The sequence below is a fragment of the Lutra lutra genome, chromosome 9 (assembly GCF_902655055.1).
Source record: "Lutra lutra chromosome 9, mLutLut1.2, whole genome shotgun sequence".
Lineage (NCBI taxonomy): Eukaryota > Metazoa > Chordata > Mammalia > Carnivora > Mustelidae > Lutra > Lutra lutra.
The window spans coordinates 7,610,002-7,742,345 of record NC_062286.1 but is presented as its reverse complement, the minus strand read 5'-3'; the positions used below and the strand labels follow the sequence as shown (position 1 = coordinate 7,742,345).

At 49.9% G+C, this 132,344-nt stretch overlaps 2 protein-coding genes and 2 long non-coding RNA genes across 9 annotated transcripts; 1 reads left to right on the top strand and 3 right to left on the bottom strand.

Moving 5' to 3' along the window:
- Positions 1-46,683: 46,683 nt before the first annotated feature.
- LOC125108636 (uncharacterized) lies at positions 46,684-49,480 on the bottom strand. Its single transcript, XR_007129975.1, has 3 exons — positions 49,390-49,480; positions 47,560-47,653; positions 46,684-46,873 (listed from the first exon to the last, which is right to left on the bottom strand). It is a non-coding gene; the product is annotated as an uncharacterized LOC125108636 (long non-coding RNA).
- Positions 49,481-57,947: 8,467 nt separating this feature from the next.
- Positions 57,948-77,479, top strand: PDIA6 (protein disulfide isomerase family A member 6). Its single transcript, XM_047744746.1, has 13 exons — positions 57,948-58,084; positions 63,626-63,767; positions 67,683-67,740; positions 68,176-68,302; positions 69,994-70,100; positions 71,477-71,607; positions 71,995-72,109; positions 72,623-72,763; positions 73,527-73,611; positions 73,740-73,812; positions 74,772-74,930; positions 76,317-76,413; positions 77,012-77,479. Exons 1-13 carry the CDS (start codon positions 58,066-58,068, stop codon positions 77,078-77,080), a joined length of 1,323 nt encoding a protein of 440 aa, XP_047600702.1. The 5' UTR covers positions 57,948-58,065; the 3' UTR covers positions 77,081-77,479.
- Positions 77,480-77,939: 460 nt separating this feature from the next.
- On the bottom strand, positions 77,940-131,449 carry ATP6V1C2 (ATPase H+ transporting V1 subunit C2). 6 transcript variants are annotated; one of them, XM_047744741.1, is made up of 15 exons: positions 131,161-131,441; positions 129,842-129,996; positions 127,711-127,778; positions 103,526-103,611; positions 102,593-102,622; positions 96,457-96,551; positions 91,949-92,040; positions 89,545-89,643; positions 88,917-88,985; positions 86,680-86,772; positions 86,474-86,567; positions 84,009-84,146; positions 83,105-83,202; positions 78,454-78,586; positions 77,940-78,196 (listed from the first exon to the last, which is right to left on the bottom strand). In XM_047744741.1, exons 2-15 carry the CDS (start codon positions 129,968-129,970, stop codon positions 78,107-78,109), a joined length of 1,314 nt encoding a protein of 437 aa, XP_047600697.1. In that variant the 5' UTR covers positions 129,971-129,996; positions 131,161-131,441; the 3' UTR covers positions 77,940-78,106. The 6 variants fall into 6 exon arrangements, 4 of the variants coding, with proteins under 4 accessions (XP_047600697.1, XP_047600698.1, XP_047600700.1 ...); XM_047744742.1 differs by lacking the exon at positions 102,593-102,622; XM_047744744.1 differs by lacking the exons at positions 84,009-84,146; positions 102,593-102,622 and having other exon boundaries at positions 131,161-131,438.
- On the bottom strand, positions 79,624-81,308 carry LOC125108635 (uncharacterized). The gene is made up of 3 exons (XR_007129974.1): positions 81,042-81,308; positions 79,731-79,736; positions 79,624-79,634 (listed from the first exon to the last, which is right to left on the bottom strand). It is a non-coding gene; the product is annotated as an uncharacterized LOC125108635 (long non-coding RNA).
- Positions 131,450-132,344: the final 895 nt, after the last annotated feature.

Here is a 132,344-nt window from a genome sequence, read left to right as displayed (position 1 = left end):
GCCTCCCTGAAATTGCAGGATCTCCTTACCTCCCCAGAAAGTCTTGCTGCAGGCTCTGTTTTCCAGAGAATCTGGGCTAACGCAGAGCTATTCCTAGACAGAGCTAAAGCTGGGTGTCCTACAATTCGACTCCATTCCTACACGAATGGGGCAGCCTGGAGAGCGCGTACGACACCACAGGGTGAGGGCTCCACAGTTGCAGCGACCACTCGGATGCTAGCTGCAGGTCTGGGGATCACCTGTCTTCTGACCAACAGCCCAAAGACTAGAGGTTCGACCACCCCCTCCGTGGGTTCAATCCATTTGCTAGAGCAGCTCAGAGAACTCAGAGAAACATTTGACTCACTATATTGCCAGATTATTATAAAAGGATATAACTCAGCAATAGCCAGGCGGAAGAGATGCACAGGGCCAGGTATGAGAAAGGGCGAGGAGCCCCCCTGCCATCACCAGGTGTATGGCTCTCCTAGGGCTCCATGTGTTCCTCGACCCGGAAGCACTCCACACCCTTCCTCCCCTTCTAGGTTTTTATGCTGCTTCATTACACAGACACAATGGATGAAATCACTGACCATTGGTGATCGAACCCAATCACCAGCCCCTCTTCCCTCCCAGAGGAAAAAAGTGCCAACCCTGTCATCACATGGTTGGTTTCCCTGGCAACAAATCCTCCTCCTTAGGAGTTTCCAAAAGCCACCCCATTAACACAATAAGACACCTTTATTGCTCTCACCATTTATAAAATTCTAAGGGTTTGGGGAGCTCTATGCCAAGAATGGGGCAAAGACCAAAAATATAAGTGACCTCATTTCACTGTGAGGTGAATTATGATTTATGCTGCACACTTATCCAGCATGACTGGTGTCCTTGTAAGGCACATGTCCCCATCCCCACCGCCACCTCTCAGGGCAGCAGTATAGGGGACTGCTCTCCGGGACAGTGTGTGGCTCCCATTATCTGTTCCTCCCCTTCTTCTGTCCAAGTCATTTAACCAGTCTGATCGGTATACAAGTCTATAAACTGCACGGATCAGAATAGAAGGTACATCTAAGGGGCGCCTGGGTGGCTCAGTGGGTTAAAGCCTCTGCCTTCGGCTCAGGTCATGATCCCAAGGTCCTGGGATTGAGCACCACATCGGGCTCTCTGCTCAGCGAGGAGTCTGCTTCCCCCCCTCTCTCTACCTGCCTCTCTGCCTGCTTGTGATTTGTCAAATAAGTAAATAAAATCTTTTAAGATATATATATATTTTAAAAGTACATCTAAGGATGTTGTGAGATACAGAGGAGCTGATGAATATGCAAAGGTAATGGGGTGCCTGGGTGCCTCCATTGGTTAAGCATCTGACTCTGGATTTTGGCTCAGGTCATGATTTCAAGGTCATGAGATGGAGCCCCATGTACGGCTTTGCACTGGGCTGGGAGCCTGCTTGAGGTTCTCTCTCTCTCTCCCTCTCTCCCCTGCCCCGCCCCTGCTCACTCATTCTCTCTAAAAAAAAGAAAAGAACACCCAAAAAATAAAACAAAGGTGCCACACAGCATTCTTCATTATGTTATCCTTCTGACCACGTCAACCTATCTGTGTAAGACCAACTCGGCGCTTCAAGGTTGGGACGATAACCCGGTGGTGTGCGCAACTGTGTCCCATATGACCATGACTTTCTCAGCAACTCCTTGACCACTGGGTGTTTAACAGACTCCAGAGTTCCTGAAATAGTTTGTCATCAACAGAGCTTCTAAGGCTACCTTTTCGTTGTTTTGCTTTGTAGGAAATAGCTTTGGAGATAAAACTAACTTAACAAATACACAGGAAGCTCCGAGGAATGTCATGCCCAGGTTTGGCACTAACACGCGCGGCTCTGGGTCCATTACCGAGCGAGCTTCCGCGGCTCATCAGGCAGCTGTCAGTCCGCATGCTGAAATCAAGCATGTAAACCCAGAGACATTAGCCCAGATAAACACCACCTGCCTCTTCATTTTCTTAGACAGCTTCTTAATCCCTCCAAGTTGGAAGGAAATGTGCTTCCTAGAACTAAGCACTTCCTGACAGACGGCTCTAGCCACGGAAGCGGAATCCCCCTCCCGTTCTCGCCCCTGCGTGGACAGGTGTTAATTACACCCTTGATGGGAAAGAAACATCCTCAGGTTCAGCAATTTGCAGCTCAGCAGGCAGTGGAAGGGAGAATGCTGGAGCCTCGATGGCCACTCGGGAACCAGCCCTCAGGTTCCCCATCACTGTGGCTCCCCATCCTCAGCAAACGGACGGGCTCCCCTTGTGTCTCTGGAACCCAGAGCGGTGCAAGGTACAGCCTGCGGGCCGGACTGGGGTGGCCCCAGTCCTGTGAATGTCCTCGGGCTCTACCTGGTCAGCGATACCTGTGGTTCTTCTCACCTGAACACAGTGTCATGCAGACAACAAAAGGCGGGGGGCGGGGGTGGGGAGACCTGGGGGGCTCACTCGGGTGCTGGTTGAACATCCAACTCTTGATTTCGGCTCAGTTCATGATCTCAGCAGGGAGACTGCTTGATATTCTCTCTCTCTCCCTCTCCCTCTAAAATAAATAATTATTTAAAAAAAAAAAAAGACAACCAAAGGAATAGGGACAGTTGGGGAACGCTGAATCCTCAACACAGAATGAGCAGAACTTGCTAAGCTATCAGTGTAGCACCGCGAGTAGAGATGCCTGGTTTACAGCTCTTCTCTCTGCTGGCGACTGCTCTGCCACGTCCTGTTCCTCTTCCTTGCTGCTGCTTTCGGCATTAACCACAAATCGACTTCTTCATCTCAGGAAGAGCCACAGGGAACATCTCAGTGCCCCAAGCTGAAATGCTATAAGAGTTCTCCACATCTTCCTCTAGCCCCATCTCCCACTGGCCGACTTTCTTGTTCCCGACAGTCCTTTTTCTTCCCTTGGATAAATGTCTGCGAGGAAAGCCTCCTCCCATACAAATGGGCACCTTTCTTCTCCGGGCAGCCACTGTGAGAATCCTGATGGGGGGGTTAGAAGCAAAATGACATCTGGGTTGATTCTCCAAAAGTTCCCCCATTACAAAAAGTCCCTTAAATGATAATTGTTGACTTTTTCCCATTATCAACCACCTCCACCACCACCCCCCCAGGCAGCTGGGCCTTAAAGCCATCTGCTGACTGCCTTCCTGGGGTTGGCTCCTTAACTGTTCCATCCTGGATAGACTCACACGTGTGCACACACGCAGGCCGGCACACGTGCTCATTTGCACGCACACCCTCAAACCACAAATATTCACCAGATACTGTGTGCAAAGCAGTGGAGGCCTGATAAAAGACAATGCCTGCCCTCAAGCCAGGACAGTCCTCTTGGAAAGGGAGTGTGTAAATATGTGAAAAACGACTTTGCAAAGCGAGAGTTAACTAACACCAGCCCCACGGAAGAGCTAATCGCTCAGACAGCTTCATCTCTAATGAAGCCGTCACCCCACTAGCCCGTCGGGCCCCACAAGGCTCTAAGAAACGTTCAAGGCTGAAAAGGAAAAGGCAACAGAGCAGCAAGGAAGGACGAGGGGTGAAACCAGGGCATTCTGAGAGGTGGGAAGGCTGATTGGCCTCTGAAAGCCATCAGCAGGCACAAATGTTTCCTTCATGGCCTTGACAGCCATCTGTACCAAATAAACAGCTCAACAAACAGACCTCGACTTTGATGGTTTTTAAATGGGAGCGGTGTTGATTTACCCAGCGTCTGACTTGTGCAAAAATCAGCCCTTTGAGCTCTAGAGCACTCTGTTCCCCACCTCCTGGGGTACACAGGCTTTTTCAAAGAACCAGCCAAACACCTGAATCTCTTTAAGCAGGACGAGGCAGAGGAGTGAGCTTCTCTGACTCAGCCGCACCAGTCCCTGAAGGGGTTTCTGGACATCCTCAGACTGACCTTTCTGATGCCAGCAGGCACAAGAAAAAATGGGTGGGGGGGTGTGTGGCGGTCAGACTGGTCAAGGGCAGACTCAGGGCCTGGGAAGCTGGGACAGGGCAGCTTCTGATCCAGCACTCAAGGGACACCAGGAAAGCCAGTGCTCCAGCCCCCCCACCACGCCCATGCCATTGTCTTCCCTCCTCTTACCTTTCACACATCCAAAGGGAAGAAGACTGAGCACTTAGGTATGTGGTCCAGATGTGGCCATGGGGGCTCTTGGAGGGCAAAGGCTGCTGGCAGGACTCTCATAGCAGGATAATGATATAGCATATATATGTGTATTTTGATATTGATCCAATTATCACCCATCCACCATGGCTCTGCTGAACATTTCTGGGAGCCCCCCACCACACTCCTCGTCGTGTGCTAGGTGCTGTTGAGAAGGGGTCAAGGAATCTGATGAGATCCCTACCATCCAGGACCTCACAGAGACACCCTGAAGGTAAAGCAGTCTGCTTAAAACTGTGGCTGGATCGCTGGCTCCAAAGCGCTGTGAAGCCGGACGGACCCAGGTTCGAAGCCCAGCTCTGCCGCTCACCAGCTTCGTCTTCGCAAGCCTCCGATTTCTCACCAGCAAACTTCCACGTCAAGTAACTGAAACTGGAAACGATCGTGTGTGTGAAATCTCTGAGCACACAGGAGGTCCTCAGTAAATATTCATTTCCATTCTCCTTCCCGCTAGATGATGACTATGAGCCTCATACGGGTCTACAGGATGCAAAGTGAAGACGGGGATATAACAAATCCCGAAGGGATTGGGGAAGACCTCTTACGTCTTCCCTGAAAATTTTGTTCTTCTGCCCAAAGCTCTCCGCTTTCCTGCTCTCCCCGTGTCTTAGCCACGCATTCCCAGACGCGCAGGGTATGTCACTAAGGGTTTCAGTAAGTAATGTCCTTTTTGTATTTCCCAAGTCAGTAGCAGCTTCTGCAGCTCCTGGTGGCTCTGTGGCTCTGTTCCTTTCTCAGCAATCTCCATGCATGTTTTAGGGTATGGGTGCACCGACTCCAAAGATCCAGCCACAAGAGAGGGAAAAAAGCCTCTATCATGTGGACAATCCAAGGAAGGCAATGCTCTTTTCTTAGTCTCCTGAGAGACTCTCTCTCCATCCTTGGTCTCCTAAGAGACTCTCATAGTCACTTGAAGTATCTACTTGAGTCTTTTTAACAATGCTGGAAGAGGAGAGGCTATGGTTGAATATTTGCGTTCCCCACTCCCCACCTCCGATCCCTATGTTGAAGTCCTAAATCCCAGTGTGGCTATCTTTGGAGATGGGGCATCTAAGGAAGTAATTAAGGTTAAATAAGGTCATAAAGGTGGGGTGATGATCCAATAGAATTAGTGCTCTTATAGGATGAGACACCAAAGAGCTTGCTCTCTCTCCTCCCCTACCCCCTCCCCACGACACGACACAGCAAGGAGGTGGCAGCCAGCAAACCAAGGAGAGTGCACTCAGCAGAAACCACCTCTGCAGCACCTTGATCTTGGACTTGCAGGCTCTGCAACTGTGAGAAAACTAATCTGTTGTTTAAGCCCTCTAGGTCTATATAGTATTTTGTGAGAGCAACCCAAGCAGATTAAGACAAAAAAGAATTACTCCATGCTCCAAGTAATAAAAACAAGTGCGGTAGACAACACAACCTGCCTGAGCCCACCCAGTTGCTATGTGGCACAGCCAGGACTTGGGCCTGAGTGTGCCAGACCTCCCTATGGCCGGAGCTCCTTGTACATTTTCACAGCTGCCTCTTTTGATGGCTGTGTGCTGTGGGTGTGCAAATGTAGTTGGAATCCCAATGATCTGATGTGCAGGGCAGCATTATTCAGTGAGGGTCCCGAGAGCCTTAAGTCCATGCGATGTGCTATGGGTCCAAATGCATTCCCCAAATAAGGGATGTTGAAGCCCCCTTCCCTAGTCCTTATTTAGGACTTCCTAAACCTTCCTAACCTTATTTAGAAATAGATCTTTACAGATTTTACCAAGGGATGATGAAGGTCACTGGGGTGTCCCTACTGCAATATAAGTGGTAACCTTATAGCACATGGAAATCCGACAGACACACAGAGAGGAAAGGCCTCTGTGAAGACAGAGGATGGGAACCAGGCATCTCGAAGGCAAGGAACATCTGAGGCTGCCAGAGGCTGGGAGAGAAGCCTGGAAGACATCCATCCCTAGCACTTTCAGAGTGAGTGTGGCCCTCGCCACACTCTGCTCACCAGTCTTTTCTGTTGATGACAGTGGGAGAAATCCAACTTTAACTTCACCTAATCACTTCTGATTTTAAATCTTGATTCTTCTGGATATTTAGTCAAATTCAGATTCTTCCCTTTCCCCTTATCCTCCCTAGGAGGACATCTGTGTGTGAAGGCAGCTCGAGTCACATCTGGTGCCTAGGAAGGAGAAGGTGGACACCTTTTCTCAAGCTTCACGACCTGGCACCCATGGGTTCCTGCTTCAGGCAGGCCACACACCACACAGCCTCCTCTTCAGGCCCAGACCCAGGCCTCCTCTGGCGTATCATCCTCACATCAGGTCTTCTGGGACTGAAAGATCTCCCTGGTGCTCCCCAAGCAACGCTGGAGTCCATGCAAACTTGTGAGCAAAAGACCTAAATAGACACCTCACCAAAGAAGATACACAGATGGCAAATAAACAAAAGAAAAGATTCTCAACATAATATGTCATTAAAGAATTTTAAGTTAAAACCACAATGAGATACCACTACACGAATTAGAAAGGCCAAAATCCAAAACACGAACAACATCAAATGCTGGTAAAGATGCAGAGAAACAGGAATTTGTATTCATTGCTGCTGGGAATGCAAAATGGCACAGTTATTTTTGGAAGACAGTTTGGTAGTACAAACTAAATATATTCTTACCCTATGATCCAGCAATTGTGTTCCTTGGTATTTACCCAAAGGAGTTGAAAACACATGTCCACATAAAACCTGCATGTGGCTATTTATAGCATCTTTACTCATAATCATCAAAACTTGGAAGCAACCAAGATGTCCTTAAGGAGGTGAGTGGAGGACTGTGGTTCATCCAGACAAAGGAATATTATTTAGCATTAAAAAGAAATGAGCTATCAAGCCATGAAAAGACAGGGAGGGACCTTAAATGTATATTGTTAAGTAAAAGAAGTCCATCTGTGAAGGCCACACATTGTATCATCCCAAGTGTGTGACATTCTGGAAAAGGCAAAACAATGGAGACACTGAAAAGATCAGTGGTTGCCAAGGGCAAGGCAGGAGACATGACTTGGCAGAAAATAGAAGATTTTTAGGATGAAAATACTCTATATGATATAATGATGGATATATATTCCTATACATTTGCCCAAACTCATAGAATGTGAAACACCAAGAGCAAATCCTAAGATAAACTATGAAACTTCAGGTAATTACAGCATGTCAACATGTAGGTTCTTCCTTGGTGAAAAAAAATTCTGTTCTGGTGAGTGGTCTTGATAATGGGGAAGGCTGAACACGTGTGGGGACAGAAAGTATAGGGGAAATCTTTGTAGCGTCTCCTCAAGTTAGCTGTAAACTTGAAACTACTCTTTAAAAAAAGTCTTATGAGTTCCCCTCTACATGGTAGGTTGGGATGCTGGTCAATTCAGGAATCGTGTAATAAAGCCAATTCAACCTTCTAAAAACATTAAAATGACAAATAAATATTTGGGGGGCACCCGGGTGGCTCAGTGGGTTAAGCCTCCACCTTCAGCTTAGGTCGTGATCTCAGGATCCTGGGATCGAGCCCCGCATCCTGCTCAGCGGGGAGCCTGCTTCCCCCTCTCTCTCTGCCTACTTGTGATCTCTCTCTCTGTCAAATAAATAATTAAAATCTTTAAAAAATGAATAAATAAATAAATATTTTAATAGCCTTTTTAAAAAAATCTGAGAAAATAAATAAATCAGCAAACTAGGAATTGAAGAGATGTCTCAAACTGATAAAGGGTATCTATGAAAAACCTACAGTTAACATCCTACTTAATGGTGAAAGATGAACTGCATTCTCCCAAGGACTTAGGACAAGATGAGGATGTTCACTGCTACTGCTCACATTCAAGGAGACCAAGCCAATGCAATGAGGAGAAAAAATGAGGAAGGGGAAAGGAGAAGACAGACATACACAATGAGAAGGAAGTAAATTGCCTCTATTTAGAGATGATAGGATCGTCCATGCAGAAAACCACAGAGTCTACACCAAAAGCTACTAGTTTAGCAAGATCACAGGTCACAAGATCAGTGTAAAAAAGTCAATTAGGGGCGCCTGGGTGGCTCAGTGGGTTAAGCCGCTGCCTTCGGCTCAGGTCATGATCCCAGGTCCTGGGTTCGAGCCCCGCATCGGGCTTTCTGCTCAGCAGGGAGCCTGCTTCCTCCTCTCTCTCTGCCTGCCTCTCTGCCTACTTGTGATTTCTCTCTGTCAAATAAATAAATAAAAAATCTTTAAAAAAAAAAAAGTCAATTATATTTCTATGTGCCAGCACTAAATAATCAGAAATAAGAATATACATTCACTTATAATATAAATAAATATATTTATTTAGATTAGGATCAAAATCATGAAGTATTTAAAAATAAAGTTTTTAATATATGTAGTTTTCCATATGCTGAAAACCACAAAACACTAAGTGAAATCAGAACAGACCTAAATAAATGGAGAGATGTGTCATGTTCATGGATCAGAAGACTCAATTTTATTAATATGTCAATACTCCTAAAATTGATCTATCTATAGATTCTAGGTAATACAAATTCAAATCCCAACAGGGTCTTTTGTAGAAATCCACCAAAAAGTTGTAGGAAACTACAAAGAAAAAAATTAAAGTGGTCTAAGAATTTTGAGAAAGAAGAACAAATCTGGAGGAATCACACAAGTTGAATTTTAAAATTTAATGTAAAGCCACAGTAATTAAGACAGTGTGGTACTGATGAAAGAAAAGCCATATAGATCAATGGAACAAAATAGAGAATGCAGAGACAGAGCTGAACAGGTATGGTGCAGAGATGTTTTACTGAGGTGAAAAGAACATTTGTGAAGAGAGATTCAATTTTTTCAACAAATGGTGTGAGAACAATGGGTTATCCCTATGCAAAAAGAAAGAAAGAGAGACAGAGAGAGAAACGGCATGCCTGGGTGGCTCAGACGGTTAAGCCTTTGGCTGGGGTCATGATCCCAGGGTCCTGGGATTGAGTTCCGCATCAGGCTCCTTGCTGGGTGGGGAGCCTGCTTCTCTCTCTGCCTCTGCCTGCCACTCTGCCAGCCTTGTGCGTGCTCTCTCTCTCTCTCTGACAAATAAATAAATAAATAAACAAAATCTTTTTAAAAAAGAAAGAAGGAAAGAAAAGAATCTCAACCCCTACCTCACAGCATATACAAAAATTAACTCAAAATACATCATAGACTTAAAGGTAAAATCTAGAACAGTAAAACTATAAGAAAACATTAAAGGAAATCCTTCTAACCTGGAAATTAGGTAAAGGTTTTTTGTGTTTTTATTTTACATAAGACACAAAAAGTAATCATTGAAATAGGAAAAAATCGAACTTCTTCAAAATTAAAAACTGCTCTTTGAATGACACTTAAAAAATGAAAAAAATCATAGACTGAAAAAACATTTTCAAAACACATATAATAAAACATAAGCCATATCCAAAATACTTCTAAAATCTCAAAATTCAACAAAACAAGCCAATTTTAAAATTAGGCAAAATATTTGAACAGACACTTCAGTGAAGAAGAAATATGGATGGTAAACAAGCCCATGAAAAGATGTTCGATATCATTAGTCGTTATAAAAATACAAATGAAAGCTACAATGAGATGTCAACACACACCTACTAGAATGGCTAACATTAAACATATATATCTTGACAATATCAAGTCCTCAGAAAGACACAAAACAATCAGAATTCGCACATGCTGGTGGGTAGTCGCTGTGGAAAACAGTTTGGCGCCATGTCAAAAAGTTAAACACAACTCCCACCGTACGATCCAGTCACTCCCCATCTAGGTATTTATCCAAAAGAAAGGAAAGGAAGTCCACAGAAAGAGGTGTACATGGATGCTCACGGAGCTGTCTTTGTAATAACTCCAAACTGGAAATAACCCACATGTCCTTCAGTGGGTGAATGGAAAAACAAATTGTGCTCACATCCATACCACAGCCATAAAGCCCTGACATAGTCAACAACACAGAAGAATCTTAAAAACATTACGTGAAGAGACAGAAGTCAGACAGGAAGAGCTACTGTATGATTCCACATACATGCTATTTAAAAAGGCAAAACCCTAAGGACAGAAACCCAATCTGAAGTTCCCCAAGGCTGGGGGAGAAAGGAGTGACGGGCTTCAGAAGGGGACACAGTCATCTTTGGAGAGGACGTGAACACTCCGTCCTGATCAAAACAATGTTTGCATGATTATATACATTTGGCAAATCTCACAAAATGACACACCTCTATTTTATGTCATTTACATCTCAACAAACCTGATTTAAAAGATGTTTTATTATTGGGGCACCTGGGTGGCTCAGTGGGTTAAGCCTCTGCCTTCAGCTCAGGTCATGGTCTCAGGGTCCTGGGATTGAGCCCCGCATCGGGCTCTCTGCTTGGCAGGAAGCCTGCTTCCCTCTCTCTCTCTGCCTGCCTCTCTGCCTACTTGTGATCTCTGTCTGTCAAATAAATAAATAAAATCTTAAAAAAAAAAAAAAAAAAACAGGGACGCCTGGGTGGCTCAGTTGGTTAAGCAGCTGCCTTCGGCTCAGGTCATGATCCCAGCGTCCTGGGATCGAGTCCCACATCGGGCTCCTTGCTCATCAGGGAGCCTGCTTCTCCCTCTGCCTCTGCCTGCCATTCTGTCTGCCTGTGCTTGCTCTCTCTCCCTCTCTCTCTCTGACAAATAAATAAATAAAATCTTTAAAAAAAAAACAGCTTTATAAAAAAAAAGATGTTTTATTATTACCATAATGAGGAAAAGTGTCCTTTTTTTTTTTAGCCAAAGTTCGTCATTAAGAGAGAGAAAGGAAACATTATTTATGCTACTTTCTGGAGATTAATACATGACTACGTATTTTTGCATAGCACTATAAATAAATATAGATAACATGCTCACATAGCATGTTATGTACATCGCACCCAACAGGAAACTTTTAGAACCACTGCTTTCTATAATAGTCCCTGGCACAGAATAACGACAAGGAAGGAGAGATAGTTAGTAGCCACAGCCCTGATGTAAGCAGGGCTGGTGTAATTGCTTCCATTTTATAAATGCAAAGATGAAGTTAGAATGCGTGCCAAAGATCACACAGCAGGTCCATGGCAAACCCTGAACTTGAATCCATGTCTTTTTACCACAGAGAAAACTGAATTCTCCTTTTTCTCCCCAGATGCCACAAAGTGAGAAGTGTGGGGTGGGCACCATGTCCATCATCGCAAGCCCAGTTGAGGGGAAAGTGGATAGGCAGGAAGAAAACTTGTTTATAGACCCCGTGGTTTATTTTGGGTGCTTTCTACAAACTAGCTCAGTAGGTGTGAAAATGCCACCCACATCTCAGCGCTGGGAGCCTGAGGCGGCAGAGCCCAGGTGTGACAGCAGTGGGGACACACCAGATGCTACACTTCTGTGGCTTCCTTGCTCTGATGGGTTCTGAAGTGGAGATGGATGACCTGGGCCTAAGTTCCCCTGCACCCCACATTCACTGTGGTGTCTTAGCCAGGCAAACAGCCTCAGGCCCCAGGATGGCTTGTCCTAGAGCCCCGTTCTCCCTAAGGCAGGCCAGAAAGCCTTCTGTGGTGCGGTCCTGGAAAGGCCAACTCCTGCTTCCCCGTCCTGTGGTCCTCCCTTCCACCCCTCTCCGATCCAGGGCCTCAGGGAGGACCTCAAACCCCCTTCCAGCCCTGGGCGGTCTCCTCTGTGGTCACTTCAGTCCTTGGCTGGCTCCCCCATCTTGTTCGTCCCAGGTAGCATTTCCCAAAGTGAGCTGCTCTCGCCACCAGCTCAGACGGATCATCGGGGAGCATTTTGAAAAGAATTCTGAGGAATAAAAATAAGTTCTTAGGAAATTCTGAGCTAAACAAAGTGTCATGCGGTAAGTTGTGTCCCCAACAAAAGATACGTGGAAGTCCTAACCCCCAGTACCTCAGAACGTGACCTTATTTGGAAATAGGCTCACCACAGATGTGATTAGTCAAGATGAGGTCACGCGGAAGTAGATTGGGTCCTTAATCCAATATGACTGGTGTCCTTATAAGAAGAGGAGAGAGACATGTGGAGGGGGAAGAAAGTCATGGGATGACAGCAGGAGGCAAAGACTAAGGGGCTCAGCTTCAGGCCAAAGAATGCCGGGGATCGCTGGCCACACAGAAGCTGGACAAGGCGAGGGCGGAGTCTCCCCTGTGGGTGTCTCAGGGAGCGTGGCCCCGCTGACAGCTTCGTTCGGGACCTCCAGCCTCCAGAACTAGGAGAGAACACATTTCTGTTTTAAACCACAGGGTTTTTAGTACTTTGTTATGACAACCCTGGGAAACTCAGACGCGAAATTCAGCATACTCTTTACTTCGCAGATTTTAATGAGCTACCCGGAAAGAATTTCCAAGGAGGGGCATAAGCCCCACTTTCTCAATTTATTTTACCACAGAAATTTTTTCCTAAAAAAAAAAAAAAAAAATTAGTGCTCCGTGAAATGATCCTTGGGAAATTGGGATTTTCAGGTCTTATCTCTGGTACCTCAGGGAGATGACAGAGAAGAAGGGGCCGAGCAGAGTCCACAGAGCCCGGGAGACCCTCCAGGGAGGGTGCTCCCTCCCACAAGCCCACCACCAGGTCCCACAGATGACCTGGTTCCTGTTCAGTTTAAGAACAAATAAATGAATGAGGTCCCATGATTGGCAGCCATGTCAACTGACGGATGGCTGACCCTCCTCTTTCAGGGGTTCAATGTCAAAATGAGGCACCACAGACATTTGCTTGCCTCTCTGGCCTCTCCCACTGCTGCCTCACCCCATGCATACCCAGGGCTTTGGTGAGACCAGATTAAAATGTCCATGCTCCCTCCCCTACCCCCAGGGACAACGTTGTCCCCCTGTCCTTCCTCTCAAAAGTCCTTGTCCTTTCCAGAAGCAAGCTGAAGCTACAAAGAAGTGATTGCAGGAAGGGAGGGCCTGGAGAGCAGGGGGCTGAGAAGCTGCACTAGCAGCTCCAAGGCATCTGGTCTGGGTGGGGATGGAGCCGGGGGGAGCCCTGAGAGCCCTCAGGGCAGGGGCATGTTACGACCCTTCCTGTTTCCTGGGTTTACTTGTACTAGATGTCCCCATAAACGGATAAAAGCCATGTGCAAAAACAGGCACTCATCAAACAGATAGCAAGCACTTTCTAGTTACCAAGCTCTGTGAAAAGAACGGGACAAAATAAAAATGGAAACTTCCTACACTTAAGAAATATATTAGTTAAGGGGCACCTGGTTCAGTCAGTTAAGCATCAGCCTCTTGATCTCAGCTCAGGTCTTGATCTCAAGGTGGTGAGTTCAAGCCCTGCATTGGGATCCAACTTGAGCATGGAACCTACTTTAAAAAAAAAAAAAAAAAAAAAAGAAGAAGAAGAAGAAGAAAAGAAAAGAAATATTTAACTTAAGGTACATGCTAAATGGCTAGAACAGAAATTCCCCAAATACAATGGCCCAAACCATAAAGGAGTTTATTTTTCTCTTTTGCAACAGTCCAGAGGAAAATTCGACTCCACGGGGTCATTCAAAGAACCAGGTTCTTCTTTCCTTTTCTTCCTGTGGCATAACTTGTGTATAATACAGCTCAGAAATAGTCAGAGGGTGGCTCAATTATCTTTTATGTATGTACACGTCTGTGAAACTACCATCCAGATCAAGGGAACAGAACATTCCCAGCACTCAAGGTCTTCCTGTCTTGTTATTTGCCATACCCTAGGGTGTTATCTTTGTGCCATGATCAAAATTCATTCCTTTGTCATCTTCACATTCCAGTCCACAGGAAAAGGGGATGGGATGGGGATGGAGGGCAGGCACATGATTTCCTAATTTAAAAAAAAAAAATGTGATCTGGAAATGCACATATCACTTCTGTCCACACTCCTTTGGCTAACTCCTAGTCATAGGGTCAGAGGGGCTGTAAGAGTAGTTGGGAAAATTCCCTCCCGGGCAATCACATCTGCTCAAACACTGATACAGCTCTATTACTAAGAGGAAAAAGGGGAGAATGGATCCCAGGGTGTCACACAGGCAGGATAAATAACCAGACCTGGCCTGTTGGAGTCTGTTTACTGAGGGCACTCATGGAGTGGCAGCAGGAGACATCAGAATCTGAGAGAGGGATGGACTCTGCCCTTGGGCTGTGAGGCTTTTTAGTTGGATAGTTACTGGGACACAGGCTCCTCCACTAGCCTGATCAGATGCTAGAATCCAACATCCGTATGGCATGGCGGGAGATTGACTCCAACTCAGCACTACCATCTCAGCATTCATGGTTTGGAGAATACCTCCTATGTATGTCATTATCAAGGGCTAGACTGAAAGTCCTCCCATTACCACTTCAGGCCACCTTAGGAATCTTCTAGAATTGACTGCTTCAAGCTCTTGGGTTTACTGTGTCTCCATGGAGACACGTGGCAAGAGACCAACTTATAGGGAACTGGTCTTGGACAAATTCACCCTTACCTGTAAGGGGCACAATCAGCAGGGAGGGTCACAATAGGCTCACACTCCAGCAGTGACATCCAGGTGCTAAAGCAAATACAGTATGCTCCAAGTTCTAACTGAAGTCCAGAAGGAGGGGTGCCTGGGTGGCTCAGTTGGTTAAGGGTCTGCCTTCAGCTCAGGTCATGATCCCAGTGTCGCAGGGAGCCTTCTTCTCCCTCTTCTGCTTCCCCCTGCTTGCTCTCTCTCTCTCGTTTTCTGTCAAATAAATTTTAAAAATCTTAAAAAAAAAAAAAAAAAGTCCAGGAGGTGTGCTCCCTATGGAAGGCTACGGGTGCACAGAAAAAACATGTTCACTGAGTCATCAGGAAAGAAGGAGCTCTTTGGTGCATGGGGGAAAAGGACATGGATGGCGGAGGAATAGACAGGCAAACGCCGAGGGGTGTGACAATAGGGGCAGTGAATCTCTTCCCAAAGAAACAAATGTGACATATACATAGGGAAAGAAACACAATTAAAAGAAAGTCTATGGTGAATACAAGTTTCTGATAGTAAGCATTAAATTGACACGACTCTAACTTTCCTGGAAGTTAAAGCATAAAGGAAACCCACCAGATTACGTAACTGTCACTGCCTGATATAAATAAGTACTCAAGCTTGTCAAGAGTGATATCTTCCATAAATGTTGTCTCCCATATACTTGGTTTTAAAATCAAAAGGAATTCAAAATTATAAGCAAAAGGGGTAGCATATGTCTGCTATAAAATCCTGAAAAGTCTTAGCAATCTATGTTAGATTGGGGGTAGCAATAAATTACATAAATCCATACAGAATTCAGCATAAAACCGTATTACAGATAATTAGATACCTAACCACACCTTCTGTGAGATCACACGTACATTACTTAGGGTTTAGGCTAATCCACTATGTCAGAGGCCCCCAGATACAGGGACTTAATATAGAAATGTGTTTGTCTTTCACGGAACACTCTGACTGTGGGCAGTGGGCCAAGGCCGGCAGGTGTCTCTGCTCGGTGAGGTCATTTAGGGATCCAAGTTTCTTCCGCCCTGTTGCCTTGCCGTCCCTGTGCTGTCACCACTGTCCACATGGTAGACACTGGCTCCAGAGCCACCTCCATATCTCTACCCGGGAAAGACAGAGGGTCAGCAGAACACGCAATTGGTGTACTTAGACAAATAATTCAGAAATGGCATACAACACTTCCTCTGACCCTGTTGGCCAAACTTAATCGTACGGGCACAGTTAGCTGGAAGGGAGACCACGAAACGTGGCCTGTGGTGGTTGATTATGTGCCTGGCTAAAATTCAGGGGCTCCTATTGCCAAAAGAAGAAGGGCAGTTAGCAATCTCGCCCTAAACAGCTACGTTCAGGTCTTCACAGAAATAAACCAACTGAATGTCCAAAATAATAACAGTCATAATTAAAAGCTCACCAGTTCCAGAGCTTTATATTTCTTTTAAAGAAAAAAATCTGGGGTGCCTGGGTGGCTCAGTCGGTTAAGCATCTGCCTTCGGCACAGGTCATGATCCTGGGGTCCTGGGATGGGGTCCCGCATTGGGCTCCCTGCCCAGCAGGGAGTCTGCTTTTTCCTCTTCCTCTGCCTCTGCCTGCTGCCCCTGCTCCCCTCTCTCTATCAAATAAATAAATAAAATCTTAGGAAAAAAAGAAAGGATAAAATCTATTTGTTGCTATTGGTAAGAGAGTCATAGAACAATGCAGGAAGGCCTTCGATAAACTCTCCAGGCGACAGGCTCAGAGGTCTACTCCATGAAGCCCGCCACGAAGGTAGGAATCTACCACAGCAGGTGGTCAAGGTGACAAGCCTCTGCCCCCCGTTCTAACGGCTGCCAAATCAGGGTGAGGTTTAAACCCAATTGGGCCTCCTCGTGCCGCCTAACCCCCCCATGAGTTTTGCACCTGATGCAGCCCTCCACACCTGACCCAGCGGGCAGGGGTTCGCCTGTGTCCCCCTGCAAGTCCCTGGCACAGCTGGGACCGCGAGGGAGGACCAGGAGGGACAGAGCCCTGGCGCGTGGCCCCAGCCATCATTTCGTGGGCACACTAACAGCCCTGCACCTCCATTCCCTGGAATCTGTTTGTTATAAACGGAAAGCTCTTCTCCGTGAGCAGGACCAGAGAGTGTAAGGAGCGGCTCTGTGACTCATGGACACTCGGAGGGGCTGCCCAGAGGACACCAAAACAGGAGATGGCTAAGAGGGAGTGCATAGCTGCGGGCTGAGCTGGCATTTGAGGAGACGCCAGGGACTTAGGGAAGGAATTCCTGTGCTCTCCCTCCCAGAGCACCTCTCCTGGAGCACATTACCCTCAGGTCCAGGGGCAGCAGTGAGATGCCAGCTGTCAGGTGGGCATGGACCCAAGACCGCAGCCAGGAGCCTTTGTAACCTGGTTAATGTTGGTCTTTTCCCCGGAGACTCCAAGGCCCATAAGAGCAGGGACAATGCTGTACCCCTAGGGCCCGGCACATAGTAAGTGCTCAGTGAATCCTCCCCACTCAGGCCTCACCTGGAGCCACAGTGCAAGGTTTATCATCTGCCACCTGCCAAGGGCTGAATTAGGTCTTTCCCCATAGGGGATCCTGGTTCATGGGAAGAACCTTGAAAGCTAGGTGTTATTACCCTCCCTGGGGCACAGAGAGCCCCTCCTCCGCACGCTGCTCTAGTCTCAAGATGATACACTTCCAGGACCGAGGAGCTAAAGCTGATCCTAAAGCAACTCAACCTCTTCATCATTGAAAGCGCAAGGAGCCGAGGGCTGGCATCTCACGACAGGGCAGAACAGGAAGGAGCTGGAGGTCCCTGGAGATGGTGAGGCGCCGGCTGCTATTGCCAGTGCTTCCTACTCGTCCCCTGGACTGAGCCTTACACAGGCCCTGGGAGCTGTGGCCCCGTCGTCCCACCACACAGAGGAGGAAGCAGGCTGGGAGAGGTGATCACTTGCCCGCATCCGTCAGCATCAGGATTTGAACCCAGGTCGGCCTGACTGCTACCCCCTACCCCGGCAACTTCTGCCTGCTCCACACCTGAGTTTTGCTGTGGACTCACTTGTGTCCCCCAAAATTCACATGTCACCACCCTCCCCCCAACATGACGGTATTGGAATCGGGGCCTCCAAGGAGGTGATTAAGGTAAATGAGGTCGTGAGGGCGGTGCCTGAGGGGACGGGACCCACTCCCTCACAGAAAAAGGAGGGGAGGCCAGACCGGGTGAGAACACAGCAAGAAGGTGGCTGGCCACCTGCCAGCTGGGGGCCCTCACCCAGCCACGACGGCCTCCTGAGCTCAGACGTGAGTCTGGGAGAAAGCTCACCTGTGTTGCTCAGGCCCCTCTATCTGTGTCTACGGTATTTTTTACGGCCACCCAAGCAGACTAAAAAAAGATTTTTCAAACACCAAAGAACTCTTAAGGACTCCTTTCCCCATTGTTCTGTATTTTAGGGAGAAATTGGTTTCATATCGCCCTGGGGCCATCATAGATTTTCTAGAGGAACTGAGAATTGTCTGAGGGCCAGGACCTGCTGGCTTAATTTCCTCATAAAGAATTCGTGGTCAACCAAGACTCCGCAAGGAGCTTCCAGAATCCCCTAAAGCAATTCTTCCCAGTTGGAAGATCCCGTCTTATAAAGGCCCTGCCCTTGTCACCGCTCCCCAGCGGGCTGTTCCCCTAGAGGGTATCTGCTCTGCCAGGGATCCCTCATAGCCACATCCACCCCACAGGATCTGAGCCAGAACACTGAGGAAGGAGTTGCCACCACCCCAATTTCCCGCAAAGGAAACTGGGGTTAGGGTGGCTGGGCCCTGACTTGCTGATGCCAGCCGTCCTTGAACTCCACCCCCAGAATTCCAACAGGAAAACCACAGTCCCCACGTCAATGCCTCAGCCGCCCTTTGCTAAATGTTCTCATTTAAGTACAATGCAAAGAAGTACATTTGAATAAATTTTGTTAAGTGAATCAATTTATGGGCAAACAATTACACGCAAGCTGACAACTAAATAATTAGAGCTCTTTGAATACTTTGCCAGCCAGAGAGAAATAACACAAAAATGAGGAGGAGGAGGAAGGAAAGGGAGGAGACTGGCATTTTCCCTCTCTCATGTTGACCTCAGCTCCTAGAGACTGCCACCCAATTCCATGGGTCCAGGTGTCTCTGATGGAGGCCATGGGCCAGGCGCAGGTCAGGGCTAAGTCCCAGGGATGGCTCGTGCAAGTCCCCTGGAGGGTACCTGCCCCTTGTCACATCACCGCCAAGTTGTGCCCAGCAAAGCAGGCCCTGGCAGTGGAAGGCATGATGTCAGGCTCTGTCACCCTAAACATGTGACATGATTTCCGGGTCCTCTGATGCTCTGATCGCACCCTTCTGGGGACATGCCTGGTTTGCTGGTGAACCCCAAGTTTGAGGGTTTTGGGGATGCTTCATCACTCACAAAATGGCTCCCTGATGCTCATCTCATGTAGGCCTCACAATACCCTTGAGAGGAAGGTACTGTGATGAGCTCCTTTTTACAGGAGAAAAATAAGCTTCAGAGAGGCTGATTGACTTGCCCAAGGTCAAGTAACCCGTAAGAGACCAAGCCATGCTTTGAACTCAGATCTTCCTGGCTCCATATCCAGTGCTCTTTCCACCTTTCAAACTGCTCCCCGTGCCACAGCCGACATCCCATTTATACACACATATGTCTAACTTGGCAGGGTCCATACAAACTTGGGGCTGGGCACCAATTTGCCCACATTCTGAGAGTGTGAGCTAAGTGTGCCCTTTGAAGGAAACTATTTGCACCTGTCTCTGAGAGGAATCTGAAACCAGGGAAGTGATGCCTGAGAATGAGCCCTGTCATTCGCTGAACTCCGCCAATGTGGGTCAACACCAAGGTTAAGGTTGCTTGCTGTGTCCCCAGCAGGAAATAGGACAGGGAGCCCAAGTTCACGCTGGACGGGCTCCTCAGGCTCTCTCTAGACTGCGTGGCTGACACCCCCACACACAGTCCCTGCCACATCCCCCTATATCCTAAAGCCTCCACCTCTCCATCAACAAAAATATAATTTAAACTATGTCTGATGATTCACAGCAAAGAAGAATGGCGCCCTGGCATCTTAGCAGGTATGGGTTCTGCCAGAGAAAATCCTGATGGCTTTCAACAGCATCACATGCTTCTTCAAAAGTGAAAAGTGATTCTAGCCTTCTCCATAGATGTCAGACCAGAAATGGAGTTTCAGATCCACATTTTGAAGTGCTTTGTAAAGCATTTCACTGGAAATAGAAATGCTTTTGCTTTTTACCAAAACTCACAAAATAGCTCGTTTCTGAGTTTTTTAAGTGATCCTATTTTTTTCATGGATGTGGTACAAAGGGGTAATATGTGAGATTTACATGTAATTCTCTTACTGATGTTTTCCCCCCGACATCTAATTATTCCATTCAAACCCAAGTACATTGTCTTCTAAATTTCTATGTGGTTTAATAATAGAATTGCTTCATTAGGGGCGCCTGGGTGGCTCAGTGGGTTAAGCCACTGCCTTCAGCTCAGGTCATGATCTCAGGGTCCTGGGATCGAGTCCCGCATCGGGCTCTCTGCTCAGCAAGAAGCCTGCTTCCCTCTCTCTCTCTCTCTCTCTCTGCCTGCCTCTCCGTCTACTTGTGATCTCTCTCTGTCAAATAAATAAATAAAATCTTTAAAAAAAAAAAAAAAGAATTGCTTCATTAACTCTGATACATGCTTGGGAATCAAGCAAAAAAAATTAAAGGAGAGCTAGAAAAACAAGCAATGATGGACAGGTGCATGCTTGAGTTCTAAACCCTTGTGGGGTCTAATGCCTGCTCCTCCCAACCCGCCCCCACCCTTTCTTACAGAGATGCAGCTGTCCTGTCACCAGGGCCACCACCCTCCTGAATAGTGAAGGACGGGAGCCAGAAGACCTTCCTCCTCCTGCCCCTACATCCGGTCTGCAACCACGAGCAGCTCAGATTCCTACACAGGTGCATCACACATAGAGAGCCCAAGAACCACAAAGATCCCAGGGGGTGGGTCCCCCTTTGTTTGCATTGAGAAAACAGGAACCCAAAGAGGAGGCATGACTTGACCAAGGTGACATCAACCGAGAGGCCAAACCAGGTCTAGGATCCATATTTCCCAGCTCAGTGCCCCCACCTCTACCTCCCCTGGGTCACAGATGGGTCCTCCCTTCCCTCCAAGTGGCACCTGCTTGGCTGTCCCAGGGATAACCACTGCCTCCTGCCTGCCTCCCTCAATCCCCCCCCATCCAACCAGTCTCCACAGTAACATCTCTCTCCCAACTCCACCCCTCAGTGTCTTCCAAACAAGGTCCCAAAGCTTCCGCCTGGCATTGGAGGACATACTCACCCTCCCCTTCCCACTACTTCCGACAAAAACCCCGCAAGCCCATCTGCTCTCCACCTCTTCCAGTCTCATTCCCTTCCAACTCAAACCGCCCGCCAGCCTCTCCCCGCCCTCCACGCGCTGCTAGAGCACAGTGCCAGGGACCCTCTCTCGGCACGCATGGCCTTGAGCTACCTGGCAGAGCTCCCTCTGCGGGGCTGGGCACTCTGGGGATAGGGAATGGGGGTGGAGACACACATCTTAACTCTTTTTTGTGTAACTTTCCTTTTGGGCTCAATGCTTAGCACACACCAGACGTTCAACAATCCAGTAACCCGTAAAGGTAGAATGGGTGAATGAAGTGATAGTCCTTTTTGAGAACGCTCATTCTCTGCATATTAACTAAACTTCCTCCAAATTGTCACGGTGGTCATTGCCTAGACTGTGAAGGATTTTCTACGGAAAGAGTTTCCAAATAAAATCTACCTGCTAAAATGTTGAGTAAGGACAATACTTGTGCATTAACTATAAATAGGACCCTAAGCCAAGGACCTTCTGCAGAGTCACCAAGGAGCCCCCACACATGAGGTACAGAGACCTCCACAGAGGGATCACTGAGTCAAGAGAATCAGCCCTGTTCTCAGTGACAACCCCCAACATCTTCTACCAGGTAAAGACTGGAGTGGGGGAGGGGGCATTTACGGGACAAATGCCCAGCCCCCCCGGGGAGCACACAGCCGGGTACAACTGGAACCCCCACCCGAAGAGAGCTCTGCCTGGGAGCCAAAAGCCACGGTGCAGTCCAAGGGGACCCAGCAAGACGCGACAAGATTGAGGGAGCTCAGAGCGGGACCCAAGGGCTTTCCACTCTCTTGCTTGGCCATCATCAGCAACGTCCTTCCCAGTGGCCACAAATAGGCTCTTCCACAAGCAAATGGCCTACAGTCCTAGAGGAGGGGCACTTCCTCCTAGGAATTTCTTTTCTTTGAGAGAAACCCCTTTCCCAGAATCACTTCCCGAGGCAGATGCAACCTACCTCCACTGGCCAAAATGGGGCCACATTTCACATTTAAACAATCCCAACAAGGGGAATAGAATCGTCGTCACAAAGAGTCAAGCTTCACTCCTTGGAGCAGGGGGGTTCCCCAGGGCATAGAGCCCCTCGTATGGGAACAAAATAGGGGTTTTGTTGGCAAGGAAGAAAGGTGGGGGACAGTGGCCGTTTCAGTCACTAAGGCAGAACCTCAGCCTGACCTACTCAACCTTCAGAGTGGACTGCTGGTCCAACACGACCGCTCCTGTGGTGTGACCGAACATCTCACGAGAGGCAGCGTCAACGGCCTCAGAAAAATCTAGATTTTTCTGTTCCGTTCTGAGACTTGTGAGTCATCCGAGCCTGTTTTCTCCTCTGAAAACTGGGGATTATAAGGCTTCGCTCCGCCACGGTAAAGATCGGATGGGCAACAGCTGTGTGGGCTCCGTGTAACCTTATCTCTAACCTTACTCTGTGCCAAGGGGCCTCCTTGTCTCCTCAGAACCGTGTAAAATATGACTGGGAGACAGGATGCAGTTCGCCGGCTGGCACCAATGGAGGCTATTTTGGGAGGAGTGGTTACTAAGAAACCCGAGGCTCTGGTAACCTTGACAACCATAGGTAAGACAGGATAGTGGCGCATCGACTTTCTGTGTTCCATTCCGAGCTCTCCCCCGACAAAGCTTGTATCTAGTGATCTCTTTGTCAGACGAGACGTCCTCCCAGGGCTGGGCAGAACCTAGTGCTGGTCTGCCCAAACTGCCCCTAGACGGAATGGTCCAGATGAGCTCTTAAAGGACGCAGATGACGCCCTCCTTCTGAGGTCACCCTGGAAGGAGCGGGGTGCCCTCCAAGAATCCCGCTTTCTGCCTCCCTCCTTCTCGTGGTCCTTTGCGCCATCCCAGCCCCACTCCACTGGCCAGCGTCCACAGACACGGGGTGCTGGAGTCGGGATTGTATATAGGACAATCACAAACACGTGGAGCAGCTCTCAGGTGCACGCAGGGCTCCCAAGGAGGTGCAACAATTATGCTCCCCTGTAAACCCAAAGGGTTTGAAGCAGGGTGTCTACTGGGTAGATGTAGAAGATACAAGTAGATATAAATAGGTACAGATCTTTATAACCAGCGTGTAGGGTGCAAAGACCACCACTTGCTACAGGTGCCCATACACCCACAGCCCAGGTGTGGACCAGAACACGGCAGCATCCTCACAGCCCAGCGTACCCTCCCCACCCCCACCCAGCACCGCTCTCATGAATAGTGCCTACGTTTCCTGCTGTGCTTTATAGTCTCACCGTGTTTGCATCCCTGGAAAGGTATTTAGTTTTGCATGTTTTTGAACTTCGCATAAAAGAAATGGTACCAACTCATTCTTCTACTCCCTCTCTTTTATTTAGCATTCCATTGTGTGAATACCCCAAAACCTTATTCATCCCTTCTCCCGCCAATGAACCCTTTGGTTGTTTCCAATTTTATGCCAGCTGGAACACTGAGGCTCTGAGCATCCTTGGTAAGATTTCCGCTAGAATAGACTCCCAGGAGTTCAGGGCTGCCAGCCCCCCCGGGCGCAGGCGCCCTCAGCTTTGCCAGGTCACGCCACATTGTGTTTTTCAAGTAATGTGCCCGTTTACATCAGCAGTAGACAGATTCATGAATTCTCTTCATATCTCATTAACGAACAAGAATTCTTAATTTTAATATTATCATATTTCTCCATCTTTACCTTTATGACCCATAATCCTTTGTATCTCGTCCAAGAGCTTCTTCCTTAACTTTAGGTCGTAAAGATAAACACAATATTAACTTCTTAAAGTTTTATAATTTTGATGTTTAGAGCCTGGTCTTTAATTGGTCTGGGATTGATATTCATAAATGGCATAAGGAAGGATCCTATTTAGTGTTTTTCTTTCTATGTGGTTATTCTTATCTCAGCAATATTAATGATGAGTACATTTCCCCCACTAGCCTATACTGCTTTGTTTTGTCATAAATCAAGTTTCTATGTATGCCTCATCAATTTCTATCATTTTATTCCATTGGTTTGTTTTCACATCCCTGCCCCAGTGCCACACCATCACTGCAACTTTTCACTAATTACCATTATCTTTCAGGGCTAGTCCCCACCTTCTTCTTCTGGAGTATTTTAATTAAACTTGGCAAATTGCTCTTCTCGCACATTTTTGGGACCAACTTGTCAAATTCTACGTACAAAAACATTAGTGCTTAGAGTCCCATAGAACTGAATGTGTGCAATGGCTTAGAAAGAATTAACGCCTGTACGATTTTGGAAATTTTGTATCCATGAACCTGGCATATTTTGCCATTTATTTTTTAATGTTTCTCTGTAAAAATTGTATCATTTTCTCAACCTTGGTATTACATACTTCTGAATTTATTTCTATGACTTAATTTTATTTATGATATTGTAAGTGATATTTATAATATTTTAATTGGCTGTTTGAATATTAAAGTACATTTGACTTTGTCCCTTCTTTTCTCTACAAACTATATCTCTGGGTAACACACGAGTTGATAAGGACATGATTATTTTGATTATTAGCTTATGGATGCCTGGGTGGCTCAGTCAGTTAAGCGTCTGCCTTTGACTCAGGTCATGATCCCGGGGCCCTGGGATCGAGTCCTGCGTTGGGCTCCTTGCTCAGCAGGGAGCCTGCTTCTCCCTCTGCCTCTGCCTGCAGCAGCCCCTGCTTGTGCTCTCTCTCTGACAAATAAATAAAATCTTTTAAAAAAGATCTTTAATAGTCTAGCTTAAATGAAGGAGTTATAGAATTAGACTGTCACCCTGTTACAATGCCTGAGGGATTCATGGTTATCATCAATGATCGCTAACACTTGCTGACATTCCCAAAAGATAAAGAACCAGTCATTTCACTGCTCTTGGTTAAAGAACTTAGAAACACCCTCTGAAGCAGACTCCCCTAAAAAAAAAAAAAAAAACACACACACATACAATCTAAAATTGATCGAGTCTTTAGATCGAATCCATAATTTACAGGAAGAACAGAGAACAGGACACATTAAATGACACCATGGACACATAATGGACACAATCAACAACAAACAACCCAGTTTTTTTCAACAAATAAATTGCAGAGGAAAATGAAAATTTAAAAAGCATGGAGAGGAATCTACAGATTACAAGAGACACAAGAGACATACCAACGAGCCAGTGTATGATTCAAACAAAGTGTATATATAAGAATTGGAGAAATATGAAGTCTGAATGCATATTAAGGATTCATTGTTAACATCTGTTTTTAGGTGTGAGAGTGGTATTACGATTCCGTTTTTAGAATGTATCTTTTTTTTTTTTTTAATTTGACAGAGAGAGAGAGAGCAAAAGCAGGGGGAAGTGGGAAAGGGAGACGCAGGAATGTCTCTATCTTTTAAAGATACATACTGAGATACTTATGGGTAAAACTGTGTAATGTCTGGAATTTGCTTAAAAGATAATCCAGGATAGAGGAGGGGTGGGAGTGGATGAAACAGGCGTGCCCATGAGCTAATAAATCATTTAAGTTACTGATGTACACCTGGGACTTTATTTGGCTATTATCTCCACTTCCATACATCTTAGAAATTTCCCATAGTATAAAACCTTTTTTTTAAATTTTAGACTAAAAGGAAAGAATGTCATTCATTCATTGGTTACGATGTTCTATATATTGATATATATACCTCATCAACGCTTATTAAATATATTTTTCAAATTTTCTGTATCCAAACTGAATTTTTTATTTGTTTTCCCTATCAATTAGTGAAAAATTGTATTTAAATCTCCCAATTTGATGGGATTTGTCAATTTCCTCTTATAGTTGTTTTCTTAAATGAACTTTTGCTTTATATATTATGAGGCTGTATTACTAGGCAAATGCAAGTTTAGAATTCTTATAACTTTATGCTGAATTGAGTCTTTTCATTATTACGCAGACCTAATTTTTTAAAAATATTTTATGTATTTGAGAGAGAGAGAGATCATGAGTAGGGGCGGGGAAGGAGGTGAGCAGAGGTGGGGTACAAGCCAGACTCCCCACTCAGCAGGGAGTCCCACACAGGGCTCCATCCCAGGACCCTGAGATCATGACCCGAGCAGAAGTCAGACGCTTACCTACTGAGCCACCCAGGTGCCCAAGTTTATAACTACATGTACTTTTAATATTTGCCTTATATTTTTCTATACTTTACTTCTAACAATTCTGTATGCTTACGGTTTGTCTGTTTTGTTTGATATTTGCATTTACTTTTTACTAGAGAGTCCATACATGTACAAGAATAGATGGAATCGTATAATACATCTCATACACCCATTATAGTCTCAGCAGCGATAAATGTCCACTCTCACGCTGCCCACACTGCCATCCATTTATCTATGCCTAACCACTCATCTACCTATTCTGAAGCAAATTCCAGCCCTTATGTTTTAGATGTTTCTTATAAATAGCAGAAAGCCATCTTTGTTTTTCCGTCCAGTTTAATCTTATCTTTTAAATGGAATGTTAGTCCATTTACATGTATTGTGATCTCTGATATATTTGGATTTCTTTCCTTACCATAGTCTGTCCATGCTTTTTTCTGCATTTTTTATTTTCCTTCTTCCTTGCCTTTATATGGATTAGTTAAGGTGGTGTTTTATCCTTATCCCACTTAGTCCCTTTACCGGTTTGGAAATAGACACTCTCTCTTCTTTCAGTAGGTAACCTATATGCATACTTAATAAATGTTATCTTCCTTCCCAACAAAGAAGAACTTTACATTTGCAAATATCTTCTCATAGAACTTCCCTATGACCCTGCCATTGCACTACTGGGTATTTACCCCAAAGATACAGATGTAGTGAAGAAGGGCCACCAGTACCCCAATGTTCATAGCAGCAATGGCCACAGTCACCAAACTGTGGAAAGAACCAAGATGCCCTTCAACGGACGAATGGATAAGGAAGATGTGGTCCATATACACTATGGAGTATGATGCCTCCATCAGAAAGGATGAATACCCAACTTTTGTAGCAACATGGACGGGGCTGGAAGAGATGATGCTGAGTGAAATAAGTCAAGCAGAGAGAGTCAATTATCATATGGTTTCACTGATTTGTGGAGCATAACAAATAGCGTGGAGGACAAGGGGAGATGGAGAGGAGAAGGGAGTTGGGGGAAATTAGAAGGGGAGGTGAACCATGAGAGACTATGTACTCTGAAAAACAATCTGAAGGGTTTGAAGAGGTGGGGGGGTGGGAGGTTGGGGGAACCAGATCATGGGTATTAGAGAGGGCACGGATTGCATGGAGCACTGGGTGTGGTACAAAAACAATGAATACTGTTATGCTGAAAATAAATTTTAAAAAATGATTAAAAAAAAAGAACTTTACAATTTAAGTGCTAAGATTTCTGGTATATTCATTCTATCTTACTTGTTTAATCTCACAGATTAGCAATTATTATTCTTGTTGATATTTTAGCATAATCACAGCTTGTTAGATTAATCATATGTTTGTCAGCTTCTTCATCCTTCCATTAGGTTGGTCCTTCTGCCTTTAAAGCTTCCTTCAGTGAGGTTGTATTTGGGATAAACTCTGCTGTCTTGACATATCTTTGTTACCCTTGTTCTTGTAAAACAATTTTTCTGCAGGTAAAATTCTAGACTGTCAATTATACCTCCCAGAACACGGAACGTACACTACTTTCTGACTTCCATTGTTATTATTAAGAAGTTTGCTATGTTGCCTTCTTACAAATAGTGCCAAAAGCAAATCATGAAACCCCCTTACACTTCCCCAAACTGAGGTCAATGCAAAGGCTTTGGAGGCCAAATAGGCAGTACAGAAAAGGTGTCCATAGCCACAAACAAAGATGAAGGATGAGGGAGAGAACTTGTCTCATGTCCTTCACGTTCCACGTTCCCACTAGTGGCCCAAGACACTGCAACTCTGAAAGCAACCCAAATATCCTCAGAGGAAGGCACCCAAATAATCCACTTGACCCCTGTGCCATAGTCACTTTTCCCTTGAGCTCATCGTCAGCCATGAAGATGAAGAACAGCAGTGCCCTGACAGGTGGATGGATGTCAAGGCCAATAAAAGCAGATCAGATTAGCTATAAAGAAGCTCTTCGATGCTCATGTGGCCAAGACCATACCCTCATGTGGCCCAATGGAGAGAAGAAGGTACTGGAATTGTTCCCTAGGCTGTAGCCTGGGTGTGGCCAACAAGACTGGGGGGATCATCTCAACAGAGCATAGCTGGTGAATTCTAAATAAACCATCTGTAAAAGGAAGGACGGAGAAGAAGAAAGAAAAGGAGAAAAAGAAAAGGAGAAGACATCTCTTCATATAAATTGTCATTCCTTTGAGAGTAATCTGACTCTTCTCTTACTACTTTCAGTGCTCCTGGCTTTGGCATTCTACAGATTCAAGATGATGGGATACGAGCTGTCTTTACAACACCCCAGGAGGCAGACAATGGCGACTGTTCTGACACTTGATGAATTTGAAAGCTAAGGCTCAGAGAGCCCAAGGCTTACAAGGGAGAGAAAGACCAGTTCTCAACTTTGTAGACTCAGAAGCTCCAACTTATTCATCACCCAACAGCTGACCCCCAAGTCCTTGTGAGGCTGATTGGGAAAATGAGAAAGCATTTCAGAGCGTGACTCTGCAGCTCAAAATAGAATGACAGGGATCAGGCCGTCAAGAGCAGCGATCACCCAATTTTTCTAATGGGCTGCCCATCGATAAATGTGTAACCTCGGTAAATGTACGTATTTCTTTTATATAGATTTTTTTCTTTTATAGATTTTATAAATGGTGACTATGATTAAACTACCACATTATGTGCGCTCTAACAAGTGAACCAAAAATAGCATGTTAGAACAAGATGAAATATAAATATAAATGGGAGTTCTAATATTTGTCCCCACTCCTCAGTGAGTCATCTTGTGTACACCCACTTCGGAGGCTGTGAATGTGGCCCCCTGCAAACCGTGTCACAGCAAAGGACGGCACTGCACAAAAAGCCTAAGGGCAAGGGGGTTGGATGGTGTGGGCAAACCCAGAGCCGAGGAGGGAGTCACACCAGTACTAAGGAGGTGGCTGCTTGGCCCCCCATCTCTTCCATGGGACCGGACTGTAGGGAGGAACCCCTAGGCTCCCTTCCTCCAGCCAGACCTGCCTCCCTCACCCCTGCTGTTCTAGGCTTGTCTGTCAAGCTTCTCATTTGGCCAGACACACATGGACCCTTCCCATATTAACACCCAGCTTGCAGTCAGGCTGTGCCCTTCCTTCTGGGCTAAAGACACATTCTCTGTTTTTAGGGACATCAGCAGGAGCTGATCTTCTCCATACTTAGTTTCCACCAACCTCTCCCCATCATGGTAATTTTTCATGAGCAAATGCCCCTCCTTCTGTTTTGAAGGATCTGCTCAGCCATATGCATTATGAGATAAACTCCATAAGGAATGACGTCCAAGCCCTCGGTGGCATGGAGTTTGGTACATCATCCTCGACAATGTCACAGGACATCCATTCCAGTCAAGCAAACAACAAGAGCAAGCATCCTCCTGACAATCTCATCAGACACAAATATTTTCATTTACATCTGAGGAGATCAGGAATCAGGAAGGTCACGGTCTTGATCGACGTCAGACCTAGTAAGTGACACAGCTGGGACTTGAATTTGGGTCTGGGTGGCTTCAGATCCCGAGTGTCATCTTTTTACCCTGCTGTCTTTTCCCTAGTGCCAGGGGCAACCACGTGAAGATGGGAGGGTTAGCAGGGTTGGAGCTGCTAGTGCTGTCACAGTCAATAATTATAAGTTGAAACAGTCCTGACTTCAATACCATATTTAATTTTTGTAAACACTTAACTTTTTTATTGTATATGAATAAAAATGCCCATTACACTAACCAGATACCTAGCATTAGAAAATAAGAAATTTTTAAAGCACTGAAACATCTATGGGTATATAATTATTCTCTGCCTACAGACATTACATGTTTAAAATAGTCACAAAAAGGCAGGAATAATTAGGCTGGCATCATGACTCCATTATGAGATCACCATTGTGTTTTAATCCCACAACTAGCAAACTTCCCTCCGGATTGAAGCTAAAATGACAATCAACATCAGTTGGATTTCAGGGTCAATCATGGGAAAATATAAACTGTAACTGGGGGGCCGGGTTAAACAAACCTAGATCCTGGCCGCGGACAGCCTCTGAAATTGGCATGCTGTCCCCGAGAGTCTACAAGGTAACATTGTGAGTTCCCTTTGATGCGATTGGAAGGGAAGTCACGTCCAGTGGCCTGATGCGTCCTCCCCTAAAATCAACCTGGAGAAATGACAGAGCGAGAGAAACACGGATCAGAGGAATGAAGAAGAACGAGGAGATGAAAAAGATCTGGAAAAACCAAAGACTGGCTTAAGCAGTGCCCGGTGCTTCCCGAGCGGGACTCACACGACCGGCTGAGAAAACTCGGCGGAGTTCCTTGCTTCCCACGGTAAACAGGAACATCCCCTCCCAGATGTCTGGCAATGGCTCAGACAGGAGACACCCCCGTTAAAATTCACTGAGAATTGGAAGTTTGATTTAAGGCAGTCGTTCCGATGGGGGAAAGCTTCATCAGGATTGGGTGGGGCCGTGGCTGGACAGTCGGGTTTGATGGAAACAGAAAGGAAGGATCCGGAGCAATGAACTCAAAGAACCTTAGGGCTCAAAGGGTTTCTTGATGCTTTCCATTGAAAAGCTGATGAGTCTTTTTTTTTTTAAGATTTTATTTATTTATTTGACAGACAAAGATCACAAGTAGGCAGACAGACAGGCAGAGAGAGAGAGAAGAGGAAGCAGGCTCCCTGCGGAGCAGACAGCCCAAGGTGGGGCTCGATCCCAGAACCCTGGGATAATGACCTGAGCCGAAAGCAGAGGCTTTAACCCACTGAGCCACCCAGGCGCCCCAGAAAAGGTGATGAGTCTTTATGGAAACTTCTATAACAATAATCAGGCTGGGGTGAAGACTCCTGGAAAAATGAAGTCATGTTAATGAAGAGAGAAGAATCACACAGTTACATTAAGTTCAGAGTAAGACTGGCTTTGGAAGGTGGAAGACAGCAATGAGAGGGTGGGTAGGGCACTTGGAGTTCTGCTCTGGGCGCCATCTTGAAACTTAGCACAGTTACTGTTGGAGTGTCAGGCCAGACCACTGCTGCTGGTGTCTGTGGAACAGTCAGGGCACTGGGCACTCCCTGCATGATCCCTGCTGTGGGGAGGATTTGAGAAGAACCAGGGAGGGCAGACCACCCAACCACCCTCATCACCCCCAACAACCCACAGCACAGGGACCTGGAGAGTCTGGATCCTTCCAAGACACTGAGAACCAGAGAAACAGCCCTGACCAGAGTAGTTTCAGGGAGGGAGACCAGACCCAGGAGGGATTCTCTGGGATCTGGGCCTCAGATGCCCTGGGTTGCATGGAGAAGGGAATCTTCTTTTTCTTCTCCTCTCTCAGCTTCTCTGACTGGGCCCGTGCATCAGACAAAAGGCAGATTAACAAGAGGAAAAGCAACAGAAGTTTACAAACTTGTGCATCACACTTACCCAGAGACGAGTAACTCAGTGGGGATTAGAACTTGAGGTCTGTATACCTAATTTAGGGGAAAGGGACAGTGAGAAAGAAATTTCCCCTTTTTTAGAGAAAGTGCATGACTTTGGGGAAAGATAAATGGGCCCTAGGGAAAAGAGATGGGAGATTCAACAGTTTGTGACACCGTCTGTCTGGGCCTGGTGTCTACTCTGAGAGTTGATTGGAGATTCTCCCAGAAGGGGATTTATGACAACTGAGTTCTTCGGGAGGACCGCTTTTAGGCAGATTAGGGATTTCAGGAACCCAAATGCCTTCAGCTCAAAATAATTCTTATGTCAAAGTAGCAAGTTTGGGGTGGCATATCCTTATCCCTTCTGTTCCATCCTCCTCCCCCATTAGACTCTGGGATCGATACCAGCCTGGCCTTTGTTTGACATCATTATGGGGTCCTGAAGTAACCAGATTCCCAAAGAAGACACCTGCTCCAAAATAAAGACAGCCAAACATTATGTACCTCCTGAAGTAGAATTATCTGGAAGAAGGGGACCAAAAATGTAAAAGAGCATAATAATAAATATACTTAAGATAAAGAATTGGTCAAAATTACTTGCAAAAATAAGAGAACATGTCTTTAAAAAGAAGAGGAAAGGCAAAGACTTGTTGAGACAGCTCTCCGAAGAAGGTATACAAATGACCGATAAGCCCATGAAGGGATGCTCAGCGTCCTACTCATCAGAGAAATGCAAATCAAAGCCACAATGAGGTACCACTTCACACTCATCAGGATGGCTATCAGAGGAGGGTGTGTGTGGGCCCAGGAAGGAACAAGTGCTGGCAAGGGTAGGGAGAAACTGAAACTCCTGTGCCTTGCTGGTGGAAATGTGAAATGCTACAGCTGCTCTGGACAAGACTATGGTGAATAAATGAAATGAAATATAGAATCATAGAATTGAATGAGTCATAGAATTACCAGCTTAATCCAGCACGTCCACTTTTGAGTTCACTCCCAGAAGAATGGAAAGCCAAGACCCCAAAAGATATTGGGATGCTCAAGTTCATAGCAGCATTCTTCACAATACCCAAAGCAACCCAAGTGTCCATTGACAGATGGTGGGATACACAAAATATGGAGTATCACCGGACTTACAAAGGAAGGCAACTCTGGCACCTGCTACAATGTGGTGGCCGGCGTGGGAGGGGAAATGGGGAGTTACCGTTCCAGTTGGGATGATGGAACAGTTCTAGGAATGGATGGTGGTCATGGCTGTGCAATAATGTCAGTGGCCTTAATGCCCTGAATGTACACTTAAAAATGGTTATAACATGGGTGCCTGGGTGGCTCGGTCGGTTAAGTGTTGGACTCTTGATGTCAGCTCCGGTCATGATCCCAGGGTCGTGAGATCGAGCCCCACATTGAGCTCCACGTCGGGCTCTGCGCTCAGCGTGGCGTCCGCTTGTGTGTTTGTTCCTCTCTCTCTGCTCCTACCCCTGCTAGCTTGCTCTCGCTCTCTCTCAAAAAAAAATAATGTTTTTTTTAAATGGTTATAACGGCAAATTTTATGTTATATATATTTATAGGTATGTTATGTCTATGGATAAAAATGCTTCCATCTTTCTATTCCTGCTGAGAACAAGACCTTACTCTGCCTGCAGTCCCTGCCTCCGTAGGAAGATGCATGTGTCCCTCGGAGGGTCTGCTATAGACCGGAAGCTATGGGGGGAGGGGCAGTTGGCTTGAAAGGGGCCCAGGACAACTTTGGAAAGTGATGAAATGTTAAGTATCTCAGTGTGGTGATGGGTACAGGAGCGTCTAAAATCCCGGAAAGGCACTTTTTAGTACATTATTTGTATATAAATTATAGCTCCATAAAGATTTTTTTTTACAAGGAATGGATGAAACAAAACTAGCCCAGCCCGATGCTCTTAATAGTTGACGTTGGCAATCTATTCCATCTACTTTCATTTGTATTGAAAATTACCATAACAAAAAGTTTTAGAAAATCAAAGTAGGCGTCATCCAACTTCCCTGACTCCACCACCCCAGAGACACACCTCCACGGGACTGAAAGTAAAGGCAGTAACACTCCTGACATTGGCACTTTATTTACAAAATATGATTCATACGTTTAACTCTTATTATTCTCCGGAGAATCCGGGATGGCCGTAAATTATCGTGTCGCTCTCACGTGGGGACCACACCGGCGGGGCGGCCAGGCTGGGGTCTGAGCCCAGGGTTCCTGATGGCAGGCGTTTCTGCCCATCCCAGGGCCACGGCCCCCCACCCCCACCCCCTGGGACTTGTGCCTCTCCCAGCTCCTTTCCAGGCTCTCCTGACAATGTGCCAAGAGCTTCCGGCCGGGCAATTCTCACCCAGATTAGCCACCGGAGTTGGAGGTGACTGCCTGTGAGTCACCATGGTTATGTCCTACTCAGCCCCCAGTGAGCCCGAAAGAGGGAGCTAATACAGGGGTAGGGAAACTTCTCAGGCGGGGTCAGAAACGTTCCCCAGCTGTTTGCAAAACACGTCAACGTTCTCCGGGTTCTGAAAACGACTTTATGCAGAAAGGGTCTCATATGTGCACAAGGAATGCCACTTCTGGACATCCTAAGCCATAGGCTATGAGTGTGGAGGTGTCGCTGTTTAAGGAAGAAAACCAACAGCACGCTGGCCCTCTCCGGCCCCCACTGCCTGCAGCGGCTGGGAGGACAGAATGAGCCAACTCTGGTATCGTGCTCAAAGCCATAGCTGCCACACGGTGAACCCCCAGTATTTTAATTAATATTACCATTTCAAATACCTTCACGGAATATATTAAAAGTGTATAAATTTCTTGTTTCAAATAGAACTTTCTGGCAGCTCTCTTATCTTGGTTCCAGGGCTTGCTCATCCAGAGGACAGAGGAGAAGGATCCTAAGCCAAAGGCCAAGGAGGTCCCCAAAAGCTATCAGGAAGTTGCCGTTAAACTTTTAGTCTCCACATTCCGCCGAGAGCGAGATCTATTGCTTTGCTGTTGGCTGCGTGACAGGTGAGGCAAGTGAGCACGGCCCTTGAAGCCTCTGCTGGTGCCCATGAAGGGGTGAGCTGCCCCCAGGCACAGCGTCGCGTCTGATACACCGTGCGTCACAGGGGCGATGGTGGTTGGCCCACATCAAGGGACCGGAGCGTGCTCAGTGAGGCACAGATGCACACATGCTCACAGACACAGCGGCGTCCCGGCCATCAGGAGGTCCCCGACCGAGAACCAGACAGACAGAGCCAGCATGGTCCCCCATCCAGAGTGCGGCTCCCATGGGCACTGCACACCAGGGCATCGAGACCATCCGGCACCAAACGAAGGGGCTGCCGGGGGCGCCCAGGTGAGGGCCAGGAAAGGCTTTCTCATCCCTGGAGGCCCCTGAGGGAATGCAACAAGGCCCCTCGACGTGGGGCTTCCCTGGCCCACTCGGCGTGTCTCCAGTCTTGGGTGACTGCCCGGGACCAGCTCAGGGGGTCCTGTCAGAGCGTTCTGGCTCGTCCACTAACCACCAGACCTCTCACCTCCCATACGCCTCGACGCCAACCTGCACCTCCTCCCCGCAAAAAAAACCTTGCTCTTTCCCAGCAGCTCCTAGTGGCCCTTAAAGCCCAGAGCAATGGAAGTATTGGTTCCTCTTTCTTCCGGGACAGAGAGAGCTTCACCTCCTAGGTTATAAAGCAGGGGGTAATTACGTCCCATCCTTCTAGCACAGCAAAGAAAAGATTTTTTTTAAGTTGCATATTAAAACAGGCCGTTTATATGTTGCCATTATTTCAATTCATCCTCCCTTCCAAGTGCCTACCACAGGCCTGCTCTAGGCCCTGAGGCCCTCCTAAGTGTCCCCACTCTTTGGTGGCCCCTGCCAGGTGCTAAGGAGGGTGCCCTCTGGTAAGGGAATGAGGGAACGGGGAGGGTGGCCGCAAGCTGTGCAAAAAGGGGTCCCAAGCAGCAGCTGGGGGCCAGGGTCAGGACGCTGCCATGTCCTCGGGCCCTCCTCTGAGGGGTGGGCAGAGAGGGGACTGGAGAAGGAGCAGGGAGTTCCATCAGCAAGATGGCAGAAGAGAGGACGTCAGGGTGCTGTGGAATTCGCTTCAGGACCACTTCTGGGGAGACTCGTTGGTGGGGCTGGCCTGGAGGACTTGGAAAGAGGCAGGACCCAAGGGCTGCGGCCGTCCCAGGGAACAGGATTCTCGTCTACTGAGGGGTCAGCCGGTGCTCTGTCGCAGCTTTGAGTTCCAGCACTGGCACCTGAGCTTGCGCTGGACCCAGGGGGACTGACCAGGAGCGGGAGAAGGCGATGCACCCTCCCAGCCAGCAGTGAGCTGCTGTCTGAGCCCCATGGACAGCAGAAGTAGGGTCTGTACTTCAGGGCACAGAGCAGCTAACACCTCTGTCCGCTGGTTGAACCCTCCCGTTTGCAGCCTCCCTCTAGCCCTGTGTCCTCGGGGCTCAGCCAGGGACACTCCACAAGTCTGCAGACGGGACTCACTTTCTGGCAGTCTGAGCTGGACGCACACGCACCTCAAAACCGGCCTTCTCTTCCAGTCCCCCTCTCAGAGGTCTGGCCTGAGTCCCCGGCGGCCAAGCCTGGATAGAAATAAGATTTCATGTGCTTGCCTGCTCGCATCTCTCCCCTGCCTCATTCCAAAAAAGATCTGAGATAACATTTCAGCATCGAAAAAAGGTGAAGAGTGGATAGATGTAAAAATCAGGGCATTGGAAGACGGTTTGGCAGTTTCTTACCAACTAAACACATTCTTTTTATTATTATTGTTATTTATCATTATTATTATCATTGTCATTATTATTGTTATTTTATCAATATGAGGCTTGAACTCATAACCCTGAGATTAAGAGTCGCACGCGCCACCATCGGAGCCAGCCCAGTGCCCCCTGACATAGTCTTACCATGTGACCCAACTGCATTCTTGGTATTTACCCAAATGAGTTGAAAACATGTCCACACAAAACCCGGCACACAGATATTTACAGCAGTTTTATTCCTAATCGCCCAGGGATGGAGGCAGCCAAAATGTCCTCTCTCGAAATGAATGAACTGCAGTACGTTCAGACAACGGGATATTATTCAGCACAAAAAGCAAATAAGCGATCAAGTCATTAACAGCTGTGCTGGAAACTTAAATGCATGTTACTTAAAGAAGCCAATCTGAGCAGATAATGCATTACGTGATTCCCACTATGTGACGTTCTGGAAAAGGCAAAACAATGGAGACGGCATAAAGATCAGTGATGGCCAGGGATTGGGGGAGGAAGGGGTGAACAGGCAGAGCACAGAGGATTTTTAGGGCAGTAAAAATTATTCTGTATGATGCTCTAATGTCAGAGACGTGCTATTAGACGTTTGTTAAGACCCACAGGATGTACACCACCAAGAGTTAACTAAACGATGGACATTGGGGGGTGCGTGGGTGGCTCAGTGGGTTAAAGCCTCTGCCTCCGGCTCAGGCCATGGTCCCAGGGTCCTGGGATTGAGCCCCGCATCCGGTTCTCTGCTCAGTGGGGAGCCTGCTTCCCTTCCTCTCTCTGCCTGCCTCTCTGCCTACTTGTGATCTGTCTGTCAAATAAATAAATAATATCTTAAAAAACAAACAAACTATGGACATGGGGTGAGAACGGTATGTCAACACAGATTCCTTGATTGTGTCAAATGCCCCCTCTGGTTGGGGGGGGTGTTGATGAGGGGGGAGGGTGTGCATGTGTGGGCGCGGGGAGGTGTATGAAAAATCTCTGTACCATCCCCTCAACTTTGCTATGAGCTTAGAACTGTTCTAATGTTGAAAATTTATTTTTCTTTGAAATCGGAGCAAAGAAAAATACAGGTAAAGTAGAAAGATTATGTCTGAGGGAAAGCTAATGGGCATGTACTCAGTTATGAAATCAGGACAGAGATTCCTAGGACCAAAAATAGAGAAACATCAGCTAACACATTGACAGCAGGTAAAATAAACCAACTGCTCCTATATGCAACTGCATCCACAGACCTCAAAGATATGGACGGTTCAAAAAAGCAAGTTGCAAACATTGTCAACGAATTACACGTAAAATTTCTAGACACACTCCATGATACTGCACATTGCTCAAGGAAGCAGACCCTACAAATCAGGGAATCGTGGCATGGCGGCCTCCCAAATCATGACGGCGGCTTCCTCCAAGGAGAGACAAAGCGGAAAGGTCTTCAGTTTCATCTGCCTTGTTTTATTTCCGTAAAACAAGCAAACTGAAAGGTCTGAAGTAAACACGAAAACTTGTTAATATCTGTTCATTTGGGGTATCAGGAACATGAGAGTTACATTCTCCTTTGTACTCGTCTGTCTCGTTAAGTGTATAAAATAACTATTTCTAACTTCACAAATCACTGCAGTAAAAAAACATGCTACATCCCGAACCGGAACACCAAGCCAGCCACTCAGATGGTTTTTCCTGGGCCAAATGCCTCCCCCGGGGCACTCAGAAACAAGGACCTCCATGATCACAGGCTTCCCAGTCTCAACAGCACATTGGACAAACCAAAGGCATAACCACAAAGACAAAGGAACGAGTGAGAAAGACCTGAGGCTTGAACCCACCTAAGACCATTTCATGTTATTTTATGCAACACTCAAGAGAGCCAGGGGGGCAGCCGTCATCCCTCTCCCCCTTGCACGTGGGACAGGATCTGCAAGAACAAGGTCTTGCAGGGCCGGGCGGACTGCACACCCTTGGTGCTCACCCCATACCCAGGCTCGGTGACTATGTTCTGTGATCACAAGGGAAGAGAAGAGCGACGGTGACATTGCACTTCACCCCGCTTTGCCTGAAGAAAGACCTTGTCCCCATCAAGTTGTTCTTGATTCCACAGCATTGCCAGGGCCGCCCTGGGGTGGGCACAATACCAGGAAACTACCTGTCTCGCCTCTGGGCCCCAGCAATGCCAGGCAAGCCCACGCCTGCGGGTTTCACAGAGGCTGCCTCAAAGGTCAAAGCATCCTTCCACACCTTCCACCAGGCTGACTCTTCCTCACGTTGATGAGACCCAGCTCAGGTGTCGCCTCCTCCAGGAAGTCTCTGCTGATTGCTCAGTCCTGGGTTAGGTGCCCCTCACGCTGGTTTCTTCTCTTTGGTTTGTTGCATTTCCTCCAAGGAATCTGTGTACTAGGTTTTGTCCTGCACTCAACCGAGGGACCTTAGAGGAAGAGACCAGACTTGCTCATCTCCTGAGCCTGGCCCACAGCTCAGGGTCCTTCCTTACCCATGGCAGGGAATTACACAAAAACACACCGGAGACCAGCTTCTGCCTCCCAGACCCACTCCCCATCCATCTGTGGGGAGACAGGTGTGAACAGAACAGATAGCCTACATCGGGTAAGCAAAGTGCTCTCTCTGAGCCATGCGAGGGGCTGGGAGGCGGTGCCCAATGGGGAAATGGCAGCCTTGGAGGTCACGTGCCCATCCATATTTTCCATGCATCCCTCAAAGCTGCTGGAAGTGAGCTATGGGTCAAATCGGACGCCCCCGCATGGGAGGATCCTCAGGGAGAGGGAAGGAAGGCATCGCCAGTCTTGTCGGGGAGAGCAGTGACCCCCCCCAGCAAAGGTTGAAGTGACGTTTGATCTTAAAGGTGGCAAAGTACAAGTCACAGCTGGTTTCCCCAGTTGGGACCCCACTCTTCCGTTCCCCCTCAGGTTAACTTGGAATTCCGGGAGATGACCCAGGCAAAGCCCTTACCGTCTATTCGTGTACTAAATGCCGGTCATGGACTACCTGGAAATTCGGGGGAAAGGAGGGTAGTTTTTACCCATCTCCTGCGTCCCTCTAAGGAGGAAATTGGCTGACAAACCCATGCAGACATTCTAGAACGCTGTGTTCTTGTATAATTTGGTCTTGCTTTCTAGAACACTTAGCCCAGTTGAGAACACGCTGTTGCTAGGATACAACCAATGAGTAAACACGCTGACTTTCTATTATGGGTTCAAAGAATCCCAGCCTCTGTTTGAAACCAGCTCCGCTAAGGGCACTTGCGATCTCCTAATTGCTCTAATGGACACTTTCGAGTCCCTGCCTTGCCAGACCTGTTGCCTCCAGATTCGGGAGTTGATCTCTTGGGCCTCCAGAATACTCCTTGTGCCCCTTTCCTCCATCCATGTGCCTCTCCTGCAGCCCACCCCTTAAATAGGGCAGAGCCCCAGGCTCCCCCACCAGGGCCTGCATAAGGTGAGACAGGGAGGGACCCAGACAGCAACAGTCAGGGAGGCCTTTCTTCTCAAGACCTACGAGTGCCGAGCTGGAGCCCAGAGGGAGGCCCTCCTGCGGCCACTGCATCCGGGCCCCTGGCTTGCTCTTCCCTCAGATGCTGGCTCCCCGGGCACGCTGGCCCAGACTGTCCCATCAGCCCTACTGGGGCTTCCCCTAGGGCTCTTCCCTAGCCTCCGGCCCATGCATCCAACTTCTTCTGGACGTTTCCACCTGGATGCCCTCAGCTCCTCTGAAGTGACCTCCCTCCCCTGCATCTCCCAGTTACACAAGGTAGAGAAACAGAAGTTGTCCTCGCACACATCTCTATCACCTGGATAGTGGGACTCTACCTCTTCATGTGTTTCCCCAAATCACTGCTTCCCGCCACCACCATGACGGCCACACATGAGACCCTCATGTCTCTCTCTTGCACTTACAACAATCACCTGGTCACACTCCCCACCTCCCTTCAGAGGACCCACCTCGCCCAGTCACTGGGGACTCAACCCGTTCTCGCTGCAGTTCGCGTCCTCGGGCCCAGGGATGTGTGCATAGGATGAACTCCCCTCCGGTGAGGGACAATTTGGCAACATCTATTAAAATCATAAATGCATCTATGCCCTGGGACTCAGTGATCCCATTGCTGGCGGTTCATTCTCGGCACACGTTCCTCTGTACGAGGACATGAGTCCCAGCATCGTTTACAACAGCACAAAATCGGAAACCTCCTCCATGTCCATCCACAGGGCACAGGTCGAATGCGATATGCTGGATCCACGGAGCATTTTAAAGAGATGGAAGCAGCTCTGTTGGCACTAAGGCAGAATGACTTCCGTGGCCTATTGATTAAAAGCCAAGGGTAGAACAGGACCAAGGGCGACCACTGTGCCAAAGGGGAAACAAGGACACATCTGCTCTTACAGTCACAGTCCCTCTGGAACAAGACACTCCTGCCCAGGCCAGGGATTGCTTCTGACAGGGCCAGGGGAGACTCCCTCGCCGCGATGTTCTCTTTTTTGCCGTCTGAGTTCTTTATGTCCCGCCCATCTTACCTTTGCAGATGAACGACGCTGAGCCAGCCAGCGACCTTTTCAAAGTGCAGACAGGACTGCGTCACTCCCGGCTTCGAACACTTCAGGGGCTCGCCGTGACAGGGGGTCTGCCACGATCGTGGTTCACGCTTGCCTCAGAGCAACTAACTCCTGATCATTATTTTTAAGCCCCTCTTCCCTCTCCAAGGTGTCCTGGGGTGAACAATCAATGATACCCTCCCTCTATCCATGACCCCAAAGAGGTGGTCCACCTTCCCTAGCATGGCTTGTGAGCACCCCTCATCTAGCCCGTCTCCCCGCCCTCACCCTAGCCGGCTCCTGGAACTCCAGAAATACTGAATTTCTTACAGCTCCCCTGCACAGGAACTATGGTTAGACCCAGGGCCTTTGCTCATGCTGCGCCCTCTGCTGGGAGAGCCCAGCATGCCCACCCAATCCGGGGCAGAGCCAGTCAATCCATCAAGACTCAGCGGTGGGCACCCCCATCCCATCGCCTGGCTGCTCTGGGACAGACCCTGCCCGGAACCCAGGGCCTCAGGCACACCGTAAACCTCTCCGGTACCGTGGCCTATCCTTGGGGTCCAGAACCCGTCCTGTTTGAAAAAGAAGAGAAAAGTACTGCACTACATTCAAGCCCGGCTCCGGGGTCAGGAGCGCTCGACTCTGACGTGGGGTTTGCCCCTTATTAGAGCATAACCTTGGGAGGAGGGGTGCACATCCAGGGCTCCCCTGAGCACCCTTTTCCTGTAAGGTAAGGAGTTTGGGCCTTGAAGTTTCCTTTTGTAGGGAAAAAAAAAAAAAAAAGATGATTGCTCTACTGCCAAATATAGAAACGTTTGGGTTCGAGAATCTGAGAACTCCCCTTCCGTCTAGGCTAACTTCTCATACAGGCATGTCAGTCCTCCATGGAAACTTCCTAAAAGTGGCAGGTGTTTCTCTTCTATCCCTGAGCCCGGAGGGCAAGGTTAGGCCAACAGGGAGGAGAGGTGTGGACTCATCCCAGGGACAGCTGGTGTCCATTTGTCCTCCAGATGCTCTCCCTGAGGGTTGGTTCCTGGGGCCAATGCAGCAAAGTGCCACAAAGTGAGCGGTTTGAACAACAGATTGATGGTCTCCCAGCTCTAGAGGTTAGATGTCTGAGATCGTGGCGTCCACAGACTCGGTTCCTTCAGACGGTCCCTTTTCACAAGGACACCAGTCCTACTGGCTTAGGGGCCCACCTCCTCCTGTGGGGCCTCATCTTCACTAATTACATCTGCAGTGAATAACCCTGTTTCCAGACAAGGTCCTGTCCACAGACGCCTGGGGGTTGGGACTTCAGCATGTGAGTCCGAGGGGAAGGCAATTCAACCCACAACACCCTGCTTGTGAGTTTCTATTTTCAGCCCCAAAATGCGCAGGCCGGCTAGCAGGGCCCCGCCCCGGAGGTCCCCTCTGCCATCCATGAGGGGTGCCTGAAGCCAGCCTCGCCTCCCTGTGGAAGCCAGGGCCAAAAAGGACATCCCGCTCCCTTCATGAGGAAAAGTCTCAGAATTCCTTGTAAGATGAGGAGCGTGTCGCGTGGCCGGTGCAGACCGTGGAGCGTGTAACTCTTGAGCCTAGCGTCCAGAGTTCAAGCCCCATGGTGGGTACAGAGATTACTTAACTAAATCAACTTTTTAAGAAATGGGGCATTCCCTCTCCAAACCCATAGCTGAGGATGCTGCTTCTTTGATTCTGCCCTACATCAGGGTAAATATTAGACAAGGTACGGTGGGAAGCCAGATTGGGTTGTTACTCTCCCCAGGGACGGACAAAACACCCAAGGTCATTTAATGCAGAACTCTTAAGAAGTTCCCTAAGATAGGAGGAGTCAGCTCCCCTACCCCCACCCACCCCACCCCAGGCCTGGGCTCAAGAGACACATTTATCTCAGTTGGCACCTGGGGGAATGGGATCATCTCAGGCAGGAGCAGGATTGACGGCTTCCAGGCCACTGCGGACCTGACTTGTTTGAGGGCTGAGCCCCCCATCCATCCCATCTGGCCACCAAGCGAAGGCGAACTTCCGAGGGGAACCCAGCCAGCGCTCCGCACCAGTTTCCTCCTGGGCCCAAGACGTCTGCTTTTCATTGATGAAAACATGTTCTTGATTGCACAGGGATGACTTTGAGCGCGTGTAGGCGCCCTGCTCCCTGTTCCCCTCTCCTTCCCAGCCTCACGGCCCCCAGCACCGCCTCCTGTGCTCCCTGCAGCGACACCTGGAGGACGCTTCTGGCATCGCTGGTAGTTTCTGGCAGCCAGACCCAGCAAGGGGCTTCTAGAAGGAGGGCTGAGAAAATGTGCTCTAAGAAATACACCCAAGAACGAGGCCAGACAGTGATATGTCAGGAAGCAGAGTCCCACCCATTCACCATGGGTCAGCAGGTCAGCAACACACGCCCTGGAGTCTGATGGCTTGGGTATGGCATCAGCTTCACTCCCCTGCCAGCCCTGTGACCCTGAGGGGTTCCTGAACATCTCAGCCATCTCATGTCTACAACAAAAATAACCCTGCTCGGGTCGCACACTGCAGATGAGGCTTACATGAGATAATCAGCACAGAATTATCGGTGATTTCTTGTCACCCCAGGCCCAGACACTCACAAACCTGTGGTGCCAAATTAGTTTATCCAACAAACACGTGCTGAATGTCCACTGTATGCCAGACACCAATGTCCAAAGAGAAGGGAAGAGGCACAGACATCTAGAAGGTTCCAGAATGTTCCCTTGCCACTGAGCATCTGTTTCTCTCCAAAACTCACTGCTGTGGGCAAAATCCGTGGCCCACGTAGAAATAGAGCTTCCCTTTGATCCAGCTCAAGATTTCCACCTTTCTAATCTCTCTTCAAAAGTAAAGCCTGAATGGACACCGAGTTGCCACCTCCCTTTGAATCATGCAGCCGCCGGCACAGAAAACATAAAAATTCATTGGGGATTTTTTCCTCAGATCCGCACTTTGCTCGCTGTGTAAGCTGTTGGGATTTTGCAACAGTATTTAGAAAATTTGTAATGCCAGGCTTAAAACCTCTTCAGAAGTTTGGGGGTTGGGGAAGGGAGAGGAATTTATTTTAGAATTCCGTTTCCTTGTGGCATCAACAAATGATAAGCGAAATAGAGAAGCGGCAGCAAGGACCAGGAAAAGCAGAGAGTGTCTGTAATGAGAACCCACAACCTCTAATAAGAGTCCCTGGCTCCCGCTCGGGGACCCTGGTACCCCTTGAGTTGTACTTCAAGACACTTTGTGGCTTCTAGGCTAGGGACGTGCTCTAACCGTCCTGCCTCGACTCCCGTATCCACTCACTTCACAAACACCACTGGCGAGGCTCCTTTGTGCAGAAGCTTTCCCCAGGGAACACATTTGGACTGGAGCACCCAGGCCAGCCCTGCAGAAGCTCCAATCTGTTATCAGAGTGAGAACAATGTGTCCTAATTCAAGGGGCTTAAAAGGCCTGTACCAAGTATACTGGCATTTGGGAAACTTCTGGGAAGGGGCTCAGAAAAGTTCTGAGCAGACTGCTGGCCGGGCCAAAGTCAGGGCCCTCTGAGGACCACTCCCCTGGTCTGTGAGGTTCCTTGCTCACCCTGTAGGACTGACTGAAAACCCCCAGTAGTGGTGGGGGGTAGGGCAGGTGGTGCATCTAAGGGCAGAGAAATAACAGAGAAGGAGCCCCGAGAAATTGCCTCCAGGCCATCCTGGCCCCAGGAATTCCAGAACGAGAGGTGGTGGTGGCAGCTGTGGCCAGCCGTGGGCCCAAAGGAGAAGAGAGTAGGTGGCAGTGGGGAGGGGACCCTGAATCTCAGGGGGCCTGCCCTCAGGCATGAGTTAACCCTGGGGCCAGATTAAGTCTGGAGGCCAAGCTGGCGTCTGTCCCTTCTGCAGTGGTTTGTCCACGGGGACTGGGTTGGGTGTGACCAGAAGGCCACTTAGCATACCTGAATCACCACGGGTGACACATCCCATCCAGGCCAAGGAGAGGCCTGCCTAGGATCCCTCCATGCCCTGTGTATATAGCTGTCAGATAAAAGCACGGACTCTGCAGCTGGAAGCGGAGAGGCTGTGGCCGCCATGCCCCAGGAGGCTTCCCATCCAGAAGGAGCTGGCACCCTCTCTGCGGGCAGCACGACTGTGCAGTGTCTTCTTAGCAAGCTGAGTGGCTCCACAGGCGGGGGAAAGCCCAGTCCAAGGACCCCCACAAGCCAAGTGGTTGCCATTCCTACGGACCACAATACCATCAGGGTCTCCGGGGCAGGGCAAAGCTGTGGGCCTGGCCAGGTGGAGGAGGCGGGGGAATGTTAAGGTGGGCATGGGGTGGGGGATCACAGAGCTAATCAACAGGAAGCCTGTCTGTCCAGCTGCAAGTCTAATTCTCATCGTCGTCCTCTATCGCAGTGAGTTCATCTGCAGCGGCCAGGATCGAACTCGAAACCCACCCCAGCTGCCGCAAGTGCAAGGAGTCCCGGAAAGAAAGAAAACGGTGTGCGGGATGGTTTCAGCAAGGACGGGAAGCACGGTGGTGTCCCCTTCACTTCCAGAAGGACCCCCGGGTTAAGCAAGTTGGGAAGGAGCCCCTCCCCACCATCATAGCTCAGGGACAGCGAGAGGCTAGTGTCTGCGGGGAAGGAGTCGTTACTGACTAGAAGAAATGGGGCCACGAGCTCAGGTCCGGAGCAACAAGATGTTCTCCTGGAGAGCTGCTCCGAGTGCTTCAGGCCCCTCCCCGCCCTGAGAAGACCAGGCCACCATACCTGCTCGCCTCCTGACAACCAGCCAGCAAGGTAACACTGGGTCGTGGCCCTAGGTTCTAGTGTGTTCTGTGAAGGCAGACTTCCTGTGTGTCCAGGGGCACGGCCACGCCCTCTCGGGGGGCCTCGAGGCTGCAGCAGAGGTGACCGAGGACCTCTTCAGGAGCAGTGCAGCTGCCTACAGCCCTGAGCTCAGGCTGTGCTCTGCACACGTGGACTAATGTTGGACTAGTTTCTGCCTTCGGCTGAATTTAGATATCTCTAACAAAATTTCTTTTCCTCCATGGGCTAGATTTGGGATGTTAGAGTGAGCTCATGGGTACTCCAAGAAAACAACCTAGAAGAATCTTCAGTCTCTTGGAATGTTGGAACGGACTCTCCGGGCCCTGCAGAAGAGGCGGATTGCGACGGTCCCCCACGGGGACTTAGCGCCACCTGGTGGTCCTTCTGGTCACACACAGGTGAGCATCATCCCACGCTGGCAGGAAAGAGGAAGAGGACTTTGGCCTTGGGCGGGAACTACGGCCTCAACCCGAGTTCACCAGGCTCCACCAGCTCAAACAAAATCATCTAGGCCAGAACAAACGGAGAACTGATAACGCACAGAACCCTGTGGCATTTCATTCACTTTTTACATGTATTCGCTGGAACCTTCCCTCATTCATCCATTTCCCTGGGCTCCTGCTGGAAGCCGGGACGCAGCCCTGATCAAGTCATGGCCCTTGTCTTGGAGCTGCTCACAGAGCCCTGGCGGGGGGGCAGACACAGACGAACCGTGCTGCAGGTCGTGGTAAGAAGTCAGCGGCACAGGATACAGGCAGCAGGAGGAGGGTCCCTCAACCTTCCAAGGGGCATACGTGGGGACACTCCTGGAAGGGTAAACACATGGTCTTAGACCTCAGAGGCTGAATGGGATCCGGTCAAGGGCAGGATGGCGGTCGGGCATTCTAGGCATAGACAGCCAGAGAGCCAAGTGTTCCCTTAAGACCTGAGGCTCCCCGGGGGGGGGGCGGCAGGCGCACGCAGGCTGGGGCAGGAGGCCTGAGGAAGGCTTCTGGACCTCACAGAGCTGCCACCTCGGCCACTGAAACTTGTTTTGTGCCCTGGCGGGTGTCCGGAAAACCCAGGTTCTAGTTCTTGAAGGAATCCACAGTCGGACATTCAAGGTTATCTTCAAATAGGAGTCAATATTCAAAGGACATACTGGCAAGGGAAAAAAAGGGGGAGGGCAGCTGAAGAAAATAATATATGTTAATAAAAAAAAAGAAAGAAAGAAATGCATGTTGTACTGTAAAAAAATGGGGGATAGTCATGAAACTACTTTGGACCTGTGTCCTATCACCAGGTCACACCATTTGGAATATACTATATTATTTTTTAATTCTACAGTTATAACTAGCACAACTGGAAAGCATTACTTTTTCACATTTAAAGCATTAATACTGGGTGCCTGGGTGGCTTCAGTCGATTAAGCGTCTGCCTTCAGCTCAGGTCATGATTCCAGGGTCCTGGGATCGAGCCCCATGTCTGGCTCCCTGCTCAGCAGGGGTCTGCTTCTCCCTATCCCTCTGCTTCTCCCCCCTGCTCATGCTCTCTCTCTCTCTCTCTCAAATAATAAATAAAATCATTTTTTAAAATCATCATTTTTAAAAAAAACAAAGCATTAATACTGTGAAAAGCAAACATGTACAATGTTTATAACCTTGTATGTTATAACCTTGTAACCCGACCTTGAAATGTCTTTGGTTTTTAGTACGTCAAAAAATAAACTAAGGAAGGGGCCCAGGCCTCTCTCAACTTATGGAAAGATCTAGAAAGTTCTGGGGAAGGAAGGAACGGAAGAGAACCAAAAGAAGGCAGAAGCCGGGAGCTGCTGTGGTAGTTGAGACCTTAGCTGCTGAAACCCAGCCCGGTCTGGGTCCATGTGGAACGAGAGGAGGAATACTACTGAGGCTTCAAATCTGGCAGGATTTGCTGTTGATTCTGTGAAAAGAAAAAAAAAAATTGTTAATAATCCCTTGTGCCTGCTAATGAGGGTAGATCCTGGTAACTAGAGGACCTTTTGTTTGGAGAGCAGAAAGTCAACATCCTTGGTCTGCTGGCTTTTGACCAAATCACAAGCAGTCTCTGGCGCGGGAGGCAAGGCACTGAGAATTTGCAGAAGTAGGAGGGACCAAACTACTCAATCAGGAGGGGATAAGGGATGTGGGACATTCCTGAGGCTGCAGGAGCCAGTGGTCCTGCGGGCCACCACGGAACGTCTCCAACAGACAGGGCTCTGGGGACTTCATGGCCCAAAAGGGACCTGGAAGACATTTGGATCGGGCAGCCAAGAAGCCCCTTTGCTTTTTTTTTAGCATCAAACCTTTAACCTCTGAAACCCAAGAAAAACTGAGCAAGGTGACTTGTTCAGACCATCTCTGCTCTGGAGAAGCGCTTCACAGCATGCTACCCATCACAGTCTAGCCACAGACGGGGTGGACATAAGCCATGCCGAGACCCTGGGGTATTCCAAGATCAGCCCCGACAGGTCATGGGAGGCAGGGCGTAAAAACCGCCCATTGCGGGGCGCCTGGGTGGCTCAGTGGGTTAAAGCCTCTGCCTTCGGCTCAGGTCATGATCCCAGGGTCCTGGGATCGAGCCCCACATCGGGCTCTCTGCTAGGCGGGGAGCCTGCTTCCCTTCCATTCTCTCTGCCTACTTGTGATCCCTCTCTCTCTCTCTCTCTGTCAAATAAATAAACAAAATCTTTAAAAAAATAAAATAAATAAAATAAAAAAAACAAAAAACAAAAAACAAATGCCCATTGCCTACAGGGCAGCTCCAGCAAGAGACCAGCCACCTGGGCAGGTTGCAGAAGGAGAGCCCTCATCTGTGCCCACGAAGCTCTGCTCACCGTCCGTCTCCTGAGATTTGCTACAAGAGCAACATGTAGGGCGCCTGGGTGGCTCCGTTCCTTACATGTCCGCCTTCAGCTCAGGTCATGGTCTCAGAGTCCTGGGATCGAGTCCTGTATCGGGCGCCTTGTTCAGTGGGGAGCCTGCTTCTCCCTCTGCCCGCCCCCGCCGCTCGTCCTCTATCTCCATCTCTCTTTCTCACAAAGACAAAAATAAATAAAAATCTTAACTACAACAACAACAACAAAAAAAAAACAGCAAGGTCCAACAACGAAGGCTCAGGCCATGTCTTGCTTGAACAGTGGCCGCGAGGCCCTACAGCTCAAGGGGCAGGGCCTGGTCTCGTAAAGCAGCTCACTCTTTGGCTTTAGCTTTGTCTAGAAGCCTCACAAATCGTTTAGCAAGAGAAAGCCAGGCCCAAACATATAACCAAAGGCCACTGGGTCAGCCGCTGAGCTGCCTGTCTGACTTGTCGGGTGGCATATTGGGTGGAGATCACATTGGTCTCTGAAATGCCTCTTTAGGAAGGCTTCCTGGAGGAGGAACATACACCCAGTTATCTGTGTTTGCTGAACGACACCAAAGACCACTTATTACTGCCCTCAACTCAGATCTTTAAGCCACAGAAATACTTATGACCCCGCAGAGGGAAAAGCCCTCGCATTTTCTGGTCGTTGGGGGGAACATCGATTCAGATATTGCTGAATAAGAGGTGACACCCACCTGCACAGCCAGAAGCCCTCCCCGGCTCCCTCCGTTAGAGACCTGGCATGCCCTGAGCCCTCTTCCTCTTCTCTCTACCCTCTTCAACCTCTCACTTACATTTGCTTGTCCAGCACTCATTTATCAGGATGCCTGCCTTGTAAGGGGCATTCCATCTGGCCACAGGAGCAGTGAATATCGATGAAATCAGTCTTGCCTTCCACCTGCTTGCAGGGCGATGGTAGAGACAGGAAGCAAGAGAATTTCAACCTTCAGGAAACAGGTGGGGGTGGGGCGTAGGGCAGATCCCTGCAGGGATGAAAAGTATTCAACAGCACCAAAGGGAGAAAAGAGCATTCCAATCTGCGAATCCACTTCCAACTCTTTAATAACATAAACCCCTGCAGGCGCTTTTAAAACTTGGTCATAAAATTCTTTGGTATTCTTCTCGCGGAGACGTGGGTCTGTGTCCCCTCGCCTTGAGTCTGGGTTCTGTTGCTGTTCAGCTAATGACAGTTTCCGTCTCTTCCTGAATCGTGGAGTGCTCACTCTTGAATGCAGCTTCCAGAGCAGAAGGGAACCCCCCCACACAAAACATACACACACACAAAAGCCTGTGTAAAGAGCCCACAGGACAGATTAGGTGTTGTCACCAACAATCCCAGCTGATGTCCCAGCCAAGTCCCATCAACTTCCCGACGTGAGTGAGCTTGCAGAAGCTACCCACACTGTGGCCAGCGTCAGAAAGCCGCAGGCCTGGAAAGGTATTCCTTTAGGAACCTTAGAAGAGAATTGTTGCGAGCACTTTCAAATGCTGCTGATAAAACTGTAAATTGACTGAGGATAGCTAGGAGATAACTGGGAAATAGAAATCAAGATCTCTAAAAATGATCCTGGGCAGGTGAATAGTTGTAAGAGATGGCAAATCAGTAAACCGTGATTGTAGAACTTGGGGCGGGGTGTGTGTGTGTGTGTGTGTGTGTGTGTGTGTGTGAACGTTTACTGAAAAAGTCTTCCGATATTTCTATGTTTGACATTTTTAATAATAACACATGGGGAGGGAGAGGGGCTTGTGAGTCACTAAAAGGGAAGCCTAAGGAAACAGTCAAGAGATGTGATTTTTAAAAAGCGATATTCCCTTGCACAGTTGGTGGGAATGCAAACTGGTGCAGCCACTGTGGAAAAGAGTGAGGACGTTCCTCAAAAAGTTGAAAATAGAGCTGCCCTATAATCCAGTAATTGCACTATGAGGTTTTTTACCCAAAAAATACAAAAAAACCCACAAATGCAAAGGGATACATGCACCCCGATGTTGATAACAGCATTATTTACAATAGCCACATTATAGAAGCAACCCAAGTGTCCATGGACAGATGAGTGACTAAAGAAGGCATGACATAGGGGTGCCTGGGTGGCTCAGTGGGTTAAAGCCTCTGCCTTCGGCCCAGTGGTGGTCCCAGTGTCCTGAGATCAAGCTCTGCATCAGGCTCTCTGCTTGGTGGGGAGCCGGCTTCCTCCTCTCTCTCTCTCTCTGTGCCTGCCTCTCTGCCTACTTGTGATCTCTATCTGTCATATAAATAAATAAAATCTTTTTAAAAAATTTCTTTAAAAAAAGAAGGTGTGATATATCTATTCAATGGAATATTACTCAGCCATAAAAAGAACAAAGTCTTACCGCTTGCAACAACATGGATGGCGCTAGAGAGTACTGTGCAAAACAATAAATCAACCAGAAAGAGACAAACCCTCAGCGGCCTTGATTTCAGACCTCTGGTCCCCAGGACTGTGAGACGATGCGTTCCTGCTGCCCTCTGTGGGGTAGCCCTAACGGCTACTGCGGTGGCCACCTTCCACATCCCCGCCCTCCAGCCACTGGGGCAACGCCTGCGCTCACCCTTCAGTGCCCTACTCCTTTTAAGCCAGATGTGATTCTAAGCAGGTACGGATACCGAATACCGTGGTCAGGGCAGCCCCTCCTGTAGCAGGGTAAGTAAAAGAGAAGCCAACAAAATGGCCCACCAAGAGGACCAGGGAAATAAGTGGTGGGACATGCACAAGAGAGGCTATTAAGTCGTCCACCCAAAATCACGACGTTGAAGCTTATGGACCCCTGTGCTTTATACGCATTTCGCCTGGAATAGGAGGCCTTTGCGGATTTGAACCCCGTCACCTGCAGGGGGCGCGCTCATCTCCCTGCGCTCCAGGTTCGGGGGCAATGCCTGCCTTCTCCGCCAGGCGGCACCGGCGGCCACACCGACACCTGTAGGCAAGGACGGCGAGGTTTGGGTCGTTCCTAGCCTCTCCAGGCCCTAGGGACAGGCTCTTCTCAGAACGGCGGCCCTCCAGGACCCGTGGCTCTCTGTCCCAATTTGCCTGATGCTCTTGGAGAAACAGAGGCGAGATGGGTACTCCCTGCGAGCACCTGCTGTTCTCCCGGGCTGCCCGATGCACGCGGGCTCCCCAGAGGGGCGCCTGCGGAGAACACTGTGCCCGTGGACGCTTCCAGAAATACACCAGGATGAGGGTCACTCGCTTCTTTTTCCACTAAAATAAAACACATATCAGGAGCCTAATGATGTCAGGTACTGGGCCACACACCATCACTGACCCGGTGGGACTCTCTGCCAGCAGAGAAACAGAGAACAAAACAGTACATTATACTGATTCAGAGAACCCCCACACCCCAGGGTGAGCCCGCAGGAACACCTTCTTCTTGCATGTGATTATGTTGCTAACGTTCACATGAAATAACATTTACACTTGAACGATTTTCACATGTTCAAGTCAGTGGCATTAAGCACATTCACACTGTTGTGCCGCCATAACCACCAGCCACGTCCAGAACTTTCTCATCTTCCCCAAACAAAAAGTCTGTCCCCATTAAACGTCAGTTCCCCGTCGCTCCCTCCCCCAGCCTCTGGAAACTTCTATTCTACTTGTCTTTATAGATTTGACTAATCTAGGTGTTTCATAGAAGTGGAAGCATATAATATTTGTGCTTTTGTGTCTGGTGTATTTAATACATATACCGTATATATGTTAGCATATATGCTTCCAAGATTCAGCTATATTATAGCATGTGTGAGAAATTCATCCCTTTGTAAGGCTGAATAATACTCCCATGTACGGATATACCACATCTGGTATATCCATTCATCTACCGGTGGACACGTGGGGAGTTCCCACCTTTTGAGTCCCGAGGATAATGTTGCAATGAACATCAGTGTATCTTGTGTAAGTCCCAGCTCCCAACTTTTTTTTTTTTTTTTTTTTTTACAGAGAGAGAGCAAGTGCATGGGAGGGGCAGAGGGAGAGGGAGAGAATCTCAAGCAGGCTCCTTGCCCAGCCTGGCTCCTGACATGGGGCTCAATCTCACGACCCTGAGATCATGACCTGAGCCCCAGTCAAGAGTCAGACACTTCACTGACTGAGCCACCCCGGTCACCCCCCCCCCCGACACCAGCTTTCAGTTCTTCAGGGTATCTACTTAGGAAGAGAATTGCTGGATCATGTGGTATATCTGTAGACAGTCTTTGGAACCTCCCACTGCTTCCACCAGCAGAGCACAAAGGTTCTAGTTTCTCCCCATCCTTGCCAACTCCGGGTATTTTCCGTTTTTTAAATTGTTGTCATCCTAATGGGTCTGCAGTGAAGAATAATTTCTGAGCCGAGTTAGTCTGGAGGAATGCATAGAATGGCCAAGCAACAAGGGGAGAAGGAAGCCCCAGCAGGGCTAGCCGTACCTACAGTGTCAGGAAGGTATGAGGGTTCTGGAATGCCAAGGAGAGTGGAAGAGTGGGGGAGCCAGGGATGAGGCCAGACGTCGTGGGCCATGGAGGCGGTGAGCAAGGGACCAGACTCTTCTAGACCAGCGGGTGCCCCGGGGGAGAGGCAGGGTAGCATGGAGTGTGGCCTGGAGGCAGACATGTCTGGGGGGGGGGGACATCTTTACTCTGCTACACACCTGTGTCCTCAAGGCAAGTCTTTCAAGCTTCCCGATTCGGTCCCATGACTGAGAACTGGGACCCCACCATTCTTCAGCGCAAGACTGCTGCCAGGCTTCACTGGAATGATCCAGGTGAGCTCTCCACACAGCCTCCGACCTGAGGCAGACATTCCCTGGGTGGCGGCCATGATTGGCAATGGGTGCTAATGATCATCCTAATGAAATAATAACGTACACAGATCTGAGGAAGACGCTTAGCGTGACAAGGTGTAAGCCACCAACCGGGCAGCATGGAAGCTTCCAAGAGGAAGGAGGCGAGCCTCTCTCCTCAGTGAGCACATGATCCTGATCCATTGCAGGAGAGCCCTGAGGAAGGACTCCCTGTTGGACTCTGGTATCGGAGAGGCTGGGTTAGAACCAGGAGAGGGGGAGATTATATATATTTTCTGCAAAATGTTCCACTTCCCACCCCCAAGATGTTCTTCCACAAGAGGAAGGGACCCGTCACTATTACCAACTAGTGTTTCCTCAAAAGACACATGGTAAATCCCTGACCTCCAGTGTGACTGAATTTAGATATAGGGCCTTTTTGGAGATAATTAAGGTCAAACAAGGTCGTAAGGTGGGGCCCTAATCCAATACAACTATTGTTCTCACAAGGAAAGGGAGAGACAGCTGTGAGGCTCTCACAGACCAAACGCCATGTGAGAACCTATGAGAAGATCGCCGCCTACGAATCTGAGAGAGGCCTCAGGAGAAGCAACCCCGCTAGCCCGGTGATCTGGAACTTCCAGCCTCCAGAACTGGGGGACAAGAAATTTCTGTGGTTTAAGTGGCCCAATCTCCGGTATTTTCCTTCATTCCTTTATTGTTGTGAGCCGCTCAGATGAGGGGTCGTGTGTTACTACAGGATAGACTTGTCCATCCCGACGATCACAGATTCCAAGAGTCGAGGCTCTGTGAGCTTGGGTGAGTTGGTTCACCTCTCTGAGGCCTGTCTGCCACAGGGAAGAGTCCTGGAATGCCTGCCGTGGAGGGTCCTTCATTCCTTCACTCGACGGTACTCACCAAGTGCCCTGGGGGAGTCACCACTGGATAACGGGCCCCAGAATTCGTTCATGTCCCATCCCCCAGAACTGGTGAACACGCTCCATTACATATCCAAGGGGAATCCTGTTTGCTGACGGAAGGAAGGGTTGCTGATCAAGTGACCTTAAAATAGGGAGATTATCTTGCATTATTTGGATGGGTCCTTGTAGTCCCAGGGGTCCTTAAAAGTGGGGGAGGGAAGCAGGAGAGAGAAAACAGAGAGATGGGACATGAAGAAGACTCATCCGGACAAAATCAGTGGCTTTGCAGATGGAGCAGGGCCAAGAGGCAAGGGATGTAGGAAGCTAAGGAAACAGGTGCTCTCTCCGGCCCCGAACCCCTGAGGGCAGCCCAGAGGGCAGCCCATGAAGACTCAGGCTGCACTTCTGACCTACAGAACCCTGAGATAATAAATTTGCATCACTGAAGCCACTAAGTTAGTGCTAACTTGTCACAATGGCCATGAGAAAGTAACACAATTGCTGAGAAGGGGAAAAGCCAGGGGTGTGCAATAGAAAACTGGGGGGGGGGGGGGGGGGGGCGCAGGGGTGCAGTATTGACTTCTCCCTCCCTGTCAGGGGTTGGCTGATAATCCAGTTCCTATCTTGGGTCTTTCATTTCATTTCATTTCATTCACTGAGCAAATGTAACGATCATGACAGTCCCCCCAACATATTCATTCTAACCCAGCCCCATCTGCCTTTGTCTCCTCTCCTTTCTGGGTGGAAGGGGTGTTTTCAGAAGTCAGGGTGAGGACAAGGGGAGACAGGCAGCAGCCACAGAAACAGAAACCCAGCTGGGGGAGGGCAGAAGTGATAGGGAAATAGAAGAAAAACAAATTTCCAGTTTATTCACCAACATCTCCACTCCCGACCCTGCTTTAAAAAATCTGGGGAAGGACGTGCAAAGCTATCATATGTTATTTATTATTATTATTATTATTATTAATTATATGAAAGGTGGTGGAAATCTGAGTTACTAATTCTGTTCATTGCCCTAGGGGGGGACAAAAGTCAAGGTCTTGGACTGTCCTTTCCTCCTCCTTAAATCCTCTGGTTTATTCACTTTTGGTTGGTGATCAAGACACTGCGGAGGAGCCTTCAGAAAATATTATTGTTGCCCTATGAGTCTTTTCGGGAACCATAGCCCGGAGCTGGGGCTTGCCAGGCTGAGCTTCCGACCAAGGCCAATGGGACTTTCTGGAACTGCCTCAAATCTTGGTCACCCAACTCTGGAACACTCCGTTCTAATTGACTGAGCACCTAAAGAACAATGCTGAATATGCACCCAAAGTTCTAGAATTCAAGAAATCTAATCATGTAAAATGTTTTGACATTTTTGTTCTTAAAACCCAGTGTTGCTAAAAAAAAAAAAAAAAAAAAAAAAACAAAACCGACCTACTGTGCTCACTGTCTCTGTGGCTTAGTATAGCTTTTGAGACTAGTCTCAACAGCTCCACTACGGACCGCTGCCCACGACTGACTGCACACTCTGGACTTTTCTACTTCTGTGCCTTTGTTCACGAGCCCGCCCTTGCCTGGATCACCCCTCCAGCCTTCCTGCCATTGCAGGAAACCTCTTCAACATCAGACTCCCTCAAACAGAACAAACTGCTTGCTTACTATGTGATCCCATGGAACTTCCCGGATATTCCTTCACTGTAGCTTTTTACTGACCTGCTTCCTTCATTGGACTGTGAGCGTTTGGACTACATCGGACTACACTGCCAGGAACATCTATTAATCACTGGAGTAACCCCCAGAACCCGGGACCATGCCTGAAATAAATGGACATTCAGGAAATACTCGTCAAGTGAATGAGTGGAATGAGTGAGGGACGGCATCGGTGAATGAGTGAGTGAACAGTGAACAGATCTAAGCCTTTAAGAAGAGACAGAATGTTCTAGATAAATCCATCTTCTGATGGTTGAATCTGTGTTCTCTAAATTCTTCTGTTCTCCCCATAGCCTCCAGGATACACGAGGCCTTCGGTGCCTAGCTAGCTTTTTCCCACTTTGCTCTTCAGTCATTCAACTGGAGAAGAACCAGCCAAGCACTCGAAGGAGGTTCTAGAACTGTGCTGTCCAATACAGTAGCCATTAGCTAGCAGTTGTTATTGACCACTTGAAATGTGGCCAGTCTAACCTAAGACGTGCTCTAAGTATCAAATGTACTCTGGGTTTCAAAGACTTGGCATGAAAAAACAAGTAAAATGGCTCATTAATCATTTTTATATGATCATATGTTGAAATGATAACATTAGGGGCATTGGGGGTTAAATTCTATTATTAAATTTAATCTGTTTTTCTTTTTTCCAATTTTTAATTTTAATTCCAGTGTAGTTAACATACAGTGTCGTATTAGTTTCAGGTGTTCTTTTTACTTTTTTCATGTGGCTACTAAAAAGTTTTTTTTTTAAGATCTTACTAATTTATCAGAGAGAGAGCACAAGCAGGGGGAGCAGGCAGGCAGAGACTGAGCAGCGAGCCCAGGGTGAAACTTCATTTGAGGACCACTGAGCCACCCAGGCGTCCTGGCTGCTAGAAATGTTTAAATTTCGTATATGGTCGTGGGTGACATTATATTTCCATTGGTGTCAGTTCCCCCTGCGGGGCCTTCTTCACTCCCTTAGCTTCCTATGCCTGGATGACTTTCTCTTCACCTGGGAAATCTTTCAGACTCAGCTGTAGTTCCACTTCCTCCAGGAAGCCCTACAGGCCCTCACCACTCCTGGACTCCACTTAATGCTAAACGCTTTGGCCAGAATCGGAGCTATCTTAGGCATTAAGCACTACAGAGAAACAAACCATTACTAATACAAAACCAAAATGCTCAAGTCCACTCCAAACACAGGATGAGAAATCAGAGGGGAAAGATACAGCATCTTAGTCTGCTACGCTTAATATACTTAACCTTTGCAAATTTTGCAACTGATGGCATTGCTAAGGCCCCTCACAGGGCAGGGAAGGAACCCCCCCCCCCACCCCGCCCCGTACTGCAGAGCTCTGAGGCTGAAGGCCCGCGGGCTTCCACAGAGAACCTGATCTATCAGCGAAAAGGTTTTGTAGTCAGGTGTCCCGGACATGGGAACCTCTAAAGTAATTCCACAAAATAAGTACATGTTCACTTATGGTGTATACAGTACGTGCTTAGCAAGCGTTTGACTGAATACTCGTCCGGTAGACGAGAAAGATTAGAAAAATAAAATTAATATGTTACTTAATTAGCTCCTAGATGTACTGAAGGCTAAAAAAAAAAAGTTACCCCCCACCCCCAGACAAAGAGAACAAGGGGTGGGGAGTGGAGAGGCAAGGGATGAGTGACGGGTGGAAAAGGGGGTCGCTAGAGGCCAGGGAGGGAAAGAGATAATAAGATAACAAGGACCAAACGCCGGACTCTACGGGAGGGACAGGAAGCGCTGGAAACCCAGTTCGGGGTGCGGAGGACCAGGGGCCACGGAGAAAGGAGAGGTTGGTTTGCCCCGCCCCCAGCAAGTCCCTCCTTCCGCCGCTCGCTCCGCCCCCAATAAAAAAAAATCAAACCGGGAACCTCTACCCGGCCGCCTCCCATTGGCTATGCGAATGAGCGAAGCCAGCGAGGACCAATGAGCCGCGGCCACGGCTTGGCGAGCGCCTTCCGGCCCGTCGCCGCCGCGCCGCCCGGCGCCTGCCTCACAGGCCGAGGGCGGGACGTGGGGCGGCGGGGGCGCGGCGCGCGGAGCTCAGGCGACGGCGGGACTACACGACGGCCGGGGCGCTCGGCATGGCTCGCCTGGTGCTGGGTAGGCGCCGGCTTCCTGGTGTCGGGAGGCCGCCTGGGAGGTCCCGGCGGGGCGGGCGTACGGCCTCAGCCGGAGCTGGGGTGGGGGATGGCGGGCCCGGCCGGCGCGAGGGTGCGGGGCCCTGCCGGACTCGGGGCGCGTGCGGAGGGGAGGCACGTCGGCGGGGCTCCCGAAGCCCACCCAGGGGAGCGTAGCGCGGCGGGGACGGGGAGCCCCGGGGCTGGGCGCGAACCCGGGGTGGAGGGGCGGCGGCGGGCGGGGCGGGAGCCCAGGCCGGGAGCTGCGTGGGAGCCGCGCGGAGCACCTTGATCCCTGGCGGAGGTTCCGGCCGGGGGCGACCTGAGAGGGTCAGGGTCAGGGCTCCCTTGATCTGGGCCGGCTGTCCTCACGCCGGCCTGCGTGCGGCTCGGCCGCGGGGTCACCACCTGTTCTGTGGAATTCCCACTGATGAGAAGCGAAATATCAAAACCCAGCCCTGGGATCAGACCGAAGAGTTGCCTGCGAAAGGGAACGGGGCCTTCCAGAAGCCCTTTAAATGTGGTGGAACTTTCAAAAACTCGGTGGAACGCGGACTTCCATGAATTCTGTAAATGCCCGTTTTAGAAACGACGGCGAGGGAGGTTGAGGATGATCCCGTCCCTTTTCTGGCGCCCCTTGGTCCCAGCCCAGCCCAGGCGCTCTTGCCGGCGTTACCGGGACGCTCTGGGTGCAGACCAGAGCCCCAGCCCGCCCCCCGCTTTTGCTGGCTGTGTGACCCGGAGCGGGCCGCGTAGCCACTCTGCGCCGTTGTCAGGATGAATGAGTTCATACAGGTCTCAGGAGGGTCCGCGAGATATGAATACTTGCCGTAGGACTGCGGAGAGAACATAGAGGAGGGGGAAGGATCCCAGTCTCTGGGTAGTTGCTCTCGGGTGAGTTCGAGTCCGCTCCGAAAGAGTCTGTGATTCTGTCAATTACCTCATGATTCGAACAATTGTAGTCAACCTTTTGGGGAGCCCTGTTGGTTTCTAGATGACCGCTTTGGGATCGTGTACTCTGGCTAGCAGGTGTAGGGCAGAGATGTTGCTGATGTGGGTTTATAACATCCTTAACTACTGTGGAGGAATAATGGGGAGCCACAGATGGCAAAACCATCTGCTCACATAGATTCTAGACGCTCGGATATGCCAGTTTCCCATTGGTGCTCATTACCAGTGAGTGGAAATGCCATGCGAATTTCAGAAACAGAACGTTTATTAGTGGAGATTGACCTACTTTATCATCTTAAGTGGTCTGGGGTTTTTTGTTTGTTTTCTTGAGGGTTTTCATAGGGGTACTTACTCGCTTCTTTCTGCTGTTGGAATTTATGCATCTTTTGAACTGTTTTTTTTTTTTTTTTCCTCAGTATTTCATTTCTTCCTAACCCTACTAGGTTATACTGCCTTTTAAGGAATTTAGGTTTCAAATCTCTGTTATCAAGACATTTCCACTGGAGAGCCATTTAAAAGAAAGGGGAGTCTCTTGTGAGAATCAGGCAAAATTTAAAGACAAAAACTCCAGCAGCATTACTAGAGGGGAAAAAAAAAAAAAAGCCCAAGTCCGTGTTACACTGATGTCATGACCATTTTTGTATGGAAAGGAAGCACATTCCTGAGGTAAAAATCATGGCCCATCCCTTAGGTGACTCCAGCCTGCTGTCCCTGACTGATGGAGAAGGGGGAAAAACCAATTCTCCTGCCACAATCTACCTAATGACTCTCCTTGGGATTATACGAATGCAGTCTCCAGTCCTTTGGTTAAAAATCTGGATTGCATAACCATCTCTTTCTAATGAGATGGCCTTAGGCAGGTTACCCTTTCTGTGGCTCCGTTTCCTGGTCTAAAAATGGGCATGATGATACATACACATAGATTTCTCAAAATGAGTTAAAGTATCTTAGTTGTTTAGACAGTTCTGGTGTGTAATGTCATTTAAGCATTATTCATAGTTAACATGTCAGTTTCTGGAGAGTAGTTGGATAGATACATACATCAAAATATTAGCTATTCCCCCATCCCTCCTGTAAGATTATCTCTTAAGGAAATATTTATATTTATTGGGGGAGAAGGCAAGTATAAGAATTTTCAGCATTCGTCTGTTAATTGTGACAAGTTGGAAATAAATTCTGTGGGGGTAGACTGGCAGCGTGATAGACCCATTAAGAATGGCTATGTAGGGGGTGAAGGTGATCCGTAATTACATAGGAAATGTCTTTAACTTATTTTGAGTGAAAAAAATTACGGAAAAGAATGTGTAGTAAGATCACATGCATATAAATAAAGGTTTTAGACCTCTGAATTACATGGAGATGTCAGTAAGAATAGTCACCAAAAGGGGCGCCTCGGTGGCTCAGTGGGTTAAGCCTCTGCCTTCGGCTCAGGTCATGATCTCAGGGTCCTGGGATCGAGCCCCGCATGGGGCTCTCTGCTCAGCAGGGAGCCTGCTTCCCCCTCTCTCTCTGCCTGCCTCTCTGCCTACTTGTGATCTATCTCTCTCTCTCTCTCTCTCTCTGTCAAATAAATAAATAAAATATTTAAAAAAAAAGAATAGTCACCAAAGTATCACCCATCCTAGCGGAACAGTTGATGGGTTTTCTTTTGCATTTTCAAAAATTCCACAGTGAGCTCAATGTAATGAACAAGTGTCAGTTCGTGTTGATTTTACAAAAAATGATAAACTTTAGAAAGTAGAACGCCATGGGGGATTTTCCAGGACCAGTCTTAAGTTCTAAGCTTGTTCAGAATTAAGATTCTCTCTGCTTAGGTTCTTAATTTACTTGCTTTGTTAAATACGTCAAACTCCTCTTAACCTTTCCTGCAGCAACAGAAAGATTAGTGAGCAATGCAGTCCATTAGAGATAATAATGCAAACTTTATATCTGATTTTAACTACTCTAGTAGCCTCGTTTAAAAAGGTAAAAGGGAACAGGTGAAATTAATTTTAATATATATTTCCCCAGTGTATATAAAATATCATTTTAGCACGTTATATCAAAAATACTAAGAAGATGCTTTTTTCCCCCTACCCAGTCTTCAAAATTTAGTGGGTTTTTTATACCATCAGTGCCTATTGGGGCAGCCACATGTGGCCGGTGGCTGCTGTATTGCACAGAGAGCCCTACTTTGGATGGCCTGATCTCCATCCACATGCCTTTCCCACCTCGGGAAGTGGGAAAGGAGGTCATCCTGTCCCAGGCTACCCCCATCACTGGCTCTGGTGCCCTCCCTTCCTGATTCAGGCATTTTGTTTCATGATTCCTCCACTTTTTCTTAGTCTCTCTCACTCCCCATATTTTTTCCCTTCACGCTCAGATCACTCGTCTTTGAAAAGAAACCTTCCTTCCACCCCACATTTGCTTGCCTTCTTGTGCTCTTCATAGTAAGTCTTGTTTTAAAGACTTACCTGTTGTTCCCATCAGCTTGTTCCTTCCTTCGCTCCAGTCTTGTGCAGATTGGCGGCTGCACATTTTCACTACTCCACCACAGCGGTCCTGTGGCGGAGGACAAGTCCCGCAGTTAGTTTTCAGTCTCCTACTTGACCTCCCAGTAGCGTGTCTTACTGTTGCCCGTTTCAACTTTCCCTGGGTTTGGGTGATACCACTCTCCCACATTGCAGCCAGAAAACTCTAGAAAACAAATCTGGACATACCCCTGCATGATAACCTTTTGTGTCACCCGTAGTAAAGTACACAGTTGCAATATATATATATATTTTTTTAAGTAGTTTCCAGGGGCACCTGGGTGGCTCAGTCAGTTAAGGGTCTGCCTTCGGCTCAGGCTGTGATCCCAGGACCCTGGGATCGAGTCCCACATCAGGTTCCTTGCTGAGCGGGAAGCCTGCTTCTCCCCCACTCGCCACTCCTCCCAGCTTGTGTGCACGCGTGCTTTCTCTCTCTCTCTCTCTCTCTCTCTCTCTCTGTGTCAAATAAATAAATAAAATCTTAATAAATAAATAAAGTAGTCTCCATGCCATGTGGGGCTTGAACTCGCATCCCTGAAATTGAGAGTGGAATGCTTTGCTCTGCTGACTGAGCCAGCCAGGTACCCCTGGGATGCAGGGGTACTATTCTTGAACAGTATAATTACATTGTTCCTTCATGCCCACGACCTAGTGAACCATTTTAACCTAAGCAGTAAGAAGACAACAGTGGTTTAAATGGGAAGAACTTGGAAACAGAAGTCAGAGGCCACAGACGGGCCACCGGATGTGCCTTTGTTTCCTTGTTTATCAAAGAGGGATTATCCCTGCTCTTTAGTTAGTGATGCTGTGAAAAACCCAGTGACCTACTGTATTTGAGAGTGATCTGAAAATTCAAAGTGCTGTGTAAGTAGAAGATGGAAGATTTAGCAGCAGAGCAGTTAGCACTGGTGTACACACCTTCCCGGAGAAACTCACCGTTGGGTTATTCAGCAAAGCTCCGTTCGAAGTCTTCCAAATTCTGTCCACAAGTCTTAGGAAAATGTGACTAAGGTGGTGCATGCCCACGCTGCCTCAGAGGACAGGTCAGTTTCACAGTTTGTTACATCAGTAGATTAAAAGAAAGAAATTATATGATCATCTTCATAGATGCTAAGAAAAGGTAACAGGAATTTCTCTAATATCATCAAGTTTATTTTTCAACCCAAAGTCAGCAAATGAGAAAATATTAAAGTCAAAAATAGTCCATTATTAAGCATTATTAAGCATATTGTATTAGATGCAATGCAATTGGAAAACAAGGAAGTCCTATATATATTTAAAAGGAGGAGGCGGAACTGGATAGTACTACCAATTCAGAACTTTGAGTTCTTAAGATATTCGTAAGTCAGTTCAGAACTTGTTTTCCTATATAATTGTTAAAAATTACATTTCAAGTCCTAGAATAGCCAGCAAAAATGCACGTGGTCTGCAGTGTGGCTAAACTGTGCCGTTAAGAATGCAGGTCTCCATGCTCGCTTTATAACATGGACGAGAAAATTCTTTGTAAGCTCATCCGACAACATTGTAGGTACCTACAGATTGCCACGAAAAATGTTAGCAGAAGTAAAACTACTTACAAAAGAAGTTACTGCCCTTGATGAGTCCCAGTTTAGTGGAGGAAGCAAGTGATTTTTCCTTCAAAAGAAAGTAGTAAAGGTAGCGTGCTAATATCACAACTGCGTGTCACAAGAAATAAATGCTGTGCGCACTGCCCAGGCTCACAGGGTAGCCTCCCAACTTCTCAGTGTCCTCGCCGCGAAATCGCCGTAGTAGTATTACCTCCCAGGGTGATTGTAAAGAATGAAGATGTTCATGTATAATCACAAAGTAAGAAATGTTTTGTCAGTTGCAGCTCGAGAGGTGAAAGTGTGGCCTCTGTGTCCTTGTTGTGTCCTGCGCCAGGGGGAGCGAGATCCCAGGGGCTGCAAGGGCAGCAAGCAGGGGGCGGGGCTGGGGGTCGGAAGAGCCCTGCCCTGGGCGGGCCTTGGGCTATGGACTCCCGTTACTGAGTTTGCTGCCAGAGCATGAACCCTTTCACTCATGTGTGCTTTGTGCCGCCGCAGGTCTGATGAGCTGCAGCTTCTTCCTGACAGCGACTGGCCTCTACTCCTCCAGCGACGATGTGATCGAGCTGACTCCGTCAAATTTCAACCGAGAAGTCATTCAGAGTGATAGCTTGTGGCTTGTAGAATTCTATGCTCCCTGGTAAGTAGAAAGCCGTCGTGGGTTATGTATGGTACTTCATAAAGTTAGAGAAAATATTATTTGAAAGTGTGATTTTACGCGGTCATCTAGTTTATCTAGCTTACTGCTTGTCTAAAAGAAGTAGGGAAGTGGGAGACTCACCAGAGTGGTGTGAGTTAAAGGCCATGGAGGTTGAGTCCACTGAAAAAATACGGTTGAAGCAGCTAAGTGGTGCAAAAAAGAAGAAAGAAAATCCTTCATCTGATTTTAAGAAAGTATCTGTCAATGATGAGGCAAGTGGGATCTTGATGGAAGGGAAACGCGTTTAGCTGAAAAATACTGGGCACAGGAAAGGGAAGAACTAGTGATTGATTCCATTCTGTTTCTAAGAGAGTTGCTTCCAGAAATATGTCATTAAAAACTGGTTTAATTTTAAAATTATTTTCTTGCCTTACATGCATTGCTGGCGACGGGGACCCTTATGGGGTAAAGATGCAGTTATTGTTGAAATTAATGATGCATGATTATACATAGTCAAAATACAGTATTGCACTAATTATTTATGTAGTTCAGTCTATCATGCAAACAAAACAAAAACCCAACAAATAGGCAAGTGTAGAGACAAATGAATGGAAACTGCAAAATGTGCTCAAGGCTGTTAACTTCTATAATCCAGCAGGCCGTGAGTACCCTTAGGGGACCCGGGTCCCAGCCGGCTGTGTCCTGCAGATGACCTCGGGAAGGCCTTTTAGATGTGAGCTGCGCCCCCTCTGCTCACATCGGGGTAGTCAGTGAAATTCTTTTTTTTTTTTTTTTTTTTTTTTTTTTAAAGATGTTATTTATTTATTTGACAGATCACAAATAGGCAGAGAGAGGAAGGGAAGCAGGCTCCCTGCTGAGCAGAGAGCCTGATGCAGGGCTCCATCCCAGGGCACTGGGATCATGACCTGAGCCGAAGGCAGAGGCTTTAACCCAATGAGCCACCCAGGCGCCCCAGTCAGTGAAATTCTTACAGATTCTTCTTACTTCCTTGAGTGGGTGCATTTGAGGATATACCTGATGAAAGGTTTTCCTTTATTGCTTTAATTTTTTACTTTGCAAGACCATGAAGCTGACTTTTGGAAACTCATTACCAGTCCTCATGGACTATTTCAGTTAATGTCCAGTGTAGCAAATTAAGGTAAAACCGTCTACTTTTATGTTGCCACATTGTGAATACTATTCCTCTGAGTGCCTTTATTATTTTTTTTAAAGCCTCTCTTTTTTTGTTAAATCCAAATGCGCATTTTGTATGGGTTAATTCATTCGTATTAGTAAATGTACAGATAGTAATTGTACAAACTGTTCTGTTGTTGAATGATTTTGTATGCAGTTTTTACATGTTAGATTTTTTTTTCTTTTATCATTTATGGCATGAGTAACTGACATTGTTTTGGGGAGCTACTATATGAAGATAATATACCTCATTCCAAAACTAAACCAAAGAGCATCATTGAGAAGGCCGGATCTGGACCCTGTAGTTAATGGTTACGGTTAGTAGCAGTTTGGCTTCCTAATGTTCTGGGGAGCAGGAGGTCTCATTAGAGCAGGTATTTTTCCCTATTCCTGTGTTCGGACTTGGCAGCTTGGTGAAGGCTTTAATTCCTTCCAGAATAAAGATTTTCCTCTTTTGCGTGTAAAATAAAGCCTATAGGACTTGTAGGGAACCTAAAATATCTAAATAACATCAAAATATTAAAATAAATCTTGATGTGGTTATGTGGTGCTCGTTCACTGGGACAGTAAATACCAAGATCTCGCAGCAGCTCTGACGCGTAGACACCATCGTCCCGATGATGTAGTGATGAGCATAGGCAAGGCTAGGAGAGAAGTGTAGCGCTGTGACAGGGGTCTAAGAGCAGGCGTGTTGTGATGTCCATCGTTGAAGGAAAGCCTTCATTTCTATTACAAGTTAGCAAAACAGAGGTGTCCCCGCCCCCCCATCAGAAGTTCCTGAAGCTCCTGCGTTTTTGTCCACCAACACCTTCAGGGTCTATGGACCACAAGTGAGGAACCCTCAGGTTAGAGATATGCTCTGTTTCGATTTATGTGGCATTTTGATCTGTCTTTACTGTGCTTCATATCAAAATTGAAGGTAACGTACGCTCTTGACAATCTCTGATTTGAGTCCTTTCATAGTATACGCTGAAATTAAAGAGGCGCAAAGTCCTATAAAATTTTGACTCCTGGACTTCTAAGCAGGAGCACGTGGACAGCAGGATATTAGATGGAAGTATGTAGAAGCAGCATTCCAGGCCATTTCCCAGAAGATCCTGACTTTTATTTATTTATTTATTTAAAGATTTTATTTATTTATTTGACAGACCGCGAAAGAGGGAACACAAGCCAGGGAAGCAGGGGAGGGAGAAGCAGGCTTCCTGCCGAGCAGGAGGCCGGACGTGGGGCTGGATCCCAGGACCCCTGGATCATGACCTGAGGCCAAAGGCAGATGCTTAATGACCAAGCCATGCAGGTGCCCCAAGGTCCTGACTTGTAAAATATTGGATTAAGCTTAGGCCCCTGTGGAAGGTGATAGTACATAGTGATTAAGAACGTGGGACCTGGAGTCAGAGACCGATCCAGCAGGTCTGTCACCGGTCCGCTGTGTGATAGTGGACAGGTCTATCTCCTCATCTGGAAGATGAAGATAACAAGGCCTGTCTTCAGTGTTGTGCCAATGAAATGAAGTTCTGTGCGAGGGGCTCCTCATGGTCCGGGCACATTGTATTTGCTCATTTGGTCTTTAGAAACCTAGATAGGAGACTTGACTTTGTTTTTTCAAAAAACAAAAAATAATCACCTATGTGTAAACTGGTTTTGGTATCTTCATACAATGGATGTTACTCAGCCGTGAAAATGAACAATACAATGTCTGCAAGTTCAATAAAGGGTATAAACACAACAAGTTTGGGTATATATAACTTTTTAAAAGCACTCATCTGTATATGTTATGTTTCACAGTTATTTATTTCAGATATTGTTCCCTACAAGATTAAAGTTGTTTTTTCTTGTGTTCTCGTCTCTTGTCTCTCTCTTGCTCTCTCCTGCCCTTTTAACCCCACCTTGTGGTATCGAGGACTTTTCAGCTTGCGAGGCTTATAAATTTGGGATTACATGTACATTTTTAGCTCCACATGCTGCTGTGGGAGCCAAAGAGCATTGAGATTTAGGCTCTAATATTGATGGCCTCATCTATAAAATGAAGAGGTTGGATTAGATCAGGGAATATCAAACCTTAATGGGCTTAAGGATCACTAGCTTATCTTACTAAAATGTGGGTTCCTGAACCCCTTCTCTAGGCATTCTGATTTTATGGCGCCCAAGAATCTGCATTTTGCCTGGCCTTACAGAACTCAGACCACACACTGAGGTACACTTGACCAGATAAATGCTAAAGTTCCTACCCAGGGATAGAGTTACAGGGGACAGTTTAAACTCTTTAAATATAATTTAATTAAACAGTAATTTGAAAACATTTTAAGTTAATATATAAAAAAGGATTATTGTAAAACCACTTAAAATGGCTAGTTCCTTCTTGTCACTGATCAGGTTTTATGAGTACATGTACTCCAGCAAGCACCCGCCCCTGTGCAAGCCACTCAGTAGACTGCTGGTGGAGTTGTTGTTTTTTTTTTTTTTTTTTTTTTTAAGATTTTATTTATTTATTTGACAGCAAGCACAAGCAGGGGGAATGGCTGGCAGAGGGAGAGAGAGAAGCAGGCCCCCGCTGAGGAGGGAGCCTGATGCAGCACTCGATCCCAGGACACCGAGATCACGACCTGAGCCGAAGGCAGATAGACACTCAATGGATGGAGCCACCCAGATGCCCTGGTGGAGTATGTTTGAATTGGGGATTAAAGACATTAATTGTTGCCTTGTGTTTTCATCTCCTAAAAGGTGTGGCCACTGCCAGAGGTTGACACCAGAATGGAAGAAAGCAGCAACTGCATTAAAAGTAAGTTTCTCAGACATCCATGTTCCCCTGTGAATGTGTAAATCAGTATGCAGCTGGGCTTGATGTAGGATGGGAAGGTCATTTGCATATTGAAGCTCAGAGCCTTTGTTCTGGTGCCAGAATCATGTAGGGAGCAAAGGGATAGCACACATTTAATTTTTATGTTGTCTATTTTTGTTAACTCGGTCTTCCAGATGAGTGACATGATGATTCTTCATCATGGTGATTCTGGGAGCTGCCGGGTTCCCTCCAGGGCTGGCTTCTGTCTCACCCATCATTCCATGCAGGAAGGATTGTCTAGGCTAGAGCCCTCATTAATTCTGTTTGTCAACCTAACCCTGCCCTTTACCATCTTGTCCCCAAGTCTACAAGAATTGAATGGTGGGTTTTGTGGAAGATGAGAGAAAAGTAGCTAATGCTTTTCTGTTTTCACAGGATGTTGTAAAAGTTGGCGCAGTTGACGCAGATAAGCATCAGTCTCTCGGAGGCCAGTACGGTGTTCAGGGCTTTCCTACCATTAAGATTTTTGGCTCCAACAAAAACAGACCAGAAGATTATCAGGGTAAGGACTTTTCGTAACGACTCCATTCCCCTGGTTGGAATTCTAATTTGAGCAGGTAGTAGGTCAAAATTAGGAGCAAGGGCACGTTTGTTTTTGTAAATAAAGTATTTCAAAACACAGTCACACCTGTTAACATATTGTCTGTAGTTGCTTTCACGCTCAGATGGCGGCAGCCGGTAGCTGCGGCTGACAGGAAGGCCTGCCCAGCTGAAAATAAGTGCTGTTTGGCCCTTCACTAAGAGTTCGCCAGCTCTTGGTCTAGAGTGAGAAAAAACCCCTCTCTTGCTAGTACCTTTCTTTTTTTTTTTTTTTTTTTTTTTTTTAAGATTTTTTATTTATTTGACAGAGAGATCACAAGTAGGCAGAGAGGCAGGCAGACAGAAATGGGGAAGCAGGCTCCCTGCTGAGCAGAGAACCCAACGTAGGGCTCAATCCCAGGACCCTGAGATCATGACCTGAGCTGATTGCTAGTACCTTTCTTAATTTGGTATATTTCCAGGTAGATTGGAGGAAGGGGTGCTGGTTCAGAGGGTGGAGGCCTCTGGAGATAGAGAAGGAACAGAAGGCTGTGGTCTGTGCACAGCTTGCCCTCCCGTGTGAGATCGTGTCAGCCAGGGCCGCGGAACGACACACTTGGAACGTGTTCTGAGTGTTGCTGTACTGTATTTGCTTTCTGATGTCAGGTCTGAAAGTTTCAAATGTTTGATAAGAAACTATTTTTTTTTTAAAAATGAAATTTTCCAGAGATGTTTTTAGAGTTTTGCCTTTAAACTGTGAAGATAACCTCACGGCCTATATCAAGTGCGCACTTCCAAGTCCATTATGAGCCCCCTGACTTTTTCTTGAGTAATACAGTTTCTTGTTTGTTTGTTCTTTGTTTTTGTTGCTGTTGTTTTTATCTTTTTAAAGATTTTATTTATTTATTTGATAGAGATCACAAGTAGGCAGAGAGTCAGAGAGAGGAAGGGAAGCAGGCTCCCTGCTAAGCAGAGAGCCCGATGCGGGGCTCTATCCCAGGACCCTGGGATCATGACCTGAGCTGAAGGCAGAGGCTTAACCCACTGAGCCACCCAGGCGCCCTGAGTAATACAGTTTTTGATGAAATTTCTAAGGGCTGTTGTCATTATTGAGTTTCAGTTACAGGGTTTGTTACTTCTTAGATTAGGAGTAAATTGAGCTAGAGAACCTAAAAAAAGGCCAAGATAACTGTGATAAGCAGGGTAGAACAAAGAGGCCTGGACTGCTTTCCTGTTACGTGGCTTCACATATTTCATATCCTACTTTGTCCACATTTTTTTTCTCTCCGTTATCATAGAACTAGTTTCTTCTATGTTTCTCAGTTGGTAATTTGTTCTCTGCTGTCGCAACTAGATAATAAGCTTCTTACTCATCTGTGTCCATGTTGCACATTATGTAAACATTTGTGAGTTACTCTCCTTTGTAGATGATAGGTGAACAGGAAGGTGTTCTTATTCACACTAGTAACCTAAAACTGAAGAAGGGGATTTGGTTTTCCCAGTGAAAAGTCTAGTGCAAAAGGCATTATAGGGAGAACTTGGCCCTGTGTTAAATATACCTACATACTGTTGGGTGTGTTCAACATCCGATAAAGCTGACAGATTGAGATAGTGTCCTCCAGGCACACAGCTCACTGCCACCTGTCCGTCTCATTGTCCTGTGTCTTCCTGTAGGTGGCAGAACTGGTGAAGCCATCGTAGATGCTGCTCTCGGTGCTCTCCGCCAGCTCGTCAAGGATCGCCTTGGGGGAAGGGGTGGCGGATATAGTTCTGGAAAGCAAGTAAGGCTGTATAATGTTAATTTTTGATGTGTGTAATGATTCTGATGCCAGAATATGGATTCCTTGTAGAGGATAGGTTTTTTTTGTTATTGTTCTGGTTTTTTTGAGTCACTACTACTATTGTAGGTAGTAGAACTTTTGGTTAAAAACAGGTTAGATCAGCTAATGCCAGAGGGAGTCAACCAACCATCCTGTTCGTTTGACCTCCTCAGAGGCAGTCCCCGGGTGGCTTGCCACAACTGTAGGCCAAGAACCAGGACACAGATGGGTTTCTGCGTCCCCGTGCTAAAATGGAAGAGCTTGAGCTGTAGACAGAGAAAGAGCTCCAGGCCAGGGGAGCCCGGCTCTGGGATCCTATGGCCTTAGTAGTTCTAAAGTGGAGAGAGAGAGACCAGATGGGCTTTGGGCAAAGAAGGGTGAAATTTGAATGATCTCTTGGCCTGTGTCTGGCAATCAGCCTGAAATCCTGGAAAACTCGTATAAATGGACAGGGAAGAAGACAAAGAAGTTCTTGTTCCATGGATTGGTATTTTAGATGTCCATGTAGGAGTTGGGATGTTTAACCATGATGTACTTAAGTTCTCATGAAGAGGTCTTAAATTCTTACAGATAGAGATAAAATGGCCCTTGACTCTTAAAGAGACCAGTAAAACTAGCTCCTTACACAGATGAAGAAGTTACCCAGAGATTCCAAGCTCTTGTCTTTTATTTCAAACTCCCAACATTTAATAGGCATAGTTGTCTCCCTACCTCCATGGCTTTTGGCCCAAGCACCAAGAAGTAGTCAACAGAACTGACTGCTTCTGAGCCTTGGTACTCAAGAAAGTTCTTTGGAGGCACCTGGCTGGTTCAGTCGGAGGAGCGGGTAACTCTTGATCTCGGGTTGTGAATTTGAGCCCCACATTGGGTGTAGAGAGGACTTAAATAAATAAAACTTTAAAAAAAGAAAATTCTTCGAAAAAGGGGATTAAATGTTCTATTTAGCTTTCTTGAATGATGGAGATTCTATCTATGGAAAGGTAGCAACTGTGGTGCATTTAACATCCTGGGATGAAGGAGCAGTTGTGCCCGGTCTGAATTAGTGTAGTGTTACTGGGCGGTTCTGTGAGCAGTGCGGGGTTTCCCCTAACAAAACAGCAAGGATAGAACTCAGGCGTGTGCGATAGCTTAGACTGTAGGTGCTGGTAATTGACAGTAAACACCGCTTAACATGCGAAAATACGATTAAGGAATGCCCCCAAACTGAGTAAGTTTTCACTTGAAAGAAAAGCTCCAGACCTCGTTAAGATGTGGATGAGACTGTTAAATCTGTTTGGAACAGAAATAATGTGCTTTCTGGCCACGCCTAGTTCAATGTTCAGTGTCCCCTGTGACAGGGTAGGAGTGAGAGTTCAAGCAAGAAGGACGTGATTGAGCTGACGGACGACAGCTTCGATAAGAACGTCCTTGAGAGTGACGACGTTTGGATGGTTGAATTCTATGCTCCTTGGTGCGGACACTGCAAAAGGTAAGCTCTTTCCACGGGTTCCGGGAGTCACGGTGCTTTCAGTACGGTCACCTCGATTTCTTCGAGGAAGCCGGCCCAGGCCTAGGTAATCCCCAGGATCTCCAGGAAAGCTCTGGGCTCTAAGTGATGGTTACACGTTGGCATTAGGGCCGAGAGAATCTTCCGTCATATTTTCAGAGATGGACAGGGAGCCAACGTCCCGATTTGGGGAGGGCAGTGACAAAAGGCCCGGGAGGGAAACGTGGAAGGGTGGTGTCGCCTCATGCCACACACGCGCACATCATGTGTCCAAGTGTGCTTTCACGGGCCTGGGCAGTCATGCACACCTCAGCCAAAGTCTCTGTGCCAAGAGTTAAAACGCTTCAAGGTGCAAGTATTTTTCTGTAGCCTCGAGCCAGAATGGGCTGCTGCCGCTACGGAGGTCAAAGAGCAAACAAAGGGAAAAGTGAAGCTGGCCGCTGTGGACGCCACCGCGAACCAGTTCCTCGCCAGCCGATACGGGGTGAGTGTGTCTGCAAGGCTCGTTTCCCTCAGAAATACACCGTGTTTTCAGCTCTTACTCAGCCAGCGCTCCGAGCCTCCCGGTGTGGTAGCAGGGCAGCTGTTTGGCCATTTGTAATGAAACTAAATGACTTGATTGTTAAAACTATTAAATCTAAAACTCAAGACCATCTTTTTTTTTTAAATCCAATATCTCACTATTTCTGCTGTGTGCTTAGTGCGAATATTCAACTTGCCCAGGCTTTTACAAGTCGCTAGCGTTGCTTTCAAAGTCGGTCCATTTGTTCTAGAACAGATGTGTTGTATGAAGTATATAGGCGAGTTTTGAATGAGCCTTGGCTAAGCCCGGTGGGCAGACTGTTGAAACCACCTGATTAACAGACCTTTGTGTCTCATCCCTGATCACTGATGTAGGCTGGGACATTGTTTTGTTAAATGACCTAGAAGGTAGTTTTAGAACCCATTATTTCTTACTAAATGTTAATTTGATTGTCTTGTCTTTTCTTTTTCATAGATTAGGGGATTTCCTACAATCAAGATATTTCAGAAGGGAGAGTCTCCTGTGGATTATGATGGGGGGCGAACACGATCTGACATTGTCTCCCGGGCCCTGGATTTGTTTTCTGAGAACGCGCCACCTCCTGAGCTGCTTGAGGTAAACCACTTCCATTACTCGAGATAGGAAGCACTTGTCCAGTCTGATGGCGGGGACTCTGCCTCAGTGATGACACTCATTTTGTCTTTTCAGATGAGCTCTTTCCCTTCTCTTCTAAAGCGCTTTCTTGGAAGCGTTACTATATTTCCAAGTGGGGAAGATCTGTCTGATAAATTGTTGCGTTTTCATAACTTTCATAACTTTTAGCACTAAAATAGTTACACTGCAAGGACAGGTGTACCAGGCTGCTTAAAAACAGAACGCATCCAGTCACACTGTCCTTGTTCTTAAAGTAATAGCTGTTCTGTGCAGCTCAGCACGTAGTGGGCATCGTGCGGGTACGTTTACGTTTGTTCCTCCCAGTTCCCACACGAATGCTTAGAGGTAAATACGGTTTTAGCTCCATTTTACATGAGGAAACAGAGGCACAGAGACCCTCAAGGGCTCGTGCATATATAATACGTATCTGTCTGTCTAGCTAATGAGTGTCCGAGCCAGGCTTTGTCACTCCAGAGACTGTGCGTGATGTCCGCTGGCACCCCAGAGGGAGGGCTAAGGGACAGATCACAGGAGCCCGTCACAGAGCAGAGCTGTCGCTGGTGCCTCAGTACTTAGAGGCGGTTGTATTCAGGAGCAGCCACTCGGTTCCGTGAGCTGCTTTGCTCTTTAGTGAATGTGACGGGGCCAAGTCTTTGTCATCACACTGACCTCTGGGTTTCGTGTCAGCGGCCTTCCAACCAGCCCTTGTCTTCTGGGCCCACAGATCATCAATGAGGACATCGCCAAGAAGACGTGTGAGGAACATCAGCTCTGTGTCGTGGCCGTGCTGCCCCACATTCTGGATACCGGTACGATGAGCAGAGGCTCCCTTGCCGTCTCCGCTCCGTGCTCCCGGCTCTGAGAACGCGTGCTCGGTTGATGAATGTGACGGACTCCTTTCTCTTTCCCTTGAAAAAATTCTGTCTCTTTCAATCAGGAGCTGCTGGCAGAAACTCGTACTTAGAAGTTCTTCTAAAGTTGGCAGACAAATACAAAAAGAAAATGTGGGGGTAAGTTGTCATTATCTCAGTAGGCTTTGGCTGGAAGAGCTTTGTGCTCCTGAATTTCGGGTTTCCACTGTGTTCTCTGTCAGATGTTCCTGTTTCTCTCTGGCTTTTTTTTTTTTTTAATTTAAGGGGTAAATAACAATTATCATCTAGAAGGAAAAGCAATCAGGACTCCTTACAGAAAGACACTCGTCTGTGCCACGGTGTCCTCTTTCTCAGAGCAGTCATTTTAAATGGTGGTTGGGGTCCCAGCTAGCAAGCAAACACCGAGTCCCCTAACTGCACTCTCGTACAGCTTTGAGGGCTAAATAAGGCAGCAGTAGAGGGTTGTTTTCTTACCCTTTCCCAAGTGAGGGGGTAGATACAGGCAGATTTTTAAGGCACAGTGTGTCTGCCTCCTGTTGGACATTTTTGCTTCTCGTCCTCAATACCTCTTGCCGTCCCGCCTGCCTCCTGCCCCTGCTGCCCTGCTCAGGTGCCGAGTTCCCAGGACCGTGGCCCTACAGAAAAGCACCTTCTGGTGCCCCTTAGTCTTCACCGCTGTAGCAGTTGAGTAAAGAAACACAGTCGAGCATGTTCATAGGTCTGGAATAATGACATGCCCGTAAATTTTACAAAGAAGTCACACTCTTAGAGAGCATGCATAATCCTCCCGGTGATTAGTAGGAGTTCAGGTAACACAGACAGAAAATTTACCAGGTTTAGTGGATGATATTTCAGGGGCTAGGAGGAAAATTTTGTAGATTTGAGGCACTTCTGGAGGTACAGTTTAGGGCTTCTAAGAGAGGACCTGGAGTTAAGAGTGTGTCTAGAATACATTATTTTGGTAAACTTTTTTATTTCTACATCCCTTTCATTCCATAAAATAGTTGGAGTGTAATCATTTTTTTTAAATACCTGCTAATTATATTTCAACTAATTTGAAAGGGATCTTTACCCTAAAAACCCGCCTGTCTTTCTAGGTGGCTGTGGACTGAAGCTGGAGCCCAGTCGGAACTTGAAAACGCATTGGGGATCGGAGGGTTTGGGTACCCTGCCATGGCAGCCATCAATGCACGCAAGATGAAATTTGCTCTTCTAAAAGGGTCTTTCAGCGAGCAAGGCATTAATGAGTTTCTCAGGTAATTTCTTGCTCCCTAGAGTTGTTGTTATTTCGTGGCTTCGTTCTGTGGTGGTGTGGGTTCGGAACTGGGTTTGCACAGACCAGGCAATAGATGGAACTGTTTGGCATCTGGCTTTCCGTAGAATGAGATGTTTGAGTTCTAAGTTGTCCTCCTGTAAGAGCTGTGCTCTCTTCCTGTGGAAGGATTCTACAGAGCGATAGCCACCTGCCGTTTTGTGCCATTGGCATTGAACTCTTCCTGATTCTCATAAAAGTCTCACATGGGCTGGAAGGAGCCCTTTCTCACCCATTCCCACCCTAGCATGCTCTGTGCCCCTGACCTCGGGTAGGATGGCTTCTGTTTCTGGCCATTAGCTCTAGAAAGTCATTCTGTGGAAATGAGCTTACTTCTGAAGTGACTTCAGCAGTGGGCAAACAGCACAAGGGGTTCCCAAAGCCACAGTTCGGAGCTCTCTGTCTGACCTGCTCTTCAACTTATCCCAAAGTTGACTTCATCGCCTTCCAGCCAAATAGAAGGCAGCGGCGGCGCACCGTTTCGGTGAATGCGTCACCTCGTAACTGTGCCTTTCACAACGGTGAAGCTCGTCAGCCCAGACCTTGTCTTTCTCCACTCCTGTAGAGCTGGTACTAAGCTCCGGGTAAAGACCTGATGAACACGTATCTTGTAGGCTTTATGTATTATGCACCGTATTCTTAAACTGAAGTAAACCCCGGAAGAAGACACAATTAAGAAAATCAGAGGAAATAGTTTACGTTACTGTAGTGTGAGAAATCTGTGTAAATGGACTCGCACAGTTTAGCCCGTGTTGTTCCGGGATCAGCTACTTAGAAAAATGTCATCCTTTTTCAGCAGCTGATTCCAGTGTCAAGAACCTTAGGAAATGCATGAGGGCGATAAGTAACAAGATTGAGCCCTTGGACTCACTGACTGTGACCGGTTCTAACCCCAGCTTTGAGTTTATTCGTACTTCTTTACAACTAGTTTTTCTTTTCTGGTTTCTTGTTGTTTGTTGAGTACAGAGGAGGTGGTTTGTTGAGTACAGAGGAGGTGACTAGTCTGGAACTGTCAGGATTGCGCCCATGTTCTACACCACCTGGGATAGCTTTTGTGTACTTAATTTGTATTTAAGCAAAATAAGTTTTTCTTAATTATTGGTGATAACTGGTTTTACCTGATGCCACGACCTGAGTGATGTCACGCCTGGTCGCATTGCTGTCCTTGCTTGCAAAGATAACCCCATTCAGGAGCAAGAGGTGAGAAATGCCTCTGTAGGAACCTAGTAGGCAAGTAGCCGTTTTAAAAGCATGAAGCGCTCGCTTCGGCAGCACAGGTACTGAAAGCGTTGTTCATGCATGTGCACTCGCTTTGGTCCTTCCCCCACAGGGAGCTCTCCTTCGGGCGGGGCTCTACCGCACCTGTAGGCGGCGGGGCCTTCCCCCCCATCAGCGCCAGAGAGCCTTGGGACGGCAAGGATGGCGAGGTGAGTCCCCCGCCAGGGGGCCGTGTGCCCGTGGGACTTGTCGTTGGGCTGCTTGTCCAGCGCTTCTAACTCTCCCTGTCCCTGTCCCTCTCTGCCATTGGTAAGCCAAGTCCTTCCACCTCGAGGAAGCCTTGGCATGGTGTCACACATGTCCTGCCCCGAGCAGCCTCTCAGGCCACATGGCACTGGATATTCTTGACAGAGACCGAGGTTTGCTTCCCGTTTATCACCCTGAAGCTGAGCGTTTAGCCTGGAGTTCATTTACTCTGTGTCTGAGAAACAGCTACAGCTTTGGGATGAGTGTTTACTCCAGTTCACTTCTGCCCCTTCCTCCTCCGAAGGACCAGCTAAATGGCTGTTGGGGTTGAGGAGGGAATTTATTAAATTCACGCTCCACCTCAGTTCTCGGCTTTTCCAGCTGACATAATAGGCAGTGTTCACGCAGGAGCTGGGTGAGGGAGGAGCGGGCTCTCCGATCTGGGGCATCCCTAGAAATGACCGCTCCGTGGGGAGCCCGGGTGCTCCGAGCCCCTCCCTCTGCCACCCCCCCCCCCCCCCCCAGTCCCTGCAGGGCCTCACGTTGGCTTTTGTTTTCCAGCTTCCCGTGGAAGACGACATCGACCTCAGTGACGTGGAGCTGGACGATTTGGAAAGAGATGAGCTGTGAGAGGCTTGGCACAGACTTCAGTTCGCTTTCCTTGGGAGAGTTCCCCAGCAGTGAAGGAACGTTCTTCACAATCAGATGAGTCTACCAGTGGCCTTTTTAACCAAGAAGTAGCACTTGATTGGTCATGTGAAAACACTGCACCAGTGAACTTTGCATCTCAAGAGAACAGTGAAAAATTCTATGAATTGTTGTAGCCAGTGAATTGGGTTGTATTCTGTCAAGTAATATTTTGAGGAAAACTGATGGGCTGTTGACATATTTTTCCCTCCCTCTGACTGCTGCTTGAATGTTCATGGAGGCTGTTTCTTACATATTAAGTTTTTTTAATGTGATTCTTTCATTTGAATATTAATGGCTTTTTTCCATTAAAAAATAAAATAATATTTTGGACAATGCCAATAAATGTATGAAATTAGTGTCCACATCATAAAATCAGAGTCCAGTGTTTAGCCAGTAAATTAACATAATGAAGGGAAGACCCTGATGTCTTCCCTCCCTATAAACCTGGGACCCAGAGGACACATCTGGAGGCCAGCCGCAACACTGATTTCTTATGTGTCCTGCGAGGCCAAGTTCCAGCTGCGAGATGTGACCTGTATAGCGAGTTTGTAGAAAGAAGGGTGAAAAGCAGTGAGCGGTCAGCTGAGAACTGCCCTTCGTGCCCAGGATTTTGTCTTCGGCCCGTCCCCAGTGACCGTTAGGAAATACGGCCGAGGACACGGCTCGGGATCTGACGTGCTTCCTCCGGCCGCACGAGGTGGCCGTGAAGGCCCGACACGGCAGCCGCTGACCAACTCCGAGGCGGGCCCTGTTTCTGTAAAGTGCAGTTCCAGTAATGTTAGAAGATAAGAGACCATTCAAAGGACTGAGCATTTCTTTATTGTAACTTAAAAAAAATAAATACAACTGTAACTAACTTTTGTGAGCAATTTCTCTAAAAGGTGAATTCCGTAGGGTCCTCCGGCGTAGGGAAAGAGGGGTCTGTAGGAGTCTGGAGACAGGAAAGCGCGCTGGGGCCGCGCGGGTCTAATCGAGGAGACTGAGGTCAATGCGGAAATAGACGTAGGGAAAGTAGTCCTGGGTGCTGAGCTGCAGCCCCGGGATCTCCACGGATGCCTGCAAAAGACGGCGCGTTGGCGCTCTAGATGCAGACAGCACTCTGCTGTCCCGCCTCGTCTTCCCGTTTCGAGGCGGCTCTCTAGCTCTCTCACACACACACACACACACACACACACGGCCTCTTCCCTGTTAGCCTTGCACATTTGTGAAACATAGATCTTAGCAAAAGGGTAATTTCCATCTTTGCAAAGTGCCTCCCACGTGGAGAGACGGACGTCTGCAGAAAGCCAGCGCTTTCTGGATTCTCTACCTACATCCAGTATGCTCGCGGCCGCTACTTGATCCAGATGTCTGAAGACGGAGTTCAGCACCTCCCGTAAACGTTTGGTGGAGGACTTCTTGTGAGGCTGGAGGAGCACCGCCTGGAAATTCACCGGAAGTCCGTACCTTCCCAGACAGACAGGACGTGTAAGTTACCTCAGAAGCAAGTGTGGGTCAAATACTCCCGACAAGAAACAGAGGAAGTTCTAGTAAAAAAAAGGCCTCGGTCAACATAGCTTAAGAAAATAAAACTCAGCTGAATGAATTATCTAGGGTCAGAGGTGAGACTACTTGGATTTTTCTGGATAGGAATGTCGCTAGTAGAACACGCTCCCCAGCCATTTCTGGCCATTCGTGGCATGGTGTCTGCTGACAGCGAGGTCGGCTGGACCTGCAGGAGGGACACGTGAAGGAGGCTGCTTGTAACCACGAGTGTGCTGCTTTCACTGTAAAGCCTACAACCTACGTAGTCCTGTGCCTTTGACGGACTCTGGGCGAGCTGAATCCCGGTTTCAGAGCCCCGCCGAGGTCTTTCCAGGAGGCAAGTGCCGGAGAAGCTGGCTGGCCCAGCTGATGGCCTTGTCCCTCCTCTGCTCCCTCTTCCCTCCAAAGCTCTGGCATTCGGGGCAAATGAGCAGAGGGGCTGCCTTACCTGAATGAGCAGTTTCCCTTCACACTCCCTACCCCAACGGCCAGTACGCTTCAGAAACCCGCTCCACGCCCCGGACTTCACCGAGACTGTCCTCCCCCCCGCTGGCCATCACTGCCGCCCCCGCTTCATCCTCCGACCTGGTCGGACTACAAGTCACTGCCCCGCTGCTCTGGGAGATGGTTCATCCTCCCTCACGAGGACCCCAGTGCTAAGAGCTCTCCTGCCTTTCCCAGCCTGGGAGCTGCTGCAGGGCAAATGCACGGGTCCGTTCTGTCCCGGGTCCTGGAGAGCAACAGGCCCTCCAGCGCTTCGTGGATGCTGGCGGGATGCTCCTCGCTCCCCTCACCAAGCCTCCGAGCCCTTGGCCCCTTTCTCAGCCAACTCTTGACTTCAGGGCTTTTCACATTCTTGCCAGACCCTTCCAGTCCTTTCCCTGCGAACCCCATGGCGGATCAGTTTAAAGGAACCCCTTCTGTTCTGCTCAGAATGTGCCTTCCAGGAACAGCTGGGTCTGCTCTGCTCCTGCTCAGGGCCGCCCCCCACGCTGCTCCCTCCTGGATCGCTCAGTAGACGACCCTCCTCCCTGATCACTGAGGCCACTTGGTGGGGAGCCCTCACCGTACCCTCCCTACCGAGACCACTAAAGCCACCCCACACCCCCCCACCCGGCTGCAAGGGGCGTCAGCCCTTCTCACCTGCTGCCCCCTTCCCTGTAACATCACCACCTTGCCCTGCTTAAAATAAACTTCCTCGGCTCCCTACGGCTCTCATTCCAAACCGGAGTATCCAGTGTCCTGTGTCACCCGATCATCCTTCAGCCACCACTCTAGCTGGTCCCACCAATGGCGTCACGCCCCATTTGCAGGGACACGTAAATCCTTATGCTTCCTCTCCCTCCTCCTGCCTCTGACTTCCTCATGGGCTTTTCTGCCTCCACCCCTTAAACGGTAGGGTTCCCCCACCGTGCCCTTTCATGTTCCCTCTACACGATTCCCTAAATGAATGCACCCGCACAGCCACCATTAGGGTTCCCTAACATTCCCCACCGGCAGCCCTCCCAGGAGCCAGACTGACCAGCGAGCTCCCTGGCCGGCTCCTCCCGCCTGCTGGGCCCATCTCAGCTCAGCCCGGACGACTGCGGGCCCCGGTCCCCTCCACCCTGAGGGGAACTAGCACTTCCTCAGTGAGGGCTGGGTCCGCTTCACTTTGGTTTTACTGAGTCCACGAACAGTCAGCATCTAGTCCTTGCCCAGCTCTGGGCTGAGTGACAGAGGTGGAGGGCGAGGAGGAAGACAGCACCACGTGCCAAGTGGGGAGTCGAAGGAACAGGCCAGCAGGTGAGCCCCACCGTCTTTGCTCTAACAAACTCGGTTCCAACATCTGTTTTCTTGGACTCTGATCTCTCCACAGAATAGAATATGGAAAAGCCATTTAAAAGGATCAGGTAGCGCCACACACACGGGTAAGAACTGGAAGCAGGTGGGAAAAGCTGCAGCACAGTGAGGGCGAATGATCCCATCTGGGGGCTGAGAAGAGTCTTGAAACCACGAACCGTGATTATCTCTGGGCAGGGGGACTGTGAGGAACTTTCTCCACAGTATATATTTCTAAACTTGAATTTTTTTTTAACAGCGTTCATGTATTACAACTGTGTTCAGGAAAAATACAGATACAGTAAGAAAAAGTTCTACGCTGACAGTCTCGTAAAGGATCATTCCTACAGCTAAGTGTGAACTGTTAAGTGTCTGCCTTTGATTCAGGTCATGATCTCAGGACCCTGGGACTGAGCCCCGTGTCGGGCTCCCCGCTCAGTAAGGAGCCTGCTTCTCCCTCGGCCTCTGACTGCCACTGCCCCCTGCTTGTGCTGTCCGTCAAATAAATAAAATCTTTTTTTGCTTTGTTTTGTTTTGTTTTGTTTTTGTTTTTTACAAACCCTTGTGTCGAGGGCTGACTTTCAATAGATCGCAGCGAGGGAGCTGCTCTGCTACGCACGAAACCCCGACCCAGAAGCAGGTCGTCTACGAATGGTTTAGCACCAGGTTCCCCACGAACGTGCGTTGCGTGACGGGCGAGGGGGCGGCCCCCTTTCCGGCCGCGCCCCATTTCCCGGGACGAGGGGCTCTCCGCCCCGGACCCCGGTCCCGACGCGCGGTGGGGCACGCCACGCGGGGCGAGCGCAGTGGCCCGCCGGCGGGGACGGCGTAAATAAAATCTTTTTTAAAAAAGAATTACTTCTACGTATACTTTTAGGGGAAACCGTTTGATCCAGCTTAAGATACTGAAGACCTCTACCTCTGCTTCTCGAGCAAACGGGCATCCGCACTATGGGGCCTGAGAACCACTGACTTTGGAGGCAGGTCAGTGTGGGGCCACAGACGGCTGGAACACTGCGGGTTAGCCTGGGTACACCCTGCGACCCAGTGCCACAATCCAGGCCATTCCAGGCCTCGGAGACGGGCGGGCGAGGAGCTGATCTGTGTTTGGACAAAACCACACCTGGCAGCCACCATACTGTGTTTGGGCAAACCCGTGCCTGGCGGCCACCGGTTTATTTGGACGAAACCACACTGGCAGCCGTGTGGAGCATGAACCAGCGGCAGAGAACCAAGCGCGAGCCCGTGGCAACAGCTGGGCCAGGGAGGCCAGAGACGGAGGGAAGAGAGAAAGCAGAGGCAGGATGGGTGACCCCTCAGGGGCGTTGGGGGGCCCTGGGAGTGGGGGAAGGGAGGGAGGATGCAGGAGCAGAGGCAGCTGAGCCCTCAGGTTTGGGGCCTGGGGACAGGGAGGACGTGAGGCCACTGGCATTGACGGGGCAGCCAGAGTTAGGGGTTGGGAGGGAAGAGGAGCCAAATGTGCAGAGAAGCTGGTGTCCGGTGAGCGGCAGGACCGGGAGACGCAAGCAGCACAGTCAGGGAAAGGAGAAGCAGGGAACAGGCCTCCGGGTGGGTGGCTGCTGGGCAGGCAGGGGAAGGGGCTGGGGACAGCACTCCAGAGGCTCGGAGGGCCAGGGGAGGCCAAGCAACAGGGGTGGGAGCTTCTGGAAAAAGGGTGTCCAGCCAGCCGTGTGCGGTGCCACCAAGATCTGCCCCCCGGGCTGATGACACGGGGCATCTTCAAAACACAGGAGAAAAGCAGGCTTCGGAAAACATTTCCTGGATGTGAGGGCAATCCGGCTGCGACATCTGTCACCCCACGGATCACCAGGGTTGATTTGGCTGATGTGGCTGGCTAGGCAGGTGTCCCCGTCCCCCCTCACGGCTCCACGTGTGTCCCTCCCAAAGCTGCACCCTCAGTCCAAGGGGACGACCGTCTCGGTAGGGGAAGACCGCTCTTCGGTCACGGGTATACGAGCAGCTGTGCTCCCCTTCTAGAACCTTCAAACCAGCTCTCAAAAAATATTTCCTATATAATTCCATTTTTGTAAAAATTAAGTAAAAAAAATGGACCTATCTGTAAATTAGGGAAAAAAGAGCAAAACAAGGGCAAAAACTCCTAAAGTGGTTCACGCCCACACCTGAGCCAGCAGCGGGCTCTCTCGGTGTCAGAGGTAGAGGTCACTCTCACTCACTGCGCTTCTCTATGGTTGCCTCATTCTCCACAGCGAACCCACTTCACTTTTGTTAAAAACAAGACAAAATTTTTGTCGTCCTTAATTCGCTCTGCTTTAGGTTTTAGTTTTTGGGTTGCCTTGGGCCTCAGAGTCAAGGACGGAGGCGGTGTGGCGTGTCTTCCAGGAGTGGCCAGGCCCTGGCAGGTGCGCAGACCAGTACAGAACCTGCTGGAGAGGGGGCACGACCCCCGCCCCGGGGGCCGGCAGGAAACGGACACGGAGCATAGGACTGCGGGGACTCAGGAAATCCTACGCATGTCGCCAAGAGCCAGGAGCAGCACGGGGAGAGGGCGGGAGGTGGTGGTGGTGCTGGATGGGACAGGTGGCAGCCCCAGCGGCCCCCCGAGCTGGCTGCCCCCAGCTAGGCGCCCCCTCCACGCACCTGAGCACGGACTCCACAAACACCCTCAGCGCCTTGATGTGGATCCAGGCAATGAAGGCTTCGCTGAAGTTCACTTTGAGCCAGCGCAGCAGCGGGCCCTGCGGAGACAGGACAGCCGGTGACGCCCGCGGGCAGCGGCGCCAGACGCCAGGCCAAGGGCAACACGGGTCCCAGCAGAGCGAAGCCTCGCGCGGAGAGACGCCCGGCGGCCAGCAGAAGCAGCGAGTCGGCCGACCCCGGCCCACGTTCCCGGGGCACCGGGTGCCCGGCAAGCTCAGCGGGCCGCCACCTGGCACATGCGTGGGGCCACCAGAGACCGGGCTGCGGGGGGCCGGGCAGCAGCGGACGGGCTTCCCCCGACACTGGGCCACCAGGGAGCCCACCTCTGAGGAACGCATCACATCCCCTGCCACAACCCCGTCCTGGCATCAGCCACCAGCTGCCGATTCTGGGAACTCCACAGAGCCCACCTCCGAGGCCACAACCCCGGTCGCCGAGGCTGGCGTGGCCGGTCCTCTAGGGGAACCCGAGCGCCTGGAGCCAAGGCTCCGAGCTCCCACTGATGCTTCCGCTGCCCACAAAGGTCAAGGGTGGGTCCAGCCAGCGCAGCCAGGGGAGGAGAGCCGAGCTGCCTGACCCCCACCAGCCAGCAGGGCCTGCCCCCGTCACCAGCGGCCGCCACCTCCAGGCAGGGCAGAGGACCCCTGGCCACCATGCCAGGGGGCGGGGGGCAGCTCCGAAGACGCCCTCCACACGAGGAGGCAGGCAGCGTTCTGGGCTCCTCGATGGAAGCCCTCCCAAGCCACACTGGGGAACAGAAAACGCAAGGCGCCGTTTCCTCCGAAGATGCCTGCGCCAGCGGGACATGCGAGCGGGGGCCCAGGGCCGCAGGGGTGCTGCTTACCTCGCCCTCGCCCTCACTCTCTCTCTCTCTGTCCGTCTGCCCCGCTGTGGGCCTAGCGGGGTTACCTAGCGGGGTTACCTTAACCTTGTGGTCCGGGAAGGTGGAGGATCCCTTTTTAAGAGCAACACAGGAAGTTTGCTAAAGGCACAGAAATCATTTATTAATCTTTCAGCAAACACACATCACAACAAACACACAAAATCCGCATCGCTGGGAGAGCACGTGGGACGCCGGCCCGCCCTCGGGCCTTGCTGGCCGGGTGGACTAGAGATGGGACGGGGCGGCGGGGGAGGGAGGCTCAAATCTTCGGGGCCCCTACCGCAGGGACAGAGCCAATGCCAGCAGCCGGGCAAGCTCCCAGACCCCTGCCTGGCCTTGGTCGGGACCACCCCTCCACAGGCATCCAGGACAGGGGACCACGGAGCGCCCCTCTGCCCTGTCCAACCACGGCGGCTCCATGGCACTCATGGAGGCTACATGCAGAAAATGAGCCAGGCACGCTGTTGGGACCTACCATCCTTTATCCTCTTTTCTCTGCAGACAAGGAGAAAGCCCTGGAAAATCCCACCATGTGCTCTCCAAGGGAGCCAAGACCCCAGGACCTAGCCTGTCCCCTCTGGCTGACAAGTACCAAAGATGGCGCGGGTCACCCCCAACAAGCTAAAGGGGAAAGAGGTGCCTCGGAAGCCAGGGCAGGGCTGCCCCCGGCTGCCCCCTGCTCAGTGGCCCACAGCCGGAGCCTCGAAAGGAGCTAAATGTTTCCGAGTTCACGTGTCTCCTCTGGAGCTCCATTTCCCCTCCACCGAGACCCTGGCAGGGTTCCTGGGGCAGCCTGGGTGTGCAAAGGCCTCCATTTGCCGCCTTACACCTGCGAGGAAGCGCCAGCTGGCAACCTGAGCCCCAGACGGCAGGCGACGAGCTCCAGTGTGTCACCTTGCTCCTCAGGGGGTCTGTGCCAGCGCCGAGGCTGGTGCCAAAGGCACGATGTGACCACCTGTCCTGTGGGCAGGGCCTCCCGCCTGACGTTGGTCAAATCTGCCACTGTCTCACCCCCCGCAGAGACACCGGGTAGGGGGCCCAGGGCCGGGACCCAAGCCAGCAGGGACAAGGCTAGAGAGAGACCACCGGGCGTTCCTGGGCAATCAGGGTTTGGGGCGAGCTAAGGCCAAGGAGCAAAAGGGAAGGTGAACACTTACCCTGCCTGGGTGTGGGGGGTCTGAGGCCTCGGGGCCCAGCACCTCCTCACGGGAACAGCCCTAACTCACAGCCCGGCAGATCTGGGGTCCGAAAAGTGTGCGTTCACTTAGTGTGCACACGCATGTCCACTCACATATGTGTCTGCTTGGGGGCAGGTTAAAGCCTGCCACAGGCACCACTATAGGATGAGCAACTGTCTCGTCCTCAAAGGGGATGGGCCCGTCCAGTGAGGCTTCGAGAAGCCCAGTTTGTGGATCCCCACGCTGCTGCTTACTTCCGAGGGGGTGGTTTGTCTGGAGTCCCTGTGAAAAGGCCACTGACCAGAGAGGTCAAGCCAGACATGCCGATTCCACCCGCCTGAAGTCAGAGAAGGCCCGGGGGGCCAACACGGGGCACGAGGGAGGGACTTCCTGCTCTTCGCCTAAGCCCGTACTGGCAGCTTCATGTTTACACAACAGCTTTCTTCCAGAACCTGAAGTACATTCTACTCCTTCTTCCCTCGTCCCTACACTGGAGGCCAAATTGGAAGTTTCTGAGAACAGCACCCAGTGGGGATGGGAGGGGGAGAGGGGCCCTGAAGATATTCCGCCAGGGGGACCCCCAAAGCCACCCAGCTTAGGTCTCTCCACAGCAGGAGGATGCCCCGTGTGGAATGAGCCCTTCACACAGAGCAGCTGAGTGACTTTCCCAAGGCGACACGGTCACATTCCCAAACTCCAAGCCTGGTTTGCTCCCCCACGAGCTCAGCAGCACTTGCACGAGGAAGGTTTCTGCCAGGCTGTCGTCAGAAACCTCAAGGAGAAGCCCCCACTCTTTGCTGAAAGCATCGGGGGAATAAATCCAGGGGCTGACGACAGGGGCTGTCCCATCACGCATGAGAACCACACTGAGGAGGCTAGCAAGGAGACTAAGGGGACAGGCCTGCCTGCGCTTGGCACAGGGACCCCTGCCTGGATCCCCACCTGCCTTGCCCAGATCTCGGGGCACAAGAAGGTGGGGGGGGTTCTCCTCTTGGGGGAAACGCTCCATGACCTCCCAGAGCCTCAGTTTCTCAGGGGCACGTTGGAGCTCGGAGTCCCTTCCTGGAGGGGCAGGGTCAGGACTCAGGAGCTCTCCCAGGGACGGCGCCCAGCACCCTAGCTCACAGCTCAGGTGTCCCCTGGGTGCCCCGCCCTGGCAGCCTCAGGTGACACACATCCCGGGCCGCGTGCCCCCAAGGGAGGGGGACGCTCTAGAAAGACGCCCACCTGCCCATGTAGTCTACTCACATACTGTTGCTTCTTATCAGACAGCAACCTGCTCATCTCTTCCCTTTCCCTTTTAATTTCTTTCTCATCATAGTAAAATTCACGGACAGTGAACCTTAAAACAAGCAAATGAGAAGCTTTCACCAGGAAGCTTCCGGATGGAGCAGAGAGACCCCTCCAGTGGAGACAGCCCAAACCCAGAGAAGCCCACTGAGGCCAGCCCTTACTTGTTCTCTTTGGCTTTGGTTTTGAAATCCTCGATCACTTTTCGAAACAGGGTCACCGTGAAGAGGCCGCCCTCGTTGTCCTCAGCAATCAGTCTGGTGGAGAGAAGCATCTGGTCACTGGATGCCTCACCACAGCTGAGGTCAGAGCTGGGCCAGGAGCGGCCTGTTCCCTCTCCCAGGGGAGGTGGGTTCCCGCCAAGGGGCGGCTGGCTTGTGGGCAGGCAGGGCCCCCCCACCCCACCCCCACCAGCTGAGGTCAGGGAACCAGACGCCCCTTAGGACTTCCTGACTCCTGCTCCTTCCACCCCCCACCGGGCTGAAGCCTCTGGGGCCTCTGGATGATCTAAACGCAGACCCTCGAGGGGAGGGAGGGGCAGGGGACTAGCTGCAGAGACCCCCGGTTTGGCTCCAGTGTGTGACGTGCTGAGCGATGGAGCTCTTCCCGGGTCTCAGTCACCTGTGTGTGCGTGTTGGGGGGGACCTGCCCAGGCTCTGACGCGCTACGCTCGGAACGAAGCAGGACAGACAGACTCTAGTCGGTGGAAACTGTCCCACCGTGTCCACCTCACGTTCAGTGTCCCCATGTTCCAATCAGCCAGCCTCTGAGGCACGCAACACAGGGCCACAGTGGGCACCGTCCCAAACACAGGGGTCACAGCAGCCAGAGGTCAGCTCCTTTGAGCCAGCCTTGTCGGCCACAAGACCTAAGGGAAGCCCTTCGCCAAGCCCGGGCAGGTCTCACAGGCATGCTGGCCAGGTCACCTTTCCTGTCTCTGGGCCACCCCAGGCTCCAGAAACTTTTCCAGAATCACCTCTGCAGACCCTCCGGTGGCTCGTTACAATGCAGGGCCAGGGGTTCCAGTCTGAGCAGCCAAATCACCTACTGAGGTAGCCGGAGGGGTCGTCCCCCAGCTCGTGGCCACAGAAAGCCAGAGTCACAGAGCACTGGTGGCCTCTGCCGAGCTGGCGGGTCTCAAGGACCAGCCCCTCCATCCGGCGGTCTGCCCTCCTCCTCTCCCTGCGGACGCCCCTGGCTTCCTCCTCTGGCCTCCCCTCATGACCTCAGGCTATGGCTGTCCTGTTCCCTGCACCCCTCAGTGTAGCTCCTGATCGCCGTCTCCTGTGAGCTGTAACCCCGAGAGAACCACCCCAACCGGAGGGGGCCTCAGAGCGGAGAGGGGCGCGGGCAGAGCTGCCCTCACCCTACGCTGTGCACCCAGAAGCAGGTGAACTGGCGCCGCCAGCCGAGACTCACCGCCAAATCTTTTTAAATTACAAACTACTTCAGACATACAAAAAGGTATAGAGACGGGCCCTGGGTAGCTGTTGGTTAAGCGTCTGCCTTGGGCTCAGGTCATGATCTCCGGGTCCTGGGATGGAGCCCCACTTCCAGCACCCGGCTCAGCGGGAGTCTGCTTCTCCCTCTCTGCCTCTCCCCTGCTCGTGCACGCGCTCTCTCTGTCTCTCTGTCTCAAATGAATAAATAAAATCTTTTTTTAAAAGAAAGGCATAAAGAATAACAAATACTACATATAGGCGGGCCTCACTTAAGACTTAACACAACGCTCACGCAGCAGAAGCCCCAGGCCCCACCCTAGCTGCATGTCACTCCCTGATCCGAGGTCACACTGCACTGAGTCTGGCGTTTCCAATCCCCCGAAACACCCCCTCAATTCTCCTGTGCACCTGCACGTGCCCAGATCACGTATGGTTTAGTTCCATCTGTTTCCAGGCCTTGAGTAACTGGCTTCACGCTGGGTGTGCTACTCAGCCACTGGCCTGTCCTGCTCCACCCAGGACGGTGACACCCACACCTGCTGCTGCGGACAGCCCCCTGCTGGGCTGGTTCCTCCACGTGCGTGGTCGTCACGGTTTGAATATATTCCTGTATCTCTTCTCCTGCCACTTTCCCAGCTCTCACTGGCCACTCCTGCTCTGACTCCAGCAGGCCGGATGCTGCTCCAACTGTCCCCACCCCACCCCACCCCCGTGGCCATCACAGAGCAGAGCGCAGTGAGGGGGATCTTTACCAGCATACAGCCAGAGGGGGCCTCCTGGAAGAGGGGGCAGGGAAGCGGCATTCTGAAGGATACAGGGAGTTTGGCACGTGGCTGGGGGTACGGCTGCAAAGAACTCCAGGCTAAGGGACTCTGATAAGCTCAAGCGGGGACGGCTGAGGGTCCCTGTACCCCCACAGCATACTTGGTGCCTAGGTGCCAAGGTGGGGTTTCACTCACTTAGTCGACCGAGGGACCACCATGTCCGAGAGAGATTCATAGGTTTTTTGCCATTGTGCGTAGCTTGGTCTGCAAGAATACGGATCGTTCAGTGATTTCTGCAGAAAGGCTGGGGGTGTTCGAGGGTTTAGGACACTGTACACCCCTTTTCCCAAGGGACTGAGATCAGCAGGCCTGGGCCAGAGAGCCCCGAGCACCCCAACGTCCTGCCATGGGCACTGGGGACCCCCTCCCCAGCCTGGTCCTGGACCCAGCCTCCCAAGGGCGCCAGACGCCACAGACGGCCCAGGTGAAGGGTTCAGCTAGATATGTGTGGAAGCTTTCCAGTCCTGACCCTGTGTGGCCTCGGAGAAGCCAACTGACCTCTCTGGCTTCTGGACAAGGGGGTCACAGGCGCCCCCGCCCCCTCCCCGGTTTATTGTGAGCAAAATGGGCTCCTGTCTAAGGCTCGTGGCACACGGAAGCTGCTCACTGCTTTACCTGTGGACACTCACCCTGCTCCCATTCCTGCTGCTGGGGCCCTGGCCATGGAGGGCCCCCCTTTCTCTCCATTGGGCAGGGCCGGTTTCCTTCCAGGATCACCAACATGGGCTGAGGCCCCCAGTACCCCCCTTCCCAGGCCACTTACTTGGGGACAATGACCAGAAGTGTGACGAGATACTCAGAACCCAACACGAAGTCTTCTTTGCTCACGATATCGCTTAGTGTCCGGGTGAAGAGGTTTCCCCTGAATCCGGGTGGGACAAAGGGGGCACGATTAGCAGAAAGGCAGAGGGAGGTCACGTGGGCCTGGGCTTCTGGGACGCATGGACCCCCGCACATCCTCAGCACACAGGCCCTGGGTCAGGAGGGCAGGCAGGAAACATGAAAGCTCAGAGGTCCCTGGGCTGAGTGTGCCCCCTGGTCCCCCAGCTGAGGGTGGCCAGAGCTGCTGGGGCTGGCAGGGCCAGAGGCCCCCTCATCAGTCCCCCGAGGGGCGGCAGAACCCAACATCACCATCACCCGTGCTGCCCCTGGGGCTGCTGGGAGGGGACCGTGGGTGGCAGGCAGCTTGAGTTACACCAGTGTCAACACTTGGGCTACACTGAGCTGAGACGGGCCCAGAGAGAGATCCGTGTCACTTTTCACACCTCCCAGGTCCAGCTGCCAGGGGACATCACCTGCCGTTGCTTTCTTCATGCCCAGCAGAACCCGGTCTCCATCGAGATCATGGTATTTTTAGCACATGGTTCAAGGTTACTGGAGCAGCAAGTAGGCCAAGGACGGCTATGGAGACTGTAGCCTGGGCACCCTGGCCGTGTCAGCTAATATATTAGGACCCGACACTTCCCTGGCCAATGGGTTTCAAGCACTCCGCCAAGGCCAAGGTCTTAGGTAACATGCCACCTCCAGCCTCACCTCTCCCACCCGCGCCTTCACTGCTAAGTCCCTTAGGACCCTCTCCAAAGGCACAGGGCACGTGCCCCCTACCACACCCCCGTTCTGCTATCAGGTCTGCTCTGTCTCATTGATGCCTGCACTCCCGAGCACAGAGCTGATTTTCTGCAGACACTTGTTGGGTGAGTCACTGTGAGCTCCCCGAGGGCAGAAATCCCATTTTCTTCTGCGTTGTAATCTTTAGGGGCTGGCATAAAGCCTGAGAGGATAGCAGGTGCTTACTACACATTTGTCGGAAGAAGAATGGGCGAAGGCGGCAGAACAGCTTCACCCTCTCCCCCTCCAAGTGCTCTCAACAGATCAGCGCAGAGGTGAATCAGCTGAATGACGAGGCTGGGCCAGATGTCTGCTCAAGTCCCAAACGATTCCCAAGGAGTCCACAAATCCATGATGCGACGAGTAGATGGCCCAGCAGGCAAATGGTCAATGCCGTGATGGCTCTAAGCCAAGGTCACCATTTAGGGTGCTCCCTGCCATCGGAGCGCTGCCCTTCTCCCATCTCATGCCTTCCCAGGGCAAAGAATGAGGCGAAACTCAGGGGATGCCCATTTAATTCTGATGCAAATTCTGCATCAATTTGCAATTCTGCAATTCTGGTCACGCAACCAATGGTAACCATTTCTAGTTGAAGTGCACCTCTCCCTTTTTGGTTTTAAATTCTCCGCTAATGTACCATATGCTTCTTTCACAAGAAGACACCTGGCCCAGGGACCATCCGGAGGGAGAGGTGGGAATGGGATGGTGAGCTGCTCAGAGGAGTGGCTGGTTCTGACCTCCCATGGGCACTGCCCTTCTTTGGAGGCTCTTCAGACAACTGCCAACAGAATCAGATCCAGAATCTGGGGAGCCTGGGAAGGTCCTGCATGCCAGCTCAGCCCGACTCAGGAGCATCTTCCAGACTCCACAGCAGGAGCTCATCTGGCCTTTCCTGACATGCCTCCCAGGACAAGGCACTTACTCCCTTACGAGAGAGTTGCAGCCGGCATGACACTGGGTTTCTGCTTTTCTCCAGAAACCTACCACCATCTGGGTGATTGGTGACTGGTGTCCACTGGCCACACAGTCTGCTCCCTCTCTCTTGTGAGGGGTCCGTCATTTGAGTGCAGGAGGCTCCAGAGTCCCTGCGGATGCTCTGCTCTGGGCTGCAGCCCCCACTACCCTGGGAGCCCTCCCAAAGGGCCAGGCTCGGCTAGTCAGGTCCCCCCACTGCCTTTGCAGAGAGGGTCCTCTGCTAAGTTTCCTCCAGAGGAAAGGTCTTAGGGCCCCCCAGGTGTTCTCAGTAACCTGGGGAGGTTGGGAGAGGGAGGGAAGCGGGTGAGGGGCAGCATGGTGTTCCTCTCTGGGCTCAGGCAGGGGGGTGCCATCACCCTGGCTCAGGCCTTTTCACCACGTGCACCAAGGCCCCCCTCCCAGTCCGCAACTCCCAGAGAGGCAGGAGGGCTGCGGCGTCTGCCCATCTGCCTCGCTGGTGCGCTCTCTCTCTCTCTCTCTCTCTGACCCAGCACAGACCCTGGTTTACCCAGAGACCTGAAAGGCACACTCCTGCCTCCGTCCGGCCCCCACCCCAGCCTCTCGGTGCAGAAACTCAGACTCACATGGATTTCTTCTCCAGGTTGTCCAGGTTTGTCTTCAGAGTGTTGTAGGAGGCTGTTCGGGATTTCAGGTCAGTCTCGATTTGGGCCAGTTGCTATTCGGAAAAGCAAAAGACAGGGCCCAACTTCTCAAAATGGCCATAAAGTGAGCACAGCACACTTCGGAGTAAGCAGTAAGTAGTCAGTGCCGCCCGCTTGTCCGGAACGCTCACGTTTCCCCCGCACCGCTCCTGCACACATGCCAGCATTTGGCCCTGCGTAGCCCGTGGGGAGCAGGGGACAGCTTCACGTTCCCACTCTGCAAGACTGCACACGGGCACGGCTGTTCCAGAACCCCTCAGTGAGGTGACTCTTCTGATCGCAAGCCCTCCTCACACTGCCAGGCCAGCCCAGGCTGACCCCCTCCTGGCTTCTGGGGGGCCCACGATGGCTCAGCCCTGCCAATGCTGGGTCCCGGGCTCCACTGGGCCCCGCGGCCCCCTCCCACGGGAAGGGGTGGGTAGGCAGGAAGGCTCCTTTCAGCTTGCATGCAGGTCACGGGTCTGGCATGCAGGAGATCCCGTTGTCGAATTTCAGGGAGGGTGTCCCAGACCCCCACCCGCAGCAGGCCCGGGCGGACATGTTGTGGGAAGAGGGGATACAGGACGAGCCCAAGGCCCACGGCCTAGCTCTCCTGCTTTCTGGCTGCCTGACCTCAGCGGCCCCACCTGCTCGGCCAGAGGGATGATGTCCTCCCAATGGCTGGAAACAGAAAAGGCAAATGCCCACCAGGAAGCCTTCAAAACACAGCCCCTGGCCCCCGGGCTCACGCTTGGACAGCGGAGTCCCATCATCACAGAACTGCTTCAACAAGGGTGGGCGCCCCCCGTTACGGAACACAGCGCGGCCTTCCAGACGGCCGCGGGAGATTCCTGCGCGCGAAGGCCGACCCCCCAGCTCTTGAGGGACCGCACCCCTCCTCCCAACTCAGAGCCCCACGTCCTGAGCCAGCTCCCTGGCGGCGCGCAGTCGCACCCCGTGGGACCCCCACTCCACGCCAATAAACGCTGCTGACACGGACACCCCCAGTGTCGGCACGCGACAGCACGGAGGCCGCCTGAGGGACCGAACGACCCCGAGCTGAAATTTACAGATTTCGTTCGTATAGACACGGAAGGATCCACTTCCAAAGGTTAACACGTCGCTCACCTTTTGGGGGAGGAGGAAAGGGAGTGGTTTAGTCATGGGAAGCTTTTCCTGTTTTTATCGTTGTACCTTGATACGTCTGATTTTTAAAATAAGATATGTAATTTTTTTTTTTTTTACCATTTAAAAAAATCTCTTCCTTTAAAATGACAGATTTCATGGGAAATGACAAAAAGATGACACGGGGGACACCCTGCTGGCTGTTGGTTCGGTGTCCGGTTCTTGACCCCGGGTTCGTGGGTTCAAGTCCCATGTCTGGTGTAGAGATTACTTTAAAAAATGAGTAAATAGAGACGCCTCGGGGGTTCAGTCAGTTGAGCGTCTGCCTTCGGCTCGGGTCATGATCTCAGGGTCCTGGGATCGAGTCCCGCATCGGGCTCCCTGCTCAGTGGGGAGCCTGCTTCTCCCTCTGCTGCTGCTCCCCCTGCTTGTGCTCTCTTTCTCACAAATAAATAAAATTTTAAAAAATGAGTAAATAAAATACTTTTAAAAATCGGACAGAGATGCCATGTACCCGTCTTACATAACAACGGTGTGTAATCATAAGCAAGAAACTAACTCAGGTACAATCCACAGTCTTAACTTTTAAAATCATATATATATATATATATATATATATATATATATATATATATATTTTTTTTTTTTTTTAAATCAAACAAAAAAGTCCCCGTTCAGCAAGGTGAGGTCCACCTGCCCCAGCCAGAGTTCCTCCAGGGAGCGGGTGCCCCACCCAGTGTCTATGACCCCCGTGTCTGTGACCCCTGGGAGGGAAGCTGGCACAGGCTGTACTGAGGGCGTGCGTTCAGCTGGGCTCCAAGGTGGGGGGCCAGCTGGCCGAAGCCCCAAGAGCTTCGTGGACCCTCCTGCAGAACCCAGAGATGCTTCCGGTGGTGGAGACATCAGCCGCCAGCGCCCCGAGGGGGTCGGCATGGACCCCCCACCCTCAGCAGCACATGTGCGTGCTCAGGAGTAAACCTTGTGCCGTGTCACACCGGTGAGGTCTGGGGGCTCTTCTGAACCAGCCAGTGGAGACTGGCACCAGGTGACCGCATGTGCTGCCACATGCAGGGCGGGGAGGGGGCAAAGCCCTCCCCACCCTTGAGCCTCCTCTTTAAGGGACACATTGAGCTCAGTTCCCAGCAGTCGGGAGGGTCTGGGGGCCCGGCCCTGACCACCTTAGCACAGGGCTCCTCCAGGCTGGGAGACCTCCCCGGACACCCGGCAAGTGCAACTCAACACCCGGTGACACAGCAACCTTTGTGTCCCCAAGGCTCTCCCCATGAAGGACCTCCCGTTGGAGGAACAGACCTGAACCAGGGCTGAGGACATCATACACGGGGTCCTGGTGCAGGTCAGCCTCCGGGGCCAATACTCAGAGCCTCAAAGAGCTCGTTCCCTGCAGTGGAGCCGGCCCGGGGCCTCCTTGGGAAGCCTTGTCTCTATGTGCCCCACCCCCCAATCACACACACACACACACACACAGCACAACCAAGACCTGCATTCCCATCCCAGGTCCCAGAGCAAGCCACTGAACCTCTCTGCCAGCCTCCTCATCTGAGACCAGAGGAAGGGGTTCCATCTCACGGGGGTGACACGGGAAGGGGACCCTACCTCGTGGGGGTGACACGGGAAACAAGAGCCCAGCGTGGTTCTGGGCACATAGGGAATGCTGTCAACACCGGTGCCCTCCTCCCCGTCCCTGCTTTCCTGCCAAAGTCACTCTCTGGGTCCCTGAACTAGAGAGAAGCCAACTTCTGTCCTCCACAACTGTTCTGCTTCCCTCCCGGTTGACATCCTGTCGTGTCCCGGGGTCCTCACTGCTAGCCGGCACCCCCGGGACAGCCACGCCAGTGAGCACCGTCCTGAGAGGACGCAGATCACAGCCTGACCGCCTGCCTGGCTCGGCCTGGCCTCAGAGAGCCCCGTGGGGTGCAGCCGGCCCCAGCAGCGATGGCGAGCCCCCGGGTGGGTGGCGGAGGCACACAGGACCTCCGGGAAGCCACACCTGGCTCAGGTGCGCTGGGCAGCTCCTCCTCAGAGGGCTTTCCGGAATCACTGCCCAATTGTCCCAGGAGGGGCCGGGACCTCTGTGGCGTAAGCAGTGCCGGAGGAGCCGCACCCAGATTCCGGAGCCTTCTGGCCCCACCCGAGTTTCCACAGACACCGGCCGGGCACTAGCCCGCCATGGCAAGCACACAGGGCTGCACTCGGATGGATCCCAGGGGCCCATCTCCTGCCCCTGACCCGCCCAGACACACCTGGGTGGCTCTGTGGTCTGAGGAGACAACAGGAAGGCTTTGTTCCTGGCCTGGCTGAGACTCTCCCCGCCACCTGGGCCAGGAGGAGACACGGCCTGTGAGGGGCTCAGTAGATAGTGGAGGGAGGGGGGCAGTCCTAGGCCATGAGCGCTCACCCTCAGTGAGACAAACAGGAGTCAACAAGGCCACAAGCCCCCACAATGTCCCCAGAGACTTGGGCCACAGTGATGTTACTTATGAAGTAAAAGCTGGAGGCCGTTGCTTACCAAGATGGTAGAACTGTGGCGTGTGGTGCTTACTGGCCTTGCTTTTTTTTTTTTTTTTTTTTACGATTTATTCATTTACTTTTAGAGGGGGATACAGAGAGAGAGTCCCAGGCAGACTCCCCACTGAGCGCAGAGCCTGATGCGGGGCTTGATCCTAGGACCCTGAGATCACGCACGACCTGAGTTAAAACCAAGCCGGAGGCTTAACCGACCGTGCCACCCAGGTGCCCCTTCCTGGCCTCACTATCGTCACAGTCGCCTTAAAGCAGGCGCAGGACCCGCTGTGATGCCTTACGTAAATGCCTCCCAGGAGTCAGGGCTCCTAAGCCGGACTCTCCAAGGAAGCAGATCCTTCTTGTCAAGCAAACAATCACTGCGGGATGTGGTGGGGGCATGTGGCTCTCATGAGGAGGTCAGGATGGGGCTGAGCTGCTCCATTAGCACCTTCCAGAAAGTAACGAGCTGGAGGGAACCCACAGAAGGGGCACCAGGGGTGCGTCTGGTGGAGGCCGCCGCCTGGCGGGGGACATGGCCGGAAGAGGTGGAGGGAGGGCAGGTGCCCGCCTTGAAACCCCAAAGTCCCTGGCCTTTCCCAGGGCATGGAAGGCCACGCCTGAGAAAGGCACCAGCGGACACCGCCCAGGGTCACTCGGCAGAACTGGGACCCCACCCAGCCTCCCGACTCTGGCCTTCCAGAAAGTCCCTCTTGGCACCCCCGCCTGGGCCCCCAACACCCTGGTGGTCAGCAGTGCCCGGGCGCCGAGGTTAACTGTCCCCCGAGAGAAGGCCGTCCTCTCACCTTTGCCAGAGTGTCCACCACGCTCACCAGCGGCTGCTTCGCGGGGTACTTCGCCATGTCCCACTCAAAGTGGGTCACAAAGGATGTTAAGTCAACTGGAAGGAACACATTTCAGCAAGTGAGTGGGATTCTCCCTGCCTCATGAGACCAAGGTTGCCAAACCCTGAGCCAAGCAGCCCCGCTGAACCCAAGGAAGCGATCAGAGAAACGGGGGGACAGAGTCGGGGCTCCGGGAAAGCACACCCCCACCCCCGGTGGAGTACTGGGCCAGCCACACGCCTTCCGTCAGGACCGCCAGCAGCACCCAAAGCCCCTCAGAAGAACCCACCAGCAGCCACACCTGTGCCCCGAACGCGCTCAGACGGCTGCCCCCAAGGTCTGCCTTGGGGAGATCCTACTTCCCCAGGAGGCAGAAGCAGGATCGGGAGAGATTCTGAGAGCCAGGCTCGTTCCCCGACTTTTCTGGTTGTGCTGGCCGCGCTCCCCTGTTGGGTTATTGTTCTGTTCTGAGGTACCTCGGAGACATACCCGACGGCCTCAAGCCAACCCCAAAGACCACAGAGCCAGGTATGGGTGCCACCTGTTCGCAAGAGGAGCAGAGCTGTCTTTCTACCGTCCTCACCCAAGCACTGGGCGGGGGCGATTTCAAAAAAGGCATTTTAGGGATGCCTGGGTGGCTGAGGCCGTTGAGCGGGCTACTCTTGATTTCTGCGTGGGTCGTGATCTCGGGGGCCTAGGATCGGGCCCCCCACTGGGCTCTATGCTCAGAGTCAGCTTGAAGAGTCTTTCTCTCCCTCTCCTCGGCTCCTCCCCCTACTCTCTCTCAAATAAATAAATCTTAAAAGAAGACGACGACGACGATGACGACGACAGTGGCGGCATTTTAAACCTTGGCAAAATACTAGACTCTGCGACTGTGGTTTTTGGTACGTGGTAAGGAGATGCATTTTTCAGTCCTTTATATAGACGTCTATAATGAGTAGACCAAAGCAGAGTTTTCTCAGCAAAATTTCCCTTTTCCCCTTGCTTTCTTGGCAAACCAAAACCCGCTCCCCTTGAGATGTTTCTGGTTCCCTGTTGGCTTTGGGCAGAGGAAGGAGCCCCGGAGTGAGGTCCCACATGCCACACGACTGAACCGGGGCCGACTCAGGACCCTGGGTCTCTAGCATGTTAGTAACTGGCCCCTCTGCACCTCAGTCTCCTTATTCGAGAAATGGGTGGGAAAGCAGGCCACACACCTCGGAGTGCCCCCTGGAGCCCGATGCTGCTTACACCCTGCCCCTCGCTCCCTGTACTAAGTCGGGTCAGTGCACGCGATGCTGGGGTGGCCCCCACCGCGAACCCGAGCCAGGCCAGCCTTCCTCCACTGGGTTCTCACGCCACAACACGCGCACGCCTGCCCTTCCTAGCATGTCCTTGTGCACGGAAAGGGCACTGGTGGTTGCTCACTCAACAGTCGGGCACGTCCACTGAACCCCAGGTTGCCACCATGAGGGGGAGCAGAGACCACAGCACCTGGATTTCAAGGTGCTCAGTCGCCTAGGGAGACAACCAGGCAAACCTCACACCCCGGCGAGCGGCAACAGAAGCGTGGCCTGGTGCGAGGGCTGGGAGAGCCGGTGCCTGACTCCCAGGGAGGGCGGGGAGGGCCACAGGGAGGGGCTGGAGGGGACAGGAGTTTGCCACATGGCTGGAGGGGGAGGGCACTGAGTGTGAGCTGAGGACACCCAGAAGAGGTGTGCGGGGGCCCAGGAGTCTCTGGGACAAGCCGATGGAACAGGAGGGCTGTGGCAGGGTCGTGGAAGGCCGTGTCTACACTTTCTCCTGGGATGATAAAGACACTATGCGCATATATGGAAACCGCCCCCACATTATCTGCCAGTAAGTGGCCATACATCGCTCCAACTCCAACAGCAGGGCTGGGAAGGTCACCAAGCAGGTTAGGACACCAAGCCTCTGGGGGCTGTGTGGTCAGTCATGGACATTCGTGCACTGAGATTTCTCGGGGGCCAACAGGGGCTTTGCAGAAGAGAAGCTGGCAGGAGAGTGTGGGAGAGAAGGAGCAGCTGAGAGGCGCCCAAGCTCTGGAAGCGGAAGGGGAAGGGCAGGCCCACACGACTGCCCACGGAGGAGGCCCAAGGCACACCTGGATCTCCAGGCGGGGTGAGAGCGTAGAGGGAGGGGACACTGACTAAGCTGGGCAGCTGCAACGGCAGCAGAGGACAGGAGGGGGCAGAGGGGAGAGGAGATGAGCTCAGCTCGGGGCAAGCTGGAGCCCGACAGGAGGGCAGCCGAGTCCCCAGGACGCAGATGGAGATGAAATGGGGCTCAGAGGAGGAAAGCAGCCTGCTGGAGAGGAGGGCGTGCCACAGGCGGGAAGGGCCTCACTACCAATCAGGCAGGTGACACTGACTGTTCCCGTTGGCCAGCACCCGGGAATTATTGCATTTAACTTCCCTTTCAACCCGACTAAGTGCTATCATCATCTCCATTTTAGAGGTTGGGACCAGCACGCGGCGGTGGGGCATACAGAGCGCCATGCTCCTTCCCTGTCTACCCACAGACGGTCACGGCTACGGTGTGCACGGTGGCCCACCTCTGCCCAGGAACCACGTGCTGACACGTCTGGCTCACTTGCCTTTAGAAGAGGTCCCTTGGGTTCCAGTGGGGCTGGAATTGACAAGAGTGGCCAAGGGGAGGGAGCTGATCCGTTAGGATGAGCGTCCTTGTAAGGAGAGACACCACGGAGCTCTCTCTCCCTCCCCGTGTGCTCTCTCCAAGGAAAGCCCCTGTGAGGACCCAATGCAGGAACCAGCCTGCTGGAACCTTGACCGTGAACAACCAGCGTCCAGAACTGTGGGAGATCCGTGTCTACTACGTCGGCACCCCCAGGCTGGTGTTTTGTTATGGCACCTCAAGCCGATACAGATTTAAGTATAAATCTGGGATTACTGGGGCACCTGGGTGGCTCAGTGGGTTAAAGCCCCTGCCTTCGGCTCAGGTCATGATTCCAAGGTCCTGGGATTGAGCCCCGCATCGGGCTCTCTGCTCCGCAAGGAGCCTGCCTCCCCGCCTCTCTCTGCCTGCCTCTCTGCCTACTTGTGATTTCTGTCTGTCAAATAAATAAATAAAATCTTTAAAAACAAAAAATCTGGGATTACTATGGGTTTTTGTATTGCCACCCCTGCAGGGGAGAGTGCAGACTGGGGAGGAACAAGGAATGTGTGGATAATGGGGGTGTGGGTGGGGGTAGAGCCAGAGGCAGATCCAGAAGGTGGAGAAGGAGCCCTCCTATGGTGACTGATCCCACTCACGGGAGGCCCCCATCTCCCCCCTTAGCCCTTCGCCCCCGCTGCCTGGCTCCAGGCAGGAGATGCTGGCCAGAAGCCCCTCCTCCTCCCTACTCTGCCACTTCCAAGCCAAGCTGCCTCCACCACATACTCTCCCTGCTGCTTTTGTCCTTCAGCATCAGGACAAGGGCCGCCACCTAAAAGCCTGCCAACCGACTGCCCGCCCCACTGTCTTGGATGTTCCCCTGTTCCCTGCCTCTTCCAGCGCTGCCTGATCCTCCCTCCCCCGTTCTCTTGGCGCTTTCAGGCTCCCTGAGGGCCGACGGCTGTTTCTGTGTCCCCAGAGCCTGTCACAGTGCCCAGGACAGAGCAAGGGTCCCATATAAGAACCTCCTATAACTCCGGGGACTGAAATAACTCGCAGGACACGGGTCACGTAGAAGAGATACGCTGTCCATGGAGGTCGTCCCCAGGCATTGTCACAGACGCTAGGGTCTCTGTGGCATTTCGATCAGAGAGAATGAGCTGGCCCTTTCCTCTAGAAGGGCTCCTGTCATTCCTGGCAGACTCTGCTCATCTCCTTGGGGGGACTCCCGAGGCTCCTCTGGCATCACGGCACGTGCGGGACCACAGGGCTGTCCCCCTGGCCAGGAGCTCTTGGAGAACAAGCCCCTCTGAGCGCTCAGCACCCAGCACAGAAGCTTCCTGAGGCCTCTGTTGAGTGACCCTCCCACCCCAGCTCCCGACCCCGACCCTCACCCTCAGCACACATCCAAGGGCAGCATGGCCCTGCCCACGCCCACCACCTTTGGTGACAACACGGTCTGAGGACCGTTCTCCATCTTAGAAAGCAGCAAGCCATTCCCTTGGGCCTGCCGGTCCTTCCAGCCCTGCGGCCTTCTATCTGCCTGCCCGGGAAAGGACAGGCCTCCCCTCCCCTCCCCCGGCTGAAGTCAGAGGAGCCTTGGACACCTGGCCCGGGAGGTCAGACCATGACCCAAGCAGGCTCACTCAGAATCAAAACATGCAATAAACTGGCAGCTGTCCTTGAGTAACGAACCTTGTCTGAGAACCACAACAAGGCCTTCCTGGCAGGGAGCAGGACAAGGGACCCGCAAACACACATGGGCCACAGCCCGTCTCCCGCTCCACTTGAACGGATCTCCAGGTGTTTATGACTTCTGTGCACGATCTAGGGCCCACTCCAAACAGCGGTATGTCTGCCAGGCTTCTGCTACAATCCAAAGCATCCACAGCCTTCCTTCCAGACTCAAAGCTCAGCTAGGGGCAAAGAACAAGCCAAAACAAGAGATGCCTCAGCAAGGCAAGGAGCCTGAAAAGGATGAAGTCCATGGACAGGGGAGAAATGAAGTCCACGGACAGGGGAGAAAACTAGGACCAAGAGAGGTGACCCGCCAAGGTCCAGGACCAGGTCTGACCTCTCTAAGGCAGCTGCCGCCACTGGCTGTCCCCATGACATAGCCCTGGGGGAGATGGATTAAATCCCACCTACGGAAGCCAACCTGGAGCCCTCCAGTTCATTCTGCCCATTGCTAGCTCACTAGTTCCATGGGTGCTCTGCAGAAGAAAAAGGAAAAGATTTCCCAAGCCCAATCCTACCAGGGAAGCCACAGCCAAAGTCAGTCTGACCAGATCTCTGGACTGCAGTACTTTTCAGAGCCTTTATTGTGCTAACACGCATTGTGAATGTCAGGAGTCAGCGGCTGCAGCCCTTGACCTCTGTGTGCACAAAGCTGGTTACAGAACAAGCCTTCGAAGCTCTAGTCTCGCCAAAGTCATGGGGACCCGATTCACAGGGGGCCTGGAGGTAATGAAGCATATCACATAGATAAATACAGCTGAAACTCCTCCTCCTGAGAGGAAGCCAGAACAGCAGCCATCTGCCCTGGGGATGGAGACTGCGGGATGATAACGTCTAGCTTTAAGTAATGGGAAGTTTGAGTAAAAGCAAGCATCCTGTCCGCTATTTTAACATGAGCTCGAATCCTCGTGCCTTAAAGTCCAGGTTTCTACACGGCAAAGTAGCTCTCTACCTTAAGCCAACCCTTCCGTCTTGGGCCCTTACAAGTTACCTGCTGGGAAGGAAGATCAGTTGATCAATTTAACAAAATAATTTTTTACTAGCACCAGCAAGAAATGTCAGTGCCACCAACAGATTGCTTTTGGAAAGGTATTTTGGTTAAGTTCCGATTTGTAAAGACCCGTGTTCCTTCTGAAAGGATTTGCTGGGCTTAACTGTTTGTCCTAGAAGGATCTGCTGGCCTAAATTCCACCAGTTTGAGCAGGTTGGAGAAAACCTAAAGCAAACAGTTCCTCTGAGCCAGCAATGCCCTGTTGAGGCCCAGGGATGCCCCCTCCTCCCCAAGGCTCCTGAGAGAAGAGCCCTTGTGTGAGTGGACCCCAGCAGGGCCACATGATGCTAAGCCTGACATGTAAGCTGCCAGGGTCCACGAGAGCCAGACTCCCAGTGCAGGCAGGAGAGTGGGCACTGAGGACAAACATCAAAGAGCAAGGAGCAGACCACAGCCGAAAGACACAGAAAGTCCACCTTGAACTCCAGAACCATAGGATCACCCCACTTCCAGAGGCATGCAGTGCTGGCGGCGGGGAGGTGGGAAGAGAAGCAGGGCAGACATGAGAAAGAGGGAAAAGGAATAAAACAGGTGATAGGTCATACGGCTATGGTGACCCAGTCCCAGGCTGATACTCGAGAAATCCACCAAGACCCAATCACCACACCCCAATGACCAGAATGAGAGTCCCCCTTCCCAGGGACACACAGGCATCACGCCAAGCACACTCACGGCAAACAACGTACAACCTACTCTTTAAATATTTCATTTTTTCCTTCAAACCTGCAATGTAATAAGGAAGAGTTATTCCATCGCACAAACCCACAAAGCCAAGTTCAGATCTGGGAGCATGAGCAATTCCCTTTTTCCATTTAAACAAGCAAATAAAAAAAAACACTTCTGTGGTTCCCAAGAGGGAAAAACTATGAACTGACACGTAACGAATGACAGAAATGTCAGATACAGAATTTACACTCTCATTTTTGGTCTTGCGTACATGCGGACGGTCACACGTTCCGCGACTTCTGCGGGGTTCAAACACCTGATTTGAAGTTTCCCAAGTCTCCAAGTTTGCGCCTTGCACATTTCCAGCACACTCAGATCGTATGTCCACAGTTAAGGGGCCTGAATGTCTCTGGAATCTGGGGTCTCCCCTACCGCCCAGGAGAGACAGAAATTCTAAATGCGAACACACAACTCAGAGAGCATTTTTGGTCTCTCTGGATTTACTAGGCACAACTCAAGACGTAAGTCTGAGGCTTTCCTCAGCCCCTGAAGGCATTTTCCATCTTCTTCTGGGAGAGAGAGAGAGGAATGAATTGGGCTGGGTGGGGTGGGGGTGGGGGGTGGGGAACGGGTGGAATTTTCCAAGCAGGACAGAGCAGGAGCTCATAGGGAAGGCGGGCATATCAGACAACCCTGAGACCCCACTGACCCCATTCTCCCTGCAGGTTTCTACAGGGTAAAAACGTCAGATGCTCTAGAAATGCCACAGCAGGACCCTCCACAGGCCAAGGGGCAGGTCTTCAAATCAGAGGTCCTGCTGAGCTCAAACTGGGCGGTATAGCTCTCCCCAGTGTGCCCATCCAGACGCTCCACGGGGCCTGTGCCTGCAGCCTTGGCCAGGCGAGCAATGGGCTAGAACCGGCTGAGAGAGGCCTGGGTAAGAACACGCCAGTGACCTACCTCCGTTGGCTAGGAGGTTCTCCGGAACCTTCCCCTTGGCATCTTCCATGACTTCTACCACACTCTGGGCCATCTTCTTTATGAGGCTTTGGGAAAAGAACACAAGGCAGTCAGACTGGGAATGTGCCCTCCAAATCGTCTGTGACATTTCATCGGGGGTGGGGATGGGGAGAGATGGGCGCTGCCCTTTGGGGACTCTGGCAATGTGGAGGCACAGACTTCAAATGTGCAGACCCTTCGAACCAGTATTTCCACTTCTGGGAAACCGTCTTAAGGAAATAGGGTGAACACGAAAACCTCTCTGAATCAAAAGATGTTCTTCGTAGCACTCTTGCTGAGAGCAACGCACTGGAAACCATGGGAAGGTTCAACAATAGGGGATTGTTGGAAGCAAATGGGATATCCAACGAGGGACTGCTGCACACGCCCCTGGAAGGAAGGTCTACAAAGAATTCCTGATACTGTGGAACAAGGCATGTATTATCATGTTCCGTGGAAAAAACCCAAGATACAGATTTACAGAGACAGCATGGCTGTAACTACAGGGAAATGTTCTTCCCACTTTATGTTTTTTTGATTATAATCCATAATGATGGGGCGCCTGGGTAGCTCAGTGGGTTAAGCCTCTGCCTTCAACTCAGGTCATGATCTCAGGGTCCTGGGATCGAGCCCCACATCGGGCTCTCTGCTCGGCGGGGAGCCTACTTTCTCCTCTCTCTCTGTCTGCCTCTCTGCCTACTTGTGCTCTCTCTCTGTCAAATAAGTAAATAAAATCTTTTAAAAAATCCATAATGATGATTCAGTATTGAATTAATATGGAATATAATAATTCAGTATTGCTTTTATTATCAGAAAATCAAACATTTAAGTCTCCAGAAAGGATCCTGAGGGCTTCAGAAAGTATGAGAAAGGACGGTGAGCTAACGAGCGTACAGAGCCGTCAAATCACGATATTGTACACCTGAGACTGATGTGACATTGGAAGATCCAAAAAAGAATAAAACAAATAAACCAGAGGTCCCCCTGCCAAAAAAACGAAGTATGAGAAAAGAACGGGAAGGGCAGAATTTCAAGGTAGAAGGACTCAAATTCACACGGCTCCGCCAGTTACCAAATATATCACTTATGTTTATTTTGCTTTAAAATTTTTTTATAAAAATAAATTTATTTAAATTAGACATAAATTAGACTTGTTACATAGCTAATAGTTTTTCAATGTCTTCTTTTTTTAAAATTTTTATTTATTTACTTATTATTTATTTATTTATTTATTTATTTTAATAAACATATAATATATTTTTATCCCCAGGGGTACAGGTCTGTGAATCACCAGGTTTACACACTTCACAGCACTCACCATAGCACATGCCCTCCCCAGTGTCCATAACCCCACCCCCCTTCTCCCAACCCCCGTTCCCCCCAGCAACCCTCAGTTTGTTTTGTGAGATTAAGAGTCACTTATGGTTTGTCTCCCTCCCAATCCCATCTTGTTTCATTTACTCTTCTCCTACCCCCTTAACCCCCCATGTTGCATCTCCTCTCCCTCATATCAGGGAGATCATATGATAGTTGTCTTTCTCCGATTGACTTATTTCGCTAAGCATGATACCCTCTAGTTCCATCCATTGCTTTTAATTTTTAAGTGGGCTCCACACCCAACCCGGGGCTTGAACTCACCACCCTAAGATCAAGAGTGGCAAGTTCTACCAACAGAGCCAACCAGGCACCCTTGCAGCATTTTTTTTTCTTTTCTTTTCTTATTCTTTTTTAAGATTTTATTTATTTATTTATTTGTCAGAAAGAGAGAGAGAGGAAAAGAGCACAGCGGGGCAGGGGCAGAGGGAGGAGGAGAAGCAGGGAGCCTCATGCAGGACTCGATCCCGGGACCCTGAAGTCCTAACCTGAGCCAAAGGCAGATGCTTAACCAAATGAGGCACCCAGGCGTCCCGCCTTTTTTCTTTTTTTTAAAGTAATCTCACACCCAAGGTGGGGCTCATACTGATAACCCTGAGATCAAGAGTCACACTCTCTTCCCACTGAGCCAGCTAGGTGCCCCCAAATGTATGATTTCAGTCAAATCCATTAAACTTCTTTGTGCCTCAGTTCTTTTATCTGTAAGGTACAGATTATATCCGTTCCACAGGATTATTATAAATATTAATATAACTGATCAGGGCACCTGGGTGGCTCGGTCAGTTAAGCATCTGCCCTCAGCTCAGTTCATCCTGGGATCGAGCCCCGTATCGGGCTCCTTGTTCAGCGGGAAGCCTGCCTCTCCCTCTCCCCCTGCTTATGTTCCCTCCCTCACTGTGTCTCTCTCTGTCAAATAAATAAATAAAATCATTTTAAAAATATATATGTAACTGATCAGACTCCAAGGGTCTAGCAAGCAGACTGTCTGCTCCTGGAGGGTGAGCACTGAGAAGTCCGGCTGGAAAACATGTCAAACCAGGACCAAAGTCGGAAAGCTCTCAAGATCCAAATCTTTGCCTTAGGCCCTCTCTCGACCTAACCCTGGCCCCCAGGAAGGAGGCAGTATTTGCAGGAAGCCTGTATCAGGTCACCGAATTCCAGATGGGAACATGGTCTTCTGCTGTTGTAGGGACCAGCCATACTGGCCACTCAGAGCATGAGGCCAGAGGGCTGGAGACCAACACAGGAAACTGAGGCAGAAGGGCACTGAAAGGTCCCAGATTAAAGAAAGAGAGGGAGAATAGGATGGAGGAAGGCAGGAAAGGGGACGGAGGAAAGGCAGAGAATGATGAGCAGAGGAAGAAAGGGGGGAGGGAGGGAGAGAGGGAAGAACCTGTTTTCCCATCAGAGTAACATGCATTCATGATCAAAATTTTTAAAATACCCAAAAATGAAAACCATACTCCTCTGCCCAAAGGAACACGCACTTTGCATTCTGAAATATTTCCAAAGCCTTAACACGTCCATAGCTTATGTGAGTTTTCTTTTGGTAACACCTACCACTCTAGCGGAGTCTACCAGGTACAACATCTGTAAACATTACCCCACGGAACCCTCACAGACAACTTGAAAGCGAGTATTAGCCCATTTGACAGATGAGGCCCAGAGAAGGAACTGGACCCCATCCACCCGGTCCATCTGAGGACTCCGAGGCCACGCTGCTGTCTACAGTCGCTGAGACCCAGTCTGGACTTAAATCTCGACAAATGTGTTGTCATTTCTTGGAACAGCAGCTCTGCATCACACTAATTATAATGAGTTATAATTATCCTAATTAGTGACCCAAATGATCTCATTCTATTTCCTCCGCTATCAAACAGGGACGATCCTGCTCGTCTCCCGGGGTTCTCGGTGGAGTCTGATGCCATGCCCCAGCGGTTCCAGGCACGGAGTTCCAGGCACGCCTCTGATGTGCTCCAGGCAGTCTGGTGGACCGCATCCAGCGCTTGCCTCGCTCACGGGGAGACTCGACAGGAGATCGGGGAGGGTGGGGGACCCTGAGTCTGGTTCCCTCTCAGTTCCCAGAAGCTTTCTCCGCTCTTCCCCTCCAACCTGCGGGTGTGACGACGCTTCTGCCCCTGCCTGGGTTTGCACACCATCCCTACTGTGGGTCACCTACAGCCCACACGCAACTGTCCGTCCCTTTATAAACAGATTCTCCTCGTCTGAATGTGTCTTCTGTTAGCTGTTAAGACCCTGACTCACTAACTTTATTTATTCATTTGTTTGCTCATTCATTCACCAAAATTCTGTATGTTAAGCAACTGGGTGCCCAGCACGGTTCACAGTGTTGTGAACTAAACAAAGTCCCGGCTCTCGGGAAGCTTCTATTCCGACACCGTCGGCAACTCCTCTTTATCCCTGGTCCGGTGGTGCACCTCCATCTCCTCTGTGCTGCTTGCTCTGAGAAAATTACCTGTTTACCTGGAGGTAGTAGTGGCTCTCACCCCCACCCCAGTGCCTGATGCCCAGCTCAGGAGTGAATACGTGAATCCCGGCACTCCCCAGCACCTAAATGCCACCCATGCTTGCTTCCTTGTCAACTGCAAAGCAGAACGCACTCATCATCTTGTGAACGACTCTCTGCTGCTCCTGATTCCAGCCCGTATGGATTTTTTTAGCCACAACAAGATGGCCTCAGGCATGTCCACCACCGCGGAACAGCACAGAATAACACGGTCTGATGAAGTTTAACCACTGGAAAGCTCACTTACTTCACATAACAAAAGGGGCCCCGATGTAGCTGTGATGACCAACGACAGTCATCGGCCAAATGTGGTCTTACTGAGTCAGGATATTCTCCTCACCAGAAGGAACCTCAGGGACCACGTGACTCCACAGTTCACCGGGAACACACTTCTGTGAACGGAGCTTCCTGGTTGCCGGGCTCTGTTGCCCTACTCGTGGACACGTGGATCGTTTCCCCCATGATGGGATGTTGCAACGGTGCACACGTTTGGCCCACTTGCGCAGGCAGGGTCAGCTGTTAAAGGATAACCAGTGGAATAAAGGGAACGAACACTGATGACTTTTAACAAACAGGCTAAGCAACTCTCTCCAAACACACAGAGCCAGCGTACAGCCCCACCGGCGCTGGGCAAGAGGGCCTGCTTCCCGAAACCGTCGCCAGCATCAGGTGCCACGAATGTTTCATCTCTGCCGATCTGATAGCTGAAAAACGCCATCGCGCTGCTGCTCTGATCTGCATCTCTTTGATCCTCACGAAGGCTGGACATCTTTTCACAGGCTCATTGACTCCATAAATGGTCTGTTTTCTTCTTCTGCAAATAGCATGTTCATGCCCTCCCCTGCTGCTTTTTCTGCTGGTATTGTTCCTTTTTTAAAAAAAAAATTATTGGGGCACCTGGGTGGCTCAGTGGGTTAAATCCTCTGCCTTCGGCTCAGGTCATGATCCCAGGGTCCTGGGATCGAGCCCCACATCGGGCTCTCTGCTCGGCAGGGAGCCTGCTTCCTCCTCTCTCTCTCTCTCTCTCTGCCTGCCTCTCTGCCTACTTGTGATCTCTGTCTGTCAAATAAATAAATAAAATATTTAAAAAAAAATTATTGACTTATAAGGGCTTCTAAGGATCTCAGGAACACAACTCTTGAGATGGTGCTTTGAGCTGGGTAATATCCCCATTTGAAAGGTGAAAACATGAAGAGTTACACTGCTGAAAGTCACCCCATGCAGGGGGACAAGTGTCAAAGCAGAGACTGATCCAAATCTACACGACTCCAAAGTCCACACTCCTCAATGCTGGTTTAAATGACACGCGGCCCCTTCCTCTGAAGTACTCAGTGAAGATGTATACTGATCCGTAAGGGAGAATGTACAGATCGTATTTTGAGTTAAAAAAAGCAAACAGCAAACACCGTGTATTTTGATCGAGGCCTTGGGTCCATCGGTGCCTGTCTCGCTGATGTAAGGAGAAGAACCTTGGAACCTGCTGAAGGCTTGCAAATGCCAGCGGAAGGCTTGAACCATTCACTGTGGTTAATTTAGGCCAATTTCAGTTCTCAGCATGGTAGCAGCGACCCCTTTCACAACCCTCAGACGCATGATGGCAGCTGTGTGCTCCTGGACATGATCTGCAGGAGCCGAGGTGGGTCTAAAGGATGCTGCCCTCGAGACACGGGGAATCTGTGTTCCGACGGCTGCTTCTGATCACCGGTGTACAGAGCCGGGTGGTCAGTGTGTTATGCCTCCCCCAACCCCCTTAGCTATGCTGACCTCCAAGGTATTTAAAGAGCCTGTGTCTTTCTCCCCCCTTCATTTTTCTTTTTCCACTTCGGGAGCCAGACATGAAGATTAATATTCAAAAACAACTGTGCATACGGGGAACACCAGAAAGTGAGCGTTCAGATCCAGGGAAGGGCTCGGAAAAGACCTAATGAGACTGTAAGTTTATGCCTCAGGCTGATCCTTGGCATGGAGACAGCCTACAACAATTCAAAATGATAATAATAAGCAACACTAATAACCAAAAACCAGCAAACCCAGAGAAGGAGGAGGATAGGATTTCCAGAATTAACACGTTATTAGATTCAAAGTCCAATTTCAACAAAAAAACTCACAAGGCATACAAGAAAACAAGAGAGTATGGCCCATTCAGAGGAAAGAAATAAAGGAATATAATTGTCCCTGAAAAAGAGATGACGGCAGATCTCCCAAAGACTTTAAAATGACTGTTTTAAAGGCGCTCAAAGAACTAAGAAAATGAAGAGAAAGTTGAGAAAATAAACTATGAACAAAATGAAAATATCTATAGAGAGAAAGCCTTGAAAAAATACGCCCCTCCCCCCAAAAATTCTGGAGCTGAGAAGTATAATAACTGAAATGAAAAATTCACTAAAGGGCTTCCAATGCAGATTTGAGCAGAAAGACCCAGAAAACTTGAAATCAGGTCTTGGAAATGATCAAGTCTGAGGAACAGAAAGAGAAAAAACTGAAAAAAAGTGAACAGAGCCTGAAGGAACCATGGGACACAGAAAATGCACCAATATATGCATTGTGGGAGTCCCAAAAGAAGAGAAAAGGACAGGAGAATATTTGTGAAAAAATAAAAACAAAAGCCAAAAGGACTCATACTTCCTGATTTCAAAACTTATTATAAAACTACAATAATGAAAATAAGATGGTACTGGCATAAAGACAGACATATAGACCAATGGAACAGAATAGAGATCCCAGAAATAAACACTCATATACATCAGGTGATTTTTGACAAAGGTGCCAACATGGTTCAATGGGGGGAAGGTCAGCTCTTTCAACACATGGTGCTGGAAAAGCTGGATATCCACACATGAAAGAATGAAGCTGGCCCCCCACCTCGCGCCATATATAAAAATGAACTCAAAATGGACCAAAGACCTAAATGAAAGACCTAAAAGTATAAAACTATAGAATAAAACATAGGGTCAAAAAAAAAAAAAAAAAAAAGAAAACATAGGGTCAAAACTTCCGCCACCGGATTAGGCAAAGATTTCTTCGATATGACACCAAGAGCACGGGCAAGGAAGAAAAGAAACTGGACCTGACGAAAATTTTAAAATTTTGTGCATCAAAAATATCAGCAGAATACAAAGGCGCACAGAATGGGAGTGAATGTTTGTTACATACCTGATAAGGGATTAATATCCAGTGTATATAGAGAACTCCTAAAATCAATGACACAAAAACAACTCCACTCAAAAGTGGGCATAGGGCTCAAACAGACATTTCTCCAAAGAAAATAAACAAAAGACCAACAACCACCTGAAGAAATGCTCAAAAATCACTTTTTAGCACTAATGGGGGGAGAGGGAGACTGGTAAAAATGCTTGGAAGGGAAACAATAAATAGCTTATAAACATTTAGGATAAAAGCTCAAACTCACTCTCTATGAAATCTTTCTCACTTATCAGATTGGCATATTACAAAGCTTTATGACTTCAGCACTGGCAAGCACCCTGGAAAATTGAAACACCAATGCCCTGTTGATGCAGTGTCTATTGGTATAGCCTAGTTACTAGAGAGTATTTTCAGAACAACTATCCAAAGTTTTTAACATGTAAGGTATTTCCACCCAGCAATTTCACTTTCAGGAACTGGTTCTTCTGATAATCCTTGCTCCCGTGCACAAAACTCCTACGCAAAGATGTGTCTCTTACAGATGGCCACGAAAGGCCCGTACCTCTTGGAGTAAAGGGGGAAAAGAAAATTGTAAGTAGTATCTGTAGTTATGGTCACATTTTTGTAAAAATAGAAGACATAAAAATACACGCATTATGCACGGAAAAGTCTAGAAAGATTGGTGCCATGTTGCCGAAATGGATTTCTTTGGGCAGTAGATTTGCAGAGGGAGAATCTGGATTTTAAAATTACCAGCATGTATTCATAATTAAAAAAAAAGAAGAAGAATGGCATTGCACATAAAAGAGAGCTATAAGTAAATAAAGTAGTAAGTCAAGAGCATGCTACCTGGGCTCAGCTGGTTAAGATTTCTTTCAAATTAACCTTGCCCGTCAAACGGGGAGCCAGGGGGAGAAAGTGAGAAAGATGGAAGCCCCACCCAGGTGTGAGGCAGGGCGGGTAGGGAATTGATCGGAGGGCAGGGCAGGCCTTCAGGAGCTGGACAGGCTGAATCCAGATGCTAGGAACCTGGGGGGAAAGGGGTCAGGGAAGAAGCGCTGCCTCTGGCCAGGTGTGCAATGACAGTGCTGTTCGTTCTTCCTGAGAGCCCCACGGGGTACCTCTCGGCGCCACGGTTTTCGGACCCTGCGCTCCACGGGGGCCATTCCCTGGGGTCCTTGGGACACAGGATGGCTCAAGAGCTGAGGGCCTAGTGGGACAGGGACGCCTGAGATCTCTGTGTCCCTCTTGTCTCCCGCAATCCCACGCTCAGCAGACCACCTGTCGTGCAGGGCCCCAGGGCTCTTCTAGGCCCAGCCCGGATGGACGATGGGTACACAGCAGAGGGCTCATCTCCATGGGCTCATCTCATGGCAGCGCCCCGTCCCAGGGCCCCAAGCACAGACAATTCTTCCGGAAGGGCGGCCCCACTGCAACCACGCACAGCGAAGCTTCATGTCTCCTCCCTCCAGAGCACCCCTGTGGACCCAGCTTTCCTCAGGGTACCCCACCCTGGCAGGCGGCCCACCCCCACCTGCCCGACCCCTTGCTTTGTGCAAAGGACGGAGTCTCACACACCCAGCTCTCCATGAAGGGAGCGTGGCTGTCAGGTTCCCAGGCCCCAAGGGCATCCACGGCAAGGGAAACACAGGGCTCCCCGCCTTCCCCTGGTTTTTTGGATGATTCAGACCAAAGCAGACGAATGTTGGTCTGGTTTCCAGAAATGACTCCAAGTTAGGGAAGAGAGGACCCACAGGAGGCAGGGAAGGACAGAGGGTTTCCGTAGGGTCTGGAAGCAAGAGTAGCAACGGCTTTTATCTAGTGAGTTGTCACCAGGCCTTGGGCACCTTGTGTACATACGTGTCTATAAATGAATGATAAACAAGGCGAGGCCACAGTGAGCTCAGGAAACTGAGGTTCAGAGAGACCGAGACCCTTGCCTGAGATCCCTTTGCTGGTGACCTTGACATTAATTAGTGCCATCCCCATGCCTCGCCCCAGTGTGAGCCTCTGTCCACCGCGCCAACCGTTCTCAGCACTCCAGTGACCGGTGTGTCTCTCTCTGGCTAAACAAAACCCCAAGCATACCCCACAGATGGAGGGGCTCTGACCGCCCCGCCTACCTCTGCGGCCACACAGGAGCCCAGAGGAGCGAGGCCCAGCAGTCTCCACCTGACTCACAGAGCCCCTGGGCACCTCACCCCACTCCGTTGTCCCTGCTTCCTCTTCAGCCAAAGGAAAAAGGAATCAACATGCCTTGCAGCAACCGTCAGGAACATGGGACTGGACTGTGATTCTGTGACTTCCTTTTAATAAAAATAAAGGTCCCAGGGCGCCTGGGTGGCTCAGTGGGTTAAAGCCTCTGCCTTCGGCTCAGGTCATGGTCCCGGAGTCCTGGGATCGAGCCCCACGTCGGGCTCTCTGCTCCACAAGGAGCCTGCTTCCTCCTCTCTCTCTGCCTGCCTCTCTGCCTACTTGTGATTTCTCTCTGTCAAATGAATAAAAATATTTAAAAATAAATAAATAAATGAAGGTCCCGTGAGGCCTCTGAGAAGGTTGCCCTCTCTGGAAGGCTCTGGAGGGTTCTGGAACAGCCTGGGATGACTGGGGAACTCTGGCCTCAGAGACACCATGCTTGGAATTCTGGCCTTGCTACTTAGAAGCTTTGGAAGTGGCAGGAATTGACTGATATTTCCGTCTTCGGGGGGATCCCCCTGCATACTGTGTACAAAGCCACGTAGTAAAATCGTCTGTCACTCAAAACCGAATTCACTTCGGCCAAGTTGGCCTCCTGTAGCTCGACCGACCCATACCTCGGAGGCTCATCCTTGGTCCTCATCAAAAGCCCATCTTAGATCCTCAGGAAAAATTTGCCCCCTGAAAGGCTAGGGACAAGGAAGGCCCCTGGTTCTTAAGTGTTACTGACATGCTCTGGGGTCCTGCAGGCTTTTCTGGGTAACGGGGCTGTCCTCTGAGCATCTGAATTAGAAGGGAGACTGGAATTTAAGTTCTAGAGCGTTTTCCAGAAAAGTCAATCCACCAAGCAGCCTGGGCACCGGGCCCCACAGCAGGGGCCCCGCTCGCACCAAGCACGGCCCAGGGCACCCAAGTGAAGAGCGCCCCCCAGAGTTGTACGACCTGCAGCCCCGCCCTCACCCCCAAACCAGAGGATGGACGAGCCAAGGCCAGAGCAGGCAGGCCACAGAAACAGAACGACAAATGGCTGGTGAGCCCCTGAAAACGTGCTTCCTCTTGCTGCTGAACCAGGAAATCCATGTTAAAACAGCACACGTCATTTGCATTCAGCCGGGCAAGCCCGCAGGAGTTTCTAAGGGCACCACACTGACAAGGGGATGATGAAACAGCGCGGCCTCCCAACCTCATTGGAAAACAACTTAGCAATATGTACAAACAGTTGAAATGTGCCCGTATCCTCCGAACCAGTCGTTCCACTTTCGGGAAATGCCGCTGTAGGACGTGGCCAAAAATCAGCTAAAGATTTATGTGAAGGTATTTCTATAAGAGAATGGAGTGAGAGTTTCATTACCATGAGAAATCAAATGAAAGAAGCCCTCCCGTGTGGAAAGTCCTTGTCATTAGAGTCATGCCTGGGAAGGGTGACTAGAATATAAGCCACCTACTCAGGATCCCCGGTGGGAAGGGCCTTTAGAGACCCAGGAGAGGTGGGGAACTACTGGAGGTCACACAGCCCTTGGGCAGCAGACCAGGGCCAAAACAAGACCTCAAATTTAGAGTAATAAATTGAATTTTGAAACTTTTTTTTTTAAACCTCTCATTTAAATCCCTTGTCCGTTCGTACTAAGAGATCTTTTTTTTTTTAAATAAGAAGAAAGCTAGGGGCGCCTGGGTGGCTCAGTGGGTTAGGCATCTGCCTTCGGCTCAGGTCATGATCCCAGAGTCCTGGGACCGAGCCCCATGTCAGGCTCCCTGCAGAATGGAGAGTGTGTATCTCCCTCTGCCTCTGCCTCTCCCCCTCCCGGCTTGAGCCCTCTCTCTCATTCACTCTCTCTCTCAAATGAAAAAAAAGAAGAAGAAGAAAGCAACAGACTGCAGAGGCAAACATTTTCTCAATGCTGTGGATGTGGCTGGGGCTTCCATGTCCCTAAAGGACACGTAGTCACCCACCCTCTAGGGGCCCCCGTCAATACACACATTTCAGGGCAAATCTGCAGGGAAGGTGAGTTTCCTCTCACCTTGGTTTATCTGAAAATATCCAGGCTTTCTATTTGCATGAAAGGCCCACAACAGGTGAATCTACAGACTTGAGTGGCCAATGACCAGAGGCAGGGGGAGTGGAGGGGTTGGGATGAGGCCGGGGGCTGGAGGAGGGAGTGAGTAGTGACTGACAGGCACGGCGTTTCCTTCTGAGATGATGGCCTCTTTCTGGAACCAGGTGATAGTGATGTAAATATAATGGAGACCGATGAACAGTGCACATCGAAGGGTGACTATTCCAGTGTGTGGATTCTATCTTAATTTTTAAAAACATGCCCCTGCCTTTCTCCTGGCTTTGAAGGTGAAGACCCAGCCTAGAGGAGAATGCCAAGGATGGATATGGCCCTTTCCACTGGCTGTCATCACCTTCTCCAAAGTTCCCTGGCTCCACTCCCGTCTTCTCCATCTCCGCCAGATTCTCTAGTTACCGCAAATCTGTCCGAGCCCTGCCCTGGGTCACGGTCCCAGCCAGGCCGCACCATCTTTCTCCATGTTTCCTTCAATAGTCTCCTCTCTGCTTGTCTTGCCTCTCTTAATCTGGCCCCCTCCTCTCCATCCCGCCCACAGCATCCAGGCAAATCTCCGACACTACACAGCTTAGCAAGTCGTTGTGTTTAAACCAGGTCAGCGGTTTCCCAAGAAGTTCAAATATTGATGCTCAGGCTCCTTGGCAGAGTCTACAAGGAGCACATCTGCCTGTCCAGCCTTCTTGTCTACCCGCCTGCCACTGCCCTTCCCGCACCAGCTTTCCAGACCCACCTGGTGCCACTCACCATTGTAACAGCGCAAGCGCCCCTCCTTGTGCCAAGTCACCCCTAACAAACACAACACAGTGTTGGGTAACACTGCGCCCAACACATGTTGCTTCTTGCACTCAATAAAAAACATACTGTGTCCATGACGTACCAGGCAGTATCATCGGGAGATAGTCGTGAACAAACCATAGTCGCTTCCCTCGTAGGGCTTACTAGAAACTTCCCTCCACCACATCACTTACTATACTGTCATAGTGCTGGTTTCCTCATCTGGGTACTCCATCAAAACAAACAGATCTCTGAAAAATTATTAATTGTACTACCACCAGCTCCAGCAAAAATACAGTGGTTCCTGGAAAATACACACATGCCCGGCAAATGCTGCCGGGGGGGGGGGGGGGGCTTGTGCCGACGACGTGAAGTGGGTGTTAGACCAGTGCTCCTCAGAGCCAACACGGTCCACCGCCATTTTTGTTTTGTTGACACATCACACAGGATGGAAATGATCTCTTCACTCATCTGCTGCATCTCCCAGAATGTGAACTTTCCAAAGAATGGCCATTTCCTTAAAAATAACAACGACGACAACAACTCAGTATTCCCTATGTCTACAAAACACTAAGTACTCACTGCAATTAACTAGCAGGCCTAGGGACGCCTGGGTGGCTGCATTCGGTTCAGGTCATGGTCCCAGCATCCTGGGATCGAGTCCCACATCTGGCTCCTTGTTCAGCAGGGAGCCTGCTTCTCCCTCTGCCTCTGTCTGCCTGTGCTCACGCTCTCTCTCTCTCTCTCTCTGACAAATAAATAAATAAAATATTAAAAAAAAATAGCAGGCCTAGCCCGTGAGAAGGGGGCCAGGTTCTGGGACCACATGGGACCCCATGCTTTAGAAGGTTCCAGTGTGGCCTTCCTCCAAGCCATGTCCATCCCATGGGGTCAGGAAGCAATCCAAAGATTTGAGGGTCAAAGGGTATGTGTGTACCCATACTTCATGTGTCCCAGACTCTAGCTGCCTCAATGGGTAGATATTTACCTAAGAAAAATTAAAATATATGTCAATATGAAGACTGTACACATGGATGTTCACAACACCCTTCTTTTTAATAGTCCAAAACTGGGGTGTCCGGCTGTCACAGATGGTTGAGATGTGACTCTTGGTTTTGGCGCAGGTCACACTCCCAGTGTCATGAGAATGAGGCCCACAACAGGTTCCACGGGAGTCTGCTTGAGATTCTCTCTCTCTCTCCCTCTCCCTCTGCCCACCCGCACACGCATGTGTGTACGCACACGCTGGCTCTCTCTCTCTAATATATAAATAAATAAATAAATAAATGTCCCAAACTGGAAGGTATCTATATGTCCCCAACAGCTGAATAGATAAATAAATAGGGGCTCATCCCTAAAACAGAACACAACTCAGCAGTAAGAAATGACTGCTAAGGGGCGCCTGGGTGGCTCAGTGGGTTAAAGCCTCTGCCTTCGCCTCAGGTCATGATCTCAGGGTCCTGGGATGGAGCCCCACATCGGGCTCTCTGCTCAGCAGGGAGCCTGCTTCTCCCTCTCTCTCTGCTTGCCTCTCTGCCTACTTGTGATCTCTGTCAAATAAATAAATAAATAAAATCTTCAAAACAAAACAAAACAAAAAAGAAATGACTTGTTAATAGACACAACCACATGACGATGTGCAATGGAAAACTCAGACCAAAGAAAGGGGTATCTCCTGTATCATTCTATTTGTATCAATGTTCCAAAAGACGCAAATAGGCTTATAGTGACAGAAAGCCTACGGCGTTGGCGGAGCCGTGAGAAAGAAATTGATTACAAAAGGGCGCAAAGAACCTTTTGGAAGGGATATGTTCATCATCTTGACTGTGGCGATAGTTTCACTGATGTGTCTATTTCAAAACTCAGCAAACTGTACACTTTGAAAACTTGCTCTCTGCTGCTTGTCATTCATGTCTCAACAGAGCCATTAAGAAAAAACAAACAAACAAAGCTACTGTATTCTAGGAGCATTTCTGAACTGTCAAGTTCATAAAAACCCAATATTTGACAACACATTTTACGAGAAAGGTGTAGGGAAATGCAGACTCTTCTTCATTGCGGGTGGAAATGCAAAATGGCCAATGCACAGAAATCTGGCAACGTCCATCAAAATTACAAAAGCCTATGACCCTCGGCTCAGCAGTCTGCTTCTGAGAATTCACCCCGCAGGCATACCTGACACCCTTCCACGCGAAGAAATGGGCATCAAGCATCAAGGTTATATACGCGGCACAGTTGGTAACAGCTCCCTTCCAAGGAAACACCGAGAAGCCAGGGTCCACCTCTGGGACCGCTTCCTAAACTAGGGTACATCCCCCAAATGGAATGCAAGGGAGCCCAGAAAGAGAGACAGCTCCGGATGAACCAACAGGAGAAATCTCCCAGGACATGTTGCTAAGTGAGGAATAAGCAAGATCCGTAACAGCATGTGTAGATGACTACTTTGTGTTAAAAAAGGGGAGAGAAAAATAGATTCTGAAATTGCCTTGTGTTGGCATCAGGAAGCACCAAAAATGTATCCAAGCAATTTGTAAACCTGGTTTTCTTAAACTGGGACCAGAGAAGCAGGGAAGAGGTCAGGGAAGGCAGGGGAGGGGGGCGGCATGGACGATGTAAGGGAGATTTCTCACTGTTTTTATCTGGGATGCATGTGAATGTATTACCTGTTTGGGAAAAAATTTTTCAACTTTTTTTTTTAAGATTTTATTTATTTATTTGACACAGAGAGAGAGATCATAAATAGGCAGAGAGGCAGGCAGGGGTTGGGGGGAAGCAGGCTCTCCACTGAGCAGAGAGCCCAATGTGGGGCTCGATCCCAGGACCCTGGAACCATGACCCAAGCCAAAGGCAGAGGCTTTAACCCACTAAGCCACCCAGGCGCCCCTATTATCAACTTTTTAATATACATTTAGAGACCCCGGCCTAAAGATCGAGTGCCCTAAAGCACGTCAAGATTAAATGGGGTCATGGCTGGTAACAGTAGCCAGATTCCTCAACATCTCCAGCCTGCCTGCCCAGAATCACCCCCAAAATGCAGGTTCTCAGGGGTGCCTTGGTGGCTCAGTTGGTTAAGCTTCTGACTCTTGATTTCAGCTCAAGGTCATGATCTCAGGGTCATGGGATGGAGCCCCACTTCAGGCTCCACGTTCAGCACAGAGTCTGTGTAAGTTTCTCTCCCCCTCTGTCCCCTCCCTGTGCTCACTCTCTCACTCGCTCTCTCTCTGAAATAAATAAATAAATAAAATCTTTAGGAAAAAAATAAACTAAATAAAATAAAATACAACAAAATAAAATGCAGGTTCTGGGACCCCACCCTAGATGTACCCAATCAGAATCCCTGGGGATTCTGTATTTTTTTTTTCTAGTTCCCAGGCGATCATATGGGCTGAAGGAGGCCGCCCATGACCTCCTGATGGGGCAGATGAGGCCCATATGTTCATTATGTATTTATTCAACTCCCACTATGAGTCAGGTGCTGTTTCAGAACCTGCTTTCTTGGGGCTTATATTCTACAGGAAACAGACAAAGACAAACAAGAAAAGTATTAAATAGTGGCAGATGGAATGCAGGTATCAGGGTGACCTGGCAGGACGAGGCTGACAGCTGGGCCGGAGAAGGCCTCTGAAGGAGGTGACATTTAACCTGAGATGGGGATGACAAGGAGGAACCCGCCCTGCGAGGGTGGGGGGCCTTCCAGGTCAAGGGAAGGTCGAGCGTGACCCAGAGCAGGATGGAGCCAGGGTGGTAGTGGTGGGGGCTCATAAAGGAAGGCCTGACTCATTAGGGTTCTGGAAGCCAGGGTCAAGAGCATGGATTCTATACTGAAGGCACTGGAAAGACACAGAAAGGTTTTAAGCACCAAAGTCATGTGACAGGGCGTTTTGAACAAGACCACTCTGGCTGCCACGGGGAGAGTGGCGTGGAGTGGGGAGCAGGGCCGGGGGAGGTGGGAGGCAGGAAGAGTGTGCTGCAGGAACACAAGCAAGGGCAAAAGGTGGCTTGCATGCAGATGTGGTGCGGGACACGCCAAGAAGTGATGGACACGGGCCAAGTTAGGAAGGTGGCACCCACAGGACTCTGTCCCTACTGGAGTGGCAAGTGGACCGTGGACCCGGAGGAACTTCAGAATGCCTGGGCAGCGGGTCCATGGGCCCACGAGCCATCGAAGGGCCCCATAGAGACTCCATATACGTACTCGGTCTACTGAGAATGACATTCACTTAGGACATGAAGCCAATTCTAAAAAAGAGCCATTTAAAGCTGCCCCTTAAGCTCTTGAGAACGAGAAAAGTCAAAGGGGCTGCCGTCCAGCTGAGGTGTGAAGAGTCAGCAGAGGGCCGAGTGGCTGTGGTCGGGCTGAGGTCCGGACGCGAGTGGAGCCATGGGTCCCAGGAGCTGGTCAAGATCTAGGATGGAAGTAAGTGCCTTCTCCTAAATTCCGCCTCCAAAAGATTATTTCCTGGATTTCACAATGTTGCCTCCGGCTGCCCCTGACCCAGGCCTGATGCATATAAAGCAGCCGGCCCACATTCCTTCCCTCCTAGCCCGACTTCTAGTTGCCAGAGCTGGGTGGTGGGGGAAGGGGGACTGTCAGGGCCTGTGTCACATCAGGCAAAGCAGAGAGTGTCACAGCAGGGTCTGAAGGAAGGGATGAAGGCCAGGCAGGCAGGCAGAGGGGGAAGCCAACTGCCATCTGCCCCCGGCCTCTGGCTGAGGCAGGGAGAGAAGCAGGCGGACCAGGTTAAGGCCTGACACACGCATCGTCTACATGACTTTGCCAAAGCAGCTTCTCTCGGGGAACAACGATATTTTCATCTGTAAAGAGCAGATACTCACACGGTTCACAGGACAGTGGCGGAGATTTTGTGAGAAGCACCTAATACAGTGCCTGGCACACAACGAGGAATGGGTGAAAGGCCATCGCCAGTGTGGCACTCTGGACAGAAAACGAGACAAACAGGCACACACACCAAGTGACAATCCCCCACAGAGGGACAACTGTCATCGCCTTCATGCCTCCAGCCAGAGCGGAAAATACCATCACGTATGAAAGCATGGGTAGAGCAGATATGAAAATCATTATAACTGTGGTTCCTACAGACACCTACCAGTTCTAGACAACGGGAACAGGAGAAAACACTCATCGGAGGCACCCATGGGACACTCAGGAAAAGCCGCAGTAGAGGAGGTCCCAAGAAATCTTCAAACACCCAAAGACAGAAATAGCACTTACTTCACACTGAAAATGCACATGTTCAGGCCCCACTCAGCTGGAGGGGAAGCCCAGGAATCTATTTTATTTTTAATGGGGGGAGAGAGGCAGAGAGAGAATGTTAAGCAGGCTCTGTGCACAGCGTGGAGCCCAACTCGGGGCTCAATCTCACGATCCTGAGATCATGACCTGAGCTGAAATCAAGAGTCAGGTGCTTGGGGCACCTGGGTGGCTCAGTGGGTTAAGCCTCTGCCTTACGGCTCAGGTCATGATCTCAGGGTCCTGGGATCGAGCCCCACATTGGGCTCTCTGTTCGGCGGGGAGCCTGCTTCCTCCAATCTCTCTCTGCCTGTCTCTCTGCCTACTTGTGATCTCTCTGTCAAATAAATAAGTAAACTCTTAAAAAAAAAAAAAAAGAGTCAGGTGCTTAACTGATTGAACCACCCAGGCGCCCCTCTCGTCATCTATTTCTTAACAAGTCTTCCAGATGATTCTGGGGCACAGTGTGGGTTAAGAGCCACTGATTTAAGTAGGCTGAACATAGAATGCCAAGTGTGGTCTGTGGACCCACAGCACAGGATAAGCGTGGAGCTTGTATGGAACGCAGAGTCCCAGGCTCAGCCCAGACCCACGGAATCAGAACCCACATTTTGCCGAGATCCCCAGGCCATTCATCTGCGTTTGAGAAGCACGGTCTAGAGCTTCAGCCCAGCGCTAACAGAAATGTAACCGAGCCACAGGTCACTTAAAAATTCCTAGTAGCCACAATAGAAAAAATAACAGTGAAATTAATTTCAGTAATATATTTTATGTAACCCTATATCAAAAACATTATTGTTTCAACAGCTATTAGGATTTTCCTTTTTTTGTTTTTTTTGTCGGTTTTTTTTTTTTTTGGTACTAAGTTTTCGATATCTGAGGTTTCCTACATTACCATCTCACTTCAAACGAGCCACCAATCTAGTGCTCAAGCCCCATGTGGCCAGTGGATGCCATGTGAACAATGTGGAGAAGATGGAGAACAGAGTGAAACTTCCAAATTCTTTTTACAAAGCTGTCATCATTCTTACACTAGTACGTCTTTCTAATTTTGTGCTGTCACACAACTGACCCGTCTTAATATTGTGGTTAAAAATGAGGACTCTGGGGGTGCCTGGGTGGCTCAATGGGTTAAAGACACTGCCTTCGGCTGAGGTCGTGATCTCAGGGTCCTGGGATCCCCCCCGCTCTGCTCAATAGGGAGCCTGCTTCCTCCTCTCTACCTGCCTCTCTGCCTACTTGTGATCTCCATCTGTCAAATAAATAAATAATCTTTTAAAAAAAAAAATGAGGACTCTGGGCGCATGTGGGTGGCTCAGTTAAGCATCTGCTTTCAGCTCAGGTCATGATCCCAGAGTCCTGGGATCGAGCCCTGCATAGGGCTCTCTGCTCGGTGGGAAGCCTGCCTCTCCCTCTCCCATTCCCCTGCTTGTGTTCCCTCTCTAGCTGCGTCTCTGTCAAATAAATAAATAAAATCTTAAAAAAAAAAAAAAAAGAGGACTCTGGAGCCAGACTCTCTCTAACCCTAACCTTAACCCTTAATCCTGACCCTAACCCTAATTCTGGACGCCGGAATCAGACTCCCTGACCTTTCACCTTAGCTTCAATAAGGAAATTCAGTTAAGTTTGTGGGTCATGAAATTAAGACATGGAAATCCCCATTTATAAATAGTAAACATGTCAGGAAAAGATCTCATTTCTAATAGCAACTACATAAAAAAAAAAAAATTGGGAGGGAAAGAGTCAATGAGATAAAGTGCTGGACCTTTGCTGACTGAAACGTGAAAGCGCTCTTTCCAGAGGAACAAGAAAAAGAATGAAGCCAATTGGAAGAGGCACCGCGCTCATGGCAATACTCAAAACGATAAGGATTTAATCCCCCTAACTTCACTGTAATCTCTGATGAATTATCAATAGGATTTCTGCACCAACCATGTGATAAGTTCTGTCCTAAATGTTTGGGATAGATCTAAATTAAAAAAAAAAAAAAATCTGTGCTTTTAGATACCTCACAAGAAGGTCTTTCCGGGTTTGTAAATATCAGAGCTGGAGCAGGAATGTACGTGTATTTTTGTTTTGTTTTACCAAGGAAGGAAATATACAAAACCCTCATAAGGACTGCCTATGGGGAGAGCTCCTGGAATAAACTGGAACTATTTCTTTTTTTACCTCTGTATACCATTTGATGGTTATACTATTGAAATCTTTAAATATTTACCAATACTTTGTAAAATGCCAACGTTAATTATCTGAGCAATGAATAAGACAGGATTAAGACATATTAAAACATCTGTATTTAAAAAGGAAAAAAAAAACAACAATGATTGATTGGTGGATCTGGGTCAAGGCTCTATTCTTCCTCTGCTGCCCTGAGCCCATCTAGCTCCTTCTGGGAGCATCTCTCTGGGCATGTTTGTTTCCTTATCTAGAACACGAAGGGGTTAGATACGATCTCTAAGGGTCTGTGCAGCCCTAATATTTCAGGATTCTTTCTTCCATTCATTCGTTCAGCTGGTTTTGAAGGGCCTACAATGGTACAGGTGCAAGGGATCGAAGTGTGCCAGTGGCTAACCTCAGGGATCTGACAGTCTAGGTGGGAGGCAGATATTTAAGCAGACGATCCCGCAAGGAAACGCACAAGGGCACTGTGGAAAGTGCAATGAAGGAGAAGCGAACCAGGACAGGGGAGATGAACAGGTCTGAAGGCAAGAGGGTTGGGAGAAGAGTCTGGGGGAGCTGAGCATCATGAGCAGGTGTTAATGGGGTCTGACAGGGAGGGGGAGGTTGGAAACACCATGGAGAGCAGGAAAACAGCAAACACCTACAGCAGGACCGCCCAGAAGCTTTGAGAAGTCTAGAAAGGCACACAACAGGGCGCCTGGGTGGCTCAGTGGGTTAAGCCGCTGCCTTCGGCTCAGGTCATGATCTCAGGGTCCTGGGATCGAGGCCCGTGTCGGGCTCTCTGCTCAGCAGGGAGCCTGCTTCCCTCTCTCTCTCTCTGCCTGCCTCTCTGTCTACTTGTGATCTCTCTCTGTCAAATAAATAAATAAAATCTTTAAAAAAAAAAAAAAAAAAAAAAAAGAAAGGCACACAACATTAAGAGGCATTCAACGGATACCTGTCTAATGAACTGGAGAAATATCACGCAGCTAGGGGAAGTTCTTAAATTGTATTTTGCGTCTCTTCAGAATGCCCTTGGAAGAACCCACCATTAATCAGGCATCCACACTCAGATACATAATCTGTGATCCACATCTTCGAGCTAACCCTCAGTCAACTTCATGGAACCACGGGATAAAGAAAAGCCACCAGCTGTTCCATAAGCCGGAGGCAAGTGACAGTCACCAGTGTACCCCAGGAACCTGTGGGGTGTATCTGAGTGCCGAAGCCCGTGAAATGTAGTATTTCAACCTGCATGGCAAAAAAAGTGAAGATACTGAGAAGAACTTAAACACTGATAATGGTGGGAGGGGTGCTTTTTCCCAAGATAAAGTCATTTGTTCTCTCCCATGTTCACAAATTACAGGGTAAGTACAAAGTAAATTAACAAAGGGAGCATGGGGGAATTAAAAAAAAAAAGGCAGTAAGCAAAACCTGCCTTCCAGCTACACGGAAAAACACTCCAGTGCCCCGAGTAAATAAATAATAAAAGGATATGGAAACAATACACCTTGAAAACTCTTGTCCCTCCTCTGTTCTCCTGGCCAGAGGCAGTGCTGACAGGTTTGCGCTGCCTGGGCTACAGAACCGGCCAGCATTTATTTATCTAACAACACTGGAGTCCCCTTTAAAGAATCAGGTAGGGCATTTCAAAGACATGAAGCCCCTGGGTTAGTGTATCCCATTACCTCACTCCAAGCCCCAGCATTAACTCTAAGACAAAGTACCCCGGCCCCTGGAAGTAAAGAAATACTAGAAATAAGGGGAGCTCAGTTCACACCATTTTCCTCCCCGCCCCCCCTCGTAGGAAGGTTCTTGAGAATATCTGCCTATAAGGAAAAATGAAACAATGCACAGCAACTGCCATTCTCACCACACCTAGCCCTGGCTTTTGAAAAACACCTCCGTTCGTATGGGTTCTGTCTGTTTCACAATGACAGCCTAAACCTGGCCGGCGCACACATTTTTATATTATTCCTTAAACACATGCTATGCCACCAGTGCAAGCAAACTGTGCAACCGCTAGGGACGGAACAGGACACGCATCAAAACAAGGCAAAATGAAACACAAAGGAAAAAATGAAGGTGGAAATAATAATGCAAGATCACAGAATTTTAGAGCTAGAGGAGGGTTTGGGGAATAAGAAACAGGCTCTCGGACCTGCATTAGGGCAGACAATCAGTAGCAAAGAAAGATCTAGAAGGGTCTAGAAAAGTCTAAGAAGAGAAAATGCTGACTAGCTGTCCTTTCTGCAATAGGCCGGGAAAGCCATCTCCTGCCGAGGGCAGTGGGCTGGCCTCCAGAGCGGCTGTCAGACCCAATTCCCCGTGGAGCAGAACAGCCTAAGAAAGGAGCTGACAGTCAGGGATCAGGCCACTTTTTCTTGGACGTTAATTTTTCATAGAATGTGGCCTAGGATTTGGTAACACTTGATGTAACACAATTTTACTCCCCTTCATTCTTCTGGGAAAGCACAGAGATGTTCACTATTATCCCATTTTACAGATAAGAAAGCCAAAGGTTAGTTTTCTTTTTCAAAGACAGTACACTGCCCAGGACCTGGTGACCAGGACTGCCTTTCTGTGGTCAGAGCAACATCCCACAGGTAGCAAAATGTCACTAACAAAGCATTCCTTTCATACCCAGGAAAGGGGGCAGGTGAACAGCAACAGAACCCAGAACACATTTCTAGCTCACAGCCCCAGTCTGCAGATGAAGGATCCTCCCAGTGTGACCTCGAGGGCTCCCAGGAAATGCGTGAAAAAGGCAACTGACCCGTCACATCACCACTGCCCTGAGCGTCCACAGGCCCCGCGAATCTGAAACCTTCTATGGAGGCAGCGAGATCAACCGGTTAGCCCCGGGTCTGTGTCCTGGTCATGACCTGGCCTGCTTGGACTGTTTTCCTCATCTACCCCCACTCTGCATTCTGTTTCAATCAAATGGGAACATTGGTTAAACACCACATTTCTGGATGCACCAAAACTAAGGGTTATTATTTTTTTTTAAACACCCAAATAAACAAATGATGGCAAATCCCTGTGGTGTAACACTAGTGGAACAGTCAACGGTGAGATCCAAAGATATGAAGAGAGGGGGCGCCTGAGTGGCTCAGATGATTGAGAGAGCATCCAACTCTTGATTTCAGCTCAGGTCATGATCTCAGGGTCGTGAGATCGAGCCCCACGTTGGGCTCTGCACTGGGCATGGAGCCTGCTTAATGTTCTCTCTCTGCCTCTCTCCCCCCATTTAAAAAAATAGATTCCTGGGCTTCCCTTCCAGCTGAGTGGGGCCTGAACATGTGCATTTTCAGTGTGAAGTTAAGTGCTGTTTCTGTCTTTGTGTGTTTGAAGATTTCTTGGGACCTCCTCTACTGTGGCTTTTCCTGAGCATGGACCCTGCTTAGGATTCTCTCTCCCCCTTTCCCCCTACCCCGCTCATGTGAGCATTCTCACTCTCTCTCAAATAAATAAGTATTCTTAAAAAAAAAAATATGAAGAGAAAGCAAGTTATAAAATATGTATAACATGGTGTCACCATTATTAATATACGCAAGCATATCTGTAGAAAAAATTGGATTTATCTACTGCAAATACAACATAACATCGCTTGCAGTGGCATTCTCTAAATGGTATAATTACTGGGGTTTTGTATTTTCTTTCTCATGATTTTCTAAGCTCCATCTGTACTTTCCAGTGATTATGCACCAGATTGGTAACAATTTAAAAAAAATGATTTGAAGACTTTAAACGATCCTCATACGCACACTTTTTGTGGGACTGGGAATGGGAGTAATTCATTGGAGAGGTGATGCGGGCCTATCTTTACAAGTTCGCATCCAAATACTCTTTTAACCAGCATTTCAGTGTGTAATTATCCCACTCCCGGGCGTGTACAAAGAAATAGAAAAAAGGACCATCACTGCAGCGTTGTTCGGAATAGCAGAAGACAGAAAACTTAAATGTCCATCAACAGGGAAATACTAGTAAATCAGGGCACCTCCAGTCGAGCTAATATAGCCCAACAGAAAAAACCAAGTTATGGACTGACATCAGACTATGTCTAAAATACGTGATTATGAGAGAAAAGCAAAGTGGGGGACAGACACTATCATTTGTTCTCAACCTGCTTTCCAGAATATACTCATATTGGTGGCACACGTACAGGCTGTCTCCAGAAGGTACCCCCCAAGTTGATAACAATGTTGCCACCAAAGAGGGGAAGTGGGGGAACAGGAGAGAGGAAACCAGAGGAGAGGGAAACTTCTTGTCATTCGACAGCCTCCCGTCTGTCCTTCGAATCTTTTACGATGTGCTTATATGACTACAAACACAAAACCAAACCAAGAACCTTAAAATATAAAAGCCTGGAGGGAAATGGCTCGATTATTTTCTAAAAGTTTCAGTACCTTATGCCACACAGCGTTCTTCATTCTGAAGGCGGCCCCCGAAAAAACGCGGCCTCCGGAAAAAAAAAAAAAAAAAAAAAAAACTACGCAAGGGCCCCCAAGTGCTGCTGTCGACCCGATGCCCTTATGTGACTTTTAGGGCCGGGTTTGGACAAGATGGGCTCAGCCAAAGCAAGAGCACTGTGTCCCTTGACAACACTGTCCAATTCTCACTTGTATGCAGTAAACAAGAAATAGTTTACCTTTCAGCAAAGGTATCGAGTTTCCCCAGCTCATCGGAGAGGCCAACAAGGGAATCCAAGGTCCCCACCTAAAAAGATCGTAAAGAAGTTAGAGGCTCACGCTTTAAGGCAGGGGAGAGTGAGGTCACTTTCAGCAACAGCAACAGCGCAAAGAGCTCTCTAACCTCCATCTCCCCTTAGTTATTCTTGGTCAGTGGCCAAACTGGAAACTGGGAAGGGCTGTTAAGAGAAGCAGTGAGTTGGGGAATTTTTAAATTATTATTACTGTTGTTGTTATTATTTTTTCTGCCAATAGGATAAACTATCCTATTTCTGCCAGAGGAAGGAGGGACCACTATGTCACTGTGAGACCCCAGCTCATTTTCTTCTTAGAATGGCCATCTGCTAGTCATGGGATTCATCCCCATAGCTGAGGAGATGGACCAGAAAGCAAGTTAAAGCTGCTGCCATTTCTGGGGCGCCTGGGGGGGCTCAGTCAGTTAAGTATCTGCCTGTGGCTCAGGTCATGATTCTACAGTCCTGGGATGAGCCCTGCACGGGCTCCCTGCTCAGTAAGAAGCCAAAAAGCCTGCTTCTCCCTCTTCCTCTGCCCCCCAACCCCAGCATGTTCTCTCTCTCTCAAATAAATAAAACTCTTAAAAAAAAAAAAAGGAAAGAAATTGCTGTTTCTAAAGCCTTTCTTCTTCAAGATGTCCAACGAACCCCCGTCTCTGTTCTTCTTTGCTATTACTAACAATGATCTTGGGGGCGCAGAAGACCAGCTCCCCCTCCCACCTCCTCATTCATGCAAGTCCTTTTCTTTTCCCGTTATTCGTAAGGATCCACTTCTTAAAGTAACAATTATTAGAGTCCAAAACTGTATTTAAAGGTCTAGTCCACAGAACCAGAAGGAAAGGCTTTGTTTTCATGTCATCAACCACCCGTCAGACATTAAAAAGCAATCAGGATTAACGCTGTGTGGCAGCTATCCTTTCATAAAAGAATACTTTTAAAAAATACTTTAAGAAAGGTAATTAGGAAATAAGGAGCCCCGGACATCTCTAGTAAGTGAAGCTGCTTCTTTTCAAGCAACCTGACATTAAGCATCTTTGGGGAGGGTCCTGTCTCTTCTCTTTGCTCCCTCCCATCTGACACGCTGCCTCACACAAAGTGCTGAGTGTTCCCGGATTCCCTAACCTTCACAGCAGGGGTCATGGGACAAACAGGGCAGGTTTGAAACAGGCAGCGACACACGGGTTCAGAAACAGGTACTGCCAATTACCAGATCTGCAGCCCCGGTCTCCTTTCTCCGCCCTTCCTGATCTATACCCAGGACTGGAAGATTCCAGATGATGCGTTTAAAGTGGCTGGGCCCCAACCATAGTGCTCAGTAAACACCAGCAAATACAGCTGCATCCCCAATGTCTACGGTGCTGACGGTGCAGCTCTTAGCGCAGAGGGCAGACTACGGTCTGAAAGATTATATGGCAGTTTTCAAGAAGAGCTGCCCCTGGTCCGTTGGGGCCATCCCTCCAGCAGCCACAGCACATTTGCACAGGTGTCATCGAGAAACGCCTCAAGCATCTTCCTTTTGGAAACGTACAGTCTTGGGAAGCACGGCAACAATTCCACTCTTCTGAAGCAAAAGGACTGTGCACGCCTTGCTCCTCTTTCCTGTTTGTTTCATTTGAACTTTGTTCTCCACTGCAGGAGCCCTTAGAGTCTCCTGCCTCTCATGTCTTTGCTGTCACATCTCTCTGCCGTCTACCCACCGATCATTAAACTCCCTTCCTGCCTCCCCACCAGAACCAGAAGGATCCTGAAACTTCCCACCCTGCTTCAGGTCGGGAGTACTACCAAGGCAGAAGCTCTCCAAGCCTGCACGTTTAAACTGTACTGGAGGTCCTACCCATCACACCCATCTCTCCCGGCTCCTTTCGTCCTGGGTCTGTAAGTCCATAGGAACCACAACCAACTTCGGACTGTGGCATGAAGTCCCATCCAGACCACTGACTTGTCCGGTTCATCTTCAGCCCCAGGCTGAGGATCAGCGTCACTGTCTTTACCCTGTGATGTCTCCTTGGCTTCCCAGAAGACACCCACCCACCCACCCCCAACCCATCACCTCCTTCCTCCGCTCCAGGAATTTTACCTTGAAGTCAGGAATTGAGAATTTGGTGTTATAAGACAGGTTGGACTTGGCGGTTACGGTGTTCATCCTCTCCAGAGCTTGTAAATTTTCCTGGTCGCCAGGGGCAGAAATTAACCAAAACTCCGACATGCTTCACACCTTCTTTTATCCAGTTACTGACCAGAACCACAGCAACACACACAGAAACAGGAGGAGACAAGCGTCAAATATCTCTACTCCTCCACCACTCCCTTCCATCAGAATTAATCTTCTCCGGGACGTGTTGCTTTTATCAGTTTCCCATTCTTTCCCATACTTTGCCCCTTCGACCTTCCAAATCAGATTCTCCAGTTCCAAGGACACCATAGGCACAAAGCAACAGGCAGTTTCTTATCTCAACTCTGAAAGCCCTCAGGGCTCCATCCCGAGGGTGGTTCTGACTGTTTTTTAAGGGTTGGGGGACGGGGATGGGGAGAAGAGATGGGAAGAGGTGGATTCCCCTTCCTTGGTTTCCCCCTCTTCTCACACCATAATGCAAATGGAGGAGGCCGCGCACAGCGAGCCCCTGCGTGGGGCCCTCTAAAATACGTTCCTCCTCTCCACGTTGTACGTTCTGGGACGCGGTGAAGGATAGGGTAAAGGCGGGAATGAGACAAGGAGGGAATTTCACAACAGCTCGGACAAACCCCAGATCTTAACTGACCAACCTTGAGAATGGTGCTAGCTTTAAAAAACTTCAGAAAAACTCCTTTTTTTTCCCAAATAAGAAGAAAAAAAAAAAAAAGGTGGTGGGAGAACTACGGAAGTCGTTTTTCCCTAACAACAGGTGTCCACTCTGCAGAGGTGCGTTATGTGCGGGGCCTGGCAGTTTCTGTCCAGTGTCTGCAGCTTCCAAAGGCGATTAATCCTGCTCATTCAAACGTGCACACGCCCACACGCTCTCCCCTTGGCCCGCTCCTCCCGTCCCAGCGCCTCGCAAGGCGCCACCGAGGGGAAAACAGGCAAAAACAGGTCAGAGACCCGTCCTGGAAGCTCTCTTGTTGCCTCCTACCTCCCTCGACGCCGAGACCCCCTTAGTCCCTCCTGACCCCGCGCACTACCAACGCAGCTCCTCTGGGTCTCGCCTGCTGATGGCCTCGCGACAAACCGGCCCCACGCGCACAGCTGCGGGGATGCCACCTGCCCGGCCCCGGGAGGGCGCCGCGGAGGCGCGGGTTCGCTGGTTCCCACGGAGAAAGCGCGGCCGGGGACAGCGCACGTGGGCAGAGGCGAGCCGGGGAGCCGGGCCTGGGGGGCGGATCGGGTGGCCCCGCGTCCCCGACCCCGCCGCGCGTCCTTACCGGGAGCCGGCGGCCGCGGGCGTGCAGCAGACAGGCGCGGGGACGGAACGCTCGGCCGGCTCCCGGGAGGCAGCGGCTTCTGCGCGGCGCCCCGCCCCGGGCTTTTATCCGCAGCGGGGAGGCGGCCCGCGCCCGCCCCTCGGGTATTTGCATACGGGGCCGGGCTGTGGCCGCGGCGCGAACCCCGGGTGCACCCGCGGCGGGGTGGGGAGGTGGTTCCCGGCGGGATTCTGAGGACCATCGGGTGGGGCTGGGGGGGGTGGCGGTCTCCAGCCCACAGCGTTGCAGAGCGCACAGGGTGGGAACGACCGAGAGGGGCGGGCGAGGCGAAGTTCTCGGGCCGGGGACGCCCGCCCCTCGCGGCCACCTCCTCGCTCTCCACCCCCACCCGGCGGTGACCCAGCACGGGGGCTCGGGAATCTTTGGGCGAGAGCACTGATCTGTGGGAAGAAGCGCAACAGGTCCACCTATGTTTTTGGAATGCACCTGGGCAGAGGACCAAGCCTTCCTGTCCGTGTGGGTGTGAGCGTGCCCGGGTCGCCAAGGAAACTCTCCAGGTCCCAGGCACCCACCTCACCTTAACCCCCTGCGAAACGGCCCTGGATGTAGGACGGATTTAAAGGGCAGGGTCTCACTACCGCGGTGTGGGATCCGTCCTGTTTGAAAAAAGAGGAGGAACCCCCAGAAATTAACCTGGGAATGTTAAAAAAAAAAACAAAAGCTCTAAGAATTCATTTTCTCTGGAGTAAGAGGAGGAAGCACGAGCGTATCCTTCCCTGTGGACAATGTTTTCAGTGGTTTCTGGGAAAGATAAAAATCTCAGGATTATCTTTGGTGGGGGGTGTTGAAGAATTCCTTGAGAAATGAGATCCCCCTTACTAGATAAAACTAGTGAGACTATCAACCTACTGCCCAGAATGCTTTCAGATCTTTGGAAAGAAAGGTAAGGCGGGACTCTAGATGCTGGGATGGGAAGGCTCAGACGCAGCGCAGACAGGAGGCTTGTAAAGGTCACAACATGTCACACCACAATCCTGTTGTGGGTTCGGAATTAGCAGTTTGGAACTCCCAGCACCTGCACGGTGCCTCATCGTTATTGGGACACTGGGGTGCATTAGTCAGTCCTTGCAACATCTTCCTGAGGGAGGACACCTGAAACCAAGGGATGAGGAAACTCGGTGTGT

What these genes read in the sequence shown, in the direction of transcription:
- PDIA6 (XM_047744746.1), top strand. An exon ending in GTAGAATTCTATGCTCCCTG is followed by an intron (nt 63,768 to 67,682) that starts GTAAGTAGAAAG and finishes ATCTCCTAAAAG; the next exon opens with GTGTGGCCACTGCCAGAGGT. An exon ending in TGGTGCGGACACTGCAAAAG is followed by an intron (nt 71,608 to 71,994) that starts GTAAGCTCTTTC and finishes ATTTTTCTGTAG; the next exon opens with CCTCGAGCCAGAATGGGCTG.
- ATP6V1C2 (XM_047744741.1), bottom strand. Translation starts at nt 129,970, where the DNA reads ATGTCGGAGTTTTGGTTAATTTCTGCCCCTGGCGACCAGGAAAATTTA. An exon ending in AACCTGGAGAAGAAATCCAT is followed by an intron (nt 89,644 to 91,948) that starts GTGAGTCTGAGT and finishes ACCCGGATTCAG; the next exon opens with GGGAAACCTCTTCACCCGGA. An exon ending in CGGCCGCGAGCATACTGGAT is followed by an intron (nt 78,197 to 78,453) that starts GTAGGTAGAGAA and finishes CGTCTTTTGCAG; the next exon opens with GCATCCGTGGAGATCCCGGG.